Raw genomic sequence first — 131,464 nt, 5'->3', positions numbered from 1 at the left:
GGGATCAGCCAGTGGATGCTGCTCCCTGCAGTGGGACTGTGGGGATCAGCCAGTGGATGCTGCTCCCTGCAGTGGGACTGTGGGGATCAGCCAGTGGATGCTGCTCCCTGCAGTGGGACTGTGGGGATCAGCCAGTGGATGCTGCTCGCTGCAGTGGGACTGTGGGGATCAGCCAGTGGATGCTGCTCCCTGCAGTGGGACTGTAGGGATCAGCCAGTGGATGCTGCTCCCTGCAGTGGGACTGTAGGGATCAGCCAGTGGATGCTGCTCCCTGCAGTGGGACTGTGAGGCCTTTCTTTCTCGCCACACTCCTTCCTGCAGATTGTGATTCTGGATTAAAGGTCAGAGAAACGACCTTCCGGATCATTTGTGCTGTTCGGTCCCGGCCTACCTGAGCCCGGGGCTCTAATACAACTTCACACCTACTTCTCTCTGTGACCTCCTTTCAGTGTCTTTCTTCTTGCAGTGCGTTTTGTCTATCTCACTTTTAAAGGGGGTCATATTATACAAAATTGACTTTCCACTGGTTTTCCAACAGTAATAATCTTAGAATCTCTCTGGGTCGACCTCTACGGCGAGCCGGGCCAGATGTGTCTTTAACTATCACTACAGCTACACACTGTCTAAACCCTGGTTCAGAGAGAACCTCGTTAACCTGCTTCATTGTTGGAGCTCAGATAACAATATCAAGTTTTTATCTCTCCCAGTCCTCGGGCATTTCTTTCTTTGCTACTTCATGTAAAACTCCCATATCATCGTTCTCCATAACAAACAGTATCGGTGTTAAAGTGGGTCGGGCAGTTCCTGGTATGGACTGACTGGACTGACCAGGGAAGGGTTTTGATTCATGAGCCTGGTGATTCCATATTAATGTGGAGGATACTTCATATTAATGTGGAGGATACTTCATATTAATGTGGAGGATACTTCATATTAATGTGGAGGATACTTTATATTAAAGTGCAGGATACTTTATATTAATGTGGAGGATACTTTATATTAAAGTGGAGGATACTTTATATTAAAGTGCAGGATACTTTATATTAATGTGGAGGATACTTTATATTAATGTGGAGGATACTTTATATTAATGTGGAGGATACTTCATATTAAAGTGGAGGATACTTTATATTAATGTGGAGGATACTTTATATTAAAGTGGAGGATACTTTATATTAATGTGGAGGATACTTCATATTAAAGTGGAGGATACTTTATATTAAAGTGGAGGATACTTTATATTAAAGTGGAGGATACTTCATATTAAAGTGGAGGATACTTTATATTAATGTGGAGGATACTTTATATTAAAGTGGAGGATACTTTATATTAATGTGGAGGATACTTCATATTAAAGTGGAGGATACTTTATATTAAAGTGGAGGATACTTTATATTAAAGTGGAGGATACTTCATATTAAAGTGGAGGATACTTTATATTAAAGTGGAGGATACTTTATATTAAAGTGGAGGATACTTCATATTAAAGTGGAGGATACTTTATATTAATATGGAGGATACTTCATATTAAAGTGGAGGATACTTCATAACGCTTCTGTTTGGCTGTAGGTCTACTGAGAACAACTTAATGATTTCATGAAATAGCATTTTCAAAGATGCAGTAATATTTTAGAGAACGAGGGAGGGAATAGAGAGAGAAGAGAGAGAAGAGAGAGAAGAGAGAGAAGAGAGAGAGAGAAGAGAGAGAAGAGAGAGAAGAGAGAGAGAGAGAGAGAAGAGAGAGAGAGAGAGAGAGAGAGAGAGAGGTCAGTGTGGACACCAGCTGTTTGAAATGAATGGACTATTATGATGAACAGGGGAAAGCAGATGGCTCGTCAGCAAACTGGAGCACACACACACACACACACACACACACACACACACACACACACACACACACACACACACACACACACACACACACACACACACACACAGTGGACAGGTTAGTAGCAGGTCTCCAGTACCGCCACCTTATCACCACATTATGCAGCAGACTGAACAAATAACTCAACTTTCTGCTCTGGCCTCGAGGTTAGCGAAGCCAGCTTGTGACAGGAGGGTTGGTGGTTTGAATCCTGGTTGCTCCCGGGTGAAAGAGCAAACCAGCAAGTCAAATGACAGGAGACGTCACCGCGGACAGTGACCCCAGATTATGACCAGTCCGGGAAACTTATGAAAACCTGACAGGACATTTTGTGATTTCTTTTCTACATTTTGCCGTCCGACACATTTTAAAAGAGGATGTTTGCTGATGTTGCCACAGCGTGCGGTCATCACACAGCAGACTGGAGCTCACGCTTCAGAAGAAGCCAGTTGACACACTCATGAGTCATAACCTGCTGGTAGATACAGGCAGGAGGGTGAACGTGTGTCCAGGAAATGGGATTATGATGTTGTAATGTTTCTTCAGAGATCTGAGACAAATCGATGTTTACATTACATCAATGATTCGGTGAAGTCAGGTTCAGCAGCGATAGTTGAAGGTTAAAGTGGAGGAAAGACAGACGTGAAGTCTGAGCGCCTCCATCTGCTATGGATGTTATTTTGAAAGTCATCTGTGAAATGAACTGAATGTAAGAACTTCTGGAATCTGTGGACGAGCCAGGCTGGTTCACGGAATATCACTGAGACACAACAGACTGATTGATAGGCTGATAACTCGGTTTCTCTCATGGTCACTCGTCTCTGGAAGACAGGATCAAACCCAGAGGACTGATATGTGATTAACTGGTTCCATCTCAGGCCCCCGGCCAGCTCAGTAGGTAGAGCATGAGACGCTCAGTCTCTAGGTAGAGGGTTCATGTCCCATCACAAGGTAGAGGGTTCAAGTCCCACGCCGGGTACCACCTTCCTGTGGGCTCTCCACCTTCCTGTGGGCTCTCCACCTTCCTGTGGGCTCTCCACCTTCCTGTGGGCTCTCCACCTGCAGGAAGGTTCTTAATGGGTCAATGTGATCTGGGTGACGGTGCTCAGACTGACACCCCCACCACCCGGGAACGGGTAGGATGGATGGATGGATGGATGGAGGGATAGATGGATGGATGGAGGGAGGGAGGGAGGGATGGTTCCATCTCAAATGGAATGTTGTGTGTGACTTCCACTCGTCATTTTTTCAGCCTCTTTATCCAGATCAGAGACGATGCCAGTTCACTGTGGGTGAAAGCAGGATACGTCCTGGACACAGAACGATCTTCTCCGGAATTAAACCCTCAACCTTCTCTATAGGACACATGTACTACCTGCTACTCATCACCAGAGAACAAAACTTGAATATTTTTAAATGTTCAGAAAAGACAATAGATGTCAAGTGGAGGTTATTCTCTTATGATGTAAATGATTTAATTGGCAGATGTTGGAAAATACACTTTTTTTTTTCAAATATTTTCTTAAATCTCGTAAACTTGATATTATTTCAGCTCAACTTTTAAATGTCATACCACTAATTATCAATTTGCATATGTATGCGCCCTTTAAGTCCGTTCTCTGCAGTGGTTCAGCCATAGAGCGGCTCATTTTACCGTCCAGTACTCGGTGGTTTGATTCCCCATGTTGAAGTGTCCTTTGGCAAGACACTGGAACTCAAGTTGCTCCCGCTTGTGTGCGACCACCTTGGCAGGTTAGAAATTCGTCACAGAAGAATCCACACACATTCAATTTAAGGTCACCAACTTTGTTTTTGGGACCGAGGGAAGAAGCCAGTAGACCTGAGGAAAACCCACGCATGTAAACTGCCTCAGAATACGTCTTTTTGTGTAGAATATTATTGTAATATGGGAAGTTTAACCATTTCAACTGTACTAATATGGAATCTATTGCTCGTGACAGATGATTCTACTCTTCCAGTCACTATTCTTTATCTTTATTCTTGAAGCTTTGTTACAAGCTGACCTGTAAAGTCGCTCTGAATGGAGTTAATGAGTGTGACGGGCAAGCAGCTCCAAACATAAAAAAGTAAAGGCCATCTTTGTGACGGCGGAGCAGACTTCCTCCCCCGGAGAGAGGGTCGGTTAAAAGTCAAGGAGAAAGAGATTTACAGGATCTCACGGTGACCTTGGAGGTGATTCAAAACAAAGCGGAGGAAAAGGTGAGGCTCACTTTACCAGCTTCACAAAATCCGCATGTCTTGCAGATCTGTTGGAAAACGTAATGCGTTCCAGAAGCTGTATTAATATTCTGGTTTGTTTTTTTTAATTTCACACAGGACAGATTGTGTTGTCGCTCACAGGCATCACACCAGGGGCGGGAATAAAAACCGGACGCATCACGCAGTACAAACTATTTAGGGTTAGAACGTGTTAGAAAAGAGCCTCTGAAGCAAAGTGAGCAGCGACAATGGCCTCATTCAGCCGCTGCGACTATGTAGGTCATTTGTAGGAAAGACAAAGAAGTTCATTAGAGCTGCATGGGAAATCATTATTCAGTGTGAAATATTGGTCACACATGGGGCTTACACAATAATATACTGCGTACAGGGACACATACACCTATATGTGTGTGTGTGAAAAATGAAATCAGAACAGAGCAAACAAAATATGAACATAACCACTATTATACAGTAATTCTTATACAAACAAAGTTAAATCATAGAAAACCCTTAATGATTGTGATTTAACATTAATAACTTATCGTCTGAAGCATCATGACTTATCAAAGGGATCAGTAATTTACAGTAGTTCATAGTACTATTATAATAATCACTCTGCATTGGCCTGCTTTGTGTCAATATGAACTCATTCACTTACTTTCCCATGAAAAGAGCACGTAGGATGTATGGGTCATTTCTTTTTCTCTGTAACAGACTCCTGCACACAAAGCTGGGTTATTTCCTTAAGACAAATCTGTTCCACAGCTCCTATAATCTCTTCAGAGCTCGTATACAAAGAATATAATACTGTTTTTTTTTACTTCAGGGTGAAGTATTTGAGGGATTAATGCAGGTTAGCTTATATATTGTTGATCTAATCAACCTGATTCTTAACAGCTAATTATTCAATCATTCATTCTCCATATTAGTGCAAAGCGCTCTGGCACAGTGTGACCTGCATGCTTGTGATCTACCTCAGAAAATAAACCAAACATTAGAATGAGTGGAATCAAAATATTTGTGCATCTAAAACAAAAAATAGAGAATGTATTAGAAAAGTTGATTGTTTAGATGGTACCGTATTTCTACGTTGAAAAAGATGTGTTCCCCGCTCCACACCTCATGGATTAAAGACATACTAACTTTATTAAACTGGAAGTCAGATGCACATTAAATTGTTCTTTTACAAACATGGAGGCTTTTCTTTGCACATGCTGAGAGTCGTCGTGTGTTGGTACATACATTGTTATGCAATTTATTTATGGTGGATCATTATTTCTCTTGAATTCGCTTTGTATTTGGTTTATAGCTTTTCCATCTTGTCATGTGTGACAGTTTAATGACGGGTGTCTGACAGAGGCAACATTTTGTCCTCCCTTGTTTGGGTTTTTTTTTTCTGTTCTGATTGTCTTTGTCTTGTATTTTCATGTTTTGCTTTGAAATTGTCTTATATTAAATGTTGACCAGTGCAAACTAAATTTAAAAAATTCATATTTTTGTAAGTGCTCTTAAATGTGCTAAAATTATGAGGAAAAAAACCTTAATAAAAAAACGGATCTTCATACGTTTCACAGTTTAAAGTCCATTATATGAGAAGAGTGATCGTTTGCCTTTCATTCTAATGTTGTGATGTGGACCTAACATGTGGTGATGTGACATTTCCAAAACACAAGGCTCTTTTTTTTTTTTTTTTAGATTCGCTGAATAAAACTATAAAATATGCGGCATTAAACTGCGCATTCCTGAGCTGCGCAGACGCAACAACAGGTCGATGTCTGCTCGTCCCTAAAATATTTCTTCCCACTAAACCTTCCAGTTTCACCTCGGGCTGCATTCTTCTCCTCAGCCGTCCTCAGTCCGCCTATGACGTCATTCCCCTTTCACCCACTTCTTCTCTTCAGGCTGCAGCGCGAGGTAACTATCGGTCAAACTGCGGTGTGTTCACTGACCCTGGGAAAAACTCCAACCATACAATACTGTTGCTCATTTCTTCTGCGTAGGTTTTGAGTTTGACCTCGAATCGAGTGCAAAAAGCAAATGTCACTTCCATGTTATTTATTATATTCTATTCTAGCTTAATTGACTAAGATTTTTTCTTCGAGACTAGTTTTGAGATCTGAGACGTTTCTATTTTCCGACATTCCTGAAGGACACGTGCGCGTCGACGTTACAAAGCGGAGGAGAGACTCGAACCCAAACATACAGATCCTGCACCCGAAAACATTCAGCGACGTTCATTCAGCCATTGAACACATTTTGTTTGTGCGCAGATAAACACATAATTAAGAATATTCCTCGTGGAGTTTTTCCTCCTCAAGCTTCTTCTCGGTGATGCACCGTTCTGCTGGCTTGTTGCACTTGAGGAACAGTCTGTTTCTGCCTGTAGATTACACATGATGTGACACTTTTGTAACTAAGCGCTGTTAAATATAGGTAATAATCTGCACACCATCCCCCTCTCAATGTGCTTTTCTCCGTGGTTTTCTGTGCCGGGGTTACTATCGGACAAACCTCCCATCCTCCTCCTTCGTTCAGTGCCGAGGTTACTATCGGACAAACCTTCCCATCCATCCCTCCTCCTCCTCTTTTTATTTTCCTCCTCCTGTGTTTCTGCTTGTGTTTGCTCCCACACTTCTTCTACCCACAGGTACACTCGGTGTGTTCCTGCAACACACACTGTTATGGCTGGAAATCTGCTTTGAGTTGCATCTTCATTAATTCCTGTATGTTTTCTGATGTTGTGTCTGGGTTACTGTCGGTCAGAGTACAAATGAGGAAGATGATTTTCTTTTTCTGTTTCGTTCTCAAAAGTGGAAAAAGCTCAAGCATTCCAGTCAGGTCGCCACACAACAGCCCTGTTGGTGTTTTGTGATCAAGAGTGAATAATTGGGTGACGTGGACCCAAACACCAGAATAACAGCGAGTTTATCAAAGATCCACTTCTAATGAGAAGTCTTTGTCTGCGAAGATAATTACAGGTTCTTCACCTCTCAAGACCAAACCGTGACACTTGTGTCCTGCTGTGCTGCATCTTGTGACCCGCGCAGTAAATTCTCACCTCAAAAGCTTTAACCAGAGAGTGTTAAAGGCTTTTTGTGAGCAAAAGCCATTGCAGTGATCATGATAAATGTCTGTTGAGTTTAAAGGATCACAGTCATTTAGTTGGACTTTCTGTACCAGGTTTGTTCAATACTAAACTTACTGCAGAAAACTAAAAGTGACAGCTTACTGTATTGGGTTCTGGCCAAGTTGCATATTTTTCTACACAGCCTAAGTTTCCTCCCACGATTCAGGTACATGTTTGAGGCTAATTGTTGATTTAAAAGGACAAAACAAAACAAATCCCAGGTGTGAGTGTAAGTGTGAGTGTGAGTGTGAGTGTGAGCGTGAGCGTGAGTGTGAGTGTGAGCTGTTGGCCTGTCCAGGGTGTAAGCTGCCTTCCTGCCTGCGCCCTTTGTCAGCTGGGATCACCTCCAGCGCCCTGCGACCAACATCGTTGAAAGCAATATGGAATAGAAGCAGATGATTTTAATATACACTGCTATTTTTTATTTTATTTTGTAGCACAAACACTTCAGTAAAACTAATGAAATATTAGTGTATTTTTAACACTTTAGTGCTTACAGAAGAAAATAATTGGATATTAAATGACCCATGAGTTTATTTCTGTATTGTGATTCCAAGTTTAGACAAAGTTTATATGTATTTATTAAGCACTAATAAGTTAGCCATTCCACCTTTAGGCCACTTTTTTGGGATGTCTTTTCTCCAGCCACGTTTTCTAAAATAAATCTAAACGTATTTTAACACATGAAGAGGTTCCAGTCTAATGATCCCAACAGCCTTGAAGGTCTAACTGACCCTCGCTGCGGCAGCCATAACAAAACATTGTTCTCCAGCCATCAGGAATAATGGAACCTGACAACATAGATGCATAACCTTAATAGATGAGTTATGAATTACTGAACCTTTTGCAAGGAGAGAATTACAGACAGCTGCTTTTACATCAAATCCATCTCGTATACACTGACAACTAAATGTGATTTTCTCTGTTTCCTCAAATTGCAGCTTTGGTTCTAGCAAGACAGTGATAAACACATTATACCTGTGCACAGCAGCTACTGTCTCCTGTTCTTATTCTAATGACGTCTCTCTGGCGGTGCATTGAGTTCCGTCTGGATTTAACTCAGGTTTAAAGCAGAAAAGGTATAAAAACTGATCCAGTCGACTGGTCGAGGGGACTTGATGTGATGATTCCTGCAAAACTAAGCAGTTCAATAGAAGAAGAAGAAAACATTGTGATTATCTTCAAATGACTTGAAACACCTTTCTTTAGTTTTCCTGCACATCTCAGTAGTTCCCAGACGAAGCAAGGAGGAGATGCAATGAACCGTAGATTGAGAAGAAGCTCTGGACGGACGTTTCTCACAACCGGTCGTAAACCGGTTGTTAATGTCACTGTTGTGTCTGATCAGCAAAATGAGTCCAAATCCAGGTGAGCCTTTCTCTCTGGAGTTTCCATGTTCTCTCCAAAATAAAACTCATGTGTGCATGTGGAGAGAACATGCAAACTCCAGACAGAAATCCAGGTGAGCCTTTCTGTCTGGAGTTTGCATGTTCTCTCCAGATGCACACATGGTTTTTTTTCTTGATGTTAATTAATGACCTTCCACTCCTCAGGGATGTGAATGTGAGGGTGTGTGGTTCACCCTGTGATGGACCGGCGACCCGTCCAGGACGGACTCCAGCGTCTTGCAACCCGAAACTGTGTGACTCTGTATGGCGGACGGATGAGCACGGTCCAAACTGCTGAAGTACAAAGTGAACATCAGGAACGTTGATTGCAGTACGTTGGAGTGGTTGTTGGTGCAGAGAAGCAGTTCTCTCCATCGCTGTGGTCTGATTCAGTGACTAATCTCTCTGATTGAGGAGCCTGTTTTAGTTCGACCCCCTGCTGAGAGACCGCGTCGGCCTCTTCTTCTCTGCTCCAGCTCATCTCAGCAATCAGGGTCATTGGTCATTCTGATAATCTGCTGAATGTTCCAGTCAAAAGCATCATTCCTTCAATCAACAATGTGAGTGCTGAGTTCACTCCACCAATTCCTTTTTTGATGGAAGTTGCTTCACAGATTTAAGAGTATTTTTGCATGAATAAAGTATAATTACTGTTGTTCTTCTCTTGGCTTGTATTTCTAATCAGTGCACTGATGAGGGACCAGCGGAGGCCGACTGCCACATTCTTCAGTTTCTCAATCTTTGGCTTTAAGAACTCTGAAGTGTCTGAGGAGCCGAGCAGCGTTCAGACCAACGGTAGACCATTCGTTTGAACAAATTTCGACGAAACAGCCTCTTGGCACAAAACAGACTCCAGTAAAAATTAACATGCGCGCATGTCTATGCATAATTCTCATTTGTCCTGGCATGAGGCGTGTCAGTGCAAATCGAATCAGGTCCACTGGACTTGGACATTTTTTCCTGGAAGAAGTTTCACTTGGTTAATTGGTGAAGCGCCTTCCAAGACATATGACCCCGTCCGGCTGGCCTGATTCCATTTTCATTGAGATAACAGACAAGGAGTTATTTCATGCCACTGATTAGATTTTAATCTATTTTTTAAATAATTGGATTTTCACCTCCATCACAGTTTAATGAATATTAATCATATTTATCTATTTACATTGACCTTAACATACATCAACCCAACTTAAAGCATGCAAACACATCCAAACAACCCTCCATGCTTCCCTACCCAGGATTCCCTCTGAAATCTCATTCTGAACCCCGGAGACACCCCGGAGACACCCCGGAGACACCCCGGAGGACACCCCGGAGACACCCCGGAGACACCCTGGAGGACATCCCGGAGACACCCCGGAGGACACAGCAGAGAAAGACAAGTGCTCCATGAGGGCTTGTTGCGCTGCAGGATATAATCACAGACAGTCCATCCATTCATTAATGAAATGGTGGCGAGTTGAAGCCAGTCTTTGTTTTACCAGCTTCTCTTGAACTACCATGAAGTGTCTAACGCCACCGTCTGGAAGACAGACCATGAAGTGAATTTGTCTAAAAGTTCCTCAAGCAAGAACCAAACACTGCCACTTGGTCAAGCGTTTGTATTTTACTGTGCAAATAAGAAAAGATTTATAAAGAGCAGACCTGAAAGTCCAGAGTATTTCAGTTTCCAATGCAAGTCTTTGCCATGTTGATTATGGGTCGGTGTTTTTGGTCGGTGATATTTGCAGTTTGATTAATCTGACGGAGAGGAATATAACTGGTATGACTAGTCTGCTCTGCCAGCTCAACTAGAGGCATCACAGCTGGAATCAAGCATGGGGCATTATTAGCAGGTGTTGTTTACTTGTATCTCATGTTGAGCTTTGAAGGATTTCCACCTTGGCTTGATTCGGTTCTTTTTACCAAGAAACTAACTGTGACCTTTCACCCACTTTTCCCTACGTGAGGCGCAGAAAATAAATCTCTGGATTTTGCTGAAAGTTCCTCTTCTGGCCTCCGTTTGGATCCGTGGAGTGTTTGGGAAGCAGACATGCATGAACCAGTCACCAGCCAGGGAGGTAATGAGAGTGAGGAAGGGCTCTCACACCCCGTCACACCAGTTTGTCAATGTTGGTTCAGAAACGATCAAACTTCAGAGCAGAAACGGAAACGTTTGCTGTTTGGTGTAAATCCAAGAACCCTTCTTGTCCGAAGTAGAGCACACTGACATTACTTTACTCTATTTTTATTCTTATTTTTTTAACCTTTACTTTTACGCGGTTGAAAGCGTCTCTGATGGTTAAAAGTAAAAATTAAACAATGACAAGTTAACATTCACCCATTTTCTAAGCTGCTTATCCTGTTCAGGGTCATTGAGGGCTGGAGACGACCCCCCCCCCCCCCCCCCCCCCCCCCCCCACACACACACACACACAGTATCAAAAGAGAAAAAGGTCAATAAGGTGAAGTATAATGACAAAAAATAACCACGTCTTGTCTCTCAGAGAGAAGTGCAGTTTGCAGTATGTAAATTCAGTATCTTTGTACACTCTCCTGTTTTAATCGGGGTACTTTGGACTTGAGTCGTGGGTTTACATAACATTTCATTCCAAACATAAAATAATACCCACAAATCTAGATTATTATTCTGCATTATCCTGATCATAAAAATCAAATATCTTAATTGTGTATTAATTAAATACATGTAGAGTACAACACGGTAGAATATGACCCATTTAATTCTCCCAGTTCACATTAGTGGAATTACATTTGAAGGTGCATGAAAATCAGAAGGGGCTTGTTTACATTAACTCTTGTGTTGCTTGTATGAATTAGTCTTGTGTAACATTAATGTTCAAACTAATAGTGTCGTCTGAAAACTAAAACTCTCACGAGGTCTTCAAAAAGTAAACTGATTTTTAAATCATGCTGCTAATTCATCACAGGCACTGTGGATCTCTCGCTGATTAGGCTCCAGGGGCCAAAAACTATAGTAATACCCAACAAACCAACATTGAACTCAAGGTAAACTCTGGTCAAATGTATTATTATTAATATTTATGCACAAGAGCCCATGTTCAATCAGACAGACTGTGACGTGTACTCTTTACATCATGAGATACAGATATAATTTATACTTTCTATAATAAACTTCAGTTCTAATTACTCAGTTTGGTTAGCCTCCACTCGGAGATCCACCTTCCTGGTTCGGTTTACCGAATGAGGCGTCTGTAGTTCAGACTGAACAGACTCTCTGCGGTCCAACACAGCGAGGCTGTAGGGAGAGAATTGTTTTTTAATGTTAGAAAAAATGTTTGAAAAGACCAACTTAATCCAGTTTAGTTTATATGTGTTTATTGACATAAATGGAATGATGATGAGTATATAAGTATAATGTAGATATCATGAATGTCAAGCGAGCATCAAATGACAATGGACGCCATTTTAAAGTTGGAGCTATCTTGTATTTGGAGTTTAGAGATGAAAAGACAGCCGCTATAGGAAGAGTAAATCTGCTGACCTCGGGTCCTTGCAAACTATCGACTGGCAGGAAATACCCCTAATGTCTTTTTCTCATCCAAGCTGACGTAAAAAGAAACTACTATAAATATGATGAACAACCCAATAACCCAGAGGGAGGATCATTGATGTTCTACCAGCCTGTGCAACAGCTTTCTCTCTCCAACCAGCAGAAATCAAAACTTCTCTTGATCACTTCGGATCATCGCTGAGAAATCCGTAAAACTTTCTCACTTTTATATAACCGATGATTTCCATCATTCTACCAATGACTGCTTTGTCTTTTAGATTCTTACAGTAAATAGTATTGATCACATCTCAGTGATGAGCACTATGTGCACCCTTTCAGACCTTTCCTGGAATATATTGGAGACAGCAATGTGTGGTCCTGTATGCATAAAGGGATTGACTATTTAAATAACAACACATTTTACATAAAGAAGAAGAAAATTCTTCAAAAAAATTTTTTTTTAAAAATGACTTTATTTTCAGAGATTATGCACACAATGAAAAGAAGATTTTTAAATAACCATACATTTCAGAAAAGCAAACAACGAACAAAAAAAAGGATGTATTGCGATCTCTTATGGAAGTTTTGTTTTTGTCTCACGCAGAATGATGTGTAGTTCTACAGTCTGAGTTGGAGGATGACCTGTTCTGTCTGACGTCATAGTTCAGAGACAAACTCCTGGACAATCATGCAAAAGTTGTACTGTGGCTTCGTCTCTTCCTGCATGAATAATGTAATAAAATTGTCTTGAACGTTTTAAATCGCTGCCAGTCTGATTCCTGTGTATTCTGCCTCCCGGAGGGTTTTTTTTTACCAGGAAATTCTTCTGACACGATCTCTTTGCTCGAAAATCTTCCAAAAACAAGGTCATTTTCCACAACAGTACAAAAAAACACCTTTAAAGCACCAAATACTGACAAAATCCTAAACATTGTTTGTCCACTAGTGAAAGTTAAAGTCAACCTGTCGACTGACTTCGATCTGCTGCACAAAAATCACGTTCACATCACAAATCTAAAGAAGAATCATCATCACACTGATCATAAAACAAAACGAACTACTATCACACCACCAGTTTCATTACTAAAGCTGATAGCGGCATGTTAATTGAATGTGCTGCTCGTTAATTGAAAGGTGTCGCTGGCCCTTTAAGAGATGTTTTGCCTCCGCACGTGCTTGCCTTATATGGAGCAGCAACAAACGGTGACCGTTAGTTACCTCTGCTGCTCGTCTCCGCTGCGCATCGAGCGGCGCTATAAAAACCCGCAGGAGGAGAAAAAAACACTGTTTTGTCAGAGAACCGGAGGACCAGAGAACCGGAGGACCGGAGGACCGGGAGCGCAGTTTTTTAACTCAACCCGGAGGATGACTGTCAGTTCATGAGAGGCGAAGCAGCGGATATTCAGTAAAAACCGGTGAGTTAAAGCTTTGTTCAGAGTTTGTTTTGGTTTTTTTCGTGAGTTTCTTTGTTCAACAAATGTAATGTCACAGTGGAAAAAAAACCCAAAAAACTAATCACTTCCTGTGTGTCATCAGTTTAATGTGCATTTTCTTCCACTGAGAAAAAAAAACAAAATAAAACTGAAACTTAAGTCTTTATCAATATTTTTGCTGCTTTTCAATTACGAGTTAATTGCGTGTGAATTTACTCACTTTATTCACGCCAATCCCACCATGAATGAAAGTATGCTGAATAAACGTTGCATGTTAAAGAAATCGTCAGTGTTTGTGTGAAATGAGAATAGCTTCTGGAGATTTGTGCTTCTTTTTGGGATTTGAGATGGGTTTTGCTGTAACTGCTGTAAAGCGAGCAATAGTGTGAAACTGCACTTCCTGTTAAGATTTTCAGAATTAAAGTCTACACGTTGCAACTTTCTTTGTTTTATGGAAAATCCAGACCATGAACGTGGAATTTCGTAAAGAAAATACAATCCTACATATATGTTGTTTTGATATTTATTTTAAGTTGCATATAAAATGCTTTTCAAGTTATCCAATAAGGTATGCAGCCAGCAGACGCTGCTGTATTTTTTTTTTAACTTGCAGTAGTTTAATTGTGAAGGCTCGTCCACTTCGGCCCAGGTTTGATTTCTGTTAACTTGATGCCTCTTGTGGTCAGCATCGCGCAGCTGAGTGACCGACAGTAACCTCAGATCAACAGAACAATGAAACAGACGGACAAAAGTCACTCAAACGGACAATACATTGAGACATGCTTCTGTGATGAAGGGTTTTGTGGCAGAAATATGTTTATTCACGATAATCAACAACAACAACAAAAAAAATATTATTATTATAATTCTCTTTTCTCTTCGTGGTTTGCTTTATTTGCTTGTTTGTCTTTTCTTCTCATTGAGCCCGAAGCCTCGTTGTTCGACCATCAGTGAATGTGCATGTCTGCTGTAATATAACAACGTCGACAAAATGGCATGCTCCCTGATGTCATGTCTGCAAAAAAATCTCCGTTTATCAAAAAAAACCAAAAAAACACAATGTCGAATTTATATCTTTCCTCAAAACTCTTTATTCTCTGATTATTTCGACATTTGCATGCGAATTCAGGAAACAATTGATACGATGAAGTTGAAGAAGAAGAAAAACAACATCTCTTTGATAAAACACGTGAGCGAGGATTGATGGTAAACAAGTATATATATATTTATATAGAGAGAGAGAGAGAGAAAGAAAAGGTGGTTTTATTGTTCGCCACTAGAGGCGCACTCGCTCTGCACCATTTGTGCTGCCCATCACCAGGAGAGACGCACTTCTCTTCTCTCTGCATACCTTGTTTATCTCTGCACATCTCCGACGATTCGTGGTGGAATCACGCTGAGCTGATTGTAATTCCACTGAAAATGTCGGTTCAGTCAAGTGGATGAAGAGTCACATGCGGTTGTTTGTTTCTTTATCTGTTCTTCTTGTTGTTGTTCTTCTAAGGGATGATAAACAAAACGCACCGCTCCGTTAAGAGGAGAACATTCACAAATGAATGTGATTCAGATGCGAGGATAAAATGACGTCTAATGACGAAAACCAAAGGGGGAAGTAATAGAGGAGCTGAAATCTGTTAATAAATAAAGGTTGTTTTGTTCCCCTCGAGCTGTAAAGTCTAAAAAAAAAAACCTTAAAAAGCACCAAATGAAATAAAGACGTGCCAAAGCCTGTGGTGACCGTGTGTTTGCCTTCAGGTTTCTCAGTACAGAGTTAATGTTAAATAACCGGTCCTACTCGTCCTCTATTTACACCATGAGATGTTGAGAAGTTTTGTTTTAATGATGCGTCTCCCAGCAGTCCTGCGCCAGGCTTCTCACATCATTCCTCAATGAAACAATAAGATGTTTGCTGCTGTTCATCTGAGTGACTCGTCAGGAAAACAGCTGTACCCGTCAGGCAGATATTGTTCGGGGGCCAATGTGGTGTTTGTTGATCCCAAAGTCCATGTTAGCTGTTTTTATTGCGACATTTAATACATTCCAGGAGATTTTGCCAGTTGCACGAAGCCAAGGAACATTTTGCATGTGCGATGTTTGTGAAAAGAAAAGTGATGGACATTCATTTGACAGTGATCATAAAGATGAAAAGAAAAGCGTCATGCAGGCAGAATAAAGGCAGCTGAGAGGAATTGCTATAAAACCACACAGACAGATTAAGTACTTGATAAAGTCCATGATCAGTGGTGGGGGTTGTTTAATCACTCCTCCGTCCTCGACATGAATGTGTTGCCATCCCTCACTTTACCACATCTTAGCAGCTTCATTCCACAGAAGAAGAAGAAAGAAGTAGATGGCCTTGACTTTTTTTATTTTGTCCAGCAGGTATCAGAAGCATTGAAAGAGCTGCCACCTTTGTGCTAAATGTCCTGAGGTGTTGAGTAAAAAGCAGCCCGGGCTCATAGTGCACGCTGCATTTACACTGAGAGCTGATAACGGATTTTCATCGGAACATGTCGCCGTAAACCAATCAGCACACAATTCAACGACTTTTGAATCTTTAAAAGGAAAAAGCAAACAGAGCAGCAGGACAGCGCCAAAGATAACGGACCTGCGGGGAATCAGACAAATTATTCCACCAAAGCAATAGATGACTTTAACTTTTATAACAAATGAATCATGTGGTGGTGAGGCGTTAACGCCATGATAAATTAATTACCACCTATTTTCATCATACCACCAGTGCATTGCCCCCCCCCCCCCCCCCCCCCCCCCCCCCCCCAGACGAAGAGCAGCTCGACCTTTGGACAGGTGAGTCTACATGAGGTGGAGGTTTGGAGCTGGTCTCAGTCAGTAGCTGGCATCCTGCTGGACCTGCAGCTGCTCTGTGTTTTACACAGGCGAAGGGTTTCGTCCAACAGGTGAACGAATTGTCGAATCGTTTCTTACAGATTTACAGATTGAAGCATCGTTTGATTCTATTTTTTGTTTTCTTGGGGTTTTTTTCTTTCCCAATCGTGACGCGATCAGTCAAACTGCTGCTTTATGTAAAACGGCTGCATGTCCTCGGACGCTGTTTGCTGATATAACGACTCTCTCTTCTGCTTTATTGTGACGTTTTACGTCATCGTATATCAGAGTTTCATGTTTGATGAAACCAACCATTTTCTCTAAAGACACCAAGCGGAACAGGAGGTGGTGACCGTCCACTTGGTGTTCCACAGGAGGACATTTTGATTTGGTGGTTTCAGTGATAACAGCAGGTCTTTCCTGTCCTCTCAGGTCCACAGTGAGGAGCAGGAGAGGAGCTCAGTGAGGCTGGGAGGACGGCACCATGGCAGTCTTCACTCAACTGGGTTTACTGCTGTGGAAAAACTTCACCTTCCGACGGAGACAGACGGTGAGTCGAATAAGAAGCCTCAGTTTCAGAGGACCAGCTCCTGTTTGTTGAAGCTCTTTTATGTATGTTCCCCAAATAACTGGGCTTTTTCTCTTCAGTATGATTCAATCTAGTGCACTCGGCTCTGCCTGTCATCATGCAGTGACATGGTGACTGCATTGTGAAAAACTTTCAGGAAAACCACAGAAAGATTTGAGCTGGCAACTGTTATTCAGTACAACACCCCAGGGAAGCTTTGTCGCCGTCACGTTTCCACTGAATCAGCAACTTTTTATTACCATGATAAAGAATCACAAAGTCCTACGAATCTGTGTATTCATAACCTCCGTGTATCTCACAGTGATGTGATTGTACTCAAATCTGCTTGGTTTGGAAAGTGTTCGTTTTACAAATCGCTGAGTCAGCGGAAGATGTGACAGTGACACGGTCACATGTCAGGCCCAGGTTGGTTGACGGCCACACACTCCAAGTCATGTTAATCAAATTCCGCCTCAGACTGCAGTTCAGTACATCTTTATGAGGGCCGTCTTCCCCGCCAACAACTGAGCCATTTGTCCATCAAACAGAGCGCCGCGCTGGAAGTGACGGCTGTCGCTGCTTGACTTTCAGTCCAGTTACTCCCAACAAAGAGACACGGAACGTTTTCCAAGACAGTGGCTTTATTCTTTATCCGCACACTGTCTGTCTGCCGCGACGCTTAAAGCTGAGACTCTCAGGCCATATGGAGCAGATGGAGCAAAACATAGTCCTTTAAACACCCCAGACTGGAGCTCGCTCGCTCTCTCTCTCTCTCTCTCTCTCTCTCTCTCTCTCTCTCTCTCTCTCTCTCTCTCTCTCTCTCTCTCTCTCTCTCTCTCTCTCTCTCTCTCTCTCTCTCTCTCTCTCTCTCCGTCTAAGTGTCTCCCCTTATTAACCCATATTCTTTAGCCAGACTCGGAGCAGCAGGATTACAAAGCACAGTGTCTGACTCTCCTCTTGCTCATACATACAAGTTCTAATGTTGTTTTTTTTCTCATTCATTTCTTCTAAAATATTTATAACAACTTTTCTTGAATAATCAGATGAGATGAAGATAATAAAAATGTATTTATAACTTGTGTGGTCATCTTTTTCTTCTCAGATTCAGCTGCTTATTGAGATTATCTGGCCCCTGTTCATCTTCTTCATCCTGATATCAGTACGAATGTATTATCCACCCTACGAGCAGCATCAATGTGAGTCTTCTTAACACATTTCAATGATTTTTGCTCATTATTTGAAAATTTCCAAACTCCAGACCTTTTTATTACATAAATTTTGTTTAATCAAATGTAATAAGTGTTCCGTTAAAACAGTATTGCTTTAGGCTCAACATGTGTCCCACATTTCATGTTTTCCTTCTGCTGGATTTGTCAATATTTGTTTCAGTGAGAGAACAAGTGATAGGACCTTTAGCACCCACTTTTAAAACTTTGACCACAATTTACCACTTTTACCACAAAAAACTGTTAAATTTCCTTTTCAAATAAAAAATGTACTGAGTAGTTAAAGTAGATAATTACAAAAGTGTAAAAGTGATGCATGTTCATGTACAGAATGTTCACATGTCGTCTTGCTGGTGCTTTTGATAAAAAGAGGTTTGAGTTATAAAGTATAATAAATTACATGAGTTATTATTATTGTTCACTACAAGAGTATTGATCTCAACTAATAGTGCATCACAGGTCAGATACAATCCATTTAACTTGGTAAAGTCATTATTTCTCCTCTGCTCGTCTGTTTGGCTTCACAGCAGTTAAAACTGGCTGGAAAAGTCAAACGAGCAGATAAGACCTTGACATTGATAAAGTCAGCACTTTGGGAAAAAATTCAATAGAAATGTTCAATGGCAGTGGAAAAAGAAATGTTTCAACTAGTTTTCCGATCAGTGTTCATTGTTGTCGACATTTCACTCTTTGTTTTGAGTGTATCGTTGAGTTAACAAGCAAACCTTCCTAATATTGTACAATGGGCTCCTTTACCACAAACAACTACCAGTTTTATCCAGTGATTGATGATTTGATATTTCTCCAAACTGATGAGTGGATTCCTACTTTCCAGGCCACTTCCCCAACAAGGCCATGCCTTCAGCAGGGACTCTGCCCTGGGTGCAAGGCATCATCTGTAACGCCAACAACCCCTGCTTCCGTAGCCCCACGCCCGGAGAGAGACCCGGGGTCGTGGGCAACTTCAACGACTCTATGTAAGTTAAAATGATTAGCAAACAATTTTCTGTTGTTGGAATTGTTGGACTCCCTCAGTCTCCTCCTCAGTTTGTCTAAATGTGCTCAATTCTTTTTTTATCTTTCTTCCAACATCATCAGAATCTCTCGTCTGTTCATCGACGCTAAGAAGATCCTGCTCTACACTCAGACCGACAAGAGCTATGAAGGCTACAAGGGACTGCTGAGGGCCTTAAGGAAGCTGCAGAAGAACACTGCTCGTAAGAACACACACGATTATCTCTTTCTTTTCTATTCCTGCATTTGGCTGATAAGCTGACAATCTGCTACTCAGTTCAGCGATAACGCATTTATTCATTTTGTCTTCCAAAGTACTTTTATTCTCTTTGATTCAATACAAACTGAGTGAATCGTGAGTCGTCAACGTAGATTAGTAAATTAGGGAGGAACAAAAAGTGATTAATGATGTGGAGCCGCCAGATAAACTTACTGGACTCAATGTAACCGATGAGAGTTGAGGCTCCTTATCGCTGCCTGCCAGGCGGACTGGCCTCATCCCCCAGCAGCTCCTGGGCGTCGCACCCGTCTGCTGTTCCAGGCTGCTCAGGGACGTCCCAGGCAGGACAAATAGAAAAACTGTGCACCACCCTGGAAGTCATTGTATAATCTCAGGAAAGATGTGATAGTTTGTCTTGACTGGTGATGTTTCCGCTTCCTGTCTGTCACTGATGAAACGTGATATGTTGCTAGAATTTTCTCTGATACTTCCAAATTCATTTTTAATGTTTGAGTAAGATGAAGGAGTAAAAAGATCCATGGTCAGCGGCAGTGAAAGGTCATCGTTCTAAAATAGCCTTTTTCTGGACTTTGTGTTGCTGGTTTGGTGGAAACCCCCTGAAGAGAGCCGCGAGGCGCTCCGGCTCTCCTCCTGTAACACTGATGTCATACAGAGTATGTCCATGTGATTTGGTTCCTGATTTCCTTTGAGTACTCATTACTTACAGAAGCATCTTAAGAGCAATCTCCAATCATATTTTAGCAAGGACACAAAGGCAACCAGGACAAAGAAACGAATCTGGCATTAATACCACATAAAGCTGTAGGCCAATACACAACGGGAAACGTATTAAAGTCTATCCTATAATGCTTTTCCCTTGTGGAGGCAAATACAGGAGGGGAAAGCATTACAGGAAGGAGGTTGGCAGCAGTAAGCCTCAGTAAACTGCTGACCTCTGTTAATTGCCACGGCAGAATCTAGGTGTCTAATGAGATGGGCTCTTCTTCTTGTTAGCTCCACTAATGGAGCATCTCTTTGATACTCATGGTTATCAGCTCTTCTAGTTTCTATAAAAAGACCTGCGTTGGTTTGATTTCATGTCAGACATGTGAGGATGTACTGAGTCTGCCATCAGAAATGTGCGTGGTTTAAAAGATGTATATCAGAGTCCTCCCTGTTTAATCAGGAAACTCCATTCAGTTTGTCCACAACTGGTTGATATTAGATGACATTTCTTCAAATGATTTAGTCTTTTCTGTCTCCTTTTTATAACACGACCAAATAAGATCTGTTTATTTATTTATGTGTTTGTTTGTTTGTTTGGGCTGCTTATGTAATTCTAACACAGCTTTTGTGCATCTGGGCATTTTCGCCACGATTCAATCATTTATTTATTTTTTGTCAGAGTGCAGTGGTCTGACGGTGCTCAGTCTCATACTCTGCTCAGTATTCATCTTTAATCCACAAAAGAGGATTTACAGACGGCCGTGTGTGTGAACGGGGCGACTGCAGCAGCGTGATGCTATAAGAATAACAGTGTGGATCAAAAGAGCTGAGAGTCCAGCGCCTCGCGTGGGCATTAGTAACTTAGCGATGGGTGGGAGCGAGGGACATTTAGACTGTTCGGGAAAGGAGGCGCTGAAGCATTTTTGGGTAGAGATGACTCTCGGGCCTATAGGTACCAATATAGGTTTCCAGGAATTTACCTTTAATCTGTGTCTGTTGGATTCCTGATTTATTTATAACACTAACTTGAAACATTGAAAAAGAGTAGAGCATTAATCCTGGAGCTGTTTTCCTTCTGCGTTTGGCTTCGTTCCCCGACCACTTGTCACTTCACAAAAGTGATGCATAAAGTACATATCAAGTGAGGATGTTTGAGATATTGAACCTTTCTCCCTTCAAAAACTCAATTTTCAGTCAGAAGTCGACCTTTTAAAATGGAGCCTTGGCATGAGTTTGCATTAAAACGGTTGAAAACATTGAGGGTCTCTGTCCTGGCAGTGTGACAAGACATGAGGCGCAATCAAACCATCATGTCTCAGAAATGTCCTGATTAAAAGGGACAACATCTTCACGCTGTAAAAAATTAAAATCTCTTATTGCTCTGATATTAACTGTCTGATATTAACATATTCCTACACACCGCAAACAAATACTTGTTTATTTGTTGTTCAGCAAAGATTACTACACACCTTAGAAACCAGTTCGTCCAGCAGTGTCACTGGTTACCAAGGTGTGTTATGTCAGGATTATTTAATTTAGAAGAGAATAGGCAGTCCCAGGGACGTGTGCAGGCTTGTAATGTAGGGTTTGCCCTGATACCCATCTGCCTCCACCATTAAAACACAAACAAACACTGACAAGCCCCCATAAGATAAGACTTCTTGTGTTGTCTTACATCAAAAAAAAAAAAAGGCTTTGGTCTTGATCTCAGAGTGGATTTAAACCACTTAGATTGTAAGAATTAAAACAACAAACACAGATCAGATGAAACACACAAGCAAAGCTATAATTTATCTCAGCTTCAGTTTGGTTTGTCCTCAAGGACCTCTGGAAGCAAGGCACCCTGGGAGCTAGAGCTTCCTACTGGGACACTGATTAGACCTTATTACTTCTCCCTGGTTGTCATCCACGGAGAGTTCAGGTTACACACACACACACACACACACACACACACACACACGCACACACAGATGTCTATATCAAGAGCCGTTGTGGTTTGCCTACACTGTAGGTTAAACACATTGACTGCAGAAGAGCAGACGAGCAGCGCCGTGTTGCAGCTCTGCAGCCAGTAATCCAGAGAGACATCAGACATAAACACCCAGAAAACACACTGTTCTCTTTGACTTCCTCTCACGGGACATGCAGCTCAGCTGAGTGTTTCCTGTGTGTGTGTGTGTGTGTGTGTGTGTGTGTGTGTGTGTGTGTGTGTGTGTGTGTGTGTGTGTGTGTGTGGTGTGTGTGTGTGTTTCACATCAAAGAGTTCCAGAAGTAGAGGGCCTAACTACTGTAGATCTACTGTAGAACTATTGTAGAACTTTTGTAGAACTGTAGAAGAGTTCAGAGTCTCTCAGAATATTTGCAACTTGAGATAATCAGTCAAGTTCTAATACTGAAGGAACATAATATTTGAAGCAGGCAGATACAAACATACACACAGTGCGGTGACTCCGGTCAACATATTTCAATTGAAATACAGACGTTCTGCAAGAACTCGCCAGTCGCTCGTGAAACAAAATAAAATGTGAAGGTGAAGAGAGAGAATGTTGGGGAGGATGAGCGTCGGCATGGGAGAGAAACGAGGGAGTAAAGAGGAATGTACTATTGTAACCCTGTGTGTGTGTGTGTGTGTGTGTGTGTGTGTGTGTGTGTGTGTGTGTGTGTGTGTGTGTGTGTGTGTGTGTGTGTGTGTGTGTGTGTGTGTGTGTGTGTGTGTGTGTGTGTGTGTGTGTGTGTGTGTGTGTGTGTGTGTGTGTGTGTGTGTGTGTGTGTGTGTGTGTGTGTGAGCAGCTGATTCAGGCCAGCCTGATTCAGGCTTTGACTCCGGTGGAATGCAGGGAAGGACAGAGAGCTCTCAGAGTGTGTCTGTTTGTAAAGTCATTAATATTCAAATGAACGTTTTGTGTCACTTGAGACAAAGATTTTTTTATGGCATCATCTTTATTCCATTTGTTATTGATGAGTAACAAGCGATGATTCTTTCACCACTGACTCTTCAGCTGGCCGAACCTCTCAGGGTGCAAATGAAAGTCATGATAGAAATGTGATTCTCTGGCTCGACTCAGAAAATAAACTTTCATAAACTTTGTCCAGATGTATTTTGTAGCTTCAGAATATTTTTTATTGTTTGAGGTTTTGATCTTTTTGGTAAAGAAATGACCACAGCAGTAATGATGTTACCGCTATGGCGATAAAAGCAAAATACATAAGTTCTCTCTTGATGGCTTCCAGTCAATCTGTTCCACACACAGAACATAGATTACAACTATACAGCTAGATCTACAACTAGATTACAATTATACAGTGGTTCCAAAAGTGTTATTAAATCAAAGTAGTTGGTTTATGTAAAAAAAACTGTTGTATTTTTATCAAATGTACTAGTTGAGCCACCTGAAGTACATTTAATGTTTCCTGATGTATGACAAGTTGTGTACATGTGTCACGTGTCGAGAAGCTGCTTGTTTCTTTAAGATTTAAAAAGTCTTCATTTCTTGTCGGTTTACCTCGCCGTCCTGTATTTTTCTTCAAGGTTTCAAGCTGAAGGACTTTTTGAGAGACAACGAGACCCTCTCCCACTTTCTGCACCACAATGCATCTCTTCCCCGTCACGCGCTGAAGCAGATTGTGGAGGCCGACGTTAACCTGGAGAAGGTAAATTCACCCAGTTTCTTTGACTCCTCTGTGGTCACTCTTCCATGTTTCCTCCTCAGTAATGATATTAACTCCAGCCTCAGTACCAAACACCAGCACAGCCTCTTTGTTCTGTCCTCTTTACATGTGTGATAATCATCCTCCACTGGCCACAGCGCTCGTGTATAAATCCACTGACCTTGGCTTTACAGCGTCTGCTGGGCCACAGGACTCTGCTGGGCCACAGGACTCTGCTAAGCTCTTAATACCCGGGCGAAAAATCACAGTGGGTGGGGGCGTCGGGTGCAGACGGTGGGGTAGGGGGTGGGGGTGGTGGGTGGAGGAGGGGGGGGGGGGGTGGCTGTCTGTAGAGGCTATTTGGCAGAAGCATGTCTGTTATTTGTCATTTAAAAAAGAAAAGATAGCAGGTTATATATAATTAGTTTTTACTTCATCTCTCTGACTCTCGATGTCATTCCTCCATTTCTGCCATCAACTTGTATTTATACGTTACCGAGCACTATGAGTGATTTAATCTCCACCGATGTGAACTCACACGTGCACACAGACTCTTCCATACAAACAAAATCAAGCCTCAATCGGTAACGCTGATGGACCTGCTCCACCCGCCTCGACAGCAGCTTCCAGCCCAGCCCGTCACGTCATCCTGTTTTTTAGTGGGAGGGCTGAAATCGCATGACGGCTCCTCCTCACTCCCCCCTTCCCCACATTTCTCCTCACGTGCAGAGACAGAAGCTCAAAGACAAATTCATGTTACACCATCACAGATTCTGTTGGGCTCATCCTTTTCACTGCGACTCGCACTGATTAGTGAGCGGAACAGAAATCAGGCCAGCAAAGCAACGAGCAGCAGCGGCAGACCTGAAGAGAAAAGCTTTAAGTTACTGTGTCCTGCTCATACAGAATGAAGAGTTTTTTCTTTTAATAAAAACATAAACAGACACTATTTGACTGGAATACAGATGATTTTGAATTTTCTCTGGGAGGATGAGGATGATATCCAGAGCAACAAGCCTTGATCTTCCTCCCAATGAAAAGATTATCTGTGTGTGTGTGTGTGTGTGTGTGTGTGTGTGTGTGTGTGTGTGTGTGTGTGTGTGTGTGTGTGTGTGTGTGTGTGTGTGTGTGTGTGTGTACAGTATGTAGTCTGGCCGACATGATGGCATAACACTGAACAGCCAAGGACATTTAGAAGTCAGGCAGCTCTTTTCTCACACACACACACACACACACAAATAACTCCAAATAATGTTTGGAATCTTTTTCTTTGTTTGGGAAAAGCAATGAATTCTTTCATGATGAATCATGAATCAACATATAAAATGTGACTGTGACAGTCCAGCGGGAGAAAAAACCTTTTGTGAGGATGTCGTTGGCGTCGTCTCACATTCATCCTAATATTCTGCCACTTGTTGCTCGGTGAAAGGAAACATTAGGCTTTTGTGTTCTGGTCGAGCGCTCGATGATCCCGGGAGTCAGACGTGTGTTGAAACACGAAGTGTGGTAATCACCAAACATTGTGTAACTCCGCTGCAGCGGAGCGTCACACGAGGGTTTTTATGTCCCTTTTTCTTTTCTAAATTCTGTTTACGTTTTTGTCTGTCCGATGAATTCTGTACGCCGTCACACCAACACATGAATGTCGCTTAATGTCTCTGTTGTTTTGTGTGTCCAGGTGCTCACTAAAGGGTTTGGCTTCCACCTCAGAGACCTCTGTAACGCCACCCCGCTGGAGGAGTTCGTCCACATTGCTGACCACAATGTTTCCCGTATGACTCAAGAAATCATCTGCAAGTCGTCCAGCGACTGGTTGAACAAGGCCCAGAGCCACTTCTTGTCCAACTTAGACTTTCTAAAACCCATCCGGGTAAGTCCATTCCCTGATTTCACCAGCTTGTTCTTTAACAAAATTCCACACAATTACTCAATTAAAGATTTTGTTAAAACAAGATCACGCTTTGCAGGCTGGGGAAAAGCTTGAGAATATAGAAAGAAAAGAATCTATACCGGAGGGTTATCGCTGTGTTTGGGAGGGAAACAGGACAAAGAAAACATCTTACAAATGACTTTGCTTTAGTTTCAGCTGGAAATAATAGTATTTGACGAAAGTTGCCTCAACAAGCTGATTCTCTGGCTATGAACCCCAAAACCTTCCCCACATACAGAGAATGACAAAATCCTTCATGGGACGCAAACACCCGCCTCTTTACCTCTGCCTGCCAGTACATTCCCCCCCTGCCCGCCCCTTCCTATAAAACCTCTGACACAAAGTGAGTCACGCTAGTAAAACAAAAAAATGGGAAGAGGCGAACAGGACGTTGTGTGGTTTTGAACTTCTGTGCAAGAAGAGAACAACAGAGAGAGAACGTCTCAGGAGGCGTCACCGTTTTAGAGATAAATGATTGTTTAGAGAACAGAGACTGGCTCACCATGGACCTGATTCACTATAAACCTGTGTTGATTTAAAACAACTAAGAAAAGAGCTCAGAGTCCAATCTGTATTAACAGTTTGATGGGAGAGTACAAATTATTTCCATCAGTTTTAAACTTTGGGAAAAAGTACAAGAATACTTTCCCAACTCTGCCGGCCGGCCGGCCGTGTGTGTGTGTGTGTGTGTGTGTGTGTGTGTGTGTGTGTGTGTGTGTGTGTGTGTGTGTGTGTGTGTGTGTGTGTGTGTGTGTGTGTGTGTGTGTGTGTGTGTGTGTGTGTGTGGAGCAGAGAGGTTGTTCAGAAAACAGGCAGCCAGAATGACGAGTCAGCAAATTGAAGCCGAGGAGGCGGAGAGAGAAAACAAACCGTGGCTGTTCTGTCTTCAGCGCCACCGCTGCTTTATCGAATGTCAGACATTCCAGCAGCTGACAAACTGGGAGTGATAGATGAGACCACTCAGTCTGACTGACGGGAACATGGGGGGTCAAGGTCACCCCGACATGGTCTTTCTTCTCTCACCTTTTACACAGTGAAGTCTATCCTTTGTTCTCACTTACCCCTCTTAGAAAAATACGTTTTTTCCTATTTTATCTTCATTCAACCGTTTCATTACAGACGACCAAGAAACACCTATTATCACATAACTATGAGAACATATTATTACATTAATGTGAGCTTCCAGGAGTGTTCTGATTGTGCTCACAGGAAGGAAACCATCTGCAGCAATGGAAGTAAAGTAATGATCCATCGTGTTTCCCAACAGAAGGACGTGAAGTCAGACCCCAAGATCGTCCAAGAAGTCTCGGCTGCAACCGACAGTCTCCTGGAGAGCCTGGGAGCACTGGCCGTGGAGGTAAATACCCCACGCACATATAGAGTAAACTCTACCCACTCATAGTCAAACAGAACCTCTGAGGTATTTGTTTCCAAGGTTCAGTTGTCATTAGTTGTGTCCATGGATGAAATCAATCCTTACCAGGAATCAGGTCTGAGTGAAGTAAGAATAAGGCCTCTGCCTCATTGATTAGATCCTCACTTAGGCCCACACATTCCCTCATGGAGCTTTAATTCATAGAAAACCTGCTGATAAGCCTCTTTTACCTCAGATTAGATTTCTGTAAATAAAGATATTAGAGTCAGTAAGAGCTGCTTCACACACAAAAAACTACAGTTCATAGTACAGAAGCCTTACTCAGCGTTTAACCAGCTGCTGTCTCGTTCACACACACACACACACACACACACACACACACACACACACACACACACACACACACACACACACACACACACACACACACACACACACACACACACACGAGTGGCCAAAGTGAATGTAAGTGAGCCTGAGCCGCTGGAATGCAGTGAGAACAGAGAGGAGCAGCAGTTGCTGGTTCTGACACACAAAACAACACAACCCCCTTTTCTCTTCAGGCACATGTTCTGCTGAGTTGGTAAAACTTCAAAACCCAGCTGTGTGTGTGTGTGTGTGTGTGTGTGTGTGTGTGTGTGTGTGTGTGTGTGTGTGTGTGTGTGTGTGTGTGTGTGTGTGTGTGTGTGTGTGTGTGTGTGTGTGTGTGTGTGTGTGTGTGTGTAACACTATTCAAAATTAAATATGAAACAAAAATCATCATTCCACGGTTTTGCCATATTGTTTTTTGTTTTTTCGAACAAGCTTGTGTTGATTATTTCAAACTTACCTGGTTTCTGACGCTGCAGCTCCAACACAATTTTATGTTCACTACATGTTTCCAAACCAGTAACGACCTGCAGGCTGTTTTTCATAGCCGAGCTGATCACTGTTGGAAGACTGAAATAGCAAATGCTTAAATGTATTTTCAGAACGAAATCCATTGATGATTTTCAACAAAGGCTCTGATGTTAACCGTCTCATGGTTAAAAGATGGCATGCAAGTTTTTAATGCAAATTTTGAATGTTAGCAATGAGCTGAAGTGAGTTAAGCCATGTGGTGGAACAGCATTGGTTATGATCAATCAGTTACTCAGTCCTTCTGATTGTAATGAGATTGTTTCCTCTAGTGGAGGCTGGTCATGCCAGGATTTCCACAGCGGTGATTTAAAATCTCATTAAGTTATAATAAAGTCATAATTACAATTATGGCTCAGTCATCTTCTAATCTTACAATATAATACTATAGAATCACTCAGAATAAAACATTTTAATTTCAGGCAATTTGCTTTTTTTAAAACATTTGTCACTTGTTTTTTTCATTTTGTACTTCGTACTTAGCAAAGCAAAGGGCAGTTTTTATATAAACGTTAATGATAACCTCGGCTCTGAAACTTGATCATAGATCTCGCACCGTTACCAGACCTGCAGTTTCATGCTTGAAGCTCCATTAGAGTCCAAGTTTAGCCAAACTTTTATTAGTCTTAGTATTATTAGGTTCACCTTAATTAGTCAGTTTAACAGTTTCAGTGCGACTATATTCTGAAACTCCAAAACCGATCACTTTCTGCTGAAAATGTATTTAAAATATTTCTTCTTTTTTTTTTCAGTGAAACATTTCTAACTGCCCCAGACCTCATCTGGTTTAAAGAGCAGCCGCTTGAGTGGAAGCTTGAACTTTAATAACCTCATTCAGGCTCTGGGTGAGGTTACTCTAGGACGTGTGTGTGTGTGTGTGTGTGTGTGTGTGTGTGTGTGTGTGTGTGTGTGTGTGTGTGTGTGTGTGTGTGTGTGTGTGTGTGTGTGTGTGTGTGTGTGTGTGTGTGTGTGTGTGTGTGTGTGTGTGTGTGTGTGTGTGTGTGTGTGTGTGTGTGTGTGTGTGTGTGTGTGTGTGTGTGTGTGTGTGAGTGTTACTCAGCTCGTTTCTCCCACCCAGCCCATAGATGACATATTAATGTCGTCATAACAAAGCATTTCCTGCTCACTGAGGTTCAAACAGCTCCAGAAGGTTGTTGTGTTAAAGAGCAGGTCACAAGGAGAGATAGACGGCGGATCTCGGTTGTTATAGAGACGAGGACCTCTGGCAATGAAGAGATGAAGTCACTAATTTGCATAGTGCATGACACACACACACACACACACACACACACACACACACACACACACACACACACACTTGCAAAGACACAGATGCTGAGACCTAGTTAAATGCATAAATGTGCAATGACTGCCACACAAGAAAACCACCTACACAAAGACCTAGAAATTCATCTAGTGCAACACACACACACACACACACACACACACACACACACACACACACACTCACATTATCTCCCCCAGTACTTTGCGTGTGAAAGAGCAGGGAAGCGTGTGACAGTTTGATGTGGCTGCCGGCTCGGCGGCGACCGCATACAGAACGAGATCAGGTCTGTGATCCGAGACGCAACAGTCTCACTTTTCCTTTTGCTAGAACAGACTAATAAATTTCTAAATATTTGGTTGGCAGCCAAAACTAGGACAGAAGACGAGTCGCTGGCAGCAAACTGTGTTTGAAATGACGAGACGTAATAAAAGTGCTCCATGCCCTGAAACTGGGCAAACACACTTGTCACGGCATGTCACCATTAGTGTGTGTGTGTGTGTGTGTGTGTGTGTGTGTGTGTGTGTGTGCGTGTGCGTGTGCGTGTGCGTGTGCGTGTGCGTGTGCGTGTGCGTGTGCGTGTGCGTGTGCGCGTGCGCTGAGCCTGCGGAGGTTTGCCTGTTAGGAGAATGACCGATAGTAACCCTTCTTCAGTTCCTGTGTGTCTCAGTTCGTTTCCACCTCCTCCTTCACTGTGACCTTTCACACAGTTTTCTTTTGTCGCCTCTTATTTTTCTTATCTCGCTATATTCTCTATAAATCTTGACTTATTTTAAGAGAAATGCTCATTTCCTCTCAGGTCTTGCCAAAGTTCACGTTCATCTCCAGAGCCTTCCTCCCTCTTCACACTCATCCTCTCCTCCCTTAGTTTCACCTGCATGAGAATCATGTCCTAACTCGGGGACATAATTGCGTCTACAGTTGACCAGTTTGGATGCATTTAGTGTCGACGTGTCTCTGAACAAAACGCCTGAACAAAACTGAACCCTGATGACCGGATCTCACTCGTCCATATGATTTGTGTTTATGATTCAGCTCATATCAATATCAAGCGAATATTTCTGATGAAGCCAGCATAAACCTTAGATCCTTTCCCCCGAAAGGCTCGATATGACAAATACATATAAGAGGAAAACAGCAGAGCTCTACCATATTGTTTCTCCTCAAATTTCTACTAATTTACCAAGAATTTCCACCTACTGCCGTTATTATAAATGAAAACCTCCAGATTCCCGGATATGTTATTATAAAGTGCAACGCACACACACACACACACACACACACACACACACACACACACACACACACACACACACACACACACACACACACACACACACACACACACACACACACAGAGGGAGACTGATAGGACCGGGACCAGCAGTTATATTTATCTCCGTCATGCAGACGGCTAAGTGCTGAATGCCTCCACCGCTCAGTGCAACACCTTCCTTTCATGTCTAGAATACTTCCGCAGGCTTGACGATAACCTCACCGCTTCGTATAATAGCCGATCAATTGTAGAGAGAAACACATTATTTGAGTTCATCCTACACGTCACTGCACAAGGCCGGAGAGATTTCCTGAAGGCAGAAACTTGAATAGAACCAGATTTAACGGACTGGGTGACATATTATTCTCACTGAACTACATTAAGCAAAGTTGTGAACATTATACCTCATTCTGGGTCACATTAACAGCATGTTGGGAAAATGTCACAAATGATGGTCTATCTAATTAATTTACTAACTTTTAAGAAAGTTTTTTTTATATATACTTTGATGTATAATCTCAAAAAATTACAATAAAACTGCTTGAAGCACCATATTCCAAACGGTTGAAACAAATGACTTGAGTGTCACGTAGCAGACGTCCACATCTGTGTGTCTGGTCCAATGGGCCTTCAGCTCAAAAAGCTGTGTGTCTGTTGAGCCCAGCTTCACCACCTTAACGTGACTCTGCATGTCTTTTTCTGCAGCTTGCTGGAATGAAGAGTTGGAAGGACATGCGAAAAGAGATCCTTTACTTGACCGCCAATGCCACTGGATCCCCGAACCAGATGTACCAGGCCGTGTCGCGTATCGTCTGCGGGCACCCAGAAGGAGGCGGCCTCAAAATCAAGTCCCTCAACTGGTATGAAGACAACAACTACAAGGCGCTGTTTGGAAACCACGGCAACGACAGTGAGAGCGAGCCTCTCTCCACTTACGACAACTCCTCCAGTGAGTGTTCAGAGCTCCTCACATTAACACATGTCCTGCTAATTAGTTCAGGGGGGAAAGGAACTGGGCCGATACTCAGATGTTCTCTTTGCTTTTGTTCAGCTCCCTATTGTAACAGCATGATGAGGAGCCTGGAGTCCAGCCCCATTTCCAGGATGATCTGGAGAGCCCTGAAGCCTCTTCTCATGGGGAAGATCCTCTATACTCCAGATACTCCAGCAACTCAGAGGATCATCCATGAGGTACGTCCCACCACATGTCCACTGCCCCCGTCAGCAGCCTGAATGTGGCTTTAAACCCTGATGTGTTTGTTCCCAGGTTAATAAGACCTTCCAGGAGCTTGGGGTGCTGAGAGATCTGGGGGGAATGTGGGACGAGATGAGACCCAAAGTTTGGAACTTCTTAGAGAATAGTGAGGAAATGGACATGGTCAGGGTGAGTGAGCGTGCAACGTTGTTCTTTAAGTGTGTGTGTGTGTGTGTGTGTGTGTGTGTGTGTGTGTGTGTGTGTGTGTGTGTGTGTGTGTGTGTGTGTGTGTGTGTGTGTGTGTGTGTGTGTGTGTGTGTGTGTGTGTGTGTGTGTGTGTGTGTGTGTGTGTGTGTGTGTGTGTGTCCTTCCTGTTTACAGGAGATGCTTACATGAAGGCCCTGAAGGCCACAAAGAATATTCTCATTTAAGACGAGAAGCTGCAGAGAAAAAGCAGAGAGGCAAAGAAAAACAACTGCTTTTCATACAAGCTTCTGTCTTTCAGTAGAAACACAAATAATAAATAGATAAACGGAAACAACTGAACATTTAAAAGCCTTTAGACGAAAAAGTGACGATTGGTTCTTCTGGATTTCAAATGTCAATCTTGTAGCAATTTATGCCTTAAAAAAGTATATATCTCCAGGCCTGCTTTAATTAGATGGATTTTTCTCTCAAACATTACTCCAAAGCAGTAGGACACTGTTTGCCAACACTTGAACAAAAGAGAAAGTAGAGTACTTGTTCAAATGCCACGCTGTACAAGGATCAGACGGTTGTTTTGTTCTCCAGAGAAAATGTCTCTGTAAGACAACATGTTTCATAACATGGACGTTCTTGGCTGGAAATGTTTTGTTTATCTTCGTTTCTCCACTGGTTCTCTGTCCTTGTGTTTTGCACGAGCACCTACGCCACCTACTGGTGGAAGCTGTCACTGTAGATGAGTAAGACGTTTTCTGACTCTTGGCAAAATGTCTTAATATGTTTGAAAATGAAGAATTTTCATTGTAATTATTTATCAAGTTGATGAATTGGGCCTTTTAGGGGGCTGCTTTCAATATGTAAATAAGACTGTGTGCATGTTTTGTTTCATTCTATTAATACATTTAAAAAAACAAAAAAAGACTTGATGCCAATTGTGGTAAAAAAAAAAAACATGATTCCATTGCCATCTTTGCTATTTAATTTTCAAGTCATCATGAATTCGGCTCATCTGTCTGGAAAAAGATCAGAGATAAGAGAGTTAATGAATCTGAGAAGAGGCTCGAATAAGCAAGTCTCAGACTCAAATGACAGTAAAATGAGGTCACAGGCCACAAAGAGGAAGAGAAAAACTGCAGACGTACAGAAAAGAGCACAAATAAATATCACGGAACCAAAACACCCTAAAGGCATCATGGTTTGTTTTTCACTGCAGTTCGACATACTTTGTGCAGGCAGATTTTTCAGAAAGACTTTTGCTCTGAGACAATCGTGGAATGTTCGTCTCGCTGTAGTTTTTCATATTTTCTGAATAACAAGAAAGAAGCCATGCTATTGATTTTTCTCTAATAAATGATATTACTTTTTTCTTTTGTTCGCAGACCCTGCTCCAGAATAATGCCAGCGCTGCGTTTCTTAACGCACAGCTCAAGGGGACTGAGTGGACCGCGTCTGATGTGGCAAACTTCCTGTCGAAGGCCTCCGAGGACCACAGACCTGCAGGATCGGCCTACACCTGGAGGGACGTCTTCAATGAAACCGACCAGGCCATACAGACCATTTCACGTTTCATGGAGGTTAGTATGTCAGAGGAGAATGTCGGCTGCGACACCAGAGCGACTTCCCGGTACACAAAGTTCAGGAATGTAGAGCATGTTGTGATTTATTTTTTTCACATGACTGGTTTTAGTTTACATACTGATCTTTGAAGTTATATCACTGTGTAGGACATTACCAATTAACATACTGTACATCCATATGGGTCTTATGTTGTGTCTGGAAAAAAAACCCCACTGCGATGAAAGCATCTGGCCTCCATGTAAAGACAAGCTCCAGAAGAAACAAACAAACAAAGAATTAGAGTGAATGCTGATTGCCCATTAAGGTCACTGCGTACTGCAACCTTCCACTGTGTGGACATTTAGTTCCCCTCACGGTCATTAAAAACTTCAAAACTAATGTAGTTGGTCCAAGCACCTCTCCTCTTGGTGAATTATTGTCTGGTTGAGTTTCTTTGGTCAGGAGCCAGCTCTCGTCAGTAAACATCCACCGTTAACGCAGAGCCAAATGTTAGTCAATGTTCACAGCCTCGTGAAGTTTCTTCATTAAAGTTGTCCTGAAATAACTTCTCACAGATAAAGTTTATATTAAAAACCTTCATGTATTATTCTGTTTTCCATTTCATGACTTAATGGCATGATAATTTTGAGAATTTAATTACTTCATGTTTACTTCAGATTCAGGTATTCTGACTTCTTCATATTCTAGATAATGTAATAAAATGCTAAGGGGATTCTAGATTCTGAGCCGAGGTCCTCAGTAGGTCTTTGACTAATGTTCAGCAGCTCCTCTGACCTACTGACTTTGTTTGTCTTTAAGACGGTCACATAATGTGTCTTAAGTACATTTTGTTCACATTAAAAACTGTGCCAAGGCCTTATGCAATCAGAGAAGTCAGTCACACTTGTACCATAAAGAATTTCTACTCTGCCTTCTGAGCACTGGAGCATCGAGGAGACTTACTGGACGGGGCCGGTTCGCATCAGCTGACAGTTTGAGCTGATCTGTAGGAGGTTTGAACAAACCAGCCATACAACTGTGGTTTGGTTCTTCAGCGGCTGCCAGACGTTGTGTAATCAGGCACAGAGTTCATCGCTGTTCATTTCCAAGTAATTGTGGGAAATCATGTGATAGTTGGAGAAGACTGTCTCTGAACTGGTTTGAACTGCTTCAGTGTTTATTACATTGTTTTGGAGATTTTCTGGATTTGTCGCTCCAAAACATTCTACAGGAAGACGACTGTGAATTATATCAAAACATTAGAATCAGACTATATCGTTGGTATTTTCAGGGGCTCTTATTCAGAACAGTTTATGTTCTGATGGTCAAACTAATCCTGTGACTTTATACGTTGAGTTTTCTCGTCAAACTGTATTTAGACCGTACCGTTTACCTGCTCGCTCTTTTTCAGTGTGTGAATCTGGACAAGCTGGAGCCGGTAGCCAATGAGGAGCGACTAGTCAACAAGTCCATGGGTCTTCTTGACAACCAGAAGTTTTGGGCTGGCCTCGTGTTTCCCGATATTTCTCATGGCGATGGTTCCGACCTGCCGCCCAACGTCAACTACAAAATCCGCATGGACATCGACAACGTGGAGAGAACAAACAAGATCAAGGATGGGTGAGTTATTCTTCACTGGGTCAGTTCTGATCCGTCAAGTTGGCTGACTCGTCCAACGTTTGCATTTTCTAACTCATCTTTCCTTTGTGTTGTGCTTCCAGTTATTGGGACCCCGGTCCGAGGGCAGACCCCTTTGAGGATCTTCGGTACATCTGGGGAGGATTTTCTTACTTACAGGACGTCATTGAACAAGGAATCATCCGAGCCATCACCGGCACCAAAGAGAAAACAGGCATCTACATTCAACAGATGCCGTATCCCTGCTATGTGGATGACATGTAAGAGAATACTCCACAGAGAAAGCTCTCTCTCCGAGCACGCCTACCGCAGCAGGAGGGTTTGCAGCAAAGTTTCTCCTCTTTGTTTACAGTTTCCTCCGAGTGATGAGTCGGTCGATGCCTCTCTTCATGACCTTGGCGTGGATGTACTCGGTGGCCATCATCATCAAGGGCGTGGTGTACGAGAAGGAGGCGCGGCTCAAGGAGACCATGAGGATCATGGGACTGAACAATGGCATCCTGTGGCTGAGCTGGTTCATCAGCAGCTTGATCCCGCTGCTGATCAGCGCTGGCCTGCTGGTGATGCTCCTGAAGGTCAGCGTTGACTCACACATACACATTCACATGTGTTTGTCATCATGTCAGCACATCGTGTGGGAAGTCGGCATTTAATAGCGACTCTGTTAAATTGAGGTAAACAAGTGATTTCATTCTGCTTCCTAATTGAATGTTTCTTCTTTTTGCTTTACACCTTTTCTCAGATGGGCAACCTGCTGCCTTACAGTGACCCAGGCGTGGTGTTTCTTTTCCTGGGATCCTTCGGCGTGGTAACCATCATGCAGTGCTTTCTCATCAGCACCTTGTTTTCTCGCGCCAACTTGGCAGCGGCCTGCGGCGGCATCATATACTTCACCCTCTACCTGCCGTACGTGCTGTGTGTTGCCTGGCAAGACTACGTCGGCTTCGGAGCAAAAGTCATTGTGGTGTGTGACAGAAATTCCAAGATACACGTTCTCCTGCTTCCATTTTGGAACCAGACTTACATTTTCTATCAATCACACAAACCATCTTCTCTTTTTTCAGAGTCTGCTGTCTCCTGTGGCTTTTGGTTTCGGGTGCGAGTATTTTGCCCTGTTCGAGGAGCAAGGCATTGGAATCCAGTGGTCAAACTTACTTGCCAGTCCTCTGGAGGAAGACAGCTACAACCTGACCACTTCCATCTGCCTCATGCTGTTTGACGCTGTGCTGTACGGAGTAATGACCTGGTACTTTGAAGCCGTGTTTCCTGGTGAGTCACGCTCAAGGATTACAGCTCTGAGGCTTTTCTAATAATGGAGAGTTTTTCACAGTTATCTAATCCTCTCACAGGTCAGTATGGGATCCCCAGACCTTGGTACTTCCCTTTCACTAGAACTTACTGGTGTGGAGAGAAGGAGAACAAACTTTCCACCCCACTATCAAAGAAAGGCAATGCTGAAGGTAAACCTCATATTCACTACTATGATTTATTAGTCCTTTAAGATTAAAAACATTATTTATCAGATACTTAGCACAACCTATTGCTAAAATGTTTTGGTTGTTCTTCTCTCATCCACAGCGGTGTGCATTGAGGAGGAACCCGGCCACATTGATCCAGGTGTTTACATAGAGAACCTGGTGAAGGTGTACAGCCATGGCAACAAGCTGGCTGTGGACGGACTGAGCCTGAGGTTCTATGAGGGACAGATCACCTCCTTCCTGGGCCACAACGGAGCTGGCAAGACCACAACAATGTAAGATCAAAGCTACAGTTCAAATACGTTCAAGTTTATCAGAAGGTAGTTGAAGCTGGGTGAGTGACTTTGTGTTTGTGTTTGTTCATAGGTCCATCCTGACGGGGCTGTTCCCCCCCACCTCTGGTACAGCTTACATTCTGGGCAAAGACATCCGCAATGAACTGAGCACCATTCGGCAGAATCTCGGAGTCTGTCCTCAGCACAACGTTCTTTTCAGCATGTACGTATAAAAAAAAGAACAGAATCAGAACGTTTTGTACGGCTTGAGTGAGACGTGTTTTTGATTTGTTGCTGTGATGCAGGTTGACGGTGGAGGAGCACATCTGGTTCTACGCCCGTCTGAAGGGCCTCTCGGAGGAGAAGGTGAAGGCCGAGATGGAACAGATTGTGAACGACGTCGGTCTGCCTCACAAACGTCAATCCCGCACCAGCACACTGTCCGGTCAGTCCCCTGTCCATAAATTCTTCATTTTCATTGGGTGGAGTTCAGCCTGACTTCATTTCCTTGTTTTTCGTTTAGGTGGGATGCAGAGGAAGCTGTCAGTTGCTTTGGCTTTCGTCGGCGGCTCAAAGGTTGTGATCCTGGACGAACCTACTGCTGGTGTTGATCCCTACGCTCGCAGAGGAATCTGGGACCTGCTACTCAAATACAGACAAGGTAAATTAAACCCGTCTTTAGTCATTTGTCATATGTTCATATTGTCTTAGTTGTTGTTGTTTGGATATAAGGTTAAGTATTATTTCCTCAAAAGCCAGAAATAAAGGGAATCTGTTCCTTTCTCTCCCTCCCCCAGGCCGCACCATCATCCTTTCTACTCATCACATGGACGAGGCTGACATCCTGGGCGACCGCATCGCCATCATCTCCCATGGCAAGCTCTGCTGCGTTGGCTCCTCCCTCTTCCTGAAGACCCAGCTGGGTACAGGCTACTACCTCACCCTGGTCAAAAGAGACTACGACCTGACGCTACAGTCCTGCAGGAATTCGGCCAGCACAGTGTCCTACAGCAAGAAAACCGAGAAGGTAAGAGAGATGCAACATGAAATACTGGAACCATGTTGTAATAACTAGATCACTGAACAAAATAATGATCCTTCTATCAATGGTTTGTTGAAGCTTTCATGCTTTTCATCATGTGTGTGAATTTGTTTGTGTTTGTCTTTTCTTCAGGAGGACAGTGTATCAGAGAGCAGTTCAGACGCGGGCCTCGGCAGCGAACCAGAAAGTGAAACCACCACTATTGGTACAAAGTAGAAAATAAACGGATTTACCATCAAAAAGAAAATATAAATGCAATCCTTTCAACATTATTTGTGCTTGTCTTTCCTCCAGACGTCTCGCTCATCTCCAATGTGATTTTCAAGCACGTCCCAGAGGCTCGCCTGGTGGAGGATCTCGGACATGAACTCACCTATGTGTTGCCTTACCAGTCTGCTAAAGATGGAGCCTTTGTGGAACTCTTCCACGAGCTGGACGACCGTCTGACCGACCTGGGAATATCAAGTTATGGAATATCTGATACCACCCTGGAAGAGGTAAGAAGCACCGCAGCGACACAGCTATAAGTAGAATGTGTATAATGTTTCATTGCTGAGTATATTCATGTGAAATGACTGGCCATCTGTTTTCACTTTGTCTAATGTCCTAATCATACGTCTTCTCTGATCGCTGCAGATTTTCCTGAAAGTGGCTGAAGACAGTGGCGTGGATTCTGTTGAGCTTTCAGGTGAGCTGTGGTGACCACTGCCTCCACGTCGCATTTTCAAATGAGCAGATATGAAATCCAAGTAGAATGAATGAACACTTTTAACTGGCCTCTTCCTGCAGATGGAGTCGTACCAACCAGGACTCGTCGCCGCCATGCGTTTGGTGACCACCAGAGCTGCCTGAAGCCGTTCACCGAGGACGACTTTGACTTCAACGACTCTGAAGGTGACCCAGGTAGAACTGCACAAGATGGCATCAGTCTCAATGACGCCATTCAAGTTACATTTTTTATCAGTGCAGCAACTCAATTATAACTCTTTAGATAGATAAAACTGGTTTTAAGATCTTTTCTTAGTACAAATATGAGAAGAGGAGACTTTTTTCCTGTTTCAGATTTGCTCACTCGTGTTGTGATGTTTGTGTGCAGAATCCCGTGAGACTGACTGGCTCAGTGGAACCGACGGCAAAGGTTCATACCAGGTCAAAGGATGGAGTCTGAAGAGACAGCAGTTTGTTGCCCTGCTCTGGAAACGATTCCTTTATGCTCGACGCTCCAGAAAAGGTGTCTTTGCTCAGGTGAGCTGATACTGACTTCCTTTTCTCAGACAGTTTAAGAGTATAACAAAGTTGGATTTGTTTGTCTTGCGTCAGCTGTGCAGGATTAATGACATCAGTGATGACAGTCCTTGTATAAACGTAGCAGCCCTGTTGTGCAGCTCTTCTGAATGAACGCTCTCGTGGTGTGTTTCAGATTGTTCTTCCAGCAGTGTTTGTTTGCATTGCCCTGGTGTTCAGCCTGATTGTACCACCGTTCGGGAAGTACCCCAGTCTGGCGCTGGATCCCGGCATGTATGGAGAACAGTTCACCTTCATCAGGTGAGCGGTCCGATTGCGGGAGAAAAGAAAAAGCATTTTACACCTCAGCATTGAATTCTTTTACAAAAAAGACTTCATTTAAAAATGGCTCCAGCTATTTCAATAAAGCAGTTTTTAACTTTCAATTAACTTTAGTCACGTCTTTTCTTTCCCTGTCAAAAACCAAAGGAATGGGCAGAATACATTAAAAATAACCTCACTATTTTCAGCCACATGGTCCACAACCCATTAAAGATGTAAAGGGTTACCTCACTGTACAGTCTGACCGGCAGCTATTTTAAACACTGCACTATTACCAAGTGCGCCGAAGGCTCTCAACACAGCTGTTAAAGGAAATGTATTATATATGATGTGAAGAAACTGTGAGTTTCAGAAAAGTGCCTTTTGTTTCTAACCTTGAGGATACATTTATATAATTCCAGAAGCTTCATTGTGGTTTTTCTATATGTATTTTATACTAAATACAAGGGTTTTTGTTTCTGTCTTTGCAGCAACGACATACCTGAAGACCCTCATAACAACAAACTGCTGAGTGCTCTGACAGACAAACCAGGCTTTGGAACACGTTGCATGGAAGAAGAATCCATCATGTAAGTTCTGAGGAGAAAGCTCACCATGCATTTTGAAATAAAAAAAGATTTATATTAATATCACGTGTATATTTTAAGTTCAGTCAAAACAACTCATACCATGACAATTTTGAGTTCATTCCGAGTTCCTTTCCTCTGTGTGCTGCAGGGACGCTCCTTGCAATGCAGTTGAAGATGACTGGGAGATTCCTGAAGTGCCTCAAAGTGTGAGACACATGTTTGACAAAGGCAACTGGACCATGGAGAACCCTTCTCCTCTGTGCGAGTGCAGCTGTGGAGGTCGAAAGAGGATGCTACCAGAATGTCCAGCAGGAGCCGGAGGACTTCCGCCACCGCAGGTTAGTGAGGAAACATTTAAAAACACTCCAACATGATTGAAATGAGGCACGGCAAACATTTAGTTTTCCGTTCACTTGTATCCAGATGAAGATCAGTGACAAAGACACCCTGCAAAATCTGACGGGCAGGAACGTGTCGGACTATCTCGTCAAAACCTACGCCCAGATCATCGGCAAGAGGTAAAGATCATGATGTCGTCATTTAAACACATTCTGTCGTTGTTCTGGGAATTCATAAAACGTGACATTTTGACCAAGCAGTGAACTTTTTATTTTCCTCTTTCAACAGCCTGAAGAACAAGATTTGGGTCAACGAGTTCAGGTACGTTACCCGACATGACGCATCAATAGTTAATTTGTGTTTTTGATGATAATGAACTTCTTTGCTGTGTCCTTCACTGACACTCTGCTCTTTGACAGATATGGCGGATTCTCATTGGGTGCCAGAAGATCTCAGCTTCTCTCCCATAAAGATGGCATTGATGATGCGATGGCTCAGCTGAGGAAACGTTTCCGTCTCGATAGAGTAAGAGGTTTAATCGCTTCATATACACGTACTGCTGGAGAGGGTTCAGACAGTCGACTGAGACTTGTGTTCTCCAGGATTCCTGTTAAAGCTGCTGTGAACTCATTCTCGCTCTCTCTCTCGCTCTCGCTCTCGCTCTCTATCTCTATTTCTATCTTTGCCTGCCTCGCCCATCCTCCAGGGAAGTGCATCGGATCGTTTCTTCCGCAGTCTCTCCAGTTTTATCCAAGGATTGGACACCAAGAATAACGTGAAGGTTAGTTCACACTCGCATGCAGACACTGGTTATACAACAGCTTGGGGCTGCGTTTGGCGTCTGCCTGGCCAATTCATCACCCTTCAATCACTCAATATGCAGTTTGTCCTTCCTTCTCATGGCTTATTTCTGCTTTGCTGCAGATATTAAGCATTAACTCACAGCCGCACATCCTGTAGAGCTGAATGTCAATATTTGTGTGGAGGAACTCCACCCGCTCCCAGACTGCTCTGTTTGTAATCTCCATGTTACAAATACTGAGATCTCACAACCACTTCTCCTGCCCACAGATCTGGTTCAATAACAAGGGCTGGCACAGCATCGGCTCCTTCCTCAACGTGATGAATAACGGCATCCTGCGGGCAAGTCTGCCAGCAGGAAAAGACCCCACCAAGTTTGGCATCACTGCCTACAATCACCCACTGAACCTGACGAAGGAGCAGCTGTCGCAGGTCGCATTGTGAGTATTACTGTCTGAAAGCTTTAGTATCCTTTAGGGTTTGTTTTTGTTTTTTTCTCACAAGCGTATGTTTCCCGTCTCTCTTCACCAGGATGACAACATCAGTAGACGTGCTGGTGTCCATTTGCGTGATCTTCGCCATGTCCTTTGTCCCTGCGAGTTTTGTGGTCTTCCTCATCCAGGAGAGGGTGAACAAGGCGAAGCACATGCAGTTCATCAGCGGAGTGCAGCCCTTCCTTTACTGGCTGGCCAACTTCGTCTGGGATATGGTGAGACATTTCACTTTCACTGCGCTTCTCACGCTCGCCGTCATTCCAGTATGAAAAAACTGTATTTATAAACAATATGAATATGCTGTAAAAAAAAGAACTTTTTTTAATTCTCTCTCTCTTTTCTCCTTCTCTTTCAGTGTAACTACATCGTTCCGGCCACATTGGTGATCATTATTTTTGTGTGTTTCCAACAAGAAGCTTACGTCTCCTCCACCAATCTGCCCGTTTTGGCTCTGCTGCTGCTGCTTTACGGGTAAACAGGAAGAAAATATAACACGTTTATTATGTTTTCTGATTTTCTTCAGTCTATTTTCATCTAATATTACTATTACTAATATTGATTTTTCTTCCCAGATGGTCAATCACCCCTCTGATGTACCCAGCCTCCTTTTTCTTTAAGATCCCCAGCACAGCCTATGTGGTTCTAACCAGTGTCAACATACTGATCGGCATCAACGGGAGTGTGTCCACGTTTGTTCTGGAGTTGTTTGGAAGCAACGTAAGAAATTATTAATCAAATCAAATGGGATCATTAAAGTGTAGTTATGAATCTGATAACATACAGAATAGAGTTTGCACGATGACAATGGAAATGATGTCATTTCTCTCTTTTGCAGGAGATTGGTGGTGTCAATGACGTCTTGAAGAACGTGTTCCTCATCTTTCCACACTTCTGCTTGGGCAGAGGACTGATTGACATGGTGAAGAATCAGGCTATGGCCGATGCTTTGGAGAGATTTGGTGAGCACACCACAACGGTTTTTTTTTAATTACCCTTCCATCCATCCATCCATCTCCTCCCTCTTATCCGTTTCCGGGTGGCGGGGGTGTCACTCTGAGCACCGTCACCCAGATCACATTGCACCCATTAAGAACCTTTCCTGCGGGCGGTGAGCCCACGGGAATTTTTTAATTACCTTTCGATGTAACTTGATTGGTTTTGACAAAGTGAACAAAAAGCAGCTTTCTCACAGTGCTGATCCTTGTTGTGTTTTAGGTGAGAACCGATTCCGCTCTCCACTGGCCTGGGACATGGTGGGAAAAAACCTGTTTGCAATGGCTATAGAGGGCGTGATCTTCTTCTGTATCACCGTGCTCATTCAGTACCACTTCTGCTTCAAAGTCAGGTGGGTGAAATAAATCTGGTTTGTTTCACTAATCCGCTTTAATGATCTACATATCTGTTACTGCTCTTCTCCTGTCAGATTTACTTTCAATGACCTTAATCCTCAATAAATCTGTCTTTAATGTGACCTCACCTCCCTCCTCCCTGTGACCTTTCAGGTCATCCACCAGCCACCTGAAGCCGATTGGAGAGGAGGATGAGGATGTGGCCAGAGAGCGACAGAGGATCCTGAGCGGTGGAGGACAGTCTGACATCCTGGAGCTCAGGCAACTCACCAAAATTTACAAACGGAAGCAGAAGCCAGCAGTGGACCGGCTGTGTGTTGGCATCCCTCCTGGAGAGGTACAGACATCCTCCACTGCCACACAACTGTCAATATTAAAAATGTGTTGTTCAAAACATAAATGATATTATGTGTTGTCAGAAGCCCCCACCTCAGTGTAGGTATGAAAACTGACATGAAGTTAAAATTGAAACTTCTCATGTTTTTCCTGCAGTGTTTTGGTTTGCTGGGTGTGAATGGAGCAGGAAAGACCAGCACCTTCAAGATGCTGACAGGAGATTCTGATGTGACCAGTGGTGAGGCCTACCTGGCTGGAAAGAGGTAAGACAGACTCTATCATAATATATAGAATCCCCCCCACTCATTTTCAATTTACAACTAAGCTTTAATTTGTGAGGACACAAGTCATATGTATTTAATCTGTGTTTTTGTCACTCCAGCGTAAATACAGAGATTGATGAGGTCCATCAGAACATGGGCTACTGTCCTCAGTTTGATGCCATCAACGACCTGCTGACCGGCAGAGAGCACCTTGAATTTTACGCCATCCTGAGAGGCGTGCCCGAGAAGGAAGTCTGTGAGGTCAGCAACCAACAAACTGGCAAACACACACATGTTGAGCTTTTCTTTTCCCAATGTGAATTAAATGTGTGATTTCGCCTTTGTAGCCTTTTCATTTATTTATTTTCTCCATTTTTTATATTTCTGTTAAACTGGATAACAAGTTGGAGCAGAAAAACTAATGCAAATGCTTTTCTGTCCACTAGGTGGCAGAGTGGGGCATCCGGAAACTGGGTTTGGTGAAGTATGTGGACAAGTCAGCCGGGAGCTACAGTGGAGGGAACATGAGGAAACTCTCCACAGCCATCGCTCTCATTGGAGGACCGCCCGTCGTGTTTCTGGTCAGTGGGAAAAATATTGTTCTCAAGATCGAATTCTTAAATCATCTTCAAGGTGTAAGGACAGCCAATGGTTACTGTGTTTTCTACCAGCAACTAAGTGTTTGTGTATTCTGTTACCAGGATGAGCCAACAACAGGCATGGACCCCAAAGCACGGCGTGCTCTGTGGAACGCCATCCTGAGCATCATCAAAGAGGGACGATCTGTAGTCCTGACCTCTCACAGGTTAGAAGCTTCTCAAAGCCTCACACTTCCACATCGTGCCTTGTTTGTTGCTAAACTATAATAAATGAACCAATTTCTTTGTTGTACTTACAGCATGGAGGAGTGTGAAGCACTTTGCACCAGGATGGCCATCATGGTCAACGGCAGGTTCCGCTGTCTGGGCAGCGTGCAACACCTTAAAAACAGGTAGGCAACGCTCAATAATGTCGATATTACAGTGGGCTTCAAAATCACAGAACATTAATTTTTGGAATGAAAAATACTCTGACATTTCTCAAATTGCAATCTCTCCGTGAAGATAGTCTGCAAGGCTATCACGTATAGTAAAAACACACAAATAACAGCAATTTATTGATGTATTGTGCCAAAAAATAGTTTTCAGTTGGTCTTTGAAGGTGAAGACAATGAAGTCTTCAGCACATTCAGTATTTCTAGCAGGTTTAAAATAATTTTAATAATCTTTTTTATATAAACCACAGCAAAAACAGTCATAAAATGATAAAATATCTATCAAATGTGTATATTTCTAATGTTTCCAGGTTTGGTGACGGTTATACCATCATCCTGCGGGTGGCAGGGCCGGACCCAGACCTTCGGCCGGTGAGGGAGTTCATCGAACGAGAGCTACCAGGAAGCACGTTGAAGGAGAAACACCGCAACATGCTCCAGTACCAGCTTCCCTCGTCCCTCACTTCCCTCGCCCGCATCTTCGCCCTGCTGTCAACGAACAAGGAGGCGCTCAGCATAGAGGACTACTCCGTCTCTCAGACCACTTTAGACCAAGTAAGCCCCCGGCGCTCCCGTCGCAGCAGGGTCAAAGGTCATCCACAGGCCATCCTGACGTGTTTCTCCTCCTCTTCTAGGTGTTTGTAAACTTTGCCAAGGACCAAAGTGACGAGGACCATTTGAAAGACGTCCATCTGAGCAAGCGGGACGCTGTAGTAGTGGACGTTCCCCAGCTGAACTCCTTCCTCATGGACAACACAACCAGGGAGAGCTGCGTCTGATTCCACCACCTCGGACCATCATGTGATGTTGTGACGCTTCACCCACAGTCCCCCCCACCACCACCACCACACCGAGAGAAATGGACCACTAACATGTGGGGGAGAGACAGACGATGTTCATTTTATTTTTTATTTCAAGTTTTTTTAGTCTTTTTTTAATTGTTACCATGACTCAGTGGACCTGCACTTCAGTGCACAGCCTCTTGAACAGGCAGAGACTGCAGGTATCGTGACACTGAAACAATGAAAACTCAATGCAAATCAATGCAAGAAATACAGAAGCATATTTAAGATGAGAAGGTGTTTGTGTGCGGGTTGGAGACTGGTTCTTCTCCCTCACTAGATGACAAGCAAGGAAGAAAAGACTTGAAGTGGCGGCAGGATTCTATTACTGTGCTCGACTGGAAGGCATGTAGCCCTGCTGCTCACTCAGGACGAGGTCCGGGGATGAACGAGAGAAACGTCACTCCGTCTTCATCCCCCACTCCTCAAAGTAGTTAGTCGTAGTCAGTGGCACTGTGTAGATGCCATTGTGTGTGGAAAAACCAAGAATAAGAAAGTGTACACAAAAAAACCACCTGATTTGGACCAGTCACTGCCAGATGATAAGACTGACTACTTTTATATTCAGGGTCAAACCTTTCAATTTGTATTTGTTACCAAGCGCAGTTGTTTTATAAGACAAATGACGGTTCAGAAAAGCATTTACAATCCAGCTTCAGTTCCAAACGTGCAATCATGTTAATTTTTTACTAATTTGATTTTCTTTTGAAGATTATTTAATTCTTTCCTGACAAACATAACTCAGAGTGTTTTTCTTTGTTTGGATTCCAACTGCGAACAAAGTCAGTTGTTTTTCGTTGATGTCCTTGACATTGTCCAGCACAGTGCCTATAACCGGTGGGGAGAGAAATGTGAGCACTCCGTTAGAAACAACAATCTATGTAGGCTGCCAAGGAATGTACAAGACAGATACCAACATGCATCAAAGCACAAAAAGAGACTTTTTTTTGTGTGTGTGGGAAAAACTGTTTTGTTCAGACATCGTGTCCTTCATCGTCAACAAACCAGCGTACAGGATGTGGTGGCTGACGCTGCCCTCGTGAGGCCAATCAGACCGGGCACAAGAGGATTAAAGATGGCTGAAGACCTGAGGACTGCTTCTGGAGAGCCTCCTGGATTTCTATATACTGCATGCTTCCCACTGGGCCACACCAGGACCATCAGCTCCTCTCTGTGTGCCAAAGCAAGCCGCCAGCTCTGCTTCTGAATGCAGACGACTGACTCTGCCTCTTTGTTGTTGGATGTTGATGGAGGTGTAACTCTGGCAGCCTGCGTGGCGGCGCCACGGGAGCGTGGAGGACCTGAGCCGGCGCCGCTGTGGATATTATGTACAGTAGCACCAATTACCGATGTTCAGTTTAAAGAAATGTTACCAGTGGAGTGAACAAACCGTACCTGTGCCAAACGAAGCATCCGTCTACGATCAACCAGCAGAACCTTGAGGGTTTTTTATTTTCTTTTTTAATTTAGTTTGGTGTTTCTTTTCCATCCCCAACTTAATCCTCCTCTTCATCTCGTCAGCAGCTCGCAAAACAAAAAACAAAAAATAAAAAAAATCTGTGCTCGTTCGTTCAGAGTTCCTTTTATCGTTTCGTGACGTTGCCAAATTCTGATCTGTTGTCTGTAAGCGTCCGTAAACTGCCACGGTGACGGCGGCTGTACCGTCAGCCGCATGACTGACGTTTTGTAGGATTCGAGGTTCAGAGATTTCTTACTGCAGAGTTGTTGTTTTTTTGGAGCTGACCAGTGAGCCAGACTGAAGACCAGCACCATGTGGATTAGAATACAGTGCTTCTAACGCTTTATAGTCCAAAAACAAACCGTATCCAGGGTTGAAAGTGACGACAAACCGTCATCACAGGTGCTTTGTCACACAGAATCTTCTCACCTGCTCTGGTGGCTCCAGCCCCACCTCAACCAATTTATGCCCCCCCCCCTTTTTTTATGAATCTGAGCACTTTATAGGCTTAAATAGCCTTTTGTTCCAGTTAAGTCGGAAACAGAAATTGATTATGGCAGGGGTGTCCAATATCCGTCCTCCAGAGCACCTGTCCTGCAGGGTTTAGCTCCTCCCAGTTACAACACACCTGATTGCATTGAGGGGCTCGTTATTGGGCCTTTTCACTCCCTTGGTGATGACGTCATCACTAGATTCAGGTGTGCTGAAGCAGGGAGGAGCTAAAACAGGACACCGAGGTTGGACACTCCTGGATTATGGCAAAAATAAAGAGAACATCACAAATCTCAGCACTGGAACACGAGACAGGATTGAGAGGAAATCAAGCCGCGCCGCTGCATCAGAAGATTTGTTTGAAACTTGAAAAAAGAGAAGGAAGGCTTTAATGTGACAGAGAGAAATGAGTGAAAAGGAATGACGGTGGTGAGAAAAATGCGGGAGAGAACTAAGGTGGTGATTTTTCTCTCCTCGTGCTCAATATTATTTGTTTACATTTTTAAGTATTACAGCTGTTTGAGTCTGTTACTCATTGTGTGTAGTTACTCTTTACATTAATAAAAATTCATACATTTTGAAAAGTGTGTGTGTGTGTGTGTGTGTGTGTGTGTGTGTGTGTGTGTGTGTGTGTGTGTGTGTGTGTGTGTGTGTGTGTGTGTGTGTGTGTGTGTGTGTGTGTGTGTGTGTGTGTGTGTGTGTGTGTGTGTGTGTGTGTGTGTGTGTGTTCCATCTGCTGTGTTCACACACACACAGCCAGTACAAACCGAGGCGCTCTGGCAGGTTCCCGTCACTCTCGGTTCTTCCTCTCCCGACACGATGACTGGCAGAATCATCATTCTGGGTTTTCTGCTCCTCTGTGTGGCTGCAGGTAACAAAGAAAACTACTTTTTCTTCGCAAAGTGTCAGGAGGTATTTTTGTTGACCTGGAAGCACCAAATTGCAGTTATACTGGCATAATGTACTTTGCTTCTTTTCAAATTATGTTCAGTTTAAATTAATATGTAAACTCTTTATGCATTGTTGTAGCTGATAAGTATTTATTAAACAGAAAGTTCCTGCGTTTTATATAAAATTGTTAACCGTCGTGTCATTTTGGTTTTGCTTGTCTGACATGGGGGCTTTGAATGTTATTTTATCCAGATAACCTGAATGGAATGTTCCTCAGTGATAGTGCAGGTAAACAAGGTTCAGAAGTACTGAATAGTACTTTGTAAACACCAGTTTCAGTTGTTTTTCCACTTTTGGTTCAAAGAATTAATGTTAATTGAGGGGGTACATTCAGGAAAAAGGAATGTCACACCTTGAATCGATTCAGAAGACTAACTTGAGATGAATTTATCCATTGATCACCGGGAAAATCTGATCTATAGGTCAGTGTGTCCCACCTGAGACTGATAATCTGCTTGTTTCCCAGATGCAGAGTCTGGACTCACAAGAAAGGTGACACAAGCTTTGCACTGAAATAAGAGTAAAGATGATGCCATGATAAGATTGTTGACAGAAACTCTCCAATGAAAACCGAGTTTTGTTGACTCAATGTAAACTTGCAGCCGTCCTGCCCTGACATGGGCGACGTGGTGGCCTGTCCTCTGAACCTGGCTCCTGTGTGCGGCAGTGATGGAAACACTTACGCCAACGAGTGTACTCTGTGTGCAGAGAGACAGTGAGTACACACACACACACACACACACACACACACACACACACACACACACACACACACACACACACACACACACACACACACACACACACACACACACACACACACACACACAGCTGCTCCACTCTCACACATTTCACACCTGAGCTCACTTCATGTGGGGTCATGTGAGTGTGGATCATGTGCTGGAAGGGAAGAGGCCCTCTGGTGGCTGAAAATAATAATCTGGAGGGGGGGGTTAAATGGTTTCATCTTGTTCAGGAAACGTTTCCAGAAATAACTAAATAAATAAAAAGCTTGGTCAAAGGAGCGGTCCCAGCCCAGTGATGGATCCTTCCAGAGTGCATCCTGCTTTCGCACATTTCCCATCTTTACTATAGTAAAAGTAAAACAAAGTCAAGCTTCTGAAATGAACCGAAGCACCAAAGTGATGGATCACGATAAACTTTTTTATTTCAAAAAGCAAAAATCAAAGTAGGAACCCAGCCGGCCTCTATCTGAAACATGATGCGTTTCGATTTAGAACTTTTATTCTCGTGACTTTTGACACAGGAACAGGAAGTTTCGGCATTCAGGTCTTGACAGGTTTTCCTGATCCTTCTTAAATTAGTCTTCAGTATCAATAACTGTGACCGTCTGCTGGTAATGGAATCCTCCTCTAGGGAGGTTAAATTAGCTTTATGAACATGAGGAGTAGAAAGACCATAGATTCATGATGACATAAATAAATCCTCTATATAATCTGTTTGATTACAATAACAAAGTACTAATACTCTTTCACCTGCCACCTGTACAGCCGTCTTCATCTCTCTGCAGTTAAAATCCAGTTTCCTCATTTAAACTTTGATATTTGAGTGAAATAGCAGCTGACGGGATGAAGGACTGTCCTGTGATTCTCCTCAGAACAACCAAGATGGACATTTTGATTGTAAAGGAGGAGAGCTGTTGACCTGCGGAGGAGACCCGAGCAGCCAGAAACAACCACCATTCTCTAATTATCATGAATATTTGACCATTTTACCAAAACCAATAAAATCAATTGAGCAGTGTTCTTGTGATGTTTTCTATTACGGTGCATGTTCACTACAGCTCTTCTGTTATTGATTGCATTTTGGGTGGTTCATGTCTGGCTTGAGGTTTGTGTTGAACTGCCAGAGGTTCTATGCATTCATTAAACTCTATTCCAGTAAATCGTCTGACTCGCTTTGGCAGAAGACATTAGAACCATCAGTGAAATTATTAACAAAGGAAAGTGGATTTTATAATTCAGGTGATAAAACCAAGGTCCCATTTCTCTGTGTGGTGACGGCCGGAGGTGAACGACCGGCGGGTTATCTCCGCGGTCACGCCTCCCCTGAGCGGTCAATATGACTGGCACAGAGAGAGAGAGTGAAGACACACAGAGAGCAGAGCAGATTTACAGCACTAAATCCTGAGGTCAAAGGTCAGATCAGTGAGTCACATGATGGAAACCAGGAAACGGGGAAGAGCTATCGACACGCAGCACTTCTGTCTTTTGAGAAGAGTTGAAACGACTCTGATCTGACCGTAACCAGACGAACCCTGGAACGCCAGTGAGTAGAAACTCCGCATTCGGAGACATTCGCCTTTTATTTTGCTTCTATTGAGGTGAAATTCATTTAGTCCAGGATGGAGATTTGCAGCGGAAACCGTTTCATTTGTTTGCACACAGTTCCTGGGTGAACCAGCATGATAAGATCAGTTAAGTTATGAAGTTTAACTGATTTTTGTTCATATTTTCACACTTTCCTCAGAGGGTCCAGAACCATGGAGTGTCAAAGTGGGATTTCACGGGACCTCTTCCTCCATATTTCACTCATACCAGCAGTAAGCTGCTCTTACCGTGATTCACGTCACACAAATAACAAAACTAACGAACAGTTACATCTAAAAAAAAAACCCAAAACAACTTAACTTTGATTCGACTGTATTTCTGAAGCACGAGATTTAACTGTTTGTTTTTTTAGCCTCCCAATTTTCTTTTTCTTCTGTGACTTTAATACTCTTTCCTAGTAAAGTAGTCAGTCTATTAATTATGGAATCCCAGTCTCCGTTAGTGTTGAACTAAAGGGGCAGATCAGGGTCAACACAGAAGATCAAGAACAAACATGTCCAGAATCAAACCTGGGTTTTCTCTTTGTGAGGCTGATGTTCTGACCACTACACCACAGTCCAGCTGCTGAACACATAACTAGAACTATCCAATCCAACTTTATTTATATAGCACAACAAACACAACAAACCAAAGTGCTTCACAGTTAAAAATGATAATAAAACAATAAGTGAGTAAAACAGTATTACACAATATTTCAGTGTCACTGCTCAATTAGTCTTAAAAGCCAGCGAGGACATATGTGTCTAGAACTAGAACTAGAACTAGAACAATCCTTCCAACTCCCACATTCACTGGCACTAATGTGACCAAAAGTATTTGTTGAAGTATCTTTGGTTGCTCTATGGTGTTGTCCAGGTGCTGATTACAGCGGCGCTGTCGTTCCTCCAGAAAAGAGCCCAGAGACTCGCCATCGACCGCCAGCTGCCCTTCCTGCGGGGACGTTTCGGTATCGTGGTGTGAGTCCAGAGTTTCAACACAAACGAAAAGAGGAAAAGTTCAGCATCAAATCAGTTTTACTGTAACATCCTGTCCTGAATTCCAATATGTAGAATTGTCGTCAGCTCATTCGTTCTACTGCCTCCCTCTAACACGGAGGTGTTTCTACAGCAATCTCAGACTCTATCTCAGGCTCTATCTCAGACTCTATCTCAGACTCTCTCAGACTCTATCTCAGGCTCTATCTCAGACTCTATCTCAGACTGTATCTCATACTCTATCTCAGGCTCTATCTCAGACTCTCTCAGACTCTATCTCAGACTCTATCTCAGGCTCTATCTCAGACTCTATCTCAGGCTCTATCTCAGACTCTATCTCAGACTCTATCTCAGACTGTATCTTATACTGTATCTCAGACTGTATCTCATACTGTATCTCAGACTCTATCTCAGACTCTATCTCAGGCTCTATCTCAGACTGTATCTCATACTCTATCTCAGACTCTATCTCAGGCTCTATCTCAGGCTCTATCTCAGACTCTATCTCAGACTGTATCTCAGACTGTATCTCAGACTGTATCTCATACTCTATCTCATACTCTATCTCAGACTCTATCTCAGGCTCTATCTCAGGCTCTATCTCAGACTCTATCTCAGACTGTATCTCAGACTGTATCTCATACTCTATCTCAGACTCTATCTCAGGCTCTATCTCAGCCTCTATCTCAGGCTCTATCTCAGACTCTATCTCAGGCTCTATCTCAGACTCTCTCAGACTCTTTCTCGTCACTGACTTCCAGGCCTTTGGATACGATCGGCAGTCTGAGCAACCGTTGGTCCTACGGCTTTGCGTTCGGCGCCGTGTCCAGCAATGTCCTTCTTCTCTTCTCTGAATCGTACCTCCCCTTCAGCGTCCCAGGCTGGGCCAGAGGTACAGGGACTGTGTGAGACGTCCTCTGGAGGAACAATCCAGCAAACTGAGGTTGTGTGTCCTGATTCTGGTTCTCAGCCATCGTGTACTTCATCGGAGCTTTGGAGGTGGGCCTGGTGTATTTCCCTTTCTTTGCTTGTCTGACCTCGCCGTTCAAACTGGCCGCGGCTCTGCTGGGATTACTCTACTCTCTGTGCTGGTAAACACTCCTTCATATTCACCAGCGGTTCACCTCCTGCACGAGCAGAGCAAAAGCCAGTGGCAGGATAGTTCATGTGTGTGTTCATGTGTTCATCAGGATCATCATTACAGTCTGGGACACGTTCACCTGTCCTGACGGTAAGGTAGGTGAATACTCACCTCTTCATCGTGAAGTGATTGTACGGTAACGTCATTGTCTCTTCCTGTTTTCCTCTAAAGTCATTAACTAATAACGCTCACAGAAGACAGGAAAAAAACTGAATTCTACTTTGAAATGGAATCTTTATTTTCTTCTGTGTGAATAACTAAGCCTGACATTTCTGTTTATAAACCTGTAAATCATCACTCAGGAAACACACATGCTCACCTGATTGATGCCTTTATTTTCAACATTTGATAAGCATGTGAACGATTGTGAAGCCACAGTTAATCACATTATACATCAAACAAGTGACACATTGATGGATTGTTGACCGACCTCTGTTGAACATACTTGAGGCTTTTCAGTGACAGTCTTATTAATGGTTCATCCAGTGGCAGTGTGGTTTTCAGTGTTAGTCTTTTCTTTCTAAAGGGAAATGATTGACTGACTCTGTGTTTTTGGTTTTCAAGATGCTCGGTAAATACCAGAAGGTGATTGTCCAGTGGCCTTGCATCGTCTCCCTCCTCTTCCTCTTGGGTCGATTCCTCCACATGCTGGTTAAAGCTGTTCGGATCCGTCTGCAGCTGCGGCCTGAGGTCTGACAAGCCAGGATGTGAGTCACTGGAGGGATTAACTCTGCGTGAGTGTGACTCTTCTGAATTTGCTGCTAGGAGCCCGAGGAGCTGACTGAGCAGCACCAGATGGCGCATGTGAAGAGACTGCTGAGAAGAACTCCTGAACACAGGTCTCACACACACACACACACACACACACACACACACACACACACACACACACACACACACACACACACACACACACACACGCCTCCTAAAATGATTGTGTGAATGATGCTCATTGAAATACAGTGTGTTGTATTCGTGTGCTGATATATCAAGTATCCCACGTTTATGTCAGCTTGACACGAGTGTCACAGTTTAGCAGGTACATTTTCATGTTACATCAAACTTGGTGAAAATGGAGCAACTGAGAAATTCACCCCAGAATTGTTTCCAACAGGGCCTGTGGACCTCGGCTCTAGTCATTGTCACACACAAACATTCTCACCAAAATACAAAACCAGAAACCTCCAAACCAGAAACTTTGAGAGCTTCCCAGCAGGTGAAGCTTCAGACTCTAATCATCTGATGAGTTTCAGCATCAGTAGCACAAGCAGCACATTATACATAGTACACATAGTTTCGTGATATTGGGTAGATTAGTTAAGTTTCTCTCTGTTAAAAGCACCTAGAAATGACTGTGTTGTATGTGGTGCTACATAAATAAAGTTGAATTGAATTGAATTAGTCCCACAACAGGGACATTTGAGATGCAAACAGGGATTTAACATGCGACAAACAAAAGAAACTATAAGAAATATGTATCTAGTATAGACATCATATACACAATATGTAGTAATAAGTACATAATATAAAATAAGAATAATGTGTATATGCAGTATAAACTAATACTTTACATCCCCGTGTGATACATACAGCCAATGAAGATGAATCAACTAACATGTATGCAATATAAGGTTTTATATATATATATATATATATATATATATATATATATATATATATATATATATATATATATATATGCATTATTATTATAACACAGTAGATACAAAACAAGCATACAATGGAGTATAAGTGCACTTTGAGACAATATATGAATATAAATATATACAGATAATATAGACTGAATTATTTTTTTCACATTAACAGGATATATTCATAATAGGTACGTAGTCTTTGCTAAATGTTATATAAGAGTTAGTTAGTTAGTTAGTTAGTTAGTTAGTTTTATTTCATTCATTGACAAAACTAAAGTTTCCAAACTTCTGAACAAAAAAGAGCAGAAAGAAGAACAAACATATATAATCTTCCCCTTTTAGTCAAGCAATCATTTTACAATGACAATTAAAATATGAGCTTTAGAAGGACCAGAAAACAAAGACAGTACTGTGTGTACACGTTGTTTGTGTGTATTGCAGTACTCAGCTCAGCTGGTTCCAGCGCAGAGTGTACCAGTGGGACCCCTACTTCAAGTTCCCCAACAGGATGATTGGCACTGTCATCATTTCTCTTATAGGCCTTTACACGGTACGCAGACACACCTTCCACGTTCCAGTCCTCGAAATCTAAACGTTGCATCTTCTACTTCCTGTGTTTTTGCTTTGCTCCGCCCATTATCTGAGAAATCTACAACACGACAGCTCTTGATAAATAACTGCTGTCTGCTGTTTCCCCAGATGACACTCGCCGATTACATCCTCAGCAATGTAACTTTTGACGAAGTAGAAAAGTGGAGGACGACGCTGGAGCATGTGGTGGCCTCCTGTAACCAGACTGAAGCTCTGGGAGCCCTGATCCCCGGGCTGGAGGAGTTCCTGGACGTGGCCAGGAGTGAGGAGGGCGTCTTCATAAGCTTTATGTTTTAAAGTGATTTTGATGCATGAGTCATTGTGACCGTAGACAGAAGGCCCGAATGAGAAAGGAATGTCTTGGTAGACGTGTAATACGACTAACAAAAATATGTAAAGAAACACAAACTGAGGTTTTCTAACTTTTTCTTGTTGAAAGAATCTTGGCTCGCCACTACCATCTTTGCCAGTCTCAACTCAGTCGCTTACATCTTCCATGTCCTGGCATGTTACAGGTAAGAGGTTAGAAATTGATTTCAATAAATGTCAAACTTCATAAAATTCCATGTTGAATAAAATCCTCTTTTTCTAGATTTTGGTAGATATCAATAAGACTTGAACTGCTTGAATTAAAAGAAAAAACTCTGCTTACCAGTATTGCATTTTGAAGTTATGTCTTTGAAAGAGAAAAACGCTCAGACGACAGATCTAAATCTCAATTTGTCTCCAGGGTGATGAACTTTTTAACACACTGTCAACTTTAGGAAACACTTGAAAAGGCTTTGGAAAGGACAGAAAGGATTCCTCCCTGACAAGTTTCACAGCCCTCGCTCTTCTGCCAGTTTAGTAAGTAAACACACACACACACACACACACACACACACACACATACGTGTCATGAGAGACTCGTCATGGTTCCACCGTCTAGGTATATAGGCCACAGATTGTAAACCAGATGTTCGCCGCTCAACTAAATAAGTCATTTTCGGCTGTTTTTGTTTTTGGGGACTGCTGGAGGGAAGGTACTGTACCTGCCGGGATCTTACTGTAGTACAGCAACAGAAAACTTTCCCAACTCACTCTGTGACTTGGTTCAGTTTGAAGATGATACTCTGAGCTGAACTGTGGTGGTAATGTAATAAACAGTAACATGTACAAGTGTTGGGAATGTCTAAGTGTACAGGTATTCCATGTTGAAACACAATTTGTGTTTGCATGTCTTCCTGTACTCATGGTGACTCATGTTAAGTACCTCGGGGTTGTGTTGGCCTCCGACCTCAATTAAAAAAACACATCAAACAGGTGACCCGAAGAATTCAATTCAATTTACAAAGTTTTAAACAACGGATGGAAATTAATGTGGTATATTTACAGTGACGTCATGAAGAGATTGGTTGTTCATTAATATGAACTGTCCCGTCCAAATGAACTAATAAATAAACGAATACTCCTGTCATATTGGGGCCTGATCAGTTAATTAGCAGTTTCTTTCTCATTGAATCTAACAGGCGTCCATTGCAAGATACTCTGGATGGCAGATTGCGTTCACGCTGTGGGGTGAGAGGTTCATATTCAGTGGAATAGTCGGGTTTGTGTCTGTGAAAGTGCCTTGAGATGATTATTATTGGTGCTATATAGATCAAATTGAAATGGATGAACTGAATTGTGTTTCTCAAGTGATTTGATCAGCAGGAAAACATCTTAATAATATCTAAGGATCAAAAAGTAGCTTCCGTGCGGCTCCACAACTTGTAAATGGAAAAGAAAAAGTCATGATTGATTATGAAATGTCTTGTGTTGCATCATTCTTATGGGGAAACTTTAAACTAACCTACTGGAAGATCTCTTTGTTTCTCTTGTGCATATGACATTTAGCGTCAAGACTTTTCTTTGTTTGTCCTTTTCCAGGCTACCTGATTGTCCATTTTGTCCACTTCATGTTCGCACTGCTGCTCGTCTACGGTCTGGTTCTTCCTGTACGTCATGGACGCTTCCTGGAGATGCTCTCCAGCCTGGGGATTATTCTGTAGGGCTGCTCCCTCTGCACCCGCGTTCACATGTGGGAATATGAATGAAGCGACTCAATGATTAAAAATGCTTTTCACCCAGTTTGACCATCAGTATCGTCGTGGGCTTGGTGATTCTCCAGGTGGTTCTGGTCCAGGTTTTCTTCCTCCAGGACAAGATGTCTCCCACAGATAAACAGAAACCTCTGGCCCTCAACAACAGGTTGGTGTGTTTCTGGATGGGGGAGTGTGTGCTGACCCCACACTCTGCACCGCTCAGTAAACATTAACAGCTAGAACCAACAACAACAACAACAACAACGATGTTTTAAGGCCAGATAAAGAGAAAGGATAATTAACAACAAACATTTGACTCCTTTTTCTCTCCACAGGAAGGCTTTTCACTGCTTCAACTATTTCTTTTTCTTCTACAACGTGGTGTTGGGGATCAGCACCTGCATCCTGAGGCTGCTGTTCAGCATCGTGGTGGGAACATGGCTGGTGTCCCGCATCGACCGAACCATCATGCAGAGAGGATATGAAACCATGGATGCAGGTGAAATTAAATCATTGATGTCAACGAAACTAATTCAAAGTGTTGATGGATATTTTAATTCTACTGATATTATATAACTCAATTTAATTATTGACTGAATGTGACGGAGTTAATTGGCATTACAGTTGTGTGACGTTGTTAAATTGTGTTACGCTCACATTCACATTTCCAGTAGGTGGCAGCATTTCACAGACAAATACAATTCACACGTACACATTCATCTCCTGCATGTTCCAGGCTACAGCACCTGGGTTGGGATGATCTTTGCCGACCACTACCACAGCAACCCGGCCATGGTGTGTTTTTGTCAGATGTTGGTCTCAAACACACTGGAGAGACAGAGCGCAGCCAAATATTCCACCTTCAACAATGCTCCGTCAGGTCGGTGGTGCTGTATGTCGGCCGGGAAAGCTCCCCTGTGACTCCACTCTTCACCTGTTCGCCCACTCATGTCAATCCACTTTTTCACTATTGTTTATTTTGTCTCTAGAATCTGCAGTAAATAGCCGGGCCAGGAGGCGCTGGGCTTTGTTTTACACATTACTGAGGAATCCTCGATTGATCCTGTTCAGAAAACACAACCTGCATTCGTCACCATGTGGATCTACATCCCCACTGTCTGACACAGCGGTGAGGGCCTGGGTCATGGCTTCTCAAGCACAGAACAGGCAACAGTCGCCTCCAGAAATCACAGTCACACCCGCAGAAGACTGATTTAAAAGCTTAGAATCGAATAGGGTCTCTCTGTGAGGGGGACGTTTAAAGCTGTTTGTGGACGGGAAGCATTCACTTTTTTTATAAAAACAAATTTTTGTTACCTGCAGTTTATAAAGAACCTTTGTAAATATCAAAATCAACTGTTATATTGACATTTACAGTGTATTTGATACCAAAAATATGTCATTGAATCTATTGTATACTAATAATAAACATTTGTTTGGCCAATTCAGTCGGTTTACTGTTGCTTACAACACACATACAAAGCTATCCTCTGTTTGGTATACCTGAGCAGGGTTGCCAGATCTGACTCACCATGGATTTCACATCCATGGGAAAATGATGAGGGATGGACAGATCTCTCCGTAAAAAATAATCTCGACTTTCATTTTCCACGTTTTTTCTGAGGCGCATGGAGGTTTCTTTCTTTTTTTTTTCTTTTTTTTTCAGTGGCCCTAATACTCTTCCGTAGAAAATTGATAATCAATAGACAAAAAGTGTTTTGTTTTGTTTTTTAAATGTCGAATCAGAAGCGAACTTCAGTGTCGCCATGCATCCTGGGAAAAGGTGTGACGGTTAAATTCCGGATTACACCTGACAGCATCACGTCGTCCGCATCCATCTACAATTCTAACGTTCACGGTCAGTATTCAACAATATCACGATTATTGCCCCCTAGAAGAGATGAATAAGCCAGTCGGGTAATTAAATACAACAACTATCTAAAGGGACGACCCCCCCCCCCCCCCCCCCGACTGATAAACGCGAAAATTACAATAAAAAAGATTAAATTAACGTTTTTTATGAGGGGCCCTGAACGCAGCATCTTCCTGGTCTGAGTGGAGGTCGCTGGTTTTAGCCGCGCGTGGTTCGTTTAACGTTGTTGATGTAAACTGTCGGTATCAGGCGATATAATATTTTGGGCCGAATTCGCTGTGAATCTGTTTGCTGCTACATCAAAACTCAACTTTTGGCCCAAAACTCTAGCTGGGCGGGTAGATAGTGGTAAGAACCCCCGCGGACCTGCGCCACGTGGCGCTCCACGTTCTACACGTTTCTTGTGTCTGGCAGCGAAAACTACTTTATAAGACCAACTACATATTATTGTAACTTCACAACACTTGTCCCAAATTGTAAAGGTGCTTTAGATTCCAGACAAGTCCTCCAACATTGTGTGTTTTACTATTTTATTTTTACTAGGGTTGCATTTAGCTTGTTTGCTGAGTTCTGAGGCCTTTAATTGAATTAAAGCAGCTCATGTATTAATTCATTTAATTATTAATGGAAGAGCAGCTTTCGTTCCTGAGAGCAGAAAATAAATACTGTGAAAGCAACAAATCTACCACGAGAGTTTGAGAATTCTGAAATCTTAATCTTATACCTGGTAAATATGTCAAATTTCAGTCATTATGTATATATTAGTTCTCTGATCTTGAATGAACCCCAGTAATATTTCAATATTACATTTTTAATTGACACGGTTCAAATGTGATAAAAATGACTCATCTGTCCACTTGTCTGTGAAACCTACAAGTTCTCAGTGTTTCTAACTTGAGCTGAGCCAGAAGATGAGAACAGGCCTCATGTCTGAATCTAAGAAGGTGCAGAATGTAAAACTTTCTAACCTGATTGCATTGAGGGTGACCAATTGTGCAAATAGGAAGCTGTAATAGGGAAATTATTTATAAAAAAAAAAAGTTAAGAATTATTATCCCAAAGAAGAAGTAAAAAATTGTTGCTCAGCATGTCGCTTGTAATTCTCCCAGACGCCGTTTTAACGGTTGTATTTTACTTTTGTTTCCGTGGCAGTCTCTTGGCTCGCAAAGATGGACTTCGAGTTCATCAAGAAAATGGTGCGGGCCGTCGTCCAGTCCAAGAAGGAAGGCGTGTCGATCGACAAGCTCCACTCGGAGTACTGGTCGCTGTGTGGCGAGTCCATTCCCCTGGCCGAGCTGGGATACTCCAAACTGGAGGATTTACTCCGAAACATGCCCTCTGTGGTGCGTCTGGAGTACTGCAACGGTGAGGTGAGTTCTAGCTACACTGGTGAGGGTTTACAAGTCACCGCCTCACCTTGTTGCCTCTTCCTGACACCACGGACATTGTCACCGCACCGCTGCAACGCATTTCAATATGTCTGCTGTGCAGCTGAAATGCTTCGCCGAGGCGTCTGAAGACACCTACCACATCGCTGAGCTGGTTGCGAAGCAGAAAAGCTCCAACAAGTCGGGTCTCTCGCAGTTCGTCAACTGCAAGATGAGATTCAAGCCCTCCAACCCGTACACCAAGAACGGTAGGAGGAGCTTGTTACCTGGAGGCGCCGGGCCTCCGGAACCTTTTGTAACTGTGGTTTGGATAAATAGGGAAGTTTGAAAAATCGTTCTTCTTGGAGATTATCCGTGTTTCAACTTACTTCTCAGGTGATTTATTGATGGTTTGATCTCTGGTTTGATGATTATTTCTTTCAGTGAGGCCGACGCCCTCTCTCCGCCAGCCGAGGCCGGGCAGCACCTTCAGGTGCTACACCAACCGTTTCCCCGCCGCCTCCCGCGGCTGCAGCGCCTCTGGAGATTACAGGTGGGAAACGGGAACATTTGAAAAAGACGATGGATTGAAGTACTTCCTGATTCCTTTACTGACATTTTGAATGGAATCTTGTGAAGATTGTTCGTTGGAACAGGAAAAGGCTTTTTTGTTTTCAGGCAGTTTGACGAGAGGTTGAAGGCGAGCACGCCACTTCACCACCGACAAGCAGCAGCACAACTATCTGGGAAACAAATGACTGTACCTGGCAGGTAAATCAAGCACCTAATTAAGTTTTTCTTCTTCTTCCTCCTTTAGTTTCAGAAGTTTTCTATCATGTAATTGTTGAAATTATTGATTAATATTTGAAACAAGACATTTCCTATAAATATTCTGGGGTTGTATAATTTCAAATAAATAACTTGTCAGTTTATTGTGCTCAGGAAATCTCTCCATTTGTCAACAGGAAAGAGAATCTGAAAAACGTAAAGAAGCCTGAAGGTTTGTGAGAAGTTGGTGTCATATAAGTTATTAAAATAAGATTATTCTAGAGCTTATTAGAGTAAATGTGCATTTAGTATTTGTATTTGTATTCTTTGTTGTATAAACTGTGGAAACAAAAAAGCTTTGACTATTGTCTGATTATGCAGGACAGTAGATCTGGCAAATAATTACACGGAGACAGAATTTCCTTTTGAAGTTAGTTTTTTTTATTTTGTGAATGTTACAGCAATCAGCATTATCAGACATGTCATGTGTCCCATGAATCTGAGTTCTAACGGCATTAAACAGGGAAACTTTTACCAGTAAGTCCCTTGTGCCACAACACTGAAACCTAAATGTTAAAGTGGCCTATAAATATCTTTTGATCTGGTCGAAGGAGTCGATCAGCGACTTGCCAGGATTGGGACACGCTCCAAAGTACATTGATGAAGAAGTGCAGCAGAAAGGAAAATCCAGTTTGAACCGGTTAAATTCAACCACATCAGAATGCTGATGACTTATTCCTTTATTCTTTTCTGCGTTTCTTTCAGAGGTTCCTCCACGTCAAGTCTCCAGACCCGTCACTTCATCGGTACCAGATGTTTCCTTCTGAATGTTCTGCATTTATTCATATTCCATTCAGATTTTCAGTGTTGTGCATTCAGCGGACTCGTATTGTGTGTGTGGATTCAACAGATTCATTATGGACTCTCTGCTTAAGCTTTTCGATAAAGACACATTGTTTTGTGGGACACTAGTATGTGATGCTCAGGATAAGTCAAGAGGATTCTGATTTTATATTTATTTAACCAATATACAGTATTGGAATACAGTGTTTTTGTCAGTTCTACACTATAGGGAAAAAAAAAAAGTAGATTTTGAGAGTTGAAATTCTAAGTTTGGCGTTTCACTTGATCCTCACGTCTTCTGCTCAGTTTCTATTGGCTGTTGGGCGCTACAGCGCAAAGCACCAGTTAAGCTGTGAGGCAGCACTCGGTTACCAGGTCAAGGCTGAGAGAACGACCATCAACAAACCCGTTTTACTGAATGAGTACAGATTTATTTTTTAAATAATAATTTTCATACCAAGATCCAAGACATTGGCACCACCGTTCATCTCAGAGTTGATGTTGTAGATCGCCACCTTTTATTCTCTGAAGTTACGGTAAAGATTTTCCTTCAGCTTAATGGTTTTAACAGCTGCAGGTTCAGAGCTTCAATGTAGATATGATGCACCATGAATGTGGACTCTCCCTCCAGTCGTTCCGGTACGACGTGGCCTTGGTGCAGAGCAGAATCTCTCAGATTCTCCAGAAGCACTCCAGCGGCGTGTGGCTGTCCAAACTGTCGGACATGTACAGTGGAATGTTCAATCAGAAACTCCTTCCTCAGGCCGTCACAGACGTGGAGAAGTGGACACACATCTGCGCGGTGAGTCAGGAGACAAACTCCTTATTGTTGATCATTTACATATTGTTTACTGGCCTTTAAAAAACTGGATTGATCAAATTAAATTCTTCTGATTCTGTCGTGTGTCTGGCCTCCCCAGGTGGAGAACCATTCAAATGGCAATCGAACAGACAAGCTACTTTACCCTCCACTGCCTCCCAAGCCCCCCGTCCCCCATCCCAGTCGCACCATCAGCTCCCCTCCAGTGTCACCTGTCAGTTTAGGGACCATCACCCTCACTCCTCCCTCATCCCCCTCCTCACCTCAACACAATCTTCTGTCTCATTTTGATGCCACCCCTCCCAAAGATGGAGTTGGCTCAAAATTAATCTTGGCCAAGCCCACTTTCATTTTTCCCAACGTCTCGCCCTCAGTCACGATACGAGACCCTGCCAGCAGCCCTGCTCTTGCTCCCCGAGTGTCTCCAAGTGTCCCTCAGAATTATGAAGAGAAGAAGTGTTGGCCAGTTAATGCCCCTCCCCCACCGTCCAGTTCTGTCCCTGCGTCCTCCTCACCGGCGTCCGCCGTCGTGCCTGGCGAGGTGCGCCGGAGGATTGAGGACCTTCTCTCCAGGTACAGTATGGGTCTTTGGGCTCATGCTTTGCCGAAGCTTTTCATGGAGACATACAAGACGCCGTTCCCCGACCGTATCCTGAACAACTTGTCCCTCTTGCTTGAGTTCTGCTGTGTGGAGTACCCGTCCCCTCACGACAAAAAGAAGGTAAATAACCTGTTGTGCAAATAGAAATAACAATTTCTTTCATTACATACAATAACTACAAAGTAGAAAAGGTGAATTACAAAGTCTTGTGCTGGAGAGGAAAGAAGCCCAACCGGCTTATACAAATAATAATAATAATAATAATAATAATAATAATAATAATATATGCAAAGTCTTAATGACAAGCTCAAGAATTCCAGAGATGGAATCCAGAGTATTTTCATCTGTTTAATTAAACCTACTTGTGTGTTCGATCTACTGTTTAATAATTTGCAAGTCATTTTCCTTGATTCTGTATCAAAGGTTGAGCAGTAGAAACCAGCTAGATTACCTCCCAGGATGAGAAGGAATCAGTAACTAGAAGGAAAAGTAATCCTATTCCATAAATAAGTTGTAAGCTAATGTGACGGCGTGTTGAGAAGTTTGAAATGCTTTGGGTGTTTTCTCTGCTGCCACCTCAGCTTCTTGGAGTAACCAACTAATGGTTGTTGATAACCTGCCGTTCTGGTTTCCAGGCCATCCTGTACAAGTTGGACCAACCGGACATCCAGCAAAACACCAGCTGCCTCCTTCCCTCGGGTCTGGAGGTCATCGCTCCGGTGGTTCCTCCGAGGCTGGTTCTCCCGTCAGAACAGTTCCCTTCGGTGCTGGTTACCGAGGTCAAGAGCAGCAATGCCGTCACCGTGAGGTCGGAATAACATTAGTCACTCTCCCCACAAACCTGCAGCCTCCTTTAAAGGAGACATATCATGCTTTTAAATCCTTCCTTTTTACATATAAATCATACAGTTGTGGTCTATACAACGCGAAACTGCAATGCTTGGGTCTGAATTCCTCATTATTAGAGCTCCACAGGCCCCTTTTCTACCCCTTTTCTGATGTGCTTCTGAGAGCAACTCGTTTTGGGGCGGTCTCTTCAAATGCAAATGAGACACTTCATACCCCGCCTCCTCTCCAGGTTGCAGAGGTGACACTCGGTTCAACGTCACCGTGTTCGGCCATCTTTGTAGTTTGATAGAACAGATACAATTATCTAGCGGCGCAGAAACTTTATATTCACACATTATTTACAAAATGTCAACAACGGAAGATTTGTCCATCCAGCCATACATGTTGGAGCCAGAGTCGGACCCGGCGGAGCGAGATGAAAATGACGATGATGCACCTTCAGAACAACGTCTTCATATGGATGTAACGCAATGGTGTGTTACTATATTTACACTAACTTCTCCATCCATGCCCACTACTACAATACTGCCTGTATTACAACGACTATTTAACACAGAAGTTACATTATAATCTAAAACGAGCACACAGCGCTAACATATGAAGACGGTGCAACTGCTAATGCTAACAAAACAATGACAGGGACGTCTTATCATCACACTTTTTAGCGTTATATACAGCTTACCGAAGTGCTCTGTTCGTCGTCTCCATAGATAGAAGGAACTGACCGCTCAATCAGACCAAGTCTTTCGGCAAATCCTTCTTTATACTGGCGGAGGTTGCTGAAGCAGTCGTCCTTAAAGTGATTCGCGCACACAAAAATGACCTTACCCACAGATGTGGGTACATTTCTGTGAAAAATAAAACTCAACCAGGCACTTCGAAAAGGTTCTGATGCTGGGAGACGGTGTAATGAAGCTTGTGGGTTACTACATCCAACAACCGAACATTTCGACTTCTCCTCTCGTAACTTCGGTTGGACTACAAAATCGCAGCGAGAAACAAAAATGGCGGATTGCTCGAAATGTCGATGTCCTAATTTGGCAGTTCCGCTGAGAATACTGTGACGTCATTGTTCAAAAAACGTAATAGAGAATAGAAAAATCGAAACCGATCGCAAAATATGACCAAAACAGAATATAAAGATATCAACGGAGCACCTGAAGAGACTACTTTGAACTTTTCTGTACTTCTAAACACTCTAAATATACAACAAAATGCATTTAAGGGCTAAAAAAGTGGATTTAGCATGATATGTCCCCTTTAAGTTTCTGTCTAAAACAAACTAGATAAAATGGACAGATTTCCCCCCAAAACTCTGACGTAATCTGTAATCTGTTGTCAGACCAAAACTAAACTGGGAAAACCTGAGCTCTGTCTTGGGTACTACCAGCACCTTTAAAAAGTAACTCGTGATAAGAATAATTTTTCATCTTCTGGCATTAAGTGGTGTTTTTAAAGATGGTTTTGCAGGATAGTGTTCCGTGTGGTAAAAGTGCCGGCTCCTACGGAGACTGAAGAAGAACAATCAATGTTTTTTATTATTATTTTTAGGTACGTGGGTGAAAGCTACTCCAACGCCCAGGAAACCATGGAGGACATCATGGCCTCTTTCTACAGCCAAAGCTCCCCATCGAACTCGCTGTCCAGCCCCGGGGTTGGTCAGCTGGTCGCGGTCCGAGGAGCGGAGGAGGCAGAAGAGCTGGCCAGAGCGCAGGTCATGGAGATCATCAGCCCCAACAAGGTCAAGGTGATTCAGCCCTTTTGATTAGTTGTCAAACTGCATTTAAAGCAAAAGGCCATTTTAATGAGTGGCTCATTGTTGAGACGTACTGATACGTTTTTGGTGTGTGTGTCAGGTGTACTACGTGGACTACGGCTTCTCTATTGAGACCAGCACGTCCAGTCTGCTGAAGCTGCACCAAGACTTTGCTTCTCTGCCTTTTCAAGCCATCAACGTCACACTTGCAGGTACAAAAGACGTCGTGGCTGCCTGCCGGCCAACAAATCAAATAATGACTCCGGTCATGTTGAGTGCTGTTTCAGTGCAGCCAGCTCAGGGAGACGATGCCAACGCCCCCTCAAATCATTCGACACATAACGTACGGTGATGGGTTTTCCTTCCCAGGTCTGGAGGCTTTCAGCTCTGATCCTTTGCTCCTGTCCTGCCTGGAAAAGATGGCCGTTGAGAAGATCCTGCTGATGGAAACTTTGGAGCCTTCTGAACAGAACAAGACGGCCGTGGTGGTGCTTTATGACACGTCCCAGGAAGACGACGTCAACATCAACTCCTCTTGTCTGAAGGCCCTGCAGGACAGCAGCATGAACAACCCTCTGCAGGTACGTTTTAACAGAATGAGGAAATCCACTTGATTTATTTCGTCTCATCATTGAGCCGAGACGTGTTCAGCAGTCCTCTCTTGCTTTTTAAAAGACTGTGTCCTCGTGTCTGCAGGTGGAGAATATCTATCGAGACGTGTCCGTCACAAATGTGTGTGCAGATGGCATTATTTACTGCCAGCTGCCCTCTCGAGGAATGGCCAGACTGAGCAAGTCACTGGAAGAAACTGAGGCTTTTTTCACCTCCCAGGTAAACTCCTGAGTGTTTTCTTCTGTCACTATAGTGCTTGTATTGATGGAGAACCTTTCTTGGGTATTCAGTGACTTTGGTTCCATAGCTGATGTCACGTTCTCTGTTGTTCTTTATTCATTGTTTGGGGGCTTTTAATTGCAGATTGAGTGTTTCACACAGAAGCTTTGTTTGTTGAGGATCACTGTGGTTTCAAAGAAGGGACGCTTTGCTCTTTTAAACTAAGAAAATCCTTCTCTTTTAATTGTTCCATCCAGATGACATCAGAGTACCTCGTGTCCAAACCCTTCACTGGAAAGTTTTGTTTGGCGCGCTACAAAGAACAATGGGCCCGAGTGGAGGCGAGTATAACCCTAAGAACAATACTTTTACCTTAAATGTTTATCACAATTGTTACAAATAAAAATCATTTTATTCTCAGCTCATCAACTTGTACGGCAACAGAGTGGTCGAGATTTTCTTCGTGGACATGGGCGTTCCAGCAACCGTAGAAGTCACAGACCTCCGAGAAATCCCCCCTCCCTTTCTCAGACGCATGATCGTCATCCCCCCACAGGTTTGTTCACAACTTACTGGTTTTTTTGTCTCCACTGGCTTTTGTGTGTTGATTGTTTGCAGCACAGGAGCAAGTGCTTTCTGGTTTCCTGTGCAGGCTGTGAAGTGTTTCCTGGCTGAGCTGACGGTTCCGGAAGGCGACTGGAGCCCAGAGACGGTTCAGCAGGTGAAGGAGGCTGTGCAGGTCCGCAAAGACTGTCGAATGAAGGTAAACATCTGGAACACAAGTTATAGAGGAACTATTCTCTCTGTTGGCTCCGATCCTCAGTGGGTACATGGAATTCACAGCGGTGTCTCCTGCTACACATAATATCTGTACGTCTTCGCCTCAGGTCCTGAAAATAGACCAGCACAAAGGGGACAAGCTGGTCTACATGTACCTGTTCGTCGGTGTCAACGGTCAGGAGTTGCACGACAGCGTCAACCACCAGCTGGTCAATCTCACAACACAGAACGATAATAATGCCGTCAACGGCACCGATACAGGTAACACTGCGCTCACACCTCACCACTTCCTGTACCTGGACTCCTACATCCTGCTGCTGTGTGGTGATACTGGGCTGGCTCAGTATTTTATATGAACCTTTAAAAAGCTGTACGTTCATCTGTGCTTCTTCCAGTGCCGGGAGCCGTCGATCGACAGGACAACGCAACTCTGAGGAGCAGCCTAAACCCCGACAAGATCTCCACAAACAAGCTGCAAGACGCTTCAACCAACAAAGTGATGCCAACACTTCTGATGCCTCCTCCGCTGGAGCTCCCTCAGGTGTGTGTGTGGGGGGGGGGGGGGGGGTAAATTCCACTTGTATTACTTTGTCGTCATGCTGTTTTAACTGAGTCGGTTCATCTGTATGACAACGTTAATGGCCTTTGAAGGTAAAACTCATTTCCCTCTATTATATATTAAAGAACAATCCCCAGTGAACCGTCGTTACTGAGCAGTGCAGTGTGTCGATCCCGTCCAGAGATCAGAGCAGGAAAGCAGTGATGACCTGAACTTCTCTCTCCTCCCGTCCAGCCTGGTCACAATATGGATGTGTTGGTGCCGGTGGCCTGCCACCCCGGCTACTTTGTGGTGCAGCGGCTGGAGGACCTCCACAAGCTGACGGTGTTGACGGGAGAGATGATGCTGCATTACGACCAAGTGGAGAGGAGCAGCGCGGCCATATCTCTGGAGAGAGGAGAGGTCTACGCAGCCAAAATAGACAGAAGGTGGGCCATTGTTATCATAGAGCAATCCTCGTTACAACCACTGATTTAGTGTTTACTGTCATATCTGGACTAGAAGCTGCTACTTTTTACACACTTGGAACCCTGCGGCTTAAACAAGGACGTAGCTAATTTATGGATTTGTACGAGTTCACGGGCTTCATGCTGTCAGATTCTACTTCTGCATGTAGATACTTGCTGTTTTGATCCTCTGCTTCGCCTAAACCTGCCCTAACAGTGATATTTCTGCTCTTCGACCTCGTCTGGTGCTGCTTTCTGTGGTCTGGAGCTCCAGCAGCTGACGGCTGCGAGTGATGCGTTCAGGTGCATCACGTAAAGCCGCCTGCTGCAGGATTCCGTGGCTTAGAAATCTTCCTCCTCGATCACAATCAGCAAATAACACATAGAATACTGTATCAACAGAGATAAAACCTGTGATCATGTATTTCTCTTTCTCGTGCTTCCTATACATGTACTTTTTTTTTTTTACTTTGCGGTGCGGATTATATCCAGGTGAATAATAATCCGGAAAATACGGTAATTTGTGTTTTTTTTTTTTATACAGAATTTTTATTTTCAATTAATTGCGTTACACCGATTGGACCACCGCAAGTTTGAAGTCATCGGCTGACTAGTTTGTGCCGTCGTGGCTCCAGAATCCTTGTAAAGACTATTTTAAGGACGCATGATCTCCGTTTCCACCTAGTTGGCGCCGCGTGCAGGTGAAAGGGATTTTGACCAACGGGCTGGTTTCTGTTTACGAACTGGATCACGGGAAACACGAGCTGGTCCGCAAGACGGTCATCCAGCCGCTGGTTGAAGACTTCAGACAGCTGCCCTTCCTGGCTATTGCAGCTCAGCTGGCCGGTGAGTTTGAAGACGGAATCGTGTTTCATCTGTATTTTAGATGGGATGTACTGAACTGGCTTTCTGCTTTTAGTCTGGTGCTCAGTGCTCCTTTCAAAGTTGTCCACTAGAGGGCGGTGATCTGCCACTAATAACCCATTTAGATATTTGTTGTCCACCATCACAACAAAGCCTGAAGTTCATGTTAATATTTTCATCACAAGCATTCCGCTTCACGTCTTTCCACAAACTTTCTTCTTTTTTTAATAAATCCTGTGTATCATGCAGGAGTGGAGCAGGAGCGGTGGTCAGAGGAAACCTCCATGCTCTTCAGGAACAACGTGGAGGGTCGGGCTCTGGTCGCTCAGGTGGAAAGTGTGCAGGAGATGCACGAGGTCCACGGCGTCCCGTGGGAACGCAGGTTGACCGTCTACCTGGTCGACACCTCGGCAGAAAATGACGACTTCTGGATTCACAGCATCATGGCCGACGTGAAGCATTAACGGTCACAGTGACGACCTTCAAATGAAGAAACGGCCGTTTGTCCTAGAAAAATAACTTGTACAACTAAATGTAAGGATGTTGAGACTGAGTACTTCATATTGAGGGTTTCAGGTTGTTGTCGCTACTCGCTGCAGTTTAAGAGAAGCTTTACGGTTCAGTTTGAGTTCCATGTGTGCTTTAACGAGTTGAATTATACCATTTAGTTTTTTTTCCTTGAAGATTTTTGAGTTCAGACCAATAAAACTTGAGTGTGTTGTAGGTGACTCTTCCACCTCATAAAGTTGTTTTGGCTTTTTGAGTTTTTCTTGACTTGGTTGATCTTGTCTAGCTCAGTTCCTGTTCTGGTGGACAGAATCTCTGATTTTAGTTCTGGGTTTTTCAAGTAGGAGCTTTTCCACTGGACAGCCTGGGGAGTGTTTTAATCTCCATCCACCCACCGGGAGGAGTTTCAAGTTCAGCGTCTTGCTCAAGGGCTCTTCAGCATGTGGAGAGACGGTGGATCGGTTGGTAGAATAGTCTCAATCTGACAAGTTGGAGGTTAGATTCCTCATCTCCCCCTGTCCAAAAGTGTCCTGTGGCACTGCTCAGGTGGTAGAAACACAATTACGTGAAATCTGTTTACTGTCGAACCTGCAACTGGAATCACTGAGCAGGGGAGCGTCTCCATGGCAACAGACGCTGATCTCCTTTGAGCTCCATGAGGTGCCTTTCTTATCCACTTTATATGGGACTTTATTTTATTTTTTGCAGTGTTTGGGGTTATTTATTCATAAAGTTAGCGGTTAATGTCCCAAAATGTGATTGGTTGTTGGATGACGACAAATCATCCCTGAAGATTTTATGCAACATCAAGTAGTTTTTGTGAAAAGTTGGTAAAATGCATACAAACCAATAAATAAATACGCTCAGACGAAAACAACCTTCTTGGCCAACGTAGGGTAATTAAAGCACCCCCCAAACCGTTGTGCCTCCCAATGTCCGATAATGGAAGCACCCAGCTTGGTGACATCACAGGAGTGACAGAGCGCGTGTGAGGAGGAGGAGGAAGAGGAGGAGGATCCCTCTCCATAAGTTTACTTTGCCCTTTGCGGGAGATGAAATTCAGCCTCCTTAAGCCCAGGAACGAGACGACCGGAGGGGGGGAGGACACTGGAGCGAGCTCGCTGACTCCGGGCGGATTGCGGGCTGCGTGCGGGACATGGACGGTGCGTTGTAGCGCTCCGAGCGGGATCGTGGACCGAGCGCCCGCAGCAGAGCGCACCGCGCTGCCACTCCGGGCGGCTCTGGAGGAAACCATATCTGGTCAAAGTATTCGTTGCTGTCACCCAGCGGGACCGGACGGCTATAAATAGCGGTGGAGGAGGTACGGAAATTAATGCCCAAATTGTGTTGCGGCCGGTAAAACTGGGAAAAAAGCAAAGAACTTAAATCTATTCAAAGAATAAAGACAGTCTGGCTCTTAGTTTAGGGAAGCATGTTTTCTTTAAGGTCATTGTTATCAATTCATTTGATTACAAAGAAAACTGAAAGTCCAGGAATATCTTTAAAATCCTCTTTATCACAGAGTTTTGGTGTTGCTGCTTATTTAATGAACCTTAGTGGGTTTTGCTCCTGTAGCAAGGTCAAAGTCCTGCAGACCTAGAAGTAATGCTCTTTAATTCATCAAGTCACCACTTTTATTTATTTTCAGGATTTGTAATTAGTAACTGTGTGATATTCTGACCAGACATAATGTCAGATTAAGTCTTTGGAGTCACCCCTTGTCATAATCTCCCTCGGTCAGCTGGCCGGTTGTTGTCAGTGTCATTGACCTACATACATTACAACAATGCAGATTTGCAGCTGTAAGTCATTTCGTTTAGTCGATCGGAGCACTGTATGGCCTCTCCTTGTCCCTCTGCTTGACATTAAACCACGGCTGTGTGCCTCGTCATCTAAAACATGCACAGATGCATTTATACGTCTGTTATGCATCTCCTGCTTTAGAGATGTGTGGTATCGGCCTGAAACAGCTCTCTGGTCACTGCAGACTCTCAAAAGAAAAAATCCCGACGTGTTGACCTCTGCAGTATGTGTTGAGGGCCTGACCTCAGGTCTAAGGCAGCAGCAGAGCTGCAGGGCCCCTCACTGCATGAATCTTGATATATGACTCCATACTGGTCCCCAAAGTGGCGAGCTTCAACACAGGATGAGATTTATTCAGTTTTCTAATCAACTTAGTGGAGAAGGGGAGAATGGCAGCTTGGTTCCAGTTCCAGCTGTCAATGGTGAGCCATTCAATGCTAAACTGAAATCAAACAAGTGAATGGAGATCTTTTTGAAATTAGTTCAACACAGTCACATGCAGCTTTTGTCTTCGTTATGACTTGTGGCTGAGAGAAGTGCACCAGTTGTCTCACAGCTGTTAACTGGACCATTTCAGATCCGAGTGGGTTTCATTTCTCTTCAGGCACTCGGAGGTTCCAGCTCCTGTCACACAGATATATAGCATAAAATAGGATTATTAGGAACATGTGTTGCCTAAACACACACACACACACACACACACACACACACACACACACACACACACACACACACACACACACACGCACACAATGCTGCCAATTGTCACATCTGATTGAGACTTTTTGATGTTAGATGTATTAATTCCATCCATGTATAATTATGGTCTTATTTGTAACTGCATGAAAAGTGTGTTTTGTTGCACTGTACAAAATGTTTTGAGGTTTTTACCACCTTCACTAAACTACGTACCTACATAAAAAACACTTGCTGTACTTGAAATATATATTTTTTACACCTTATCAATTGGATGACTTATTCCAAAAAAACAAACAAACTGCTTAATACCAGGTTTTTTTCTATTTTATTCTATTTATTTATGGATTTATTTATTTGTTTGTTGGTTTGTTTGTTCCATTTCAATTGTTTTATCCATTTCCAACAATGAATAATGTCAACAACATAAATCTTTGGTGTGCAAAGTGTTTGAAGAAGCCGTGCAGGAAGTCGCCATCGCGGCCCTGAGCTTCTCGCTCCGTTTCATGTGCTGATTTACAGGCTATAAGAGGTTCTGGCCTCCCTGAGATTGTGTGTGAGTTTTACTGAAATTTATGTTCCATCTCATTGCTTGAAAAACTCACTGCTCAGTGGAGTTTATGCTTCAAATCAACTTGGGAGATTTACCAAAGAAACTGCTGGTTCGCGGTTTTGAATCAACAGATTACTTGCTGATTTGTAAAAAGTTGATCTGTTATTTTTAGTTGCACCTCGTCAACAAAAAGCTGTGCCCATACAAGGCCAGTTGTCATATAACTTTATATTCAAGGTTTTACGCACATCTGACTTGATTAATGGTCCTGCATCAGAGCAGCTATTCTTAGAGACTTTTGGACTTCACAGGCCTGGTTTGGAGGGCAAAGGTCCAGCCAAATGTTTGTGACTTTACATTCTACCTCAGCTCATCTGGAGTTGTTATTATATTTCTGCCCACTGAATGTCCTCTAATGAAGCAGAAGCTCATAGATTCATCAGCAATACAAGCCGGGTCTGTTTGATGTCATCAGAGCAGGTCAGCGTCTTCCAGCAGACCTGCAGTGTTCCTTGGAGTTCAGCCCAGTTCTTCAACTTCTGCTTTTGGAAACTTGTCTTGTCATAAAGCTTAGAGAAGGCAGAACAAAAGAACAGCTCTCTCAAACCCACCTTTCAGGAGAGGAGCCAAAACACACTTAAGATCAAAAAGAAAGGTTTTCTCTCAGGAAGATTTCCTGCTGCTGGATTGCAGCGTTTTCTGTGCTTCGGCTGGTTTTTAAGCTTGAGCTCGACATTTTCTGCCTCATTTGAGAATCCTGCCTTCGCTTGAAGGAGGAGAAGTTATACTGAGTGCTGTCACGTGGACGCCCATCAGCAGCAGACCCAGGGCGTCCAGGAACCCGGGGCGTCCAGGAACCCGGGGCGTCCAGGAACCCGGGGCTTCTAGGAACCCGGGGCTTCTAGGAACCCAGAGCGTCCAGGAACCCGGGGCTTCCAGGAACCCAGGGCGCCCAGGAACCCAGGGCTTCTAGGAACCCGGGGTGTCCAGGAACCCAGGGCATTGAGGAACCCGGGGCGTCCAGGAACCCGGGGCTTCTAGGAACCCGGGGCATCCAGGAACCCAGGGCGTCGAGGAACCCGGGGCGTCCAGGAACCCAGGGCGTCGAGGAACCCGGGGCGTCCAGGAACCCGGGGCGTCCAGGAACCCAGGGCGCCCAGGAACCCGAGGCTTCTCGGAACCCGGGGCGTCCAGGAACCCAGGGCGCCCAGGAACCCGAGGCTTCTCGGAACCCGGGGCGTCCAGGAACCCAGGGCGTTGAGGAACCCGAGGCGTCCAGGAACCCAGGGCTTCCAGGAACCCGGGGCGTCGAGGAACCCGGGGCGTCCCGGAACCCGGGGCGTCCAGGAACCCAGGGCTTAGACACGACAAGCATGTCGGGCGTTTGTTCCACCGCTGCACGTCTCTCATCAGTCATCAGGTCACCCAGTCGGCGCAGAGTTCACGGTGGAGAGAAAGCAGATCCTCAGGATGACCTCAGTGACATCGACACAAGATGAAACACACATTTCTAGACAAGACTTTTGGTTTTCCTGACTCTGATTTATAGCAGAGGGTCAGTAACAGGACCCAGCCAGCTCAGCTGGTAGAGCATGAGACTCTCAGTCTCAAGGTAGAGGGTTCATGTCCCACGCCGGGCACCACCTTCCTGTGGGCTCTCCACCTGCAGGAAGGTTCTTAATGGGTCAATGTGATCTGGGTGACGGTGCTCAGACTGTCACCCCCACCACCTGGGAACTGATATGAGGGAGAAAATGGATGGATGGATGGATGGATGGATGGATGGATGGATGGATGGATGGATGGATGGAGGGATGGATGGTCAGTAACAGGATGTAACACTGAAAAGAAATAAAAGCACTGTCAAGTGTCAGGAGAGATAGAATTGTAAGGATGCGTCCTCACGTTCCTCCATGTCGGGAGAACATTCAGAGAAAAGGCCAGACTGCTTCTCATCGTGAAGCAGGAGCACATCAGTGATCAGTGCAGACTTTTCCTCGTGAAATGAAACCAAAGCGTCATTGACACCTCCAGTTAAGATATAGAGCCTTCGTATCAGCGCAACCTCAGAATTCAAAGTATCCTAAACAGTGGAACAGTTAACGTTCAGACCAACATAGCAGCTTCCTGTTGTGACCCTCCTGGCAGGACAGTCACTGGGTTTCAATATGATTTGAGCTTGAGAAAGGATGAATCACAAAGACAGTGTGTGGACATGATGCAGATCTTCTCTGTGCTGATCGATCACAGTCTGAATCTCTGGTATCAAACAAAACGTTCACAGAAAAGCTAGAACTCCGTCAGTCATTAAGTGTAGCTCATCACAACCAGGCCACAAACACATTTTTACCTTCGCCAAGAAGACCGAGAAAGTTTGGTTTTCGTCTGCATGCATTTATTTATTTATTGGTTTGCATGTATGTATGTTTGTATGTATTTCACCAACGTTTCGCAAAAAACTACTCACCCAAATTGCATGAAATAACCATTCAGTCAATAACTTCTAACCGTTCGGTTGATAACGTCTAACTGAGCAGAGAAGTGAAACCTGCAGCTGAATAAAATTGACCACTGAGTCGTTGCAATGACAGTTTGTTTCTGTTGTTTTCTAGTTGTGAGAGTCGACACCTCTTCAGCCTCTTCAGCCTCTTCAGCCTCTTCAGCCTTGTTCAGGAGTCTTTCTCTCCCCGGACCTCAGCAGGCAGTCGCTTGTCTTCCCTGTTGAGCTCACCCAGGTGGGCACGATCCACACAGAGAAAATTAGATGGCAGCTCACTTTGATTTGCTTTCATCTAATTGTTTGAAATTTCTGTTCCAACAGAGATTTTTTTTAAATTGTTCTGCTTTATTGTTTTTTTCTACCGCTATAGATCCTGTATTTAGATTTTTTCATTGAGCGTGCTTACTGAGGTGAGTGAACTGTTTTCAGGCTCTTATGCAAAATTAATGTTATTTTAAAAAGTGAGACTTTCTCAGGAATACTGATCACTGGAACTGGTCATTTTATTTATTTATTTATTCATTCATTCATTCATTCATTCATTCATTCATTCATTCATTCATTCATTCATTCATTCATTCATTTATTTATTTATGTTTGTTTGTTTCAAAATGAATCATTCAAAACACTCCCCACAACAAACCCTCCAACCGGACACAGTGTGAAGGAGCTGAGAGAAGATCAATCTTATGATATCTGCCCCTTTGTTACCCGACAGTCACTTTGCATCAGTCTATTATTTTTGTTAATGTTCAACTTTATAAATATTTCCAGCTTTACATATATTTTTGTGCATTTCTGTGCAGTATCTACATTATACAAATATAAAACCATAATTTTCACATTTATTCAAATCAAATATCTCACATTATTTATTTCCAAATCAAATTTTCAAACTTTTTTTACACCGCAAATGAAACACGATTTCCTTGTGCAGCAGTTGTGATACTCGAGGGCGTCTACTTGAAAGGAAAATTCTACTTTCATGTGTTGTGGAAAAGTGAACTCTCCATCTGTGTCTGTAGGTGTGCTGTCCAAAGATGTCGGTGATCAGGAAGGAGATGGAGAAGTACCGGGACGTGGACGAGGACGAGCTGCTGAAGAAGCTGTCGGAGGAAGAGCTGCAGCGACTGGAGGATGAGTTAGAGGAGCTGGACCCCGATGTGAGTTTATAATATGGACGGCCATAAGGAGGTGCTTCTGTCAGTGTGTTGGTGTGTGTGGAGAGTTATGGCTGAATAAACCCTCTGACGTCACGCACCGCCGTAAACCTGCATCGCTGCCGCGCCGCGGTGTTTTCATGTGAAAAGCTGTTAGCGGGTGATGTTTGGAGCGGGTGCTCAGCAGGAGGAGGTCAGAGGGCAGGAGTCTAGCGGAAACCATGGCTTTCCACTGTGTTAGTATAGATGTAGTCTGACTACATTTGTCTCTCACAAGTAGTTAGTGCTGTACAGTGTGATAAGTTGGTCATACAGGGTTTATATATGAAAATAATTTACGGTCAGTGGTTCACACTATGTTTCACGGTACACATGTGGTGTCTGAGATTTGTAGTTTGTTTTTTGAACTTTTTAAGTTTTTAATACTTATTCTGGTTTATCAAACAACCATATAACTTGAAAACAGTCCCTGAATACATCATTTCATTCAAAAGAATCTCATTTTTTTAACTTACCACCCAGCGACTCTTAGATGCGATCACATTTGTTTCTTGCTGTAAGTTTCAGTTTATGGATTTTTTGTTTTTTGAGAGTTTTACAGCTCTATAATTTCACAAGCCAGCAGCTGCACTGAAAGGAAATGACATCATATGTTTAATTTGAACATTTTGCAAACAATTGCTTTTATGAAATATGTATGAACTTTTTTCAAGATTTAAAAAAAAAACATAAGACAAAGCTCACATCACCTTGCAGTACTTCATCGGACCACTAGGATAGTTTAGTGCAAAAGCTTTAAATGTTTGTTATATTTTTGGGTAATATGCGTCTTTTTTCCACTGCATGCAGCCACAACAAAATGCAATACTTTTATAATACCTGTGCGTACCCTGTTGTTTTTCATGACTTGTTTATTTCTGCATGCGTCCAGTGACCGAAGCTTCGGCCTTGAGGCTAAGTTGAGGTTCTGACAGCAGCTGTAATAACTTGCAGATAAATGTCTAACGGCTCATAGAGAGACTGGAGTCTCCCTCCATGCCAAGGGGATGACTGGAAAGTGTGTGTGTGTGCCAGCTGGGGCTCTGTGACGTAAACTGAAGGACCAGTGAGCGGCCTGTGCCTGCAGGTTTACCTTGTTTGTGCCCGTTTTAGGAGGATCACCTGTTACACAACATTAAAGTGCCCATTTGCTTTGAATCACGCTGTAACCTCCAGCACAGACTCCCACATCATTTCCAGTAAACCACGAAAGAAAACTCCAACCCCGTCCTCTGCCAGCTGTACTGTGATTGTAGGAAGATAAATTCAGTGTCAAATGTTAGGAGAAGACGTTGAGACTTAGTGTGCACAGTATTGCCTCAAAGTCACACATCTCAACTTGGCCGAGCTCAGAATGTTTACTTTTAATAAGACGCCAACATAACTGCTCCTTAACCCTTCAGAGGGAACTCATTGAAATATTCATAAATGGAGAATTTAAACACTCTGACATTTTTTAAGGTCAGTCTGAAACTCAGCTAAATGTTATTTAAGTATAAAAAAAAAATCTGACCAAAACAGAATTGTATTTCAGTTTAAGGTTAAATGAAAACTGTGTAGAGGTCTTTAAGAGAAAACCTAATCCACAGTCAATCTTAATCACAACATGGCACTTTTTATCAGAATATAATCGTCATTACTTCTACTGGTTTTTTAAAAAAAAAAAAATTATAATAAAAAGGAAGGAAGTGACCATATATGGTATCAAGTGTTTTCCCCCCTTCAGGCAAAAATTTGACTTTTACTGCAATTTGCCTTTAACTTAACAACATGTTAAGAAATAAATAAGCTGAAAAGACTCATATGTATCTTTACATAGGCTACCAGCATGAAGCCTGGGAAAATTATTTATGTTTAATTAAATATGTGTATAAAGTTATATTTTCTCCCCCTGCTCACGGCCATGTCTTCAAAGTTACCTCCACTCAGTCCTGTGCTCATTATCAGGTATCGTACTTATTTCCGTGTTCCTGTTGTCCTACTGAGGGGAAACCTGAGTCTGGAGCTGATACCAGTGTGTGACAGTAAAAGTTTGACAGTGACAGTGAGATACACTGCTGCCTTTTGTTTTTCCTGATAAAAGATGTGTGTCTACATATAACATATAATTCAGGTCTTTGGAAACGACACAAAGCTATGGCTTAAAAGCTAAATATACAAGCTGTGTCACGAAAGTCTTGGAACTAAGAACTCAGACTTTATTAACATTCTGATTATAACATACGGAGGGATGTCATCAGCCACCACACCTCACCCATGGTGTCAGTAACAATTAATATATAACCTGCTAGAACCAATTATATAACCACAATAAACAAAAAAGTCCCAGGAAATGACATCCGAGCATTATATTATATTATATTATATTATATTATATTATATTATATTATATTATATATTTTTTAAACACCTCATCACAGAAAATTAAAATTTCATACAATTGGTAATTACTGTATATGTAGAAATACTGAGTCTTTGTAAAATCCTGTACAATTATATGGACCTTCATGGGTTGCTTTTTGTTTGTTTTTGTTTTTTTACATAAAGTGTAGTATAAATCTATATATCTCAAGCAATGTACCTTTCTTTTCTACTTTTTTCTTATACTTCTTAAAATATCCTCCCATTTAACTCTCTTCTCCATCATTTTTTTATTTTCATGTAAAGGGAAAAAAAATGTGTAAATCATTTTAATTCTAGTTCTGTGGTTTTGCTCCAGCTCTGTCTGTTGTATGTTTTTGGTTCTGACTTTGTACCTGATCTGTGATGTTTGGAAGGTTTTGGGGGTAAAACGTACAAACTAAACTTAGAGGATTAACAGTGAGAGACTGAAACGGAGACAGAGGGAAGATAGAGTGACTGCTGAGATAAGATATGAAGCTATAAGCAGCACGTCTGTTTCAAGTGCCGCTACAGGTTGTAAATAGTTTGGTGTGCAGAAATAGTGTGGGAAATATCTTTGGCTGGAAGTGAGGGAGAAAGCGATGTGGGATTTACATTAACCAGAGCAAAGACACTGAACCATCATCTTTAAAATGTCATGCAGAATCTTTCTTCTCAGTCTTCTATGATAAGCTGACATTTTTCTTCTGTGAATGTTCATCATCTTAATTTGATGCAATAGATTCAAAACAATCAATTCAGATTGTTTGGGAAATGAAATCAAATGTTAAAAGAAAAACACAACATACTTTATATGAATCACTTTGAATTGTCATTTATAAAAATAATTCAAATTTCTCGTCCAGAATGCATTGTTGCCCGCTGGGATGCGACAGAAGGACCAGACCAAGAAAGCACCGACGGGGACGTTTCAGAGAGACGACCTACTGGCTCACCTGGAGAAACAAGCCAAAGAGCATCCGGACAGAGAAGATCTGGTGCCCTTCACCGGGGAGAAGAGAGGTGGGACTAGTTTCTGCTCCGGTGGTTCCAGGGAAACACTTCAGGGGAGTAATCAGACGGCGGGAAATATGCAAACTCCACACAAAATGTTTACAATATATTGATTTAACATGTCTATAGTCTATCTTCACGAAAGCCTAGGATTGTTCACATGGAGCCTTGTTGGAGCCCGAAATGTAACAACAACCCAAATTGTTATAAAATATAATGTAAGAAAACCTGAAATGTAATAACTGGTCAATTTAGCAAGAATTTAAATTGATCTTAATATGTCCACTGCTTATACATTATTTTGTACTGATGACTGGAGAAATAGATTACAGATTATAGAGAACAGAAGACTATAAATGACAACAGCAATCTTACATAAATACCATAAACTGGATAAAGATATACGTATAAACAAATAATCCAAACTCTTAGAACTCATTCTTTCAGTGTTTTTCAAATTAGAGCAGTTCAAGTTCAAGTCCAAACCATAAATCATTGACTCACTTTATGATGTGATAAAACTATTAAACTATTAGGGGCAACATATTTTCCCTGTTCCACTATGTAATATTGGAAAGTTTTTTTATTTTTATTTTGGGCTTATTGTCTTGTTATATTATTGACCAGTTATTACATTTTGGGTTTTATACAAAAAATGTTTTTAATTACATTTCAGGCTCAGCACTTTTGTAACATTATCAACCCGTTATTACATTTCAGATTTGATTACGTAATGTTTTAAAATATTTTAGCTCGTTGTTACATTTTGTGTTGTTACATTTTGTGTCGTTACATTTTGTGTTGTTACATTTTGTGTCGTTACATTTTGTGTCGTTACATTTTGTATTGTTACATTTTATGTTGTTACATTTTGTGTCGTTACATTTTGTGTCGTTACATTTCGTATCGTCATTACATTTTGGGTCGTTGTTACATTTTGAGTCGTTGTTACATTTCGGGCTTTAACAAGCCTAAAATAAGACCTCTACCGAATCCCTAAATTCAGGAGCTTGTCCCGGTTCCAGAAGTCTTCACCCACAGGAAACTGTCACCTTGACAGCACCAGTTTAGTTTGAACACAGAGGTTTGTGACGGATGGCGAGAGATGCCAGACGTCACTCTGTGAAACTCTAGAAGGTCTCCCGGTTGTCACTTTCATCTGGTTCTTGTTTGCTCATGTTGCTTCCTTCTGGCTGCAAGCACGGGGGAAAGCACTCATGCAGAATTGAAGCTCTTCTCATTACTTGTCACAGCTTTTGTAGTGACGGTGTTGAACAAGTCTACTGAGAGGGGAACCTGGGCCAAATCTCACAAATCCTCCCACTGAACTCTTTTGTTTTCATGGGGTGGCAGAAAATGAAACGTGAGGAGCAGACCACACTGATAGAGACAGCAGGCCTCCCACCCAGGGTCTTTAGCCTCAGTCAGACATGGAGACAGCGTCCTTCAGTCAGATACAAGAGGGCGGATTCTCTCCTCGGATGGCTCAGCTCCTATGCAAAGCAAAATTGGGCCACTGTACTGACCTCTATCTGTCTGCATGTTACTTTACCTATGTCTGACATTTACAATTGATTATCGCGACATTGGTGTGAGACGTTTCCAGTGAGGAAAGGTTTCTCCTCTGCCTGTATGATGGTGAAAAGTCATGGCAATAACTTCTAATAATAATAATAATAATAATAATAATTAATAATAATACAAGTATGATAATGATAATAATAATGATAATAATAATAATAATAATAATAATAATAATAATAATAATAATAATAATAATAATAATAATAATAATAATAATAATAATAAAAATTATACATTTTATTTGTATGGCACTTTTCAAGAAACCCAAAGACATTTTACATCATAATAAAAACAATAAAGTGTAAAATTGAGAAACATCCTAAAAGCGTTATAAAATCACATAATGAAATAGATTTGTGCTCCACATTAAAAGTAGTTCTGAACAGGTGGGTCTTGATGAGGGTCTGGGGGGGCGTGGTTGTTGAGGGCTTTATGAAAATCTATATAAACACAGGGAAAACATGGAAACTGCACAGAAAGGACCAGAGACACTTTGTGAAGCACGTTGAACTTGTTTGAAAGGTGCTCACACATGAAGTGTAATTGATCTTGTGATTATTTTGGTGTCAGTTTGTGTTGTAAAATACACAAATGAACCTTGTTCCAGGCCTAATAAAGAATATGTAATGATAAAGTATTCAAAGGATTTCCCTCGAGGGTTAATAAAGTATTTCTATTCCGGTCTAAAAGAGGGAAAATGTGGACGTTTGAAGTAGAATTTGCTGCAATCCAAAGATCATAAATGGTGTTTTAGATGTATGTTTTAATATACACAGACTCTAGTGTGAATGAATACAATCCTGGTATTCGTTGATGGTTTGTCACTCTTTGCAGGGAAGGCCTGGGTGCCGAAGAAGATGGTGGATCCCATCATGGAGAATGTGACTCTGGAGCCCGAGTTAGAAGAAGCTCTGGCTAGTGCTTCTGATGCTGAACTCTGTGATATCGCAGGTGACACACTGCCACAGACACACACACACACACACACACACACACACACACACACACACACACACACACACACACACACACACACACACACACACACACACACACACAATGGTTTTGCTCTGGTTTCTCTCCATATAGAAACCTAAAATATCAGGTCTGATATTTATAGTCTTTAATCGTGTTGTTCTGTCTAATTCATTCTTTTCCGTCTTTCAACCTGCACTAATTCACCACCATGGCTCTACTTGTTGATCTACTTTTCCTCCCTCCAACTCTTCTTCATTTCCTCCAGCACTCCTCCCATCCTCCCTTCCCCTCCATCTCTTCATCCACACCTCCATTTTCTCCGCCTGCTGGATCTCTCTGTCCGCTGGCCGAACACCATCCTGGGTATCTGTGCACTGCTCTCTCCATTTGCATGAAGCACTTCTCATCTGTTAGTTTCCTGGCTGCATCGTCCTGAAAGGTTTATCACTCCTTTGTGAGAATTAGTTGGTGTAAAATGGCACCGTTGCACGTCTCCACTATGCATCTCCTGTAAAAATGTCCGTTTTTTAAGTTTCGCTGCAATTTAAACTTTTCCTGGTCAAACGTTTTGTTGCATCGCATATTACAAAGTGAAAACATACATCGTAAGGCACACATGAGCTGGAATCTGAGCTGCATAAAAAACTGCATATATGATGAGGAAATCCTCATTAACTAAAGTACAACTTCATCTATAGTCTTTAGATGATGAATTTACATCAATAAATCAGCTTTCTGAGCCTGCCTGAAGCTTGAAGAAGGAAAATGCTCAAAACTGCATTCACCTTAAAACCTGTCTGAACTCCGTCTTCATCAGTCGAATGGACCTTCGTGTTCAATGTTTTTCATCTGTGCAAATATTAAATTTAAAGCATGTTTATGTTGATTTAGTTTGTTAACTTGCTGCAGCTTGTTTCACCATTTAACTTGTGTCTACTCTGGAAATTAATACACTATATGTTTTATTTGTATTGGAAGTTCCTGAAAAATGTAACACATCATCATGGCTCACGGCAATATTTATACTACATGTCGATATTTCGTTGTTTCCCACAAAACACAAAATGATCACAACCCTCTCAAGATGGTTCGATTTGATTTAATGTGCTTTTGTTATGTGGTTTAAAATTTAACTCTATTCTATATAAGCATGCAATATATGCTCTTGAGTTAGTGTTTGCTCATGTGTATATTTATTTAAAACAATATATTTTCTTCCAGTAATACCTTTGGGAGCAGAAATGTTAGTGAATACGTTGCAGGAAATATTCACTTCACAAGTCGGAAATTCTCAACGTCCGACAAACAAACAAACATGACTTGATGATTTTATGAAGTCATTACTACCCTGGCGAGCCAACAACGTGGTGGCCACACTAACTCACGTGGTGACCTCATCGCTGAACCAGAAACAGGATGTGAATGCTTGATGTTTAAACATGGCGACATGAGGCTTGATTCGCTCGTTGTGCTTTTCTTGTTGTCAACATGAGCATGGTGATCCTCTATATCTCTGTTGAGTCTGCCGCTCAGCAGCATCGACTCGCCCTCAGACCGTTTTCATTCACGCTCTGGTCTTCTCGTTGCCCTGCAGCCATCCTGGGCATGCACACCCTGATGAGTAACCAGCAGTATTATGAAGCCCTGGCCAGCAGCACCATAGTCAACAAGCAAGGCCTCAACAGTAAGTGAAACACACGTCTGTCTGTGTGTGTGTGTGTGTGTGTGTGTGTGTGTGTGTGTGTGTGTGTGTGTGTGTGTGTGTGTGTGTGTGTGTGTGTGTGTGTGTGTGTGTGTGTGTGTGTGTGTGTGTGAACAGATGAGAACTTCTTGTGCTTCATTTGAACACAAATACATGCAGAAACTAGTGAAAGTATTGTAAACATAACTCCTCTGGTCTGGTGAAAATGTTTTCATCATTGAAGAAAAATGTTGAAGAGCGTTGATGTCATGTTGGTTCATTTCAAACTGTGAGTCCACCGCACGGACAAGTCTACTTATACATGTTCAAGAGAATCAATGTATAACTACTAGGTACAGAGCAGCATTTACACCGTGTCCGATGGCTCTTGATGATCCTTGTGTTTACACTCCATACTGCACAGTATAAACCATTGTACTCTGAGATTGCTTTAATACCTTCATCGTCCAGCCTTCGTTTATCTTATGTGGTTGCCCATCGTATGGATTTTCCTCCAGATCCAGTAAACAGTGAGAGGCTCACTCCTAAATATAACCAACTCCTATGAAAAATAAAAGGCTGCTGTAAAGTGGCTTTAAGAATATGGAGAAATGCTCTCATTGACAAAAAACCCCAACAAAGACCTTATAAAGATTGACCTAATGTTTTTCTTTTTTTCTCTTTTCAGTCCATACACAGAAATATATTTTATTCTATGTTGAAAATTTGCTGATAATATACTGAAAACTCATATTTTTTGCCTGCAGAACATTTGCAAACGTGAAAAAACAGCATTTGTGAACCAGCAGAGCTTCACATGATCGCTGTGGGGGAAAAACATTCTTCTTTTGTGAACAATAAAGATTACGCTGCTTTGTTTGGCAAGAAAACATTCATGTAATCATCAACTCGCAGCCAATCAGTCATGCAGATAAAGCGGCGTACTCTGTTGAGTGAAGGACCGACTCTTCATCAGAACGAAGTGTTAAAAATACTTTAATGTGTCGCAGCGGCTGAGTGAAGTTTGGTTCCATGCAGTAAATGTGTTGTGTGCTTTTGTGGCCTCCCAGGTGTGATCCAGTCCACCCAGTACAAACCCGTCCCCGATGAGGAGCCCAACTCCACCGATGTGGAGGAAACGCTGAGGAGGTTAAAGAGGAACGACCCGGACCTGCTGGAGGTCAACCTCAATAACATCAGAGTGAGTGTGTCGTCTGGAGAAGAGAAGGATGAGGATCGAGGGTGAAATATCAATAACAAACTTCTGTTGTGTTGTTTTATCTGAAATGAGGCCAAATTCTAGGCATGCCGGTCTGGTTCTCACTTTACCACATTAAAATCTAATGTTACATGTCTAATGATAGACAACGTCTTTTCAAATGTTAAAATGATGAGAGAGAGAGAGAGAGAGAGAGAGAGAGAGAGAGAGAGAGAGAGAGAGAGAGAGAGAGAGAGAGAGAGAGAGAGAGAGAGAGAGAGAGAGAGAGAGAGAGAGAGAGAGAGAGAGAGAGAGAGAGAGAGAGAGAGAGAGAGAGAGAGAGAGAGAGAGAGAGAGAGAGAGCATTGTGACGGCTAAAATGTTAACAGTTGCTGAAGAGTAATTATATTTTTCAGAACATCCCTATCCGAGTCCTGAAGGAGTACGCTGAGGCTCTGATTGAGAACACCGTGGTGGAGAGGTTCAGTATCGTAGGAACCAGGAGCAACGACCCCGTTGCATTCGTAAGTCTGATGCATGTTAGATTTGATCATTGAATTACTGATCAAATGGTTATTAGCATCTTCTGCCCACTGTTAGACAAAAAAGGAGACGGCTGCCTAAAGCTGGAAGAGCTGAAACACAGTGATCGACTGATCCTGAACTGTGTGTTTGTCCAGGCTCTGGCTGAGATGTTGAAAGTGAACACGACGCTGAAGAGTCTGAACGTCGAGTCCAACTTCATAACAGGGACCGGAATCCTGTCCCTCATAGCGTCACTGAAGAACAACACCACACTACAGGAGCTCAAGATAGATAATCAGGTACCAGTGTGTGTGTGTGTGTGTGTGTGTGTGTGTGTGTGTGTGTGTGTGTGTACACACAGCTTCTCTGCCGCCTTGGTGTAATGGAATGCATCTATGTGTTATTATGATGTGTCACAGTTCCAGTTGCATCCTGTCCATGTGTATAAGAAACTGAGTGAGTGAAGTCTGATTGGCCACAGACAGTCTGAATTAAAAAAGAAACTTTGATTCATGTTCTTTTAACACTTTTATTCATAATTTGGATTTGTATTATTTTGTGATGCATTACTTTTTTAATCATTATTATTTTGCCCCATCCAGCTTTTAAGTTTTTATTTATATTATTGAATTCATATTGTGATGTTTTGCAGATTTTTGTCCCATTTAATATTTGTTTTATTCTTTCACCAAAGCATTTAATTTCCAATCATCACCTGTCATTTAGTAACTTTAATATTTGTTCATCGTTATTGCAAATATATTGACTATGCTGTATATCATAATTTAATTATTGAAATCTCTGAAATGTACCATACTTCTATGATCTCTGACTTGTTATCTTCTTCTATCCAATCCCACTTTCTTAATCTCCAGAGTCAACCATTAGGCAACAAGGTGGAGATGGAGATCGCCAGCATGCTGGAGAAAAACACCACATTGTTGAAGTTTGGCTATCACTTCACCCAGCAGGGCCCGCGCCTCCGGGGCTCCAACGCCATGATGAACAACAACGACCTGGGTGGGTTCTATACGCTCGTACACAGATGCAGCGCCGCGTTTTGAAGAAATGAACCTTGTATCATGAGAAAAGCCATAATGACGTGTTTGATAAGAGCTCGGCCTCACGGCTGAGTTTGGTTTGTAACTCCTGCACGACCTCGCTGGTTGTCGCACGCGTCAAGGTCGACGCTTCATCTCCAATAAATCTTGCTGGAGTTGCACTTCAGTCGGAGCCTAATGCAGGAATCTGCGTGACATCATCGACCAGCCACTTTAGTAGTACGGCCAGAAAGCCTCAGCCAATCAAAACAGAGCCTTCCTAACTGCTGACATCAGCACCAAGAAAAGAAAGTCTGCATGAGAGAGAAAGAGAGCGAGTTATGAAATGAGTCAACAGTTCATATCTGTTTTATTTTTCCACTGGCTTGAAAAGTCCCACAAAGTCAACTCTCTGATGTCTGGTGTTTCAACCAGACGGACGTTTTGTTCGCTCGACAAACTTTAGTTGCATATTTTATATTTTTCTAGTTTTCAGCCGGTCCAGCTTCATTTGGGTCGAACCTGCTGCTTCCCCATCCGGGCTTTCTGCCGCCGCTCACCCGAGGGAAAGGAAAACACGACATGAACATTATATTACGTCGTATTAATGACGTATCACTCGCTCACATTAGAACTGTTATAATATTATGTCGGTTTGGACACACCAGCTTAATAATGACATTTTATTTTTATTTCTATTTTTTTGTTTATTTGTTTGTTTGTTTGTTTTCGAACATATACAAAAATATTTTTATTGTTTTATTTATCTGTTTGTTTGTTTGTTTTCGAACATGTCCCCAAATTTATTTATTTTTTTTAAAGAAAAGAGAGAAACAAACAATAAAAAAAGTTGACGACACATTCCAATTTTTCAATGTGTGCGTTACACGTTTGAAGGGGTTAGCAAGAAGTATAACTTTTTTAATCCTCCCCCTTTACATCTTTATTGTACAAATCACACAAAAGCTTTTTTGTTTTTTTCTTAATTTACGTCAGTGTTGTTCTATCCTACATACAAACAACAAAACAGTGAACATTTACACAGACAGATTATTTCCCCTCCACCAATCAACAGTGCAACACCAGAGCCTACAAGCCCTTTGTCAGGACACATTTACTCGTATCCGGGTGTTTTAAAAAACGGATATTTCTCGTGTTTGAGCCGCTCATTTACACGTAATCACAACTGCAACTCACCACAAACGATGATTCCTGAAAACGCCGGCCTCAGCGGCGATCTGGATAAACTGTGTGTCTCTGGTTGAATCTAAAAGCGCGGAGGTGGCGATTTATGTCACAATTCATGACGTCATGTTTTTTTTCTCCAGGATTCTAATTGGCTATCAGGGCTTCACGCTTCTCGTTACACTGCCCCCTACAGGTTTGGCTGCTCATAGCAGCTCTGAGCCAGGTGGATATGCGGTCTCTGTAAATATCCATTTTTTAAAAACCCGGGTGTGTCTGGCCACGTTTACACGTACCTGGGTTTTTACAAACACAAACATTTCCCCCTCTGCCTTTAAAAAAATATATCTTCATTTACACAGACCTGCATATATACAGCTGGTTCAGAGCGGCTATGAGCAGCCAAACCTGTAGGGGGCAGTGTAACAAGAAGCTTGAAGCCATGATAGCCAATCAGAGTCCTGGAAAAAACATAATGACGTCACAAATTGTGACATAAATTTCCTCCGCTTCCACCTTTAGATGCAAACAGAGTTTATCCAGATCTCCAGTGTGGCCGGAATTTTAAGGAATCATCGTTTGTGGCGAGTCGTTGCTGAGTTTATTTGTAAACGCAGAGAAATATCATCATTTTTTTTTCAAATACCCGGTATGTGTAAACGTGGCCTCTGTCTGCCCCTGAGTGTCTCACCTCAGCTTTTCAATCATCCTGTCATGTTGTTCCTCTGCTCAGCACTAATGAGCAGCACCTGTGGTCTCCCTGCCTTCCCTGTGGATTTAAGCTCCTCCCCCTGTTGGCTGGTCACTCCTGTTTCCTTGTGTTCCCTGGATTAGTTTTACAATAAACTCTGGGGGGAGTTTGGAACCTTGGGAGTCTGTGTTTGGGGCCATCCTCACCCCCAATTCCTGACACCTTTGCTCTCATGACACACCTGAACCTTGCCAGAATCAGCTCTGATGATACAGGTTGCATCATAGTTTGAGACAAAAGCTGAGTAACTCAACACAAAATTATTTCAGATAAAATACTTCTAATTCCAGGAAGTTTTGAGCTGGTATTGACGTAACTTGATCAAACGCTCTTTTACCATCAAATAACACAAAGACTACCTTTTGTAATTTTTTTGAATACAAAACCTAATAATGATATTCAGACATCAGAAAACAAGACTGTGAATCATCAGCTGGCAAACTGCAGAAAGACCACAACTTCCAGTCTTCATGTGTCCGGATGCATTTAGTGTGAATTCACTACCAGGAACCATGACAGCCTTCATGTGGCGGGAGCTTTGCTCCAATCAGATAACTTCACTTCAGAGCCGAACGACAGAGTGAGGGGCTCTTTGGTCCAGCGGGCGGGTCCGACGGGGACAGTCCAGACAAGTAGGGGGACAGTTTGACAGCATTTGGTAGAAATCAGCTATAAAACAATGGAAACTTCTAGGAACTGAGTTTATGTTTGTTTTGCTTCTGATTATTTCATAATGTGCTGGTATTGTCCAAAACTAGTAATGCCACATGTGTGCATTCGGTGGCAGTAATGAGCCATTATACATTGTCTTCCATTCATTCTGTTGATTTTCAGTCAATTTTTTATATTTAAAGGTTCATATGATGTAAAATCCACTTCCTAAAGGTTCTCCAGCAGTACTAATCGTCTCCATACCTGGACTGACGCCCCAGAAGTGAAGACAGTCTGTCCTCTCTCTCCCTGGCTTGTTTCAGGTTTTAAAAAGTGTGTTGCTCCAACCAGCCAATCAGAAATCAAACCCTATATAGTGTCATCGGGGATTTAGCCAATCCCAATCAAGGTAGGCCCTCCCTTTGACTCCTCCCACAATTAGGCAGCTCTGCTCTGGCACATGGCACCACGAGAGGAAGTACTTCCTCCTCTTCCCAAGATGGGCATGTGTGGGCGGAGCCAGTCCAGCTCACACAGACACAGCAGATTCTGAATGCAGCTCCTATGATCCAATATTCAAATGAGGAAAATCAAGGAGGAGCTAGAAACTTAGAGTACTGAAGGTTTCTGGACCGACCAGACCAGGAGGAGGAGGAGAACAGGAGGAGGAGAAGAACAGGAGGAGGAGGTGAACAGGAGGAGGAGATGAACAGGAGGAGGAGGAGAACAGGAGGAGGAGATGAACAGGAGGAGGAGGAGAACAGGAGGAGGTGGTGAACAGGAGGAGGAGGTGAACAGGAGGAACAGGAGGAGGAGGAGAACAGGAGGAGGAGGTGAACAGGAGGAACAGGAGGAGGAGGTGAACAGGAGGAGGAGGTGAACAGGAGGAACAGGAGGAGGAGGTGAACAGGAGGAGGTGAACAGGAGGAGGAGGTGAACAGGAGGAACAGGAGGAGGAGGTGAACAGGAGGAGGTGAACAGGAGGAGGAGGAGGTGAACAGGAGGAGGAGGAGGTGAACAGGAGGAAGAGGAGAACAGGAGGAGGAGATGAACAGGAGGGGGAGAACAGGAGGAGGAGGAGGAGAACAGGAGGAGGAGATGAACAAGAGGAGGAGGTGAACAGGAGGAGGAGGTGAACAGGAGGAGGTGAACAGGAGGAGGTGAACAGGAGGAGGAGGAGGTGAACAGGAGGAGGAGGAGAACAGGAGGAGGAGATGAACAGGAGGAGGAGAACAGGAGGAGGAGGAGGAGAACAGGAGGAGGAGATGAACAGGAGGAGGAGAACAGGAGGAGGAGGAGGAGAACAGGAGGAGGAGATGAACAGGAGGAGGAGAACATCTGCTGATAGGAGAACTTTAAGACAGTAATGATGAAGAACCTCCAACTTCTGTTGAGTTTATTTTAAATCTGATGATATTCTTTTGCACTGACAGACTGAACCATTTGTTTACAGGACTGGACGTGCTGGAGAAAACCCAACCAGCCGTATCACAACATGTTTAATGGAATAACAACCTGTCTGCTGTCTTGTTTGCCATATTTGTTTTAAACGTTTCCAATGGAGAAACAAATGATGTCACCTTTAAGTAACTTGTAATCTGTGACATTTTCTTCATCTTCAAGCCCGGGTCGTCAGGTCGGAGTCTGACGGCTCCTTCACTCTCACTCTGTCCGTCCCCGAGCTGGAGAGGGCCTTTGGGAAAAAGTTCAAGTCCAAGACGAAGTAAAATCCCCCAAAATTAAAAACACAGCTGAAACTCGAACACGTCACCGTTCAGCTTCGCCTCTCTGCCAACGTTTTCCTGGTTCTATTGCCGACCACCAGAGGCGCCGTTGCCTCCGCTGTCGGCTTCTCTTGCTTTTCCTTTTCACATCTATGAGTCCTCTGGCTTTCATCCGCTCCTCATCCACAAACCTCTCATCTGGATGCAGGCCATCACTCGGTACCAACGTTTAGTATCGAGTCTGAGCCCTGAAATATTACCGATGTCATCCTTTAGAAGAGTAAATAGGCACATAATAGTTAAGATCTGACTTTTCTCTCTTTGATATCTGATTTCACCAGATATCATCATACCGTTTGTGGCCTCTGCTGCAGTTTCCCTCCTTTGCATCAGACACAATCTACAGAAATCTGCTGTTTCCTGCATCATTCTTTCAATAGACACCTCTGGTGTTTCACTCTGGATCGTTCTGCTCAGCTGATGTTTTTCTTTCTTTCTTTCTTTTTTTTCACTGCTGAAACTCTCTTTCTGAATTCTACACTTTGAAGCTCCAAATCTGGATCATCTACTGGACCAACAGACCCTCAAACACTCTGAGTTTACCTTTTGCAGTTTTTTTCCTCCTATTTCTGTGATGTAATGTTAAAATGTTCAACTTCAAAACATTAATATGAGGAGTGAAGACTAGTTGTAGCTTCTCCATGTAAATGGATCCATACTTATCAATCAAGTTTGTTACTTCATTGTGTATAATCAAGTTTTTTATAAACGGATGTGACTGATGGTTCTGTGGGTCTGTGGCCAGGGTCTTTATAGTGTGAGGTGGGCTTACCACCAGGGGGCGCCAGATAGCTTCACGTTATCACAATTCAAAGGTAACTGATTATTCCTGGGGTGTCCAACACGATTTAGTTCAGGAGACACGTGCAGCCTAATCTCATCTTGGGTCGGCTGAACCAGTAAAATCTTCCCATAATTGCCTTTGAATTTCAACTTAAAAGTTTTTCTGTGTAGTGACGCAGAGCATACGGGATGAAAATGTCAATATTTTCACCATCAAATTTTACGATCTCAACATAAAGCCAATTTTAATCACATCTTCTTGTGAAATGTCCATTAAACACATTGCTAAGTCTAAAAAAAGAAAGGATCATATCGGCGCCTCTTCAGCCTGATGGTTTGATTTAGGTTTAAAAATGAAAATCCATGGAAAAGCAGCAAATGATATATAAAAAACTTATATCATTGATATTTATAATTAACAGCATCAAACTAGTTTGAGAAGAGCACCAACATTTAATCTTATATTTTGAAAAACAACAGGAAGTCTGTTATTCAACCATAAATTACAAAGTTAAAGCGCAGACATGTTTTGAGAAACCTCGAATCTCTGGGTTGATCCAGTCATCTTCATCCACCCTCTTCCTCCTTTCAGTTTTCTTCCTCCTTTCTCAGGCTGGCTTTGCTGTCCTTCAGCTCCAGATGATGATGATGATGATGATGATGATGATGATGATGATGATGATGATGTGGCCCTTTTTAGTGACTTCTTCTCTGATTCTCCTTCCACAGTAAGAAAGAGAAGGCTTGAGGGAGGACCTATCTTCCCAAAGTGTCGAACGAATGTGTAGAAACCAGGGTTACCTTCATCTTCCTCTTCACCTTCAGCTCGTCTGCCTCACCTGCTCCCAAGCCCCCCCCCCCCCCCCCCCCCCCCACCTCAGGATCCACTCTCAGAACCTTTTGCTCTTCCAGCCTCGTTAAGTCCAAATGAAAGGATCCAGTTTGACGAGCTGCCAGTCGTAAAAGAATCAAACCAAAGGTTGAATTCTGACTTGAATCTTGGAGTTTGAGTTTTTTTTCGAGCTGAATGACCTGGTAAAGCCTTTTTTTGTCAATTTAGATCCTCTAAAATCTCAGCGGGTGTTTCTGTAAAAAGCTCTGGTTTTTTGCTCATTTTGTTCACCAAACTGATTGTGTTTCTGTCGAGTTGGAAAACTTCTAATTATTAGAATTTATGATATTATCACTGTGCAGTAAATGAGTCCCTATACAAGGTAGTTTGTTTTTCTTTTCTACTAAACCCCATTCAAGTTTGAGACTATAATACAAAGGACGGTAATATCAGATTATTCCTTTGCACTCCGATACTAAGCTCCACAGATTTTCCGGTAATTGACAGACTTTTACAGCTGAATATTGTGAGATGAGTCACTATATTATAGAGTATATTTATTTGAGACAGGCCTGGGAAAGAGCCAAACGCTGTTCAAGTAATGTGTACTGTGGATAAGAGTAATATTCATGTTGCTGTGGAACAATATCTACTCTCCGTTTACACTCTTGGATTATTCTGCCTTTATTTTTGCAGCCTCATTCTGCCGGCAGGGAAAATCAACTGGCCGACTAAAGAATGAGCCTCCAATGATAAATGGAAAACATTTGTGTTTTGACTCTCTACCGGCTCTGGTTTGTTGATTGTGTTTGTTTATTTTTTATTTACTGGAGCTAAGTCGTGTGCCTTTGTTGGGTTCATTCACTGTCCTTGGTTGCAGGTTTCAGATTAAAGTCTCACCTCATGTTTGACCTTTGTGTTCAGGGATGGAAGTCAGATTAAACTAAATAATAATGATAAAGAAAAACAAGAAACCTCAGACGTCTTCACCACCACGGTTATTAAAGCATCAGACTTTTTACCAGTTCAGCTTCTTAACCCAGTTTAACTGTGACGGTCTTAACTCAAACCACTGAACACATGAAATATGTTTTTATATAATCCAACATTTCTCATCAACCTTAAAGCTTCAATTCATATATGATGGTTTTTGGATAATTGCTGCAGGACTTGATGGGATTTTCTTTTTTACCTTCACCAGTAAAAACTGAGGCTTTGCCGTTGCTTGACGGAGGCTGATGGTCTGTTAGCTCTGGGTCTTGAGGAAAATATAGAATATTTGGACACGATGATTTCACCTGTAAGATGGATCTGTTTGGCTCCAGGACCCTGAACCGGATGGAGCGGTGAAGAATACGGATGTATGGATGGATGTATAATCAAATCTGACAGCGTTTGTACCAAATAGGAACAAAAAATATACCATTTTTTATGCAAATTTGACTTTTGTCTGGGCGAGGACTTTTCATTGATTCACCTCAACAAGACACTTTAATGTCCTTCTGCTGTGTGTTGAGTTCAAACCAGCAGTGAACAATCATCCCCACCAAGCTGCATTTCAGACCAGTTTTAGGACAACGAGTGTGTTTACAAAGATGGAATGTTTGTATGGACATTAAAATACTTGATCGAATAATGAAATCGATTGGTAGGAATAGAGTGCCCGTATAGACCCAAGCTTATCCATCAATTATTGAGCACAGAAAGTAGTGATCAAGCTCTCGTTCCTACTTTACTGCAGCACATTTTGGTGAATTGAATTGGTCTGAGAGCGTGGCCGAGGGCTGGATGTCCTTTCATGCAGTATATCACCGCCCTGCTGGTCATTGAGACTGTAAACGTGAGGAAGTGGAGGTGAAGGAGGCCTCTGTGTGTCCTGTTTTATCCAGTCAGCTGTTTTTCTGACATTGTAGAGCTTGACTCGGTGTTTCCGGTACTTCACCTTCTTTGATTGAATGTTTTTGTTCATGAATTTATTAAAGCTTGAAAGTTACATTTCCAAACTTGCCGTTTGTACGTTTGTGCTCCTTTGACGTCTGAAGACGCCTCAGGTAGACGTCTCTGTTGTGGTTTCTCTGACATTTCAGCCAGTTTTTCCTCTTGATCCACGATTTTGGTTAGATTAGTGCAATTTACTGATTTTGTTTTGCAAATTTTACTCAATCAAGAAAGCAGAAAGAATCTGTGCTCTTAAATCATTGATTAACTCCTATCCTGATCAAATCGATCACACATTGGTTAATTATCAGGATCTGAAGCAAAAAGTATTAATCTTTTGGCTAATGTTGTGTCCAAGATTCATTTAAAAAAATATTCCAAGCCACCCAATATTTGTTAATTTTGAGAGGAGCTCAATTCTACATTTTGGTTGTTTTTTTAAAGAATCATCACATCATGAAATTGGCTTTTAAAGTTCTGATGACTATTCGTATAGTTCTTATAGTTCTATTCATATATCATTTTGGGTGTCGGCATCCTTGTTCCTGAAACTGAATCAGATCTGAGCGCAGCTCTCCTCCACACGAAGCCCACAGCGACGCCCTGTGGCCACATGGCAGACCTACAACGGTCAAGCTGAGCGTCGCTGTTTCTTCTCTTCAGGAAACAAAACATGAAACCAGAGACACTGACTTTCTTTATTTATGTTTAACCTAAAAGACCTCTGATGATCTATCCTCCAAAGTGACATGGAGAAAATAATTGGGACTTTATTTTCTTTATGAAGAGAAATAAAGTTTTTTTCTATTCTATTCTATTCTATTCTATTCTATTCTATTCGTAAAGAAAAACTGCAGTCGTTTATCACAAGTTATTAAAGTCCAGAGGTTTCTGTAATGAGACTACATCATTGTATAATTAATACTTGAGCTTTTTAAATTTGAATGTATGAGCAAGAAAAAACAACAACACCGTTTTAATGGCTTATTCTTAAGGTGGGCCGGCATTTGTATTTGTTATACTAGTATAAATAAATAACAAATAATAAATAATAAACAAATTAAATAAATAAATAAATAAATAAATAAATAAATAAATAAATAAATAAATTCGTAAATTCATATTAAGAATAATTCTTTTTCAATTATTATTATTAATAATAATAAATTGTATTGATAAAAACACTTTTTATTTAAATAAATCTTAAAGTGTGACAAGCAAACAGTAAAAAAAACTACAAACACTTAAAATGGCAATTTTAAGAATCCTTAAAGTGAGGTAAGGCTCTTTAAAAAGAAAAGTCTTCAAGTGTTTTTGTATGTAGATTATTGCTGTTCTTATTTTTATTTGCAGTAATTTTACTTCAGCATCAGCATATTTGTGCTAAGTTAGTCCCTGTCTGATTATAAATATAAAATACAGACAATGTGCTTTTTTCAAAGTATGTCTGGGAACTTAAGTCTAAAAATCTCTCCAAATTATTAAGAATAATAATAATAAACACAAATTCAAAATAAAATATTCCGTTCTGAGACGTAACCAAAAGAAAGAAGTTGACACGTTTTTTTTTTAATGTCTGTGAACAAGGTTTTAAGTTTTTATTGAATCTCAGGCAGAAACATACACAATAATCCTTTATGATATCCTTTATTGCTCACGCCGCTCTGCTTCGCTCCACCTCACAGCTAAACTAACTAACAACAAGGAACTGAATCAAGCATCACATCACAACCTCTTTTAAAACGTTTTTTTTTTTAACAAGATCAGTATGCAAACTGCAGTATTCACTACACAATGTGTGTATTTGTGTGCATGTGTGTGTTGTAAGAGGGAAGACAGTTTCTTTCTCACTAACCTTCACATCATAGGAAGTTCAGATTCAAAGTCGACACACAAGTTAATACTGCTAATGCAGAAACATACATATTTACTTTATTCATACTGCTGAGTTCAGTCTTCATTCCCTTCTAGTATCCTGATAGTATTAGAATAAATACTGTAAGTTCTGGTTTTATGGCTGAAAGCTTAAGGTTTTGGCTGCTAGATGAACAGCAGTCGCAGTCATTCTTCATCAAAACAACGAAACAACAAAAAAAGAAAACCCTGCAAACGTGTAAATCAAATTTCCTGAATGCATATATACCTTTTTCTTTTTTTTTTTTTTAAGTACTTCTATCATTAAAGATTATATAGACATGGCGGTGAAAACACAGTCGAACTTAAGAGTTATTGCCTTATTGGTTTTTTTTTTTTTTTTTTGTTTAGTTTTACTTTTTATTTTTTGCAAGATAAAGACAACGGGGGAAAGTGGGAGGTACATATTCCAACAACAAACTGTCCCAGACAAATGGCATGCAAGACGGCTCACTGGACACGGGGATAGAAACGGTTTAAACGCTAAACTACACGAAGGTGGAACACTGTGACGTTGGCGTGGAGGGACGGTGTCGGGGAGCTGGACAGAAGGTTTTACACAGAGGACGTGTAAAACTGTGTGCAAAAAGTTCTTCACAGAAAGTTTAGACGGAGATGAACACAGAACAGAAGCCTTAGGAGCACACAACAGTAGTCTTTACATTTCCTTTTTAAAATATGGCTTATCAAGTTATCACTTTTTTTTTTTGTTTGTTTTGTAGACAGACACACAGAATAATAAGTTCTAATATTATATTCATGATTGTTTGCCCACCTTCAGGCTTTGTTATGTCATTATCTATGTACAAATTGAGTGAACGTGGTGGACGAGGAGTATATTTCTCTGGCAGGAAGCTGTGCGGCTGCTGCAGAGGACGGACAAAAAAAAAGGGGGGGGGGGTTCAAACTTCAGGGACTAGAAGGATAAACCATGGGACGGGTGTCTGGAGCTCCTCTGCTGCTGTCAGCTTCACGTCACGCCGCCAACATTCCCCAGGCTGCAGCGCCCGCCGCTCTAGTTTAGTCTCATGGCTGCAGTCGGCATTGTTGGTCCACAGTGAATTCACCTCCTCCGGTTCGTCCCAAACACCAAAACACCCGCGGATATTGACTTCGCCCGGTGGAACCAACCCTGCAACTGAAGCCCATGAACTAATCTAGAGCTGTTGGCCTGAACCGACTGCCTGACCTACTTCTTCAGCATGTCCTGCAGAGGACCTGGCAGGTACTTCATCACCGTGTCCATGATGCTCTCCTCTTCCTCCTCGTCGCCGCAGCCGGTCGGTACGGCCTTTTTGGGTCGGGTCAAGCTTCCCTCCGCAGCCTCCTCCGCCTCCGCCGCCGCCTCCGCCTCCGCCACCTCCTTCTTTTTCAAGCCGTACTGCAGGTGGAGCACAGGGAGCGGAAGGGAATTCAAAGTGTGGAAAACCTTGTAGTGATTCTGGCTCAGGAGCCGCGCTTAGTTTAGTTTACTTTACTTTAGTTTAGTTTACTTTACTTTACTTTACTTTACTTTACTTTAGTTTAGTTTAGTTTACTTTACTTTACTTTACTTTACTTTACTTTACTTTACTTTAGTTCAGCTTAGTTTAGTTTAGTTTAGTTTAGTTTAGTTTAGTTTAGTTTAGTTTAGTTTAGTTTAGTTCAGTTTAGTTTAGTTTAGCTTAGTTTAGTTTAGTTTAGTTTAGTTTAGTTTAGTTCACTTTAGTTTAGTTTAGCTTAGTTTAGCTTAGTTTAGTTTAGTTCAGTTCAGTTCAGTTCAGTTCAGTTTAGTTCACTTTAGTTTAGTTTAGCTTAGTTTAGTTTAGCTTAGGTTAGTTTAGTTTAGTTCAGTTCAGTTCAGTTTAGTTTAGTTTAGTTCACTTTAGTTTAGTTTAGCTTAGTTTAGTTTAGTTTAGTTTAGTTTAGCTTAGTTTAGTTTAGTTTAGTTCAGTTCAGTTCAGTTCAGTTCATTTCAGTTTAGTTCAGTTTAGTTTAGTTTAGTTTAGTTTAGTTTAGTTCAGTTTAGTTTAGCTTAGTTTAGTATAGTTTAGTTTAGTTCAGTTCAGTTTAGTTTAGTTTAGCTTAGTTTAGTTTAGTTTAGTTCAGTTCAGTTTAGTTTAGTTCACTTTAGTTTAGTTTAGCTTAGTTTAGTTTAGCTTAGTTTAGTTTAGTTTAGTTCACTTTAGTTTAGTTTAGTTTAGTTTAGTGTAGTTTAGTTTAGTTTAGTTTAGTTTAGTTTAGTTTAGTTCAATTTAGTTCAGTTTAGTTTAGTTTGGTTCAGTTTGATTCAGTTTAGTTTAGTTTAGTTCACTTTAGTTTAGTTTAGTTCAGTTTAGTTCACTTTAGTTTAGTTTAGTTCAGTTCAGTTTAGTTTAGTTCACTTTAGTTTAGTTTAGTTCAGTTCAGTTCAGTTTAGTTTAGTTTAGTTTAGTTCAGTTTAGTTCAGTTTAGTTTAGTTTAGTTCAGTTCAGTTCAGTTTAGTTCAGCAGCTCTGAAAATGCTGGTTTTGATAAAAGATATATACTCCTTTGATGCACTGACTTTAAAAACATTGTAAGTTCAGTACATTATTTTCTACATGTGTGCGCCTCGCCTCGCCTCGTCTCGCCTTGCCTTGCCTCGCCTTGTCTCGCCTTGCCTCGCCTCGCCATATGCTTTCTGTGCTATGAACCCAACATTCTCTCAAGCTTCGCCGTTCACCATTAAGTCCAATGAAAAATCTAAATGAACCTTCAAGAAATGTTTTTCCTGTTTCCAGGAGTCGCCACCCGTCCTTCTGGAAGCACCGTGTTCTGGGTTAGTTATTATTTCAGACGCTCTTACTGAGCCGGGATTCCAACACATTTCTACAAGTCAGAGTGAAGAATGAAGCGGCCGCAGCAGCAGGAGGCGGACGCTCTGCAGAGGCAGGGAGCTTCAGGAGGACAAATTAAAGTCCCATCCTTTTTTTATTCAATATATCTGATGGCAGGGTTCTCTTGTTCAGCCCGCTAAATCAATATCTGTCTTGGAATAATAAGTGTAACAGCTAAAACTGGGAAGCTGAATGTAAGATGTCACTACAACAGCTAAATGTATTATATCTCTCTTTTTTCTTTTTTTTATAATTTCCACAATTTCTTTGAAGACTGAACTCGTCTTTGATCAATAATATTTTTCTGCATGTATCTGGGTTTATATTTGTCTGTTCTTTACCAAATTAATATTTCAGATTATGTCAAAATTAACCACTTGTCTCTTAGAATATTGACAAATTGACAGATTTAAAAAAATATATCAACCAAAAACAAAAAGCAAATCATGTTAAAATCTGCACCTGGTATATAAGGAAAAACACTTATTCTTATTCTTATTCTGATTTTAAATTTTAATTGCTATTCTTATTTCTATTTCTATTTTTATTTTTATTTCATACACAATGTTTACAGCTGAATCACTTCTATATGATCATTGTTATTCTTTCCAAGTCTGTCAGCGTGATTTATTTATTGATTTATTGACTTATTGGAAGTTATTTCTGTAAAAGCAGAAGTATTTGCTCTGAACGTGGCTCTAAAAGTAAAGCAGAAATCAGGCCGGTCATCTTTGTTGTGGTCTTCAGTGTTCAAGCCTCCAGGATAACGTTCTTCACCACACATCCACCAGGTTGAACGTGTGCAGGAAGCCGACGCTGACCGTCCTCTAACAAACACCGCAGGAGCCCTTCATCACGCTTCGTCCTCCTCTGGAGAACTTCAGAAGTATGGAGGGATGGGGTGGCCAGGGGAGGGGGGGCCGCTGTTCCACCCTCTGATTCACAGTATTCCCCCCAGACTGGCCCCGCCCACAGACAGCCGTCTGTTTTCCACTGCAGCAGCCTGGACTGTGCAGACGCTGAGCTCACGCTTACACAGCAACACCAACAAACCTGACTGACGAAGACAAACTAAAGCGCAGAGTTTAAAGTGGTGGTCTGGACGAGGCAGATAGAGAAAACGGGACTAACGTGTGAAATGAGTAAGAAACCCAGTTACTCATGTCTTCATCTTGGTTTCAGTTTCATGTTAAATGTCTATTAATGGTCCCTGGCTTCTGCTCAGCTTCTCTCAGATTCTCCAGCGATCCACTACAGACCAGGAGGCAATGTCTGGTTGAAACAAGGGACCCTGATGAAAGTATTTTTTATTGTCATGTGATCCAAACGTGACGCCTTCAGAAGCTCAATAAGAACCGCAGAAAAACACTTTGTGTTTCAATGAGATCCTGAATATATTCATATTAGGTTTTTTTCATTGAGCCTTAATGTTTGTTTGAGGTGTTTCCTGTTGAATCCGATGAGTAACATGGTGTTATTTTAATGCAGCGCGGTGTCGTACCTTATCCCGGATGCCTTGCCTCATCGACTCCCTCTCGGCCTCCATCTTGGCATATTTGTCCTTCCTCTCCTCCTCCTGCTGCCTCAGCGCCTCCTGCCTCTCCTCCTCTTTCTTCGCTGCATCGGGGTCTTCCTCCTTCTCCTCCCCGCCCAGCATCTTACCCACATCAGGAGGACCACCTGAGACACACACACAGAGTCTGAGGATTCCTTCATCCACTCATCCACTCATCCTCCTCACCAGGCTGCAGCTCTGAAGCTGAGCTTAGTCAGCAAAGGGCGTTCACCTGGACACACACACACACACACACACACACACACACACACACACACACACACACACACTCAGAAAAGACAAAATTTGCAAGGACCCAGAATACTTGGGAAAATGCAGGAAACGATAGTAACGAGTATTAGGTGGAGAATAACTGACCACCACAGTTCACCATAGTAATAATTCAAGGGATAATTGTATCAGGAATGTTTAAGCAGTGCAGAACTGACAGTCTCCAAAAGTCAGTAAACTATGTGATTGTACAGATATTTAATGACGTCATCAGACTGTTACCAGATCTTCATTTGTCACTTTAATATCACCTAAAAACTGACTGAAGAGTTTGATGACTGCCTTTAGAAAGTACAAATTACAAATCAACTGGACCAGAAAACACGTGTCTATTTAATAAACTGCAGGTTTTGAAGGTGGGCACAAAGAACCAAAACAATCTGTGTCTCTGCCTGAGGTTTTATTTCAACCTGCCTGTAGGAGACATGCTGTCCTGTAAAATAACACGGCAGCAGGAAAAACCTGCTGAGTGCTTCAAACTAGAATATGAGGGAATACGGCAGCCTGTCACGAAGCAGAGTCATAGAAAAGCTGGTGCTTCGTATTGATGTGACAGACATGTGTTCAACGTGAAGGAGGAAGAACAAGAAAAGTGAAGAGAGAAGCGATATGGACTCAGAAAACTTGGGAGAGAGAGAGAGAGAGAGAGAGAGAGAGCGAGAGAGAGAGAGAGAGAGAGCGAGAGAGAGAGAGAAAGACAGACAGAGAGAGAGACAAAGACAGAGAGAGAGAGAGAGAGAGAGAGAGAGAGAGAGAGAAAGACAGACAGAGAGAGAGAGAGAGAAAGAGAGAGAGAGAGACAAAGACGAGAGAGAGAGAGAGAGAGAGAGCGAGCGAGAGAGAGAGAGAGAGAGAGAGAGAGAGAGAGAGAGAGAGAGAGAGCGAGAGAGAGAGAGAGAGAGAGAGAGAGAGAGAGAGAGACAAAGACAGAGAGAGAGAGAGAGAGAGAGAGAGAGAGAGAGAGAGAGACAGAAAGATGCAGACTGGGTGCTCCTTCAGCTGCTCCTGGTTCTGTCAGTATTCTGACTCATCGGCATTACAAAAACAAACTAATGTGGAAAGAGGAGAAAGAAAGAAGAGAAAGAAAGAGGGGAAAGAAAGAGGAGAAAGAAAGAAGAGAAAGAAAGAGGAGTAAGAAAGAGGGGAAAGAAAGAGGAGAAAGAAAGAGGAGAAAGAAAGAGGGGAAAGAAAGAGGAGAAAGAAAGAGGGGAAAGAAAGAGGAGAAAGAAAGAAGAGAAAGAAAGAGGAGTAAGAAAGAGGAGAAAGAAAGAAAGAGGGGAAAAGACGAGATGTGATTTGCTGCAGTCGTTCCTCCTAAAGAGGAAGCAAACGCACGTTTAAGTTCCGGCATTTCTTTTTTCCACACAATTAAAATCTACAAATACACATTTTAAATAAAACAAGTATTTTCTTCTTACACGGGTTATTTTCTTTCTCAACTAAAACTTTCAGCTGAAGATCTGACACGACACTTTTTAAAAGATTAAACATTGAACAGTCGATCCTATCATTGTTTTTCTACATATGACGTAAATAAATATTTTAAAATGTGAGGAGATAAGAATCCCTACAAAGCCTGAACGTTGGACACGCGGATGTTTTTCCTCTTATTTAAGATATAATTGTAAACGGCTTTTAGCATCTATCACCAAAAAAAAGAGAAAGATTTAGATAAAGCAAACAAATCTAGTTTTTAATGACATGTCACCCAGGTTTGTATTATTTACTTGACTCACTTACATTTGACAGGCATTCATTTATTCAGTCTTTTTTATTCCTGTTTTCACAGTTTGGTCACGGTAATTCTTTTGAGATCTATTTATTTTACTTTCAATGCCTTGCTCACGTTCCTAACAGCAGATGGGATTGTGTTTACTCACACTATGTTGACTTATTTCAATTTATTCTGTGTGTAGGAGGGTGATTTATTTATTTTTTTTAGTTTAAAGTTCATTGTTTTACATGAAGTCTGCTTCATAAATAATTATAGGGATATTCTGCAGTTGTATAATTACTGTATGTTACACTCATTGAAATTCTTATCAATATTACTCCTTTTATTATTGTTGTTGTTCAATGGATGATAAAGGAAGTATTAGTTGTTTGATCCTCCACTTTTTATCAACAACAAAAACAAATTTGTCAGCAATTACTCTTTAAAATTTGACAAAATATTCAGAGATCCGGTTTAACCTCATTCTAATGATATCAGAGTCAGAAGGAAATGTATTGTGAATGTTAAAAAATCAAAAATATGTTGAGCAGGCAGTTCACAAATAAACAATAGGGCAGGTGATAGGAGGGTTATTGCGATATTATATATTATTATCATAGAATATAGGGTTATTGCACTTTGAGTGGTTTGCTTGATGGGTTAAATGGTGATAATAAATCACACAAAGGTGTAACTGATTTAATCTTTCCCTACGATGGACTGGAAAGCTGTAGCTCTGTCACAGTGGGAGCATCAATAACCTCCACTGCCTCCTGATCTCACTCCTAACAAAGAGAGGAGACATGATGGACGGACAAAACGTCTGCTGGGTGTTTCATGGGTTATGTAACAAAAAATAATTCTATTAAAGTGGAAGTTATCGCCTTTGGATAGGTCGCATTTGATTTAAATATCGTCCATTGCTGGAACACACAAATAATGTTTCACTGTGGACTCATCAATAAAACAAACAAGAGTATTTAAAAAAAAAATGTAAAAAGCATGATTGAAAGAGGTGAGTGACGAGAGCCAAGATGGCTGAGCACACAGAAATGGCTGCCTGCAGAAAGTTGAAGAGGCTGCGGGAGCGGCACACAGAGAGATGGTAATTATGCAAGAGCCCCAGCCGCCTTTAGGGGAAAAAAGACAGTTTAAACAATAGATCAATCACATTAATGAGAACCTTCGATTTGCCTGAGAAGGACAGAGACCAATGAGAGAAGGAGGGAAATCCACTCTGAGGTTTTGCTGTGTCAGCATTCAATGGGCGCTGACATGGCAACATCTGACAAACCGCGATACGCCATCTTTGTTTCCTGCGAGTGTGAAAACGAGTGTGTGAGGAAGGAGAGGCGGTCAGGAGGGCCGAGACGAGTTCCAATCATGTGAACATAAATAATTGCTTAGATCCATTTTAGACGAACAGTTTAATGGATGCGCAGTATTGCGGTACAGTATTGCAGTGCAGTATTGCGGTACAGTATTGCAGTGCAGTATTGCGGTACAATATTGCAGTGCAGTATTGCAGTGCAGTATTGCGGTACAGTATTGCGGTGCAGTATTATGGTACAGTATTGCAGTGCAGTATTGCAGTGCAGTATTGTGATACAGTATTGCAGTGCAGTATTGCGGTACAATATTGCAGTGCAGTATTGCAGTGCAGTATTATGGGACAGTATTGCAGTGCAGTATTGCGGTACAGTATTATGGTACAGTATTGCGGTGCAGTATTGCAGTGCAGTATTGCGGTGCAGTATTGCGGTGCAGTATTGCGGTACAGTATTGCAGTGCAGTATTGCAGTGCAGTATTGCGGTACAGTATTGCGGTGCAGTATTACGGTGCAGTATTGCAGTGCAGTATTGCAGTGCAGTATTGGGAGCTCACACCCAGGTCCTCTTTTGCATTGCTGGTAAAGAGATTTAATCACAGGTCATCCATCATCCTCATCCTCAAGATCCAATACGTGCATTTATTACCGAGAACTCTCATCTGGAGTCACTTCTACTGATCTAGTAGCTCAGCCTTCTCATGACACCTTTACATGTTAAACCAAAAAACCCAGAGAAACAATTGATGCTCGGAAAAGTAAATTCCTTTTTACGTAATCATCTCAAAGTTTAAAATGAATGAATTGTTCCTTTCACTAATGCAGGGGTGTCCAACCTCGGTCCTGGAGGACCCCTGTCCTGGAGGACCCCTGTCCTGCATGTTTTAGTTCCTCCCTGATTCAGCGTACCTGAATCTAATGATGATGTCATCACCAATGTTGTGAAAAAGACCATTAACGAGCCCCTCATTGCAATCAGGTGTGCTGCAACTGGGAGGAGCTCAACCCTGCAGGACAGGGACCCTGGAGGATGGTAGTTGGACACCCCTGACTGAAACCCTCTGTTTAGTCCGGCCCGGCCCGGCCCTGCTGCTCTGGGTGGTTCAACCCCCGCGTAAGTTAACTTCCTGTTAAAAATGCAAACAACCACATTCAACTCGGAGTGATTGAGTACCAACTGAGAAAACTGTATTCTGTGATACAACCTTATCCTGAAAGTCCAGGATGAGTCCTGACGCGTTGGCGTGTCTGCATTCACAAGGTAAGAGCTTATCTGACGAGCAAAATTTCTGATCAGCTTATGAGCTGACGTGTCTAAAACAATCCCTGTGAACACTCCTATTGAATCCTGTAAGTGGGGCAATGACTCACGATCAGCTAAGCCTCGCTGTCAAACGGTTCCTTCACCGTTCCTAAAAACAGCCTTTCACTGCCATTTTTAACATCACTAAGCTGAACCAACACAAATTTGGTCTTTTTTTATTTTTTTTGTCCCACAAAATCTTCAGAGGAAATTCAGTTCCTCTTTGTTCAGATGTTTAAAGAAAAGGGTCCTGCGAGACAAAGCTCTGAGTTATATTGAGCTGCGATCCCTGCTGTTGCTTTGTGAGCCGTTTGCAGGAGATACAGCAACGTCCTCTTGAAAGAAGAGTAATTCTATTGCAGTCGTCACATAAGCTGTTTGGAGGTCCAGGTTTGACTGAGGCGTCGCTACACCTTGATATTGTGTGTTGTTGCTGGGATTGTTGGGAACAACATAAGCTAATAAAAGCCTGTAATGGGAGACAGACGGGCTTTTAGGCTCCTTTTAATGGTTCTCTGTAGCAAATGACAATAAATGGTCCATTACCTTGAAAGCCAAAGGGAAGCTGGTTGAGAAGGTATAAAATATACATGCACTGCTGTTTAGGTGTTGACAAGGAAGCAATGTATCACCGAGTCTCCTGCAAGAACAAACTGATGCCAAAAGACTCCATTAACCAACATGAATTAAGGTAAATTAATCACTATAGTGGACGTTGAATCATTGCCAGATAACAATGTGCCATCTCTCTAATCCTCGCCTTCTGAAAGTTCTCGGTTAAATCTTTGTTAAATCCGAAGTCTTGGGGGAAAGTCGACTAACCTTGGCTATCTCTCTCAGAGCGGAAACCTTTGACAGGGATCAGATAAACACTACTTATCTCTCTTTTCCCACTCAAAGTTCTCAAGCAAATCCCTCTTTAAATCCAAAGTGTGGTGGGAAAACTCCAGGGTGTGCAGAAGATCAAGGTTTGGCCTTTAAGGAAGGGAAACTATTGTCTCAGCGCAGCTTATTTTACAGCTGAGATGTTGAAACTCTACTGACAGAAGAAAGCAAGTTTAATTTAGTCTTTTTTAAATATTTCTCTCTGGCTTTTTTTGTCCTCCTCCGGCGAGTTCAGTAGGTAGAGCATGAGACTCTCCGTCTCAAGGTAGAGGGTTCATGTCCCACGCTGGGCGCCACCTTCCTGTGGGCTCTCCACCTTCCTGTGGGCTCTCCACCTGCAGGAAGGTTCTTAATGGGTCAATGTGACCTGGGTGACGGTGCTCAGACTGACACCCCCACCACCTGGATGGATGGGCTTTTTGTTAAAGACTGTAAACTGAAGTCAGAAAAGTTAAAAAAATACACTTTTCTTTTTTTTGTTGTGGACGATTTATGTTTGGATTTCATGGGCAAACACACCGAACTCTGTTGGGTGGCTCATCCTCAGGCTTCAGTAGAACTGGATGACAAGATATTCATTTGAAAGCAACAATTTCCTCCTAAACCTGCAGGGCTGTGAGACATTGCTCTGAAACAAAGTGAGGGCTGCATCTCTTCAAACACATCGCCGTAATCTTTGCCATACGTTGAAAACTACTTTTTGATTGTTAAATTTCCAAATGTTTTTCACTCTTTAAGATATTATTGGGAATCGATGTTAGAATCCACAGGCAATAAAAATGATAACACTTCTTATGCTTATTCCCAAATTTGTTGAGTCTTTATAAAGTCTCCAACTGTTACGGGACAGGAGTGAGGAGTGACGTTCAGCAGCTCCTTCAATTGTAGATTTTAAGCATGTATGAGGTTTTATGACTGTAGGGTTCCTGTGCTGTTATTGTTTTGCAGCAAATCCTGTTTTATCATTTTAATTCAGCATGATTTCTTTTTCTCCCACAAAAATCTTGCTAAGGAAAAAAGTGTTTGGAGAGGGCTGCGCTGCGGGGCACGCAATCATGTAGTACCTCCTCCCACCAACCGTGGCGCTGTGGTGATGCTTCAGAACAAAATGGCAGCGATCGGCGGAAGTGTCCATATTGTCGGCCATCTTGAATGTCACACTGGTGTCTGTCCTGCTGGAGCTTTGGCTCCACCCAGAGGAGATAAAATAAACATTGTCCTGACGAATGTGGGGAAAATTGGACTGTTGTGTGGGATGCACCACGGATCTGGTTGAATACTTCTACATTAACACAACGGCAGCGACTCACGCAAACAGTCAGACCTGTTGTTCCCCTCTCATCGTCCTGAAGGCAGTCCTGTCCTACTTGAGAGGGATTTCTTTTTTTTTTGTCAGCTAACACAGGTCGCCTGCATAACAGCTGCTCCACTTCTTAGGTTGTGGCTGATTTCTATTTCCTGGTGATCTCCTTTTGAGGAGGCAAGTCTGCATTGCATTTTCCTGTTTAGTTCGGTACATGCTGCAGGGACGGCACATTCTTTCATCTGAATCACGTTTTGCTTTTTGAATTCTGTCGTGGCTTTTTGGGAGCAACTTGTCAAAGCAGTCCTGGTTTCCTGACGGCAGCCGAGGCCTCGCTGACGCCTCTCCGTTAAGCTGCAATGTGTCACACAACTGTCTGCAGCGCAGTGACGGGAACGAGCTTCTGCTGGCGCCTCTAGGAAGAATTGCTGCGTCTCGGCCTCACTCATCAGTTTAATATGCATCACAGCAAGAGTGAGACAGTTGTCAGTCCGGCTGCCTTCACTTCTAGTTTATCTTCTGTCGCTGATATTTACAGCACTGCTGTCAGAGGGCCAGTTAGTGGAGCGTCTGTGTGAGTGGAGCTGGAGGCCAGCAGGAGCATGCACCAGATCAGTTTGTACATCATTAATATTATGATGATTATTGTTAGAATTATTATTATTCAGTTTATTAAACTATCTAGTCAAGTATCACAGATTTATTTTATGTATTTATTTTTTGCTAATGAAAATCCCTCATGCAGAGGTCACTGATACAATACACTATGTTTTTTCTTGACTGCTCGTCTCTTTCACGTCGAGTGACTTAAATAATGAAAGGTATATCTGATGGGGTATGTTAGTATCAAATAACCGGTGGTTCAAGTCACAACTCAAGGTTAATATGAAGAAGTGAATTGGATTTGCTGGGGGTAAAACACAAGATGAAGATGGGTGTCAGAGGGAGCAGACCTTCAGACCAATCAGGAGATGAAGCCCTGATTCCCTCAGCCAATCATATTAGAGTGCTGCTAAACGAGATTATGTAGACTTGGAGGAGATGAGGTGGGCAGGAAGACCTCAGGGTCTCTCCTTGTTTCCTTTCACCCCTAATAACGCAGCATAGTCACGGTAAAAAGAATAGAAATCCCCGGACGTCTGTTCGGCTCACGAGTCACACGCATGTGACGTTAAGGCTTCAATACAAGATTAAAAATATATACCATCATTCAACATTTATTACTGAGATGATTTGGTGCCGTAGCATGATCCAGTTTGTTTACATTTATACATTAATGTACTTTTATTTTACTTGTATTTTGTTTCACTACACTTTTTTTTGTCCATTTGTGAGTTTTAAAGTAAATAACAACATTCACAGTCAAGATAGTGAAGTTACTGCAACAACATGGCTCTTCGGTGTGTTTTAATATGTCACTTTAACCGCATCCTTTCATTCACACAACATCACAAACATGCACTGAAGCAAATGAGTTAACTCATCTAATTATTGGATCATTTCACGTCTCGACTGATATTGACTCCATATTGGAAGAGTCATCGTCCTGCTTTTTGATCCATAGTGGAAACTAAAGCCAATAAAAAGTCTTTACTTCTCCACTGGCTGGCCTGAAAGCATCCTACACTCTGTAACCTGTTCTCTTTTACAATTTTAACCCTCTCATATATAATACATTTAATATATCTTTCTTACCCTGCATGAATCTTTCTAACAAATATCCTTCAAGGTTTAAACACTGGTACAGATTATATGTAAAGACAGTTTGGTGGTCATCGCTGTACAAACTGTTCCTGAACAGCTGCTGTAACTACACACAACAAAAGGTTGAATATTTGTCCGTTCGGTAATTAAATGTCACTCGTTGAATTTTTGGCTGCATTCATGACTTTTCTGCTGATGCGGTGAATTCCTGTCTGCTGCTGCTGCCTGGGGCCTTCAGGGTTTGACTGAGCTCCAGGCTCTGGGAAACATCGAGGAGCTGCTTTTCCTGCGCCTGATTCTGTCGAACTCACTGCAAGTTTTAAGAGTGATGAAGTGCTGAGTCGGCACTGGAGCACTCGTAAGTAGAGACCATCGGTTCACAAGGAAACAGTGAGACTGTCTGAGGCTGCAGAGGCTCCATGAATAATAATAATGCTCCACTGGAATTCAGCACAACTCGTGTTGCATCCTCTTACTTCTTCATTAAAGAATGTGGAAAATGTCTCCCTAACATCTGCTGAGCCGTTGTTGTTTTTTTGAGTCATTACAGACGTCCACCCTTCAGCGTGCAGGTGAAGCAGCTCATCCAGAAACAACGCTTCGCTTCTCACCAAGTTACATTTTCACCACTTTCAAAAGTCATCCAAGCAACGTCATGTTTCTAATCTAAAGGATTGCTAAAAAAAAAAGAAATACATGGCCGGAAAAAAAAATTCCTGAAACATTTATTTTTCTGTGAGTGCTGGTTTCCTTTTGCAAATATGTAAATATTATGTGTAAAAAACAATGATGAGGCACCAGAGCTGCCAGAAATATAGTTCTAGTTTTACTTTAGGACAGATACTAAAAGTTCTCCTATCCTCCTCCTCTTCACCTCCTCCTCCTCCTGTTCACCTCCTCTTCCTCCTGTTCACCTCCTCCTCCTGTTCTCCTCCTCCTGTTCTCCTCCTCCTCCTCCTCCTGTTCTCCTCCTCCTCCTGGTCTGGTCGGTCCAGAAACCTTCAGTATTCTAAGTTTCTAGCTCCTCCTTGATTTTCCTCATTTGAATATTGGATCATAGGAGCTGCATTCAGAATCTGCTGTGTCTGTGTGAGCTGGACTGGCTCCGCCCACACATGCCCATCTTGGGAAGAAGAGGAAGTACTTCCTCTCGTGGTGCCATGTGCCAGAGCAGAGCTGCCTAATTGTGGGAGGAGTCAAAGGGAGGGCCTACCTTGATTGGGATTGGCTAAACCCCCGATGACACTATATAGGGTTTGATTACTGATTGGCTGGTTGGAGCAACACACTTTTTAAAACCTGAAACAAGCCAGGGAGAGAGAGGACAGACTGTCTTCACTTCTGGGACGTCAGTCCAGGTATGGAGACGATTAGTCCTGCTGGAGAACCTTTAGGAAGTGGATTTTGCTTAATATGACCTGATAAAACAAAAGGACTTTGGTTAAAGTGAAAGTACCAATTGAATTCACTTGAATAAAAGTTCAACAGTACAGGTTCAAAAATGCAGTGTAAGTCTGTGGCTCCTTTCATACACAATTCCTTTTTCATGCATATTAAATTTATATTAAACTATTAGAGGCGTAATTGTTTCTGTAATAAACCACATGGATACAGCAGGTTAATCATGAGCAAAATAGTTTATGGAGTACACTCATGGCGCCTTAGATTGTTAGTCACACACACACACACACACACACACACACACACACACACACACACACACACACACACACACACACACACACACACACACACACACACACACACACACACACACACACACTAATGGTCACAGCTGCCACACCAGGGGCTCATTCCATCCATTGGGAGCAATTGTGGGGTTCATCTGAAGGACACTTCAACATATGAACAGCAGTGAACAATGACGCACATCATCCTTCAATTTGCTTCACAGCTTTGAGTCAGAACATCAAACTATTTCCTGAATTAAAAAGCTGATAATGATCTTTATTTAAACTAACAATTACAGAAATTGTCCTTTTGCTTAAAGTCAAAAACTCATTATTCTAATGTTTCGGCCAAATCATAATTATAAAAAATGCTAAAGGAATTAGAATTTTGGGGCGATTGATGTGTTTGTACTGAGTCTCATGTGTAACTCTCCTTTTTGCATCAGTTTGCACTTCAAATAACATTAAAGATCTGTTCTGACCAGCCGGGTGGAAAGGCTGTGCAGCTTACAGTTTATTGCATCAGGGTGAAACAAGGAGCAGATTCTCTCCAGGTTTCTACATAGAGTACACCAGATTGCTTTTCCCAGCACATCAATAACTCTAAAATGATATCTTGATGTACAGTACAGCTTTTTTTGGCCTGAACGACCTTCACTGTAGGACAGCCTCCATCTTGGCGTCATGTGACCGCACTCACTAAACGTTGCTATTGCAGCTGATGTCATGGAAACGCCACGCTATCAAGCTTTAGGTTTCACTGTTTCATCACTGGAAGATTTCTGTGTTTCCTCCCAGAAGATCCTCAGAGGATCAACTTAATGCAATGGGAGGGACATGGACTCTGTTCCACACACTCAGCTAAACACTCAGTGACTGGAGGTCAGATTCAACATGAAACAGGAGCAAAGTGAAGGCAGGATGGACGCGAGCAATGCCCAACATCAATCCCTGACAGCTTCAGAAGGAAGATGAATGGATATAGTTGGATTTATTAAATTTTTAATGCCTCGAAAAAAAATTGTACCTGCATAGAAATGTCTTTATCCCAGCAATTTGGAGCAGAAATATCCACAAATCAATTGTAGACACACACGTTTCTCCTGTCTCAGGCTGAGTGGTGTCAATAGCAGGGAGCCTCCTCATTATCACATAATAATACATGAACAAGTTAAATAGATTGATTAATAATGAGTTAAAAAGTTATCAGGTTTCTTATCACCATTATCATCCTGAAGTTCCCGTCGTATGTTCATTGTGTTAGGAAAATTACATGGAGGTAAGTGGGGGTATCTGAAATGTAATTCAGGATACTTGAGTATGACAGGATCTCACAATATATTCCACACTAGAAGGTACATGACGTTTTCTGTTGTCTTTTTCAAATCATGGTAATCCACCCAAGTTTGGAAATTTTAACTGATGTTTATGACTTAGTTTAAAGCCTTTTTTTAAAGACTAATATATATATATATATATATATATATATATTTTTTTTTTTTTTTTTAAATCCCACACAGCCTTGCGCAGTACTGCACACTGCCCCTAGGGGTGCTGCAGTCCCTCCATGTTCCCTGTGAGATAAACAGCTGTAAGCCAAAGTGTTGTCATACTGTTCTCAAAATAACAAAAGTAAATGTTATGGTAGTACTTCAAGAAATGTCAAAGAAGGAAGAAAAGAATAGAGATAGTGAAATGACATTCAACAAAGGTCACTGGCTGTTATAAAAAAAAAATTATAAAGCAGTTTGAATATCTGTAAACCACAGGGAAGCACAGAAAATGCAACTAAATTTGTTGTAGAATTTTGAACTGATATTGACATGGTGATGGATAGGCTCTGTGCATCAGCTTTAAGGCCAAACTGATTATCAGGGTAATTGTTTCTTTATTTCTCTATCTTGTTATCGTTCCTCTTACAAGCAGATTTAAAGGTTGAGTGCACCGCCACGATTTCTGCTGACATTTCTGAGCAAAGAGGTCATCGCGTGCCAGGAAACTGGACCAAGACCGCAAGCTATCTATAACACCCATGTAAAGGCAGCGACTGCCCGTATCACCACTGGACATCGGTATCAATTAGAATAGACGCTGATGTTGTTTCACTGTTTCATTTTCTTGCAGCTTCACTCAAAAATCTATATCCTCCCAAAGCCTGGGTCTCCTGCATAAATCACCCAAGTGGCTGTGCTTCAGTAACACACACGTATCTGCAAAACGTCTCACCACCACAGGCACACATAAACACACAGGCATACAGTCACACTCCGTCAGAGCAGGCAAACACCCACACTGCCCAAATCTGCTCCCACAGGCTGCAGGCAGACTTTCTGCGGAGTTCAGCCAGCATCCAAAGCGTTGCAGCTGATTTTAAGAATTCATGGCACAGACAAGAGGCAGGGCCGCGATGCAGAACCAGGCAGCGCTCGCGTCCTCTGCATCCCAATGAGGGGAGCCGGGGCTGCGCTTCAACTCCACATCCCGACTGTAACTGCCTGACGTCCCTGTAACCTGGACGGAAACACTGTGTGTGTGTGTGTGTGTGTGTGGGGGGGGGGTGGGGGGGGGGGGGGGTGTGTAGTCGCTGCATAATAACTACTGGTGCCACTTTCCTACCTTTCGCCTCGAAGCTGAGGCTGACAAGAGGGATGAATTACAAAGCTATAATGAGGACTAATTAGGGGGCAAATAATAGCTAAGATAATATTCTGAAGGATAATACCCGAAGGCTTTGAAGGACAAAAGTCTTGTGGAAAAGAAGAAAAAAAAAAACGTGAGTCATAAGTTCTCAGAAAAGATGTTTTTCTCTCCTTCTCCTATCCTGAAAAAGTGTCTTTACTTGGCCTGAAAAACAGAATTCTTCATTCTTAAACTCACATTGGACGCTCAAAGCTTCTGCTTGACATCAAGCTGCAATAAGACGATTATTGTCCAGTAAAGATGTTTTTTTTTTTTTTTTATAAATGCATTCTTATTTGATGGATGATTTATTAGTGTTTGACTGGAACTACTTTTCCACTTTTTTTCCTTAAATCAGGTTATAATACTCGCATACTTTCACTGATTTGTCAAATAGGATGTTGATTCGTTGTCTCTGCTCAGGTGTCATGGGATCTTTTTAAAAGCAGAAAGGAACAAAGAGCAGATCTGGTGCTTGCTGGGGTCGGCGCTTTGGTGCAGGAGGGATTATCGCAGCCCAGAGTCTCCGGTAACTACCCGGGGCCAGTGCTGGTACAGTTGTGCCACCCAGCAATCCTTTAAATCCTTTACACTGCAGTGCTGTTAAATCAAGCTGTAGCCGGGCGGGACCACTCACCTCCCATTGCAGCTTTCATTACAAAATTCATGATGAAGCAGTTCTGTGTTCTCTTCTGTCGGTGGTCACGTTATCAGGGGGCAGACCTGCAGCCGGGGGACAAAATACACGAGCTGTGACTGCAGAAATATCAGTTCAGACATGAGGTTTGACTCTGGGGGCTTTAGTGCAGAGAGTTTCATGGGACGCGATGGAGCGTGTGTGTGTGGGTGGCGGTGATGAGGCTCATTGCGGAAAGGAAACAAGATCCCGTTGAAGATTTGACGAAACAGTTTGAATAAACGGAAAAATACCCATCGCCTCCTCTGATTTTGAACTTTCTATAGATTTAACCCCCCCCCCCCCCCCCCCCCCCCCACACCAAAAAAAAGGAGAAAAGAAAACCCTTCAATTGCAGTAAAAAGCCTCAACATGTGACAAAACTGGGAATGTCACCTTAAAATACCACAGCATGTCCTGAGGTGTTGGTGTGTCTGTGTGTTTTCTTCGAAACACCTGCGTCCTCGATTTCTAACTACTATCCATCTGGTATGCATTTATGCTGAGACTGCCGGACCGCCTGTCCCCGTGGAAATGACTCCCAGGATCGTAAAAGGACGTAAAACAAAGAGGGGTCAAAGACGAGCAAGCGGAGGGACGCTGCATGTCAGTGGACAGGCCCTGGGGAGCGTCACGTCCCAACATCTACCAGAGCCAGAGGGGACAGGGCGAGGGGGAGGGTCGCTCATCCAAAAAGTCCTGCAGTGCCTCTTTTACTTCACACGGGATATGATCACTTTGAAAACTCTGTCAATCAATTTATGACCATTATAACTGGTTATTACAGAATTTCTCTGGGACATTGTGTCTCGGAAGAACCAAAAGAAACAAAAACTAACTTTAATGACCTTGAGGTGATCTACAGTCATTCAAAAAAAAATATATATATACGAGGTGTGATGAAACTAGAATTCCTGTGTGTCTGAGAGATTCAAATACCATTTGAAAAAAACGGATTTTACAAAACTCTGCTTTTCTGCAGCCTCTGCACGACACGTTTACACGTCGCCTGCTGCGTTTCCCCTCCTGACATTGCAGCACTCTGATCCTGCAGGGAAGGAAAAACATCCTTCAGCAAACTTGCTGCAGTCGCTGCCGAGGAGTCGCTGTTGTTTGTTGTTGCAGCAGCGATTGAAATCATTTCCCGGTTTCCCCTCCTTCCTCTCCATCACCTCCAACCAGCCGCTGCAGCAGCAGCATCCGTCTCCCCTCACGTGAACCCGAATACAGTCAGAACTCGATGCTTCTGGTGCGTTGCAGCATTTCGGCACCTTTTTTTTTAATATATATATATATATATATATATATATACAGTAATGCACATGAAGCATCCTCCTCTCCTCCTCTTCCTCCTCCTCCTCCTCATTGCGTCCCTGCACGTACACACCGTATTTATTGCGCACGATTTGACGAGCCATAACTTGCATCTACATATCAGCCCCGTTTTGCAAAGTGAAGGAAGCGTCAGCATCTTTCTTTTCTCCTGCATCACCATCCTGTCCCGTTCTGTTAAGAAGCTGCAGCAGCGAGCAATCCCTCGGGTTTGTATCTTTACCTTGTTGTGATGCTCCTCCAAGTCCCGTCAAAAGCCTCGTCGCAGTGTAAGAAGGAAGAAGGAATATTAATATTAATAATAATAATAACCCACGAAAAACCCGGCGGTTCTCTTCTCCTTCAAACAAAAGTCAAGTTGTGCGCGTGAGGGACGGAGGTCTGGAGCCTTCCTCAGTTTGCAGACATACCGGTTGTGTCAGAGTCAAGCTGCAGCATCGAGGAGAGCCAATTCCTGCAGGACGAGGGAAGAGCATGCAGCGGGAGGAGGAAGAGGAGGAGGAGGAGGAAGAGGAGGAGGAGGAAGAGAGGAGAGGAGAGGAGAGCAGAGCAGGGGAGGGGAGGGAGGAGAGGAGGGGGCATCACCACTGTAACACTGCCTATAACTCAGGGATCCCTTTGATTTGCAAACTTAAACTGAAAATATCACAGATTTATTGTATCCTGGAGAGATTGTGATCAAAGTGCAGACCAGAGAGGAGCCATTCATTCCTCCTGAGGGTCACATCAAAAAATAAACTATTGCTATTGAGGACAAAGCCTCATAATCATTCAAGCACGAGCACAGGAAAGAAATACAGAATCAAATATGAGAGAAACTCTTTTTCTTTTGTTATTTCTAAATGTGTCCCTAGTGGGCAATCAGGGTCAGCCAAAGGTGAGAGAGAGAGAGAGAGAGAGAGAGAGAGAGAGAGGAGAGAGAGAGAGAGAGAGAGAGAGATGGAGGGAGAGAGAGAGAGAGAGGAGAGAGGAGAGGACGAGAGAGAGAGAGAGAGAGAGAGAGAGAGAGAGAGAGAGAGAGAGAGATGAGAGAGAGGAGAGAGAGAGAGAGAGAGAGAGAGAGGAGAGAGAGAGAGAGAGAGAGAGAGAGAGTGAGAGAGAGAGAGAGAGAGAGAGAGAGAAGAGAGAGGAGAGAGAGAGAGAGAGAGAGAGAGACGACCGAGAGACGAGAGACCGAGAGACCGAGACCTTTTCAAAGAATATAAAGGATGTAGAAATCAGAGTTCAGGGCTTAGTGCACTGTAAGTGGTAGGAGAGGGAAGGGAGGTATGAGTGCTTCAGGGTGAAAGCTGCTTTTAGTCTGTTCTGGTGTGTTTAAGGGTCTGAATCTCCCTCAAGGGGGCAGAACAGCGAGAGGTTCCAGGGTGGGTGGGGTTCCTGATTGCCCCCATAGCCTCCGTCGTAGGGCTGAAGTCTGTTGAAATGTAGATTTATGCCTTCGCTCCCTCTTATGTAATGAACAGCCTGTTCAGTGTGGAAAATCCTGTTTTTTGATATCAAAGCTTTTGTCTTTTATCACGTCATTACTGATTTTAATACTATTTCTTAATGGACTTATTTGAGTGTATATTGCTCTCCACATTTAATCATATGGTGTGTGTGTTGTGTGTGTGTGTGTGTGTGTGTTGTGTGTGTGTGTGTGTGTGTCTTTTTTTTAAATGAGCCTTACTTCTATTAGATGCATCATTTACATATATTATATATATATGTATATATATATATATAGGTTTGTTTGTTTTGATTGATCAGCTTATAGAAACAGAGATTATTGAAGAGGTGGACACGCTGGACAGGCCCAATCAGTGAGGAGTGGCAGTGCAGAGGAAATCCATGCCGGCACACAGGAGAAGCAAACTGAACATAAAGATCCTCCACCCGGATTCAAACCAGCAGCTTTTTGCTGCAAACCACTGCAGCACAGTCCCACCTCTTTTATTGAAATCTAACTCCACTTCATTCAGCCTGGCTGTATTTTACAGTCACATTTTGAGCTCCAGAGAAAAGGATGACTTCAGCCATGTTCCGGCTGCAGTGCAGTAAGTCAGCGATGTGATTTCAGGGTTAGGAGACGTCAGGATCGCAGTCAGTCGGGAGGAAGTTATTACGAACAGCCTAATTTGATTTCACTCAGGCATTGTAATCTGACTCCTCTTCACCTGTTCATCTGATCGCGCCCCCCTCTACGCCCCCTGTAACACCAGACCTCACATGAAGGAGAAAGGATGTATTTATCACTTCAGCCTAACCTTGTTTTTGAAGCTATACCAAACTTACAGAGCTAAATTAAGCCTCTCCTGCCCTTGTAAGTGCCCATAATGTCCCCACTCCCCTCTTCCACCTCTTTATAGTAAACATGAAGCACCGAGGGGCTCGACTGCTCCGTCTCCATCAATTAATCAGGACGTGAGGCTGCGTCCAGCAGCTGCATCCATCACATTGTTTTAACCTGAAAACACTTTAAGACAACAGCAGCCCACATGCACACAACTCAGGGTTGTGTCCTCTGACTGTCCTCTGCACGTCTTTGTCTGATTCCTTATGTTTCTGTGATTAAACACAAGATTTACTCTTGACTTTGTGTTTTACAGTATTTCAGTAGATTTTTTTAATCGTGTTTAAAAAGAATGAAAATGAAAGAAGTGTTAAACAATATCAAACAAAACGCACCTCTAACTGTTCGTAATGCTTTGAGAATTATTTTTTTTAAACATTTAAGCTTGTTTTAACGACAAATCCTTGCAATTTGCACTATAAATAGTTCTGTATACAGAGAGCTGAATGGTAATATGGTACGCTCTCCTCTCTCTCTCTTCTCCTTCCTGTAATGTGATCACCCTCTTCCTGTGGTTTGTTGAGTCATTCTTTCCCGACAACATCCATGCGGATGTAATTACACATGTTAACATGTGGCCTGCATCCAAATCGTCACCCCAGCCTCGTGTGAGAGTGTAAATAAGAGTGGACAGTCTGTTTGTGAACACATGAAAGACGGTGGAAAACACACAAACAATGTCAACAAGCAGCTGGCTGAAAACCACATTTACATTTTACACCAAATTCATCAGGGCGAATCCCATTCAGAAGTGCATAATTAAAGGTTGAATTGGAGCAGCAGCCCAAGGAGACGGTTGCAGGACTGATTCTCTGGAGCAACAATCCACAAATCAATACCAATCCTACCTGAGAACAGGAGGCTGAGACAGTTCCTTCTTAAAAAGGCTCCATAAGGCTCAATAGCATTGTATCATTGATACGTGTTAAACAATTTCATTAATTTCATTGGTTAGTTACTTTACCAAGTAAAGTAACTAACCACCACCTGACAGTCCAGCCCAGAGTTACATATACCTATACTGCTATTTCTTCAATGTGAAGAATTGTACTACGACATGTCACACTTTTATGACCCCTTATCTGCTGAATTCAGTCCATCCTTTGTCGTATATGCAGCCTATTCACACCAGAGTTTTTTATGGATCCCTGCTTTAGTCCTGAAAGAAGGAGTCCGTTTTTCCACGGAGAGGATTTCTTCTACAACGGCCTGCTATTGATCTGGATTTTCAACCAGTTCCTGGTAATTTCCTTTTTGCATGCAAGTATCATGATTTTAAAGAGATATATGTCCTTTGTTTGAATACTGTTGGCAGGTATCAGTGGTGTCAAACTATATCAAATTTAAGTCACTTTGGGACCGGCCTGTTCTTAATGACTTTCAGTGTTTTGGCTCTTTTTCACTCCAGAAACACTGAAAACACTGGAGGTCAACCACACATGCCGCAGAGAACAGTGTGATAGTAAACATTCCAATTCCTTTAATCTGCATTTCTTAATTATAGGCTCAATTTTAATTTTAATCTAAATTTTATAATGAGCAGGACTGGCATCTCTCCAGAATCAATCCACTCACACGTGCCAAGAGATGTTTGCTGCGATCACAATGCAGTGCAGAGTTTTCCCAGTTTGGACGGAGACTGGTGGATTTTGGAAAAAGTTGCACCCTGGAAACGATTTTCAAAAAGTCCCGTTTCCAGTGGCACGTAATACAAACTGCCAGAAATCAATGAAAGTTGACAATTTTCACTCATAAACATTTTTCTTTTTGTAAAGACGAACAAAAATATTGCCTTTGGCTGGTGGTTGTTCAGGTCCAGAGTGGGTCCAGAAGGTCAGCGGTGTGTACGTGTCCATTGCATACACATAATCACTAAGCCCTTCATTCATTGTTGTGTCATTTATTGTTTCTGCTGCTTCTTTCTGTGACTTAATTCAACTGAACAGGCTGGTTAAAGTTGGAAAACCTTCCTTCTTTGCACATCACAAAACAAAGCTGTCGTCAAACTGACACCAGGACTAATTAGTCTAATTAAGCAGATTATTTCCGCTTCTTTTTTAAACTCTTTAAAAATACGTATATCGCACTTCTGAAGTAATTCTTTTTGCCTCATTTTATGCATAGTTTAGCTGTGTTTAGAGAGAAATGAATTATGACCCAAAAGGTTTGTTTTGCTCCTGTGAAAATACTTGCTGAGGATATTCCCTCAGGACGGAAGAAAGTTATTGGAATAAAATCCAGTATGAGAAACAAACTTTCTGGGTTTTTTTTTTCACAGCGAGAGTAAAAATAAAGCAAGAATGCAGAAACATTAATTTGAAATACTTCAGGCGTTCTCATTAAAAAGGTCCTGTGCAAAAAAACCCATTTGAAGCTTTTGGTATAATTCTGAGTGCCAGTGGTCATCCTGGCCACTCATTAGCAGCATAATACTGGACCTATACATCTGCTGGTGCTGACTTGTATTACTTGTGATCTTTTTATGAGTAATATTAGTCTCTTCAATCTTATTTTCACAGAAGCTGTGGGTGATGCCAGGGTTTTATTTGAGTCTCTCATTAAGCAGCCACCTCTGTACACGAGGGGAGGTTGATTTTGCTGATACTAAGCCAGCCCTCCCATACGGCCCCTGTACCTCCTCTGATTCATCAAGTATCTGCTGGCAAGGCGGGCGGGCCTATCAGGATTCTGTATCAAATCTCCTTTATTGGGGAGTAATATACAAGCCAGTGGAAATTGAGCCTGATGCCATGAGGACTTGATCCTTTTGGGGCTCTGTGTTGGCTGAAATACTGTGAAATAACTGGGAAAAAGTACTATGAGAATGAACCACGAAGCAACGGAAGCCAAAAACATGAGGAGTGATGTAAGGGATTTGTTTCAGTCATGTCATTTTAAACATGATGACAAAAGGTACCATCCTTACGTCCAGCTTTTATACGTCTTTATCTAATTCAGGGTGGCGCTGGCTGGAGTGGCTGGAGCTGGTCCCGTCTGTCTGCTGGTGAAGGCTGGGTACATCCAGGGACAGGTCAGCAGGCACAGCACAAACGGGAAGAACATGAAAAGCCCACAGAAAGTCTCCGTCTGGACTTGAACTGAGTATCTTCTTGAGGTTAACCACTATTCCACCATGTGCCACCACCAAACATAAACCAAAGCAGCTGTCTGGTAACTGAAGGAGAAAGAAGGAAGAGAAAATCAGGCATGAAATAATGTTAATCTATGCAAAACTTTGAAAGCCAAGTCATATTTTCAGAAAGCCTCTTTGTATGGTTTTGATCGTTCACGCGACAGAAAAAAATATATAATTCCCAGAACGTGTCAAATGAAGTGAGAATTTCTCTTATTAGAGCAGAAACTGTTGCTAATTTACCAGCAGTCAGTGTTGATTTAATTCAACAAGGATTGTTCCTGCACAGCTTTTACTTTGAAATGCTTTGTGCACACGACCTGATTTCATGGATCACACACACGCACACACACACACACACACACACACACACACACACACACACACACACACACACACACACACACACACACACACACACACTGATCCATTAGGTCCCTGGGTCAGAATTGGATTCGACTTTCTGTCCACTCGTCGTTACAAACCTTTTCTCCTGGTTTCCACAGGAGGAAGGGAAAACGTCTCGTTAGAAGCATCTTCGCCGTAGTTTTTTTACATTTTCCTGAGAGTCTGACAGCGATAAAGACTTCAAAAGACATGAACTTCTGTTTTCAAGCATTACCTAAAATAACTAATTACACAAGACGGAGATATGTGTCTCGGGGTGGCGTTTACTTGACAACAGATGATGATGCTTCTTCATTCAATGTCTGGACAAACACATGAGATGAAATGCTCATTTTCGCCAATAGCGTTGAACACATCAACACAGTTCAGTCTTTTCAACAGATTCAATATTTGGTGGTCATGTACCTGTAAACAAACTGCAGAGAAAACTTTGCAAGAAGATAAACTTCTTTCGGTCATTTAGGAATATTTGCTGACAAACGAGTCTTATTCGACCGTCCATCTGTAACAGCCGGCGCCTCCCTCGTGAACCTTCATGACACCGCTGCTCTCATCCTATCCCCTTGCAGACCCAGGCAGGTTTTCTCATAGCTACTGTCCAGAAATAGCACCAAGGATTCATACATCACCTCCTGAGTGTTATAACAGGTACGTCTCATGATGTGCGTGGAGATGAAGAGCCCCTGAGGTCTCTTTTGCCACTTTGTGGAATCAGCAGCAACTTTAATCTGTGGTTTGAAGATTGAAAGTAACACAATTCATTATGTGCATAAGTTGCATCAACCCCACTTAGAGTCACGTTATTGTGGGGTGATGACAGTATGACCATGAAATCTAAAATCTCTGAGGCTGTAAACATTTTTCAAATCACATTTCAATATTGATGCCTTGACAGCTTTGCCTTTCTTCTCGATCCGGCGCTCACAGGCTGTGTTCCTGCCAACATGTCGGCTGTTTCCTCCAGCTGAAGGGCACAGTGGCCTCATGCAGGCTCCTCTGGGAAGTCAGAGGGGAGGAGCGGGTTTCTTTAGATATTAGTCGGCTGTCCATCATTGCTGCTGCACTGACAGAGGGGGAGGGGGAGGGGGAGGTGTGTGTGTGTGTGTGTGTGTGTGTGTGTGTGTGTGTGTGTGTGTGTGTGTGTGTGTGTGTGTGTGTGTGTGTGTGTGTGTGTGTGTGTGTGTGTGTGTGTGTGTGTGTAGCCCCAGACACAGGGAGGTGTGTACTGCTGCAATGCGTAAAGGCATCAGTGCTTGGTCCGGCGAGCAGCGGCGTAGTGAGACGGACTGAAACGCTGAATGACTGACTGGGTGAAAGATGGAACACAGCTTCATTCACTGCTGTTGTCTTCATGAACCAAATATCTGTCATTGTTACCGGATCTCCTCCACTCCTCCACCGCAAGTGATGAAATTGCTGCTGTGGAAAAATCCTTTACAAGCTTATCTCCCTTTTGTTTAGGTTTTATACAAGAATATCAGTTTTAATGGTTTTATCATGTTTTTCAGTTATGAAAAGAATTTACAGTTAATTTTGAGGTCATAACTCAAAAAGGCAACTCAACATCTGCATTTCCATGGAAGAACTACTCGTTACTTGAAGAGGTCATATCCTGCTAAATCCACTTCCTAAAGGTTCTCCAGCAGTACTACTCGTCCCCATACCTGGACTGACGTCCCAGAAGTGAAGACAGTCTGTCCTCTCTGTCCCTGGCTTGTTTCAGGTTTTAAAAAGTGTGTTGCTCCAACCAGCCAATCAGAAATCAAACCCTATATAGTGTCATCGGGGGTTTAGCCAATCCCAATCAAGGTAGGCCCTCACTTTGACTCCTCCCACAATTAGGCAGCTCTGCTCTGGCACATGGCACCACGAGAGGAAGTACTTCCTCCTCTTCCCAAGATGGGCATGTGTGGGCGGAGCCAGTCCAGCTCACACAGACACAGCAGATTCTGAATGCAGCTCCTATGATCCAATATTCAAATGAGGAAAATCAGGGAGGAGCTAGAAACTTAGAATACTGAAGGTTTCTGGACCGACCAGACCAGGAGGAGGAGGAGAACAGGAGGTGAACAGAAGGAGGAGGAGAACAGGAGGAGGAGGAGAACAGGAGGAGGAGAAGAGGAGGAGGAGGAGGAGGAGGTGAACAGGAGGAGGAGGAGGAGAACAGGAGGAGGAGGTGAACAGGAGGAGGAGGAGGAGAACAGGAGGAGGAGGTGAACAGGAGGGGAGGAGAACAGGAGGAGGAGGAGGAGGAGAACAGGAGGAGGAGGTGAACAGGAGGAGGAGGTGAACAAGAGGAGGAGGTGAACAGGAGGAGGAGGAGAACAGGAGGGGGGGGAGAACAAGAGGGGGAGGAGAACAAGAGGAGGAGGTGAACAGGAGGGGGAGGGGGAGGAGGAGGTGAACAGGAGGGGGAGGAGAACAGGAGGGGGATAGGAAAAGTTTTACATCAAATAGGAAAGAAAAATTCAACATAATATGGTATTACATCAACCTAGTAATAGTTTCACTTGGATAATGAAGACACAAGTGATTTATGTATAGATGGGGTACTGACTCCTGCTCTTGTAGAGTCCAGACATTGAGCACATGCAGCTTTACAGTTGGAAAGCCCATTTCCCCAAATTAATTACTAGTTTATATATATACGCTCCATGTTCTTCATTAAGTAGGCCCATGATTTATGAAATAAATTCAAATGAATGCAGTTTAGAAAATAGACCATATGATTGTGTATTGTATTAGAATTGGGGTTCAAATCAGCATGAAGTATAATTATTCAATGTTAGTTCAGTAAACAGACGTACAACTAGAGTAAATGCTCCTGGCGACAGTACAGCACTGCCTTCCAGATGCTCATACATTTTTTAATCAATTACATGATGCGTATTTCCACTTCGTACTTCAAATGTCTCTCAGGAGTGAGAAAAAAAACAACTTTGACTTCACATCAAAAGATTTTCTTAATTGCTAAGATTTTTTTTTTTAAATCAGAATGTCTTGGTAAACTACAGAGCAGATTAAAAACCGAGCTTTCGAGTGATGAGGATTTTCTGAAGTGTGACATCATCAGCTCGCCATATTGTGGTGTCAGGAGATCATTTGTCTCCCGAAGTCCAACAGCGGGACAGAGGAGGTGAAGGAAGCGCCTCAGTGGGAAAACTGGAGAGACTCCAGCGTGAGGAAATAATGATCGCTTGTGATTATATATCAGGGTCATCCAGTCTGCGTCTTCCCCTGCCCCCACGCTCCCGGTTGTAGTTTGTAGTTTGTCATTGATCGTGAGGTTCAGGTAAACGTGCTTCAGTATTAGGATGCGTGTTAGACAGCACGGCCGTATCTGCTAAATTAAAATGTCTCGCTCGTCCTTGAAAGAGTGGAGAAAGCAGCTTTGCAGAGTCACAGCCTGTGACCGTCTGTGCATAACAAGACCTAGATTTCTCCAGGTGCCGGTACAATCAACCGAAGCAAGTGTGTGTCTTTATCTCGGTGGTCCAGTCATCCGACCGTCTGCATTTGGTTCACAGTTTAACGGCACAGCATGGGCAGTGGAAATCCTCTTGCTGCCTTCACTCTCCTCTCTGTCCTGCACAGCACCTGACTGGGAAAGGAATAAAATGCTGCAGGAGGCTCGGCCCCCCCACTCTCCTTTACAAAAACACTTGGAAAGCTTCCGCGGTGGAGCAGAGCCGAGCCCCAGAAAGCTGGTGCAGTAGAAAGACGTGAGAGGAGGGTGGGAGCTGGGTTCCCGCCCGCCACGCAATCAAACAGGAGCCTACAGGTTGTACCGACGACAGAGAAGTCAGGCAATGGATGCAGATTCCGTCATCTCAAATTCCTCTCACGCTTTATGCTGAGATGGTTGTCACAACTATGGAGGGAGATAATTGATGAGCACCGAGGTCACGATGAGCTTCACCTTGGCTCTTAATGCAGCTGAAAGGAGAACACTGCTTTGTGTTGGGTCCACTCACCGCTGTGAATCAGTGCAAATGCTTGCTGTCATGAAGCAATACTGCCTTCTCAGCACCTCCCCAAAGGAAAGAGCAGGAGGAGCGTGGAGAACTGAACCAGGACCAAAGTGTTGTGTCCGCATGAGGAGGCTAACTACGCTGGAGGCAATCCTTGTGCAGAGCACATCTGACAGGTCGTCTGAACAGATGCTCCTTTGAGGCGAACAAGAGTCATTCGCTTCAGTCATTCGCACGAATATTAAACGGATCAAAACTTGGCAGATCTAAACTTTTCCGTTTGAAAACAGAAGAAATAAAGGCTGTCGAACAAACAAACCATAAACTTTTACATTAGAACACCAAATCTGAGCTTTTCCTGGCATGGTTTCAAAACCGGCCTGAGTTTGAAGTGTCCGGCCTGGTGGTCTTTAAACTGAAACATCCTGCAGAGCTGAACCGAGTCCTGGTGCTCACCTGAGCTCAGGTGAGAGAACAACACAAGAATAACACCTTAGAGAAGAAATCATATACTGCTGCCCTCTGTGCTTATGTGTGGTTATTCACGCATCCACGTATGCGTGCACACTTTTATCAAAGAGAGAGCACGTGTGTGTGTGTGTGTGTGTGTGTGTGTGTGTGTGTGTGTGTGTGTGTGTGTGTGTGTGTGTGTGTGTGTGTGTGTGTGTGTGTGTGTGTGTGTGTGTGTGTGTGTGTGTGTGTGTGTGTGTGTGTGTGTGTGTGTGTGTGTGTGTGTGTGTGTCTGTTGGCTGTTCATCCTAATTAATAGCCAGGAGTGTTTGGCCGAAAGCAGAATCCCTTAAATTAGAAAGCCCTCTGTTGTCTAACTTGGCAGGATACATGAGTCGCATTAGCAGAACGCTTTCCTCAACAATACTGGAATATATCAGAGCAAATCTAAGGAAGTGTGTATAATGTGATGTGAAAAGATATTTACTTCTGAACAAATGTGAAACAAAGGAGGTCTATCTATCTATCTATCTATCTATGCCCTCATTGATCATTGGAGCAGCATTTTGATTATATAAAGGGGTCTCTGCATCAGCAATGCAGCTCTGTGTGTGTGTGTGTGTGTGTGTGTGTGTGTGTGTGTGTGTGTGTGTGTGTGTGTTTGTGTACACTGATTAAAAATAGCCCCAGTGTGGTGATCAATACTGTATGGGTCATAGTTAGTGGCTTTATCAGCTTCACTCATGCTGCTGCTTTTATTCCATGGGTCACTCACCCAAATCTCCCTCCCTCCCTCCCTCTCTCCCTCTCTCTCTCTCTCCCTCCCCCTCTCTCTCTCTCTCTCTCATCATGCATGCATGCACACTCACACATGGACACACCTACTCTCACTGGACATGAGCCATGGGCTGGTTACTGCAAGACTGCTCCGTCAGCACAATCTCTATCACCGGGGGGGGGGTGAGAGAGAGAGAGAGAGAGAGAGAGAGAGAGAGAGAGAGAGAGAGAGAGAGAGAGAGAGAGAGAGACCTCCACTGTTGGAAGGATTTGCTGTATTCAAACCACCTGCGATCCTGAAATACACAGTATGTCCTGTATACTGTGTCGATCCAAAGAAGGCAGAATTAAACTATTTCACTCAAAACAGCTCAGACTCCCTTTGAACACGTAACTGATAAAATCATAAAAGGATGAACATTTGTCTGTAATAGTGGTTGTGTCTTCTGCGTCCAAGCAGCTGGGGGAACTACTCTCACTGTAAGTAGTTATCCAAATGTCTCAGTAGTTTTGTAGATCACACAATTTAACCTTTTTTTGTGCAATGATTTAATATAGCACATTTTTCGTTGGCTTATTGTCCCAAAATAATGTGTGTGTGTGTGTGTGTGTGTGTGTCGGGGGGGGGGGGGGGGTTGTTACTCAAGTATGGCTGCCTGATCCAATGCAGACAGGACCATGTACTCTGGCTACAACAAAGGAAACAATCATCTGAAGTTAATTAGTGACTCTATTTAACCGTGTGAGTGTGTGTCTGTGTGATTAACTGTTCGTCACTAAAATATAGATGCATGGAACCATACTTCTTCAAGGGATTGTTAATCACCAAAGTAATCTGAGCAGTTAAAACACCTATTAGTAGTTTATTTAGTTGGAGTATGTTCATTAACTTGCTCTCTGTTGTTGTTTTTTTCCTCAATCATATATTCTCTAAGTGTGGCGAAGAGCTTCCCTCTGTGTCTCATCTTCTCTTCTCCAATAAGCTTTCCTCTGTGAACTGGTGTTTATTGATTACATTTCCTGTTTTGTCACACACACACACACACACACACACACACACACACACACACACACACGCACACACGCACACACACACAGCTGACGGTGAGCTTTCCAGAGCAGCGGAGGTCTGTCAACTCATTAGATATTCACTCAGAGAGGCCATGCATATTTGATGACCATAAAAAGGTAAGGCTGGGGGAGAGTTATGAAGGCTCTACACCCCAACACGGCTCCTACCTTTGAACTAGAAGAAGAAGAAGAAGCAGTGCATCATTACTCACAATAGCACATAGATTTTCATTGCAAACGGGCCAGTAACAATGTCGTCATCAGTCTGATTGAACAGTTCTATAAATATGACAGACTGCATGCTCCACTTCTCTCTCTTCTGTCACATCAGCATGTTACTGAACACCTCTCAGCTGCTTTGTTTTTATCTAACATGTATTTTTATTTAAACATTTGCAAATACAAGGTGTCAAAATAAAATATTAGACATGTTAAATGACTGTCGAGACGACGCATGAACATTTTGCCTCCTTTGAGTGTTTGCTCGACTTGAAAACGCCCATGCAGCCTCTCCCTGCTTTACATGTGACTTTGCAGATATGATGAGTGCCCTTGAAAGAAACCTTGAATGGCATTGCAGTCATAATGATGGCAACGAGAACAGCACTCCGGTTACACTGCTGCCCCCCTGTGGACGACAGGGAGAAGTGCAACGGATGTTGAAGCTCGGAAGGGATTCCCTGAATCACAACATCAAAACTAAAACTAGGAGGAGAATCAGGAATGGGCTTGTTTTCGGTTTCAGTCATGTGGGATTGTTTGGATTTTCTCTGTATTGTGTTTGGATGGAAAACAATCATGAGATGGCGAAGCTTTCATTTGCGCAGAATAAATAGAAATGCTTTGAACTGAGTTTGCAGGAAACAGTTTGACCTTTTCAATCATTATTACAGGACGAGAAGCAGAAGAGCAACAAGCCTGGGAGTTTCTTCACAAACACCAGCTGGGTACTATGCAGTGATATACAGTGGACTATTTGAAGTGCAAAACTGTAGACGCTTGATTGAAGCTTTCTGTCGTGTGATTTGTATGTTTTTGATTTGTTTTGTTTTTTTATAGTGTGTGGGTTGTTTCTGTCTTTTCCAATAGTGCAATGTTGCTAGAATGTTGTACTTTGATGCAGAAAAGGCTCAATAAAGGTACCTAGATCTCTTGTATTCATGAAAAATACATCGCATTATTTCAATGATTTTTTACATAATTCATCCAACATTGTTTTTGCTTGTTATTTCACATCACAAGCAGCTGTAATATTCCATTTATCCATCCTTTCCCACTCAGTCTGTATGAGGCCATGGTGGATCTATAGAGAGAAAAACGCCCAGACGTCTCTGGATGGGTGGAGGAACGGCTGTGGGGAAGTTTTACTGAGACATAATCCCTCCAGTGGGTCCAGAGCCGACCCGGCTTCATCCCAGTCTGATTAACCTCAGGGGCCACCGGGTTGCTTCCTCATCAAAACCCCGAAACACTGACTTCACCTGGCTCTCCTCAATGTGGAGGAGCAGAGGGTCAGTCCTGGAAGGATGAATCTCTCACTCCATCACAAAGAGCAATACCTTTTAGATCTGCTGTCTCATTCTTCTGCTCGTGGCCTACATTTCCTCCCACAGGTGAGGGTGGAGGTGTCGCCTCTCACCCTGAGCAACACCAGAGTGGGAAAGGAACCATCGCTTATCAAGGAGAATAGTTCCTGAACCAACACTGCATGGAGGTGAACACAATTCTACACTTTGCTGGAGATGTTGTCAGTTAGTCACTTAGTTTGCTTTCTTCTTTCTTCTTCTACTTGCTCTAAACTTATTCTTGCTCTAAACTTATTCTTGCTATAAACTTATTCTTGCTATAAACCAACATCAGGTCGGTTTGACTCTTTCCCACGTTGTTTTATCATCCAATGACACATAAAACAGCATTTATTCTTTACTTTTGCAAATTTGAAAAGACTCACAAAAATCCTTAAACAAGGATTTAGGGTTGCAGATTTTCATTTTCAAGTATGTGATGGCGCCCTCGGTGGGGTTACAGAACGTTTTGGTTCACATGGTGGTGAACTCTCACCTTGTATCCCGGGGTTCCACTCCAGGCTGCAGCTTTCTGTGAAGCGTTTGTTCTTCATGGTGATTCTCATCTCCAGGTACTCTTCACAGTCCCAATACATGTATAGGAGGTTGATTAGACACCCTGAATAAGTGCCTCGTGGTGGGTCTGATCCTTTGCTCTTAATAAGCTCACGTTACCTCCAGCAACTCTGAGCTGGATGAAGCAGAATGGTTAATGACCACCATGAAATATTATTAAGGGAGATACTTCAAGGTACACCAGATACACCTGCAGCCAGAAGTGCAGCGGAGACAGTCAGTCCAGCAGAGCACTGCTGCTGTGTACATCTTCAAACACTGCACTGCTTACACACACACACACACACACACACACACACACACACACACACACACACACACACACACACACACACACACACATACACACACACACACACACACACACACACACACACACACACAGTGTGATATGCTGTGAAATCTCAGGGCTGAGCGGGAGGAGGAGGGGTGTAGATGAGGTAAATGCATTTCTGTCTCAGTTCACGTCCTACTGCGTCACACACACTCTCCGTCACTCTGACTCATCCCCCAGGTCACCTCCTCTTTACCCCCACCCTGCTCAGCCTCACAACACCCTTCATGTCTGTCACTGCTTTTTGATCTGGCCCACTTTGTATTTCAAGCTTGACATTGCTCCCCAGCTTATGCTGCGATTCTTCTCCAAACTTTATTTATTTATTTATTTTTCACAGATCTCTCCGGACATTAATTCAAACCAGGCCTCCTCCTGCCTGAGCGCCTCCAAACCACAACAATGCTGTCAGTTCTTATGCAACCCCAGCCCTGGTTGTGGGTCTGGGAAAAAAAAAGTAAAAGCCCTGCATTGCAGCA

General features: G+C 42.6%; 6 protein-coding genes across 14 annotated transcripts; 5 read left to right on the top strand and 1 right to left on the bottom strand.

Moving 5' to 3' along the window:
- Window positions 1-13,305: 13,305 nt before the first annotated feature.
- Window positions 13,306-48,059, top strand: LOC308109549 (phospholipid-transporting ATPase ABCA1-like). Of its 3 annotated transcripts, none has more exons than XM_080463165.1 (49): window positions 13,306-13,528; window positions 16,826-16,943; window positions 18,064-18,157; window positions 19,023-19,164; window positions 19,286-19,404; window positions 23,677-23,798; window positions 25,474-25,665; window positions 26,996-27,082; window positions 31,264-31,507; window positions 31,610-31,749; window positions 31,826-31,942; window positions 33,337-33,531; window positions 34,926-35,134; window positions 35,236-35,412; window positions 35,505-35,727; window positions 35,895-36,116; window positions 36,217-36,421; window positions 36,502-36,612; window positions 36,731-36,905; window positions 36,997-37,128; window positions 37,211-37,350; window positions 37,429-37,566; window positions 37,703-37,932; window positions 38,080-38,152; window positions 38,242-38,444; window positions 38,584-38,635; window positions 38,737-38,850; window positions 39,044-39,192; window positions 39,368-39,492; window positions 39,984-40,082; window positions 40,231-40,420; window positions 40,506-40,600; window positions 40,710-40,742; window positions 40,841-40,946; window positions 41,128-41,202; window positions 41,493-41,662; window positions 41,754-41,931; window positions 42,072-42,187; window positions 42,289-42,433; window positions 42,552-42,675; window positions 42,932-43,061; window positions 43,219-43,402; window positions 43,558-43,664; window positions 43,784-43,925; window positions 44,111-44,245; window positions 44,366-44,469; window positions 44,563-44,655; window positions 45,009-45,252; window positions 45,333-48,059. In XM_080463165.1, the coding sequence occupies exons 2-49, from the start codon at window positions 16,878-16,880 to the stop codon at window positions 45,474-45,476; spliced, it is 6,810 nt and encodes a 2,269-aa protein (XP_080319291.1). In that variant the 5' UTR covers window positions 13,306-13,528; window positions 16,826-16,877; the 3' UTR covers window positions 45,477-48,059. The 3 variants fall into 3 exon arrangements, with proteins under 3 accessions (XP_080319291.1, XP_080319292.1, XP_080319290.1); XM_080463166.1 differs by having other exon boundaries at window positions 26,993-27,082; window positions 38,737-38,841; XM_080463164.1 differs by having other exon boundaries at window positions 26,993-27,082.
- A 191-nt stretch (window positions 48,060-48,250) lies between these two features.
- On the top strand, window positions 48,251-50,206 carry spink4 (serine peptidase inhibitor, Kazal type 4). Its single transcript, XM_080463167.1, has 4 exons — window positions 48,251-48,361; window positions 48,908-48,933; window positions 49,044-49,156; window positions 50,060-50,206. Exons 1-4 carry the CDS (start codon window positions 48,310-48,312, stop codon window positions 50,103-50,105), a joined length of 237 nt encoding a protein of 78 aa, XP_080319293.1. The 5' UTR covers window positions 48,251-48,309; the 3' UTR covers window positions 50,106-50,206.
- A 410-nt stretch (window positions 50,207-50,616) lies between these two features.
- On the top strand, window positions 50,617-58,663 carry stra6l (STRA6-like). Its single transcript, XM_080464479.1, has 18 exons — window positions 50,617-50,730; window positions 50,932-51,004; window positions 51,648-51,748; window positions 52,528-52,658; window positions 52,737-52,857; window positions 52,957-53,002; window positions 53,472-53,597; window positions 53,673-53,746; window positions 55,004-55,112; window positions 55,262-55,415; window positions 55,593-55,668; window positions 55,918-55,999; window positions 56,662-56,710; window positions 57,062-57,179; window positions 57,263-57,382; window positions 57,552-57,715; window positions 57,953-58,096; window positions 58,206-58,663. Exons 2-18 carry the CDS (start codon window positions 50,945-50,947, stop codon window positions 58,427-58,429), a joined length of 1,899 nt encoding a protein of 632 aa, XP_080320605.1. The 5' UTR covers window positions 50,617-50,730; window positions 50,932-50,944; the 3' UTR covers window positions 58,430-58,663.
- A 1,595-nt stretch (window positions 58,664-60,258) lies between these two features.
- tdrd7a (tudor domain containing 7 a) lies at window positions 60,259-70,037 on the top strand (the record flags this gene model as incomplete). The annotated part of the gene is made up of 19 exons (XM_080464580.1): window positions 60,259-60,459; window positions 60,581-60,725; window positions 60,901-61,009; window positions 61,135-61,156; window positions 62,699-62,869; window positions 62,988-63,608; window positions 64,124-64,296; window positions 65,889-66,084; window positions 66,194-66,305; window positions 66,463-66,674; window positions 66,790-66,924; window positions 67,182-67,265; window positions 67,346-67,480; window positions 67,577-67,687; window positions 67,812-67,965; window positions 68,100-68,245; window positions 68,498-68,691; window positions 69,395-69,555; window positions 69,823-70,037. The coding sequence occupies 19 exons, from the start codon at window positions 60,259-60,261 to the stop codon at window positions 70,035-70,037; spliced, it is 3,297 nt and encodes a 1,098-aa protein (XP_080320706.1).
- Window positions 70,038-71,059: 1,022 nt separating this feature from the next.
- tmod1 (tropomodulin 1) lies at window positions 71,060-100,634 on the top strand. 6 transcript variants are annotated; one of them, XM_080463269.1, is made up of 13 exons: window positions 71,151-71,401; window positions 75,745-75,867; window positions 76,003-76,042; window positions 76,658-76,795; window positions 80,080-80,236; window positions 82,646-82,762; window positions 84,384-84,473; window positions 85,541-85,671; window positions 86,085-86,192; window positions 86,349-86,492; window positions 87,069-87,213; window positions 91,444-91,543; window positions 93,117-93,258. In XM_080463269.1, the coding sequence occupies exons 4-13, from the start codon at window positions 76,673-76,675 to the stop codon at window positions 93,133-93,135; spliced, it is 1,134 nt and encodes a 377-aa protein (XP_080319395.1). In that variant the 5' UTR covers window positions 71,151-71,401; window positions 75,745-75,867; window positions 76,003-76,042; window positions 76,658-76,672; the 3' UTR covers window positions 93,136-93,258. The 6 variants fall into 6 exon arrangements, with proteins under 6 accessions (XP_080319399.1, XP_080319397.1, XP_080319395.1 ...); XM_080463273.1 differs by lacking the exon at window positions 91,444-91,543 and having other exon boundaries at window positions 71,060-71,401; window positions 93,117-95,225; XM_080463271.1 differs by lacking the exons at window positions 91,444-91,543; window positions 93,117-93,258 and adding an exon at window positions 99,812-100,634 and having other exon boundaries at window positions 71,126-71,401.
- On the bottom strand, window positions 96,834-116,852 carry cplx2a (complexin 2a). Of its 2 annotated transcripts, XM_080463276.1 has the most exons (5): window positions 116,779-116,831; window positions 116,592-116,626; window positions 114,998-115,083; window positions 101,409-101,587; window positions 96,834-98,452 (listed from the first exon to the last, which is right to left on the bottom strand). In XM_080463276.1, the coding sequence occupies exons 3-5, from the start codon at window positions 115,026-115,028 to the stop codon at window positions 98,261-98,263; spliced, it is 402 nt and encodes a 133-aa protein (XP_080319402.1). In that variant the 5' UTR covers window positions 115,029-115,083; window positions 116,592-116,626; window positions 116,779-116,831; the 3' UTR covers window positions 96,834-98,260. The 2 variants fall into 2 exon arrangements, with proteins under 2 accessions (XP_080319402.1, XP_080319401.1); XM_080463275.1 differs by having other exon boundaries at window positions 116,592-116,852.
- Between the last annotated feature and the right edge of the window lie 14,612 nt (window positions 116,853-131,464).

This window comes from Lipophrys pholis, assembly GCF_963383615.2.
Source record: "Lipophrys pholis genome assembly, chromosome: 5".
In the NCBI taxonomy this organism is placed as follows: domain Eukaryota; kingdom Metazoa; phylum Chordata; class Actinopteri; order Blenniiformes; family Blenniidae; genus Lipophrys; species Lipophrys pholis.
Note: the sequence above shows the minus strand (reverse complement) of the source record. Positions and strands in the feature narration are given on the sequence as shown.

What these genes read in the sequence shown, in the direction of transcription:
- stra6l (XM_080464479.1), top strand. Translation starts at nt 50,945, where the DNA reads ATGGAGTGTCAAAGTGGGATTTCACGGGACCTCTTCCTCCATATTTCA. An exon ending in CGTCCCAGGCTGGGCCAGAG is followed by an intron (nt 52,659 to 52,736) that starts GTACAGGGACTG and finishes TCTGGTTCTCAG; the next exon opens with CCATCGTGTACTTCATCGGA. An exon ending in CCTCTGGCCCTCAACAACAG is followed by an intron (nt 57,383 to 57,551) that starts GTTGGTGTGTTT and finishes TTCTCTCCACAG; the next exon opens with GAAGGCTTTTCACTGCTTCA.
- cplx2a (XM_080463275.1), bottom strand. Translation starts at nt 115,028, where the DNA reads ATGAATTTTGTAATGAAAGCTGCAATGGGAG. An exon ending in AATGAAAGCTGCAATGGGAG is followed by an intron (nt 101,588 to 114,997) that starts GTGAGTGGTCCC and finishes TGTGTGTCTCAG; the next exon opens with GTGGTCCTCCTGATGTGGGT. An exon ending in GGCAAGGCATCCGGGATAAG is followed by an intron (nt 98,453 to 101,408) that starts GTACGACACCGC and finishes CTCCACCTGCAG; the next exon opens with TACGGCTTGAAAAAGAAGGA.
- tmod1 (XM_080463269.1), top strand. Translation starts at nt 76,673, where the DNA reads ATGTCGGTGATCAGGAAGGAGATGGAGAAGTACCGGGACGTGGACGAG. An exon ending in CTTCACCGGGGAGAAGAGAG is followed by an intron (nt 80,237 to 82,645) that starts GTGGGACTAGTT and finishes CACTCTTTGCAG; the next exon opens with GGAAGGCCTGGGTGCCGAAG. An exon ending in CAACAAGCAAGGCCTCAACA is followed by an intron (nt 84,474 to 85,540) that starts GTAAGTGAAACA and finishes GTGGCCTCCCAG; the next exon opens with GTGTGATCCAGTCCACCCAG.
- spink4 (XM_080463167.1), top strand. Translation starts at nt 48,310, where the DNA reads ATGACTGGCAGAATCATCATTCTGGGTTTTCTGCTCCTCTGTGTGGCT. An exon ending in GCTCCTCTGTGTGGCTGCAG is followed by an intron (nt 48,362 to 48,907) that starts GTAACAAAGAAA and finishes CTTGTTTCCCAG; the next exon opens with ATGCAGAGTCTGGACTCACA. An exon ending in AGTCTGGACTCACAAGAAAG is followed by an intron (nt 48,934 to 49,043) that starts GTGACACAAGCT and finishes GTAAACTTGCAG; the next exon opens with CCGTCCTGCCCTGACATGGG.
- LOC308109549 (XM_080463164.1), top strand. Translation starts at nt 16,878, where the DNA reads ATGGCAGTCTTCACTCAACTGGGTTTACTGCTGTGGAAAAACTTCACC. An exon ending in GCTGGCAAGACCACAACAAT is followed by an intron (nt 36,906 to 36,996) that starts GTAAGATCAAAG and finishes GTTTGTTCATAG; the next exon opens with GTCCATCCTGACGGGGCTGT. An exon ending in GCTACTCAAATACAGACAAG is followed by an intron (nt 37,567 to 37,702) that starts GTAAATTAAACC and finishes TCCCTCCCCCAG; the next exon opens with GCCGCACCATCATCCTTTCT.